The following is a 144,179-nucleotide window of genomic DNA, read 5'->3' as shown; positions in this document are numbered from 1 at the left end:
CTATCCAAAAGTCAACTTTTTTATTGACTAATGAAGTGAATAGTAACACCAAAATTTGAAATTCGCAGAAACTTCATTGGATTCTCACGAATCATTTGAATTAAATGTTTAGAATTGATTTTGTGTTCACACTTAGCATGACAGTATCATATCATTCCTTTTCCTTTTATGGGGTTGTGATCGTTTATTTTCCTTCTCCATTTATGGAGTCGTGATCGTTTATTTTTCTCCCTCTTTGGTTTACCAATTGAGGTGATCGGATGAGTACTCATTATATAGCTAGCTCCCTTCCTCATTGATTTCGAGTAGTGGGGTTGTGATTGCTTTGTCGTGGTGTACAATGCGGCATTGATCGGAAATTTGTGTCATGGCTTAAGTTGTGAATGAATTGGCAACACTGTATTCTTAACTTATTCGACTAAATTGTGTTTTTATGCGATTTGATAATTTGTAAAATGTAGTTAAATTCTTATTGACATTTACTGTCTTTCGAATTTAACTATGTTCTGATTATTGAGATTTATTGTGAGATTGTGAAATGAATTTAAACTCTTATGGACATATACTGTCTTTTGAATTCAACCATGATCTGACTTACTAAAATTTATTGTGATATTGAGAAATGGAGTTTAAATTCTGGTTGACAATTATTGTCTTGAAATTAACTATGGTTTTAAGTATCCACTATTTATTTGAATTACGAATTGTGATTTAAATTGTATTTGGTGAATGTTGTGCACCACTGAGACATTGTCTCAGCGATAGCTTTTTATTGCTGTCGCAGGTAGACAGACAGCAAAGCAAACAGACTAGGTCGCTAGTACCTCCAAATGAGAGACTACCGGGTATAATGAGTATACCAATATTTTGTATTTTGTAATGTAATGTATGTTCACTGTATGTACATATTGTTTTTGGTTTTGAGCAGTTATAAATTAAAATTGTACATTGGAGTTGTAAAGTAAATTATGAGATATTTTGACTTGTAAAAATTGTATTATATTTTCTCTATCTCAGTCTTTGAAAAATCACTGTGGATTTGAGTTGAGTAATGTGTTGTGTTGAGAAAAATGTTGGAGTTGAGATTTGGAAATCTATTGAAGTGCTTTTTACAGGTTTTCTGAAGAACTGTTTTATCCAAAATACAGATGGTACTCTGCCAAAATTTTTACAGAAATTCCAAATAAGTCAAATGTGTTAGTTCTATCACTTCAGTTCACAAAAGTTTTTAACACCTGTAAATAGTGCTCACCATTGTAAAAGAAGTAAGAAAAGTTTTAAAAATCCCTTGTAGTATATTTAATGGAGTATCAGTAGACGGAGTTGGTAATTCATTAGGTATACTACGGGATCATGTTATGCCTTACAGAGGGGTAGGGTGTGACATGTTTTGGTGGTATCAGAGTAATGTTTTTAAATTCTGTTTTCACATGTTACTTGAATATTCTTTCTTCATAGTACAACTGCTCAATATCATTGTTTGATACATACAGTACATTACATTATAAATATGCACTAATGGGAGGAAATCTCCTTGTGTTATTTGTTGAGGAGATCTTAAATCCTCGCATTGAATATGAAAGAGGGTGATCGTTCAGTCGATCAATCTATTGAGGCTGAGGTGCAAGGGGATGCCCCAGGCCTACATAATGTTAGTGGTTCAAAGACACCTGCGCAGCATCTGCAGCTTCTGCTCGCCGCCACAGATGGCTGCAATGTTTCAACAAATGGCTGGTAATGTGCTTACTCAAGTCCCAATACAGACACCTGTGGTACAACCACAGTCTCCTGCTAGACAGTATGACAAATTGATGAAATATGGGGCTACAGAGTTCAAGGGGACAGTAGATCCTATAGAGGCAGAACAATGGTTAGAGAGGATGGATAGGGTATTCAAGAAACTGCATTGCAGAGAGGAGCTCAGATTTGAATACTCAGTATCTTTGTTACAAGGGGATGCTTATGACTGGTGGAAAACCATTCCCCACAGTCTGGTAGAACCTGCAGTGCTAACATGGAATGACTTTCTCAGGGAATTCAGACAAAAATATGTCCCTAATGCTTATGTAGACCAGAAGCTACAAGAGTTCCTAAGTCTGAAACAGGGAAGTAGATCAGTGGCTGAGTATGAAAGAGAATTTTTCCGCCTGAGCCATTATGCAGTAAGTTTACTTGCTACTAGCAGGGAGAGATGCAAGAGGTTTGAAATCAGATTGCAAGAGGTTTGAAATCAGATTACAAGTGGTCGGATTCAAACACACTAACTTCTCTGAACTTGTTTCTCAAGCCCTAGAGTTGGAAAGAATTGAGTCTGAAGCAACTCCTGAGAAAAAGAAATCAGAGAAGACAGAGAAAGAGGGAAAATCAGTAGAACAGAGTTCCAGTGGTCCCACTGGAAAGAGGAAGAACTATGAGGAACACAGAAGAGGTGGCAAGAAGTCTGGTAGGGGAAGACATTCAGGACAAAAACCTCCTCTATCTGGTCAGCAGAGTACCGGAGGTTCCTACCATTCCCGCCAATGTGAAAATTGTGGAAGATATCATGGTGGGATATGCTATAAGGCTATTGGAGCCTGTTATAACTGTGGAGGCATAGGGCATTTTGCCAAGGACTACACCAGTAGTCGCAGAGTTGGACCACCTCCTACTACCGCAGGGTCGGGCCTGAGCCTCACACGTAAGCTCACAACCACCTAACAGAGGTAGAGGCAGAGGTAGAGGTAGCCCAGTAGGCAGCCAAGGCACGGTAAAACATTCAGAGCAAGACAGTGCTCCAGTCAGAGTCTATACAATGAGACAGAGGGAAGAGGCCGAGACATCTGACGTTGTGGCTGGTACCTTCTCAACTTTTAACCAAGATGTGTTTGTGTTATTTGATCCGGGTTCTACCCATTCTTATGTGAGTGCTAGCATCATTGATTGCATTGTTGTTCCATGTACAAAAATGGACTTCGAGGTGCTAGTAACTAGTCCACTAGGACAGGAGGTCAGGGAAATAAATTTTGATGCATTAGTGATTAGTCCTTTAGGATAGGGATTGTGATAATAAGTGAAATTAGTTTTGGAAGAGTTTATCGGCGAAAAGTATTTCCTGACACACCATAAATTATAAAGCTAATTAGCGAGCCTATTTAATGTAAAGCAAGAGGACGTAAAAGTAAGTTATAGTAATAGAATTGCTCTAAATGAAGGCAGAGATGTTACTGTTAGTAATTGTTAATGGATATTGTAATCAGAATAAGTTCGAATATCAGTGAATTCGAAAAGGACAAAGGATAGGAAAGTTTGATCTATTGGGATGTATTGTAGTAACTATGCAATGTTCTTGATTGTTTATACTGTAAACTGTGGATTGCAGTACTAACTTGAGATTATTGTGCAGAGCTACGTACTACCCGATAGTATACCTAGATGAGGATAGTTGCCAACGGCATCTGTTTTTATATAGTTATGCCAGGATATAATTTAATTGTTAGAAATAAGTTTGAAAATCCTACTTAAGGATCTAAAACTCAAAGTTAGAATATTGAAAGGTTATAGTTCTGTACAAAAGAAAGTAACTTATAAAATATTGACAGATAAAAAGAGTTATAGAAGTAGAGATTTGAACAGTTGATTCATATATAACAAAGAAATATTACTAATGTGAGGAAGACTATGGACTAGAATGGTCAGAGGACCAATGACTAGATAAATGATTCTAACATGACCTCAACGGTTATTCAAGAAGGAACATGAATCAAAATATTAGACAGGACAATAGTAAGAGAAGATGGGTGATATACAAACAAATTAAACGTTGTATTAGATTGTTAAAAGTCTTATTCAAATTTGAGGAAAAGAAGGTTATACGATCGTATAGAAAGGAGAAAATAAACATATGACTATTGTAAGATGGCTATGGGGTAAAATTTCGTGGACGAAATTATTTTAAGGGGGGGAGAATTGTAACACCCCTAAGTTCGGTAGTGCGTTCTGCTGTTCCGGTGACCAGTGTTGTCCGGACAGCTAGGATGCCTAGAACTACATTTCGTTATGAGTGAGGAGACATAAAATAATGAAATACAAGAAAAGAAATACAAGAAAAATAAAGGAAAAATAATAGCAAAGAAATGCAACCAAGTTAAGCGAGCCGAGAACCCTAGCGATGGGTGATCGCAACGGGAAGTCACGGCGTGGACCGTTGACTAGCCCTGGACTGCGGGGAACCCTGGAAAACAATTTTAGGACTTAAATAGACCCTTATTGAATAATAAATATCATTAGGAAGATCAAAGAAAAATTAAATAATTAGTACAAAGAAAAGTGAGAAATCGAAAAATGGACAAAACCCGGTGTTACTGAAAAATCGGGAATGCAACCCGAACAGGGGCATTATGGTCATTTGACATCCCGAATTGTCTTTTGACCTAAATGTCCACTAAAAATAAATAATATTACACTTAGAAAATGAAATGAAAAATTAATTTGGTGGTACCTAAAGTAAATAACAAGAATTAAGGGTTTAATGTGGAATAAGTGGGAATTTAACATATTATATGATTTAAATTATGAGTGGACCACTAAGGGAATAAAATAAAACAAAGTGGGGCAGGTGTACTTCCATTAGCCAAGCAGAAACTTCATCTTCTTCAAGGTTCCTTATCCATGCCGAATTGAAGAAACAAGGAAACATTCATGGCCGTTTTCTTCAAGCTCTCTTAACTCCTCCATTTTAACTCCAATCACTTAGGGTTCTTCATTAAAGTTTGTCTACGCATCATAAGGAAGAACTTGATACCAAAATCAAGAAGTTTAATCAAGGTTTAACAAGTTCCAACCATAAGGTAAGTTAGCATTTTTGAAGATAGCTTTGTTAAACTTTGTGTTCATGTTATGGGTCTTGGTTTTGTGAAGAAAATTTTTAAGTTTGAAGAGTTATTGAGATGTTCATTTTGGACAGCCATGGAGTTATGTATTTGATGAAATATTTGTGCATATATTTGATGAGAAATGATTTTGGTTATGGTGATTTAATATCCTAGTAAATTACTTCATATGTATATGGTGATTTCTGCACTTGGATGGAAATTGATGAATTGTAGGACACTTTGGTATTGAGAAACATTTTCGGCAGCCTTGGGACACTTGGATAAATGTGTGTGTTCATGAAAGTGTTGGCAGAATATTGACATAGAAGGTTGATGGACATGTATATAGATTGATTGTGTAAAGTGTATGTAAGAACTAGTAAGGTTTAGGTGTGTATGTGATTGTATTTAGACTTTGTAAATGTAAATTTTAATTGGTGTATTAAGGATGTTTGTAATCTGCCAAAGTGATGTTAATGTAAAGTGGAATATGGTTTTGGTAATGAATCAAAACAGAAATGGTAAGGGAAGTGGACATATAGTAATGTAAGTGTGTAATTGATATATGTTTAAGTAAGGTAGTTAAGGGCAGAATGCATTTTAGTCAATAACTTTAAATGTGTAACCTCAATTGGTATGAGACCAATTGGAGGTGGAACTAGGCACAAAATGTGCCAACTTTCATTGAGAAAGCATACCAAAATTCTTCTTGCAAGGTGATATGAAAAATGACCAATTCGGATTGAGTACATTTGAGGCCTGAAATTTGACCAATTGAGCAGCAGTTAGTGTTTAGGCCATAACTCACTCAAAACAGGTCCAATTGACCTGAAATTTTAACCATGAATAGTTAAGACCCATACCTACAAGTCTTATGAAGACACCAAAACCCAGAAATGACTAGAAGCAAGTCAAAAAGCTTGCACAAGTTCGGGTCCAAAAACTGGCCGAACCAAAGTTGACCAAATTGACCTAAAATTGACCTAATTTGATGCCATTTGACTAGCAATAGTGTAATGACCATAACTTGGTCTACTTAACTCAGATTGACCTAAAATTTTTCCCCGAGTTCCATAAGACATAGATCTACAAGTTTGTAGTTTTGACCGAAACTCAAAAACCGAGGGAACTAGGTCGTCCGGCTAGGTCAACTAGTATCCCGTAATCCAGCAAGTTGCATTAAAATGCACTAAACAAGGAAATGAGTTTGGTAAAACGTACCAACCCTAAAACCCTATCGAATGTGACATATTAATGACACTAAAACCTAATTTACCTAAAACGCATCGAGGGTCGGTATATTAGGTGATTGAGCAAATAATAGCCTTCAGTGAATTACTTATCGAACATTATCGTTAGAGACAGTTTAATTTAGTACTGAAACACTTCAAATTGTGTTTCTCAGTTACCAAAGACTCAGGAAAAGGGAAGGAAACACTGAGTCCAGACCAGGAGACAATTATCAGAGGTTTGTGCACAACTAGTTTTCAACTGATTTTACTCTAAATAAGATTTCATATGATTAAGTGTATGTTATTGATTTAAATTGTGTTTGTGCACAATAGTATTTCTTTTGAATTTTTCAATTGAAATGAATTATGACTATTTGTACATTATTGTTTTAAATTGTGGAAATGTGTTTGAATGGATATTTATTGCTTGAAAAGCATTGTAAATGATTTGATGGATACTATTGATTGAAATGCACTGTAAATGATTTTTTGTGGAAATTAAAGATAATTATGAATTGTGTTGCCATTTTGTGAATGAAATTATAACTTTGGAAATTTATTGGATTCTCACGAATCATTTGAATAAAATGTTTGGAATTGATTTTGTGTTCACACTTAGCATGACAGTATCATATCATTCCTTCTCCTTTTATGGGGTTGTGATCGTTTATTTTCCTTCTCCATTTATGGAGTCGTGATCGTTTATTTTTCTCCCTCTCTGGTTTACCAATTGAGGTGATCGGATAAGTACTAATTATATAGCTAGCTCCCTTCCTCATTGATTTCGATTAGTGGGGTTGTGATTGCTTTGTCGTGGTGTACAACACGGCATTGATCGGAAATTTGTGTCATGGCTTAAGTTGTGAATGAATTGGCAACACTGTATTCTTAACTTATTCGACTAAATTGTGTTTTTATGCGATTTGATAATTTGTGAAATGAAGTTAAATTCTTATTGACATTTACTGTCTTTCGAATTTAACTATGTTCTGATTATTGAGATTTATTGTGAGATTGTGAAATGAATTTAAACTCTTATGGACATATACTGTCTTTTGAATTCAACCATGATCTGACTTACTGAAATTTATTGTGATATTGAGAAATGGAGTTTAAATTCTGGTTGACAATTATTGTCTTGAAATTAACTATGATTTTAAGTATCCACTATTTATTTGAATTACGAATTGTGATTTAAATTGTATTTGGTGAATGTTGTGCACCACTGAGACATTGTCTCAGCAATAGCTTTTTATTGTTGTCGCAGGTAGACAGACAGGCAGTGCAGCAGACTAGGCTGCTAGTACCTCCAGCGAGAGACTACTGGGTATAATAAGTATACCAATATTTTGTATTTTGTAATGTAATCTATGTTCACTGTATGTACATTTTGTTTTTGGTTTTGAGCAGTTGTAAATTAAAATTGTACATTGGAGTTGTAAAGTAAATTATGAGATATTTTGACTTGTAAAAATTGTATTATATTTTCTCTATCTCAGTCTTTAAAAAATCACAGTGGATTTGAGTTGAGTAATGTGTTGTGTTGAGAAAAATGTTGGAGTTGAGATTTGGAAATCTATTGAAGTGCTTTTTGCAGGTTTTCTGAAGAACTGTTTTATCCAAAATACAGATGGTACTCTGCCAAAATTTTTACAGAAATTCCAAATAAGTCAAATGTGTTAGTTCTATCACTTCAGTTCACAAAAGTTTTTAACACCTGTAAATAGTGCTCACCATTGTAAAAGAAGTAAGAAAAGTTTTAAAAATCCCTTGTAGTATATTTAATGGATTATCAGTAGACGGAGTTGGTAATTCATTAGGTATACTACGGGATCATTTTATGCCTTACAGAGGGGTAGGGTGTGACAATTTTGAAGTGGTTATATTCTGTCCAAGTTGACCTATAATGTAGAGAATTGAATGGTTTTGGTTAGTACCAAATGCAGAATGGTATGGGAAGTGAAAATGTAATTGGTAAACATGTGTTTGGTTTGGTGCTTGAAAAGCATGCAGAGGGCAGTGTGCAAATGGACCTATAACCCTAAGTGTGTGGCTCCAATTAGTATTATGCCAATTGGAGGTGAAACTAGGCACAAAATGTGCCAACTTTCATACAGAAAGTCTACCAAAATTCTGCCCATAAAGTAACTTGAGAAATGACCAAATCCGGATTAGTGACTTGAAAGCCTGAAAATTGACCATTTGGGTAGTAGTTAGTTTTTTGGCCATAACTCACTCAAAATAGGTCCAAATGACTTGAAATTTTTACCATGAACAGATCAGACCTAGAACTACAACTCTTATGAAGACACCAAAACCCAGAAATGACCATAAGCAAGTCAAATAGCTTGTACAAGTTTGCGTATAAAAACTACCAGAACCAGAAATGACCTAAAAATGACCTAAAGTTGCCATTTTAGTGCAATCTGTCTAACTTTAGTAAATTGACCATATCTTGGTCTATACCACTCAGAATGACCTGAAAATTTGCCCCGAGTGTAATAAGACATAGAGCTATAATTTTGCTTCTTTGACTAGAAGCTAACAACCAAGACAAATAGGACTTTAAGCTAGACCAATCTAGCACACAAAAATTGAGAATTTGGCATTTACATACAATAATGCTTGAGATAATTTGGCAATGAATGCCACCTTGTAAAAAGGGTAAATTGCATTATATTGATAGCATATTGAATTGTAAATTGTGACATGTTGATGCTAGAATCAACTTATCCATATTACCTAAAAAGGTCAACATTATAGGTTGACTAATGAAAGGAGTAGTATCAATAAAATTTAATTATGGAACCTTATGATTAGAAACAATTTAAATGAGTACTGAAACACTTTAAATTGCGTGTTTTAGTTGAAAAGAATATTGAAGAGTATAAGGAACATTGAGTCAAGGCCAAGAGGCGACTCATTCGAGGTCTGTGCACAATATTTTTATATTCACTACTTTTACTAGAAAATTTATTTAGAGAAATGAGTTATGAATAATTTTTTATTGTTTTAGCTTTGGGAACTTTATTGGAAATTATTGTGTTGCCTACTTTGTGAATGGAAAATTGACTTTGGAAATTGAATATGTTTTGCATGAAATATTTGAATAATATGATTTTAAATTGTTTTTGGTTCACACTTGGCATGGCAGTCCCTTACTCTGTTCCTCCTCCACTTGTGGGGTTGAGTTTAATACTTAATTATTTTTCTCCCTCTCTGCCTTGCCAGTCTGAGGTGAGTTTGGATGAGTACTCATTAGCTAGCTAGCCACCTCTCTCATTGATTTCGATTAGTGGGGTGAGTATGTCTTGTCGTGGTGTACAACATGGCATGTTCAGAATATTTTGTGTCATGACCTAAGTTATGTTATTGATTAGCAACACTGTGTTATTCAATTATTTGATCAAATTTGTGTTATATGGGCTTTGAAAATTGTGACATGAAATTGTGAATTATTTGAATTGTAAATTATCAATAAAAGTTTTATATATCACATTTTAAATTTTTATTGTGCACCACTGAACAAATTTTACTCAGCAATAGCCTTTTCATTGCTGTCATAGGTAGACAGACGGACAGAGCAGCAGAGTAGGCTGCTTATGTCATATTTTGACATTTCGCCAGGTATATCGAGTGTACCATATTTTGTAGTTTTTGTTGTAATGTATGTGCACTGTATGTATATATTGTACTTGGTCTTGAGCAGCTGTAAACTAAAATTGTAAATTATTTTGGCCTGTAAAAATATTGTGATATATTTATCTTATCTCAACTTTTGGAAACACTGGAAAATTGATTGTTGAACTGAGTTGATAAATGTTGAGAAATTTATTGTGTTGAACAAATTTATTAGAGTTTGGGATTGAATAAACATATATTGAAAGTGCTTTTTTACAAGTTTTTGAAGAACTGTTTTATTCAATATACAGATAGCACTTTGCCAAAATTTTTATAGAAATTACTGATAATTAGATTTGTTATCTATTTTCACTTCAGTTAAAAATATTTTAACACCTGTCAAAAGTGCTTACCACTGTAAAAAGAAATAAAAAAAAGTTTAAAATCCCTTGTAGTGTATTTAATGGGTTATCAGTAGGCGAAGTTCGGTAATTCATTAGATATACTACGGGATCATGTTATGCCTTACAGAGGGGTAGGCTGTAACATCATGCAAGATTCATTTTTATCTATTTGATTTCAATGATGAACAGCATATTAAAACTCTTTTAATATATTTTGGATCTATATTTGCAATTTAAGATTTTAGAAATAACAGATTCATTTATTAGAACCTTAGATTAGATTAAGAACAAGTGCACTAACCTTTTGATGCACTACAGTGTGTTTGGCACCTTTGGGATGCGTCTTAGGACACCAAATGTTGTCCCTCTAGCTTATCCACACCAAGGTCACCTATCGTAGCCCTTGAACAGCTTCTAAAGCCTTTTCTATGAATTAGAAAATCAAGTTTTGCCTTTTGAGAGATTACATATATAAACAGGACACTAGAAATAATTTCTAGTATTTTTTAATTCAAGAGATTGTTCACTAATCTCTTTGAATTGATGAGAGATGAAGAAGAAGAGAAGGGAGAGTGTTCTTCAGGTGGCGGCACCAAGGAGTGAATGGCAGCTTGTTATTATTTCTTTTCATAACAACACATTATATAGCTAGGTCACCACTTAAAACCCTTGCCACATGTCACCTTCTGATTGGCTTTAGGTTTAATTAACCCAATCACATTGTGCCAAGTGTCAAACCTATATTTAATCTTGACTTTGATCATCTTACATGATTAAAAGACATATAGCAAGCTTATGTATAGTGCCATGTGTCACCATCTCATGGCGCCATATGTCACCCTGTGAAATGATCAAAATACCCCTGTGTCTTAATTTTGAGTTCTCAATCCAAAATAATTATTTCTCTTCTTCTAATCAATTTATATCAAATATAAATTAATTAATTAATCTCTATTAATTAATTTCTCATTAATTAAATTCATATTTAAATACTTTAAATATAAATTTAACTTATACTATATATCCAATAACCTAGATTTTGTTTCAAGCCATGCTAGGGACTTTGTAATCTAATTGCAAACCAAAAGTATTTAATTAATCAATTAAACTCTTTAGTTATTTAATTAAATCATATTTAATTTGGTGATTACTTGTGTATGTGTGTGACTTACTAGGCTCATCACTAATTGGCAATGAGACATGATATCAACTCTTAATATTAAAAGAACTCTTTCTTACCATAAATGATTTTTCTAAATCATTTTATGCACCTCATAGACCATGGTTAACACCTAGCATAGCATGCCATGGCCACCCAATTAGTAATAAGGTTTACCTCAAATGAACCTATAACCATATATTACCATGCACTAGAATCTCTCTTTTACAAAATCCCAATTCAAGCTGGAGTCATGGTTTTATGTCAAACCCCATTTGCTGTGAATATTATGTTCTCTTTTAATTCTAGTTTTTGATTAAAAAGATTTTCTCATCAGAAACTCTTTTCTGATTAAATCTATCTGTCCTAGCTAGGAACATGAATCATCAAGAACAATTAAATGAACATAGGATTTTATCCCTATTTACTTAGAGGAACAAATTCCATCTTGATCAACACCTACCTCCATATATAACTAGTAGGAGCCAACACATGCCCTTATACCCATACACAGTACAAGTATGAAAGCAGTATCAAACTCAAGCCACCTATATACAAGATAACTGTGCTATCTCAGGTCTAAAGATTATATGCACTGATATGATTTATGACAATGCATTGACAAGAGTAAACTCGATGTGCTTGTCATAAGTGTCACTGGTTTGACCTACTTATCATATATAAGTGCCTATCATGTTTGTTATATGGCATGAGACTCACCATTCCATCTTATTTACATCTCATATAAATAACTTGGGAACAAACATGATTATAATCTTTCTGGATAAGTCATGTCCTTATTGTTAAGTATCCTTGATTGTGAACCTATTGATGATACTTTATGCTAGAAATACTATCACTCGTATTCTTAACAACTTGAGAATAGAATTTCTAACAAAATATCAATGGACCTTTTTCTATTACACATAAATATATTATGTAAATGGAAAAGTGAAAATGCCTTTTATTAATAAAAGATGTACAAGATACATACTAAATGATATGCTCTAGGGCATATTACTAACAATCTCCCACTAGCACTAGAGTCATTCATTATAATTTCTTAGACCCATCTTTTCATGATGTCGGTCTAGCTGAGTTTCTGACATAGGATTAGTGAATGGATCAGCTGGATTTTTCAGCTGATGCTATTTTCTGTATGGCTATAACATCTTGCCCAACTATCTCTCTGATAGTGTGGTAACTCCTTTTTATGTGTTTGGATTTCGAGTGAGACCAGAGTTCTTTATATCCAAAGAACTTCTTTTGTAGCATCTGATGCAGCAATATACTCAGTCTCGGTAGTGGAATCTGTAGTCGTACTATGTTTGGAACTCTTTCAACTGACTGCATCACCATTACAAATGAACACATACCCAGAGGTAAACTTTCTATCATCGATATCTGATTGGAAATCAGAATTAGTATAACCATCCAATTATAAGTCTCCACCTCCATAGATCATGAATAAATCCTTAGTTCTTCTCAAGTACTTAAGAAAATTCTTGAGAGCTATCCAGTGTTCCAAACCTGGATTGGATTGATACCTGCTAGTCAAACTAACAGAATATGCGATATCTGGCCTAGTACACATCATTGCATACATCAAATTTTCAATAGCCAAAGCATATGGAATCCTGGCCATTTTATCTCTTTTTTCAGGTGTCTTTGGAGACATCTCTTTAAAAAGGTGGATACCATGTCTCACTAGTAATAATCCTCTCTTGGAATCAAGCATGTTAAACCTCTTTAACACCTTTTCCAAGTATAGACTTTGGGATAAACTAATTATTCTTTTCGCTCTATCTCTATAGATGCGAATCCCAAGAATATAGGTTGCCTCCCCTAAGTCTTTTATGGAGAATGTATTTGAAAACCATACCTTTATAGTTGTCAACATACCTGTGTCATTACCCATCAATAAAATGTCATCCACATATAAGACAAGGAAAGTGATAACACTGTCACTAACCTTCTTATATACACATGGCTCATCCTCATTTTTTATAAAACCAAATGATTTAATGGCTTCATCAAAACGGATGTTCTAACTCCTCAAAGCTTGTTTCAACCCATACATGGATCGCTTTAGCTTGCATACTTTGGAACCATCTTGGGATTTAAAACCCGTAGGTTGTTCCATTAAAATGTTTTCTTCAATGTGTCCATTGAGAAAAGCTGTTTTGACATCCATCTGCCAAATCTCATAATCATAGTATGCAGCTATTACTAATAGAATCCTAATTGATTTAAGCATGGCAACAGGCAAGAAAGTCTCCTCGTAGTCGATTCCTTGCCTTTGGCGAAACCCTTTCGCTACTAGCCTTGCCTTATAGGTCTCTACCTTTCCATCAGAACCAATTTTCTTATTGAAAACCCATTTTTTCCTTATAGGTACAATACCTTCAGATGGGTCAATAAGATCCCAAACTTGATTCTTATACATGGAATCAATTTCGGATTTCATAAAATCAATCCATTTTGAAGAGTCTATATCTGATATAGCTTTTTCATAGGTAAGTGGATCATTTACATGATCTACTTCTTCATGAGTAGACAACTTTATTCTTCTTCATGAAGGAAACCATATCTCACTGGTGGGTTAGATACCCTGGTTGTTCTACAAGGAATAGCTGTAAATGTTTCATCAATGGGTGTAGGTTGACTAGATGGATCTATATCCATCTAATCTGTTGATTGGTCAGAATTCTCCAATTCTAACTCTATTTGCCTTCCTTTGCCTCCTTATTGAACAAACTGTTATTTAAGAAATATGGCATCTCTACTTACCACAACCTTTTATGATGTAGGCAAATAAAAATAATATCCAAAACTATCTTTTGGATATCAAACAAATCGACCCTTTTCTGATCTGGTTTCCAATTTATCAGTGTTCAGCTTTTTAATATAAGCTGGACAACCCCAAATCTTAACATGCTTAAGACTTGGTTTGCTTCCATGTCATATCTCATAAGGTGTGTAAGATACTGCTTTTGATGGAATCCTATTCAGAATATGCAAAGCTGATTTTAATGCAAATCCCCAAAAGGAGATTGGCATATCAGTATAGCTCATCATACTACGTACCATATCCAATAGGGTACGATTTCTCCTTTCAGATACACCATTCAGCTGCGGTGTTCCTGGAGGAGTCAGCTAGGAGACAATGCCATGTTTTCTCAAGTATTCATCAAATTCAGTACTCAAGTATTCACCTCCACGATCTGATCGAAGAACTTTAATACTTTTTCCTATTTGATTTTCTACTTTAGATTTAAATTCTTTGAACTTTTCAAAGGATTCATGTTTGTATTTCATCAAATGCAAATATCCAAACCTTGATTTATCATCAGTAAAGGTAATAAAGTAATGAAACCCACCTCTACCCATTTCTTTAAATGGACCACATACATAACTATGTATTAGCTCCAAAATATTTTCAGCTCTTAGCCCTTGTCCTACAAAGGGTGATCTAGTCATTTTGCCCTAAAGGCAAGATTCACAAGTTGGTGTAGGCTCAGAGCCCAATGAAGATAAAATCCCCATTTTCTCCAGTTTTGTAATCCTATCTTCGGCAATGTAACACCCCTATGTTCGGTAGTGCGTTCTACTATTCCGGTGACCAGTGTTGTCCGGACAGCTAGGATGCCTAGAACTACACTTTGATATGAGGGAGGAGACATAAAATAATAAAATACAAGAAAAGAAAATACAAGAAAAAAAAAGGAAAAATAATAGCAAAGAAAGGTAAACAAGTTAAGCAAGCCGAGAACCCTAGCGATGGGTGACCGCACCGGGAAGTCACGGCGTGGACAGTTGACTGGCCCTAGACTACGGGGAACCCTAGAAAATATTTATAGGACTTAAAGAGACATCAATTGAAGTATAAATATCATTAGAAATATTAAATAAAAATTAAATAATTAGTACAAAGAAAAGTGAGAAATCGAAAAATAGACAAAACCTGGTGTTACCGAAAAATCGAGAATGCAACCCGAATAGGGGTATTATGGTCATTTGACATCCCGAATTGTCTTTTGACCTAAATATCCATTAAAAATAAATAATATTACACTTAGAAAATATAATAAAAAATTAATTTGATGGTACCTAAAGTAAATAGCAAAAATTATGGGTTTAATGTGGAATAAAGGAAAATTTAACATATAAAATGAATTACTTTGTGAAAGTGGACCACTATAGAAAAAATTAAACATTAAATGGCAGGTGTAAGTCCATTATACAATCTGAAATCTTCATCTTCTCCATTTCCCTCAACCATGATGAAATGAAGAAAGTGAGAACCTCCATCGCCGTTTTGCTTAAACCTTCATTCACTCCTTCATTTCACCTCTAAACACCTAGGTTTCTTCATCAAAGTTTATCTCCACATCATAAGGAAGAGTTTAATAGCAAAATCAAGAAGTTTAGTGAAGGTTTAACAAGTCCTAACAATAAGTAAGTTTGTATTTTTGAATATTACTTTGTTAAACTTTGTATACATGTTATGGGTGTGTGCTTTGTGAAGGAATTTTTAAGTTTTGAGGAGTTCTTGATATATCCAGCTTGGACAGCCATGGAGTTGTATATTTGATGATTTATTCTTACATTTATTTGATGGGAAATTATGTTGAGTAGGGTGATTAATGTCCTAGTAAGTTATTTCCATGTATATGTGGTGATTGTGCATTCGGAATTGAAGTGGAAGAAACTATGGGGAATTTTGGCAATGTGAAGTATTTTGGCAGCCTTGAGGCTTCTTGATGAGTGTTTAAATTCATGAAGATATTGGGTAAATTGTGACATTGAGGATTGATGAATATGTATGTAAATTGGTTGTGGAAATTGTATGTAACAATTAGGAGTGTTTATGTGTATTTATGGTTGTATTTGGACTTTGTGAATTAGAGTTTCATTTGGTGTATTGAAGATATTTGTATTCTGCCCAAAGTGACTTTAAAGTGAAGTGGTATATGGTTTTGGTAATGTACCAAATCAGAAATAGGTTGAGAAGTGGATTTGTAGCAAGGTAAATGTGTAATTGATACATGTTTATGCAATGTATTTAAGGGCAGTATGCATTTTAGCCATAACTTTAAATGTGTAACTCCAATTGGTATGAGACCAATTGGAAGTGAAACTAGGCACAAAATGTGCCAACTTTCATGAAGGAAACATACCAAAATTCTGCTTGTAAGGTAACTTGAAAAATGACCAAATCCGGATTAAGTACAATTGAGACCTGAAAATTGACCAATTGGGCAGCAGTTAGTGTTTAGGCCATAACTCACTCAAAACAGGTCCAATTGACCTGAAATTTTAACCATGAATAGCTAAGACCCATACCTACAAGTCTTATGAAGACACCAAAGCCCAGAAATGAAAATAAGCAAGTCAAACAGCTTGCAGAAGTTTGGGTCCAAAAACTAGCCGAACCAAAGTTGACCAAATTTGATGCCATTTGACTAGCAATAGTAAAATGACCATAACTTGGTCTACATAACTCAGAACGACCTAAAATTTTGCCCCGCATTCCATAAGACATATATCTACAAGTTTGTAGTTTTGATCGAAACCCGAAAACTGAGGGAACTAGGTCGTCCAGCTAGGTCAAACTAGTATCCCGGAATCCAGCAAGTTGCAATAAAATGCACTAAACAAGGAAATGAAATTGGTAACATGTACCAACCCTAAAAGACTATCAAATGTGACATATTAGTAACGTTAAAACCTAATTTACCTAGAACGTATCGAGGGTCGATATATTAGGTGATTAAGCAAATAATAGCTTTCAGTGAATTACTTATCAAGCATCATCGATAGAGATAGCTTTCAGTTAATGTCGTGCACCACTGAGACATTGTCTCAGCGATAGCTTTTTATTGCTATCGCAAGTAGACAGACAGACAGGGCAGCAGACTAGGCTGCTAGTACCTCCAGCGAGAGATTGCCGGGTATAATGAGTATACCAACATTTTGCATTTTGTACTGTAATGTATGATCACTGTATGTATATATTGTTTTTGGTTTTGAGCAGTTGTAAATTCAAATTGTACATTGAAGTTGTAAAATAATTATTAGTTATTTTGGCTTGTAAAAATTGTATATATTTCTTTTATCTCAGTCTTTGAAAAATCACTGTGGATTTGAGTTGAGAAAAATGTTGTGTTGAGAATATGTTGGAGTTGAGATTTGGAAATATATTGAAGTGCTTTTTACAGGTTTTCTGAAGAACTGTTTTATCCAAAATACAGATGGCACTCTGCCAAAATTTTTACAGAAATTCCAAATAATTCAAATGTGTTAGTTCTATCACTTCAGTTCACAAAAGTTTTTAACGCCTGTAAATAGTGCTCACCACTGTAAAAGAAGTAAGAAAAGTTTTTAAAATCCCTTGTAGTGTATTTAATGGGTTATTAGTAGACGGAGTTGGTGATTCATTAGGTATACTACGGGATCATGTTATGCCTTACAGAGGGGCAGGGTGTGACATGTTTTAGTGGTATCAGAGCTAGTTTTTAAATTATGTTTTCACCTGTTATTTGAATATTCTTTCTTCATGGTACAACTGCTCAATATCATTGTTTGATACATACAGTACATTACATTATAAATATGCACTAATGGGAGGAAATCTCCTTGTGTTATTGGTTCAGGAGATCTAAAATCCTCGCATTGACTATGGAAGAGGGTGATCGTTCAGTCGATCAATCTATTGAGGCTGAGGTGCAAGGGGATGCCCCAGGCCTACATAATGTCAGTGGTTCAGCAACACCACCCTGCATCAGCAATTTCTGCTCGATTCGCTCAGATGGCTGTAATGTTCCAACAAATGGCTGGTAATGTGCTTACTCAAGTCCCAATACAGACACTAGTGGTACAACCACAATCTCCTACTAGGTAGTATGACAAATTGATGAAGTATGGGGCTACAGAGTTCAAGGGGACAGTAGATCCTCTAGAGGCTGAACAGTGGTTAGAAAGGATGGATAGGGTATTCAAGAAATTGCATTGCACAAAGGAGCTCAGATTCAAATACTCTGTATCTTTGTTACAGGGGGATGCTTATGACTGGTGGAAAACCATTCCCCACACCGTAGAACTGCAGTGCTAACATGGAATGACTTTCTCGAGAATTCGAGGTAAATATGTCCCTGATGCTTATGTAGACCAGAAGTTACAAGAATTCCTAAGTCTGAAACAGGGGAACAGATCAGTGGCTGAGTATGAAAGAGAATTTTCCCACCTGAGCCATTATGCAGTGAGTTTACTTTCTACCAGCAGGGAGAGATGCAAGAGGTTTGAAGCGGCACAAGCCCGATGTCAGTTACAAGTAGTCGGGTTCAAACACACTAACTTCTCTGAACTTATTTCTCAAGCTCTAGAGTTAGAAAGAATTGAGTCTAAAGCTGCTCCTGAGAAAAAGAAATCAGAGAAGACAGAGAAAGAGGGAAAATCAATAGAATAGAGTTCTAGTGGTCCTACTGGAAAGAGGAAGAATCATGGGGGACACAGCAGAGGTGGCAAGAAATCTGGTAGGGGAAGATATTCAGGACAGAAGCCTCCCCTATCTGGTTAGCAGAGTACCAGAGGTTCCTACCCTCCCCGCCAATGTGAGACATGTGGAAGAAATCATGGTGGGATCTGCTACAAGGCTGTTGGAGCCTGTTATAATTGTGGAGGCACAGGACACTTTGCCAAGGACTGCACCAGTTGTCGCAGGGTTGGACCACCTCCTACTACTGCAGAAGGGTCAGTTCAGAGCCTTGTCACTAGAAGTTCACAACCACCCAGCAGAGGTAGAGGCAGGGGTAGAGGTAGCCCAGCAGGCAGCCAAGGCACAGTGAAACAATCAGAGCAAGACAGTGCTCCAGTCAGAATGTATGCAATGAGACAGAGGGAAGAGGCCGAGACATCTGATGTTGTGGCTGGTACCTTCTCAACTTTTAATCAGAATGTGTTTGTGTTATTTGACCCGGGTTCTACCCATTCTTATGTGAGTGCTAGCATCATTGATTGCATTGTTGTTCCATGTACAAAAATGGACTTTGAGGTGCTAGTAACAAGTCCGCTAGGACAGGAGGTCAGGGTTAATAGAATATATAGAGATTGTCCTTTGGTGATCCAAGGACACACTTTCCTGTCTGATTTCATTGAAATGCCCTTCAGAGATTATGATATCATCTTGGGCATGGATTGGTTAGCAAGGCATCATGCCATGATTGACTGTAAGGTCAAGACGATCACTTTTGGCCTTCCTCGATGCAGGATGTGGTAATACATGGGAAAGCGATTATTGCCATCAAACATCATTTCGGCTGCACTAGCCAGAAAAATGATCAAAAAGGGGTGTGAAGCCTACTTGGCACATGTGGTAGACACCCAAGTGGGGAGTCCAGCATTGAAGGACATCCCTATAGTCCATGACTTTCCAGATGTGTTTCCTAATGAATTGCTAGGATTACCTCCGGAAAGAGAAGTGCAGTTTGAAATTAATGTTATGCCTGGTGTGGATCCAATCTCCATAACGCCATACAGAATGGCACCAGCAGAGTTGAAGGAGTTGAAGATACAATTGCAAGAATTACTTGAAAAGGGCTTCATCCGCCCTAGTGTGTCACCTTGGGGAGCACCAGTGTTGTTTGTTAAGAAGAAGGATGGTACTCTCCGCTTATGCATTGACTACCGACAGTTGAATAAGGTGACAATAAAGAACAGATATCCATTGCCTCTCTTTGATGATCTATTTGATCAGTTGAAGGGTGCAGCTGTATTCTCCAAAATTGATTTGCGATCTGGTTATTATCAGTTGAAGGTGCAAGAGCAGAGTATTCCAAAAACTGCTTTCAAAACTCGGTATGGCCATTATGAGTTTCTAGTAATGCTATTCGGGTTAACAAATGCTCCAGCTGCTTTTGTGGTGGTGTTTATTGATGACATTTTGATATATTCAAGGAATGCAGAGGAGCATGACAGACATCTGCGGATTGTACTGCAGACCTTAAGGGAGAAACAGCTATAAGCCAAATTATCGAAATGTGAATTTTGGCTGAAAGAAATCTCCTTTTTAGGACATGTTGTGTCAGCTGAAGGGATCAAGGTAGATTCAGCAAGGTAGAAGCTATCCTTAATTGGAAGCCGCCTAGGAACATCACAGAAATTCGCAGTTTTCTGGGTTTAGCTGGATATTACCGTCGGTTTGTGAAGGGGTTTTCTATGTTATCTTCTCCACTGACCAAACTGCTTCTAAAAGATGTAAAATTTCAGTGGACTGATAAATGCCAGCAAAGTTTTGATGAGTTGAAGAGGTGTTTAACTGAAGCTCCTATCCTCACTTTACCTACTCCCGGTAAAGAATACACAGTTTATAGTGATGCTTCTCACAATGGGCTAGGCTGTGTACTGATGCAAGATCGGAATGTCATTGCTTATGCATCACGCCAGCTGAAACCGCATGAGAGGAACTACCCAACACATGATCTGGAGCTAGCAGCTATTGTTTTTGTCACACCCTACCCCTCTGTAAGGCATGACATGATCCCGTAGTATACCTAATGAATTATCAACTCCGTCTACTGATAACCCATTAAATACACTACAAGGGATTTTAAAAACTTTTCTTACTTCTTTCACAGTGGTGAGCACTATTTACAGGTGTTAAAAACTTTTGTGAACTGAAGTGATAGAACTAACACATTTGACTTATTTGGAATTTCTGTAAAAATTTTGGTAGAGTGCCATCTGTATTTTGGATAAAACAGTTCTTCAGAAAACCTGCACAAAGCACTTCAATATTTTTCCAAATCTCAGCTCCAACAAATTTCAACACAATATTTTTCTCAACTCAATCCACAACAATTTTTCAGTATTTTCAAAGGATGAGATAAAAGAAATATAATACAAATTTTAAAATTCAAAATAACTCATAATTCACTTTACAACTGCTCAAATAATTTACATACATATTATTACATGCATACATCAGACCTATGTACATGGGTATACCTATAATATACCTGGAGTTGGTCTGAAAGTGTCTTCAAAGAAACTTACTCACTGCTCTATGCTCTTCTTACCTGCGACAGCATACAAAGCTATCACTGAGTGGTGAACTCTGTGGTGCACAACTATAATTTAAAACATAGTACAATATACATTGACAAAATTTACAGTAAATAATTTGGAAATCTGAATACTCATCAAATTCCAAAACTCAAAATATTCATTGCCAATAATGTAAATCATTTGTATAAATGACTTTGATCACAAAATTCAATTTATCAAATCATGACTAACCATTTAAGTAATTCCAACAAAATCAATTATACATAAACCATAATTGAAATCACAATTCTTTACCATTCAAAAGTCATTCTGTATCTCAAAATCATTATGTATCTCAAAAATCAATCCTTATCTCAAAACCATGTTGTATCTCAAAAACCACGCTGTAGCTCAAAAACCATGCTGTATCTCACAAATCATTCTTTATCTCACTAACTATGCAAGACTAATCCGATAGGGCCATCTTCGATGTGATTCTAACTCCCTATGGTCGGGGAGGTTGAATCAGATTCTAACTTCCTATGGTCGGGGAGGTCGAATCATCGTGCACAGTACCATCACAATAATGCATCTTCCGCAAGGGCCATAACGATAAAATAAACTTAGATCTAACCTCAAATCAGAGGAAAATCTAAGCCTGTGCATGTACCATGGTAATCAAAACACAACTAACTCCACTGTCTTCTCAACAAATGAGAGAGACGGGTAATAACCTAGTCAAGCATCTATAGTGAGATATAATACAATATCACAATCCTTTTAGTGAGCATAAATCACAATATAATTCGATTCAAAGTCAATTCCAATATCCAATAATTTTTATGCTCATCACAATTCAAATCATAAATTTGCATTTTTCCATGAAAATTACCATCATAATTCAAAACATGTTCTATCACAATTTTCTAAAATATAATTTATTCAATCCATAACAATGCTTAATACTTGTGGAAATACCATTTCACAAAGCTAAATTCATACATACTATAACAATTTCAATAATCATTGAATTAAATCCAATGCTTGTTAAACATAATACATAAGAAAATATGTCATTTAATCATATAAAATGTTCAAAACAAAATAAGTTAAAAACTAGCTATGCACAAACCTCTGATGACTGTCTCCTGATCTGGACTCAGTGTTTCCTTCCCTTTCCCTGAGTCTTTACTAACTGAGAAACACAATTTGAAGTGTTTCAGTACTAAATTAAACTGTCTCTATCGATAATGTTTGACAAATAATTCACTGAAAGCTATTATTTGCTTAATCACCTAATATACCGACCCTCGATGTGTTCTAGGTAATTTAGGTTTTAGTGTCATTAATATGTCACATTCGATAGGGTTTTAGGGTTGGTACGTTTTACCAAACTCATTTCCTTGTTTAGTGCATTTTAATGCAACTTGCTGGATTTCGGTATACTAGTTTGACCTAGCAGGACAACCTAGTTCCCTCGGTTTTCGGGTTTCGGGTTTCGGTTAAAACTAAAAACTTGTAGATCTATGTCTTATGGAACGCGGGGCAAAATTTTAGGTCATTCTGAGTTAAGTAGACCAAGTTATGGTCATTATACTATTGCTGGTCAAATGGCATCAAATTAGGTCAATTTTAGGTCAATTTGGTCAACTTTGGTTCGGCCAGGTTTTGGACCCGAACTTGTGCAAGCTGTTTGACTTACTTATGGTCATTTCTGGGCTTTGGTGTCTTCATAATACTTGTAGGTATGGGTCTTAACTATTCATGGTTAAAATTTCAGGTCAATTGGACCTGTTTTGAGTGAGTTATGGCCCATACACTAACTGCTGCCCAATTGGTCAGTTTTCAGGTTTCACTTGCACTTAATCCGAATTGGTCATTTTTCATGTCACCTTGCAAGCAGAATTTTGGTATGCTTTCTTAATGAAAGTTGGCAGATTTTGTGCCTAGTTTTACCTCCAATTGGTCTCATACCAATTGAAGTTACACATTTAAAGTTATAGGCTAAAATGCATACTGCCCTTAATTACGTTGCTTAAACATACATCAATGACACATTTACCTTACTATATGTCCACTTCCCTTACCAATTCTGTTTTGGTACATTACCAAAACCATATACCACCTTACCTTAAAGTCATTTTGGGCAGATTACAAACATCCTCAATATACCAATTAAAACTCAAATTTACAAAGTCTAAGTACAATCACATATAAACCTAAACATTACTAATTCTTACATACACTTTACACAATCACTCTATATACATATCCATCAATCCTCAATGTCAATATTCTGCCAGTACCTTCATAAACACATACATTTATCCAAGAGTCCCAAGGCTACCAAAAATCTTCACCATGCCAAAGTGTCCTACAATTCATCAATTTCCATTCCAAGTGCACAATCACCATATACATGTGGAATAATTTACTAGGATATTAAATCACCCTAATCAACATCATTTCTCATCAAATATATGTATAAATATTTCCTTAAATACATAATTCCATGGCTGTCCAAAATGAACATATCAATAACTCCTCAAACTTAAAAATTTCCTTCACAATTCAAACACCCATAACAAGTATACAAAGTTTAACAAAGCAATGTTCAAAAATACAAACTTACCTTTGGTTGGGACTTGTTAAACCTTCACTAAACTTCTTGATTTTGGTATCAAACTCTTCCTTGTGATGTGGGGACAATTTTTAATGAAGCTACGTAGGTGATTAGAGGTGAAATGAAGGAGTGGATCAAGCTTGAAGAAAAATGGCCATGGAGGTTTTGGGAGCTTTTCATTCACGGCAATGGAGGTTTCTAATGTTGAAGATGATATTTTAGTGGAGCAATCTGCCCACTTAATACATTTTAAAATCCCTTAGTGGTCCACTCACATTAGTTAATTCATTTAATATGTTTAATGTGCTAATTACACACTTTCACTCCACTTTTGGTTATTTGCATTAGATACCACTAAACTAATTTTTCATTTTATTTTCTAAGTGTAATATTATTTATTTTTAATGGACATTTAGGTCAAAAGACAATTCGAGATGTCAAATGACCATAATGCCCCTGTTCGGGTTGCATTCCGATTTTTCGGTAACACCGGGTTTTATCTGTTTTTCGATTTCTCACTTTTCTTTGTACTAATTATTTAATTTTTCTTTAATCTTTCTAATGACATTTATTCTTCAATAAGGGTCTATTTAAGTCCTAAAAATGTTTTTCAGGGTTCCCCGCAGTCCAGGGCTAGTCAACGGTCCACGCCGTGACTTCCCGGTGCGGTCACCCATCGCTAGGGTTTTGGGCTCGCTTAACTTAGTTACATTTCTTTGCTATTATTTTTTCTTTGTTTTTCTTATATTTTCTTTTCTTGTATTTCATTATTTTATGTCTCCTCCCTCATATCAAAGTGTGGTTCTAGGCATCCTAGTCGTCTGCATAAAGACTGGTCACCTAACAAAGAGAACGCACTACCGAACATAGGGGTGTTACAGTTTTTGCTCTGAAGATCTGGAGACACTATTTGTATGGAGAGAAATGCTACATTTACACAGATCACAAGAGCTTGAAGTACTTAGGCACCCAGAAGGAATTAAATTTGAGGCAAAGGAGATGGTTAGAACTCATCAAATATTATGATTGCTTAATAGACTATCAGCCAGGGAAAGCAAATGTGGTGGCTGACGCCTTAAGTCGCAAGACTATGGCAAGTCACAGAGTTTCTCCTTTGTCCATGGTATGTGAATTGAAAGCACAGCATGCCAGTTTAGAGATTGATGATGAGGGACAGACAGTAGTTGCATGGCATGTACAGCCAGTGTTGATTGATCAGATCAGAATGGCTGCTTAGAGTGATGAAAAATATCAGAAGCTCCTGAAAGAAGTCCAGCAGGGCAAGAAACCTGAATTCTCTGTGAGATGATGGTTTATTGCTACATCAGGGCAGAATGTGCGTTCCTAATGATGCTGAATTGAGACAGATCATTATGAAGGAAGCACATGAGTCTCCATTTGCTATGCACCCTGGTGGAACTAAAATGTACAGAGGGCTGAAAGAGCATTACTGGTGGATAGGTATGAAGAGAGATATAGCTGAGTTTGTTTCCAAATGCCTAACTTGTCAGTGAGTAAAGGCAAAACATCAAGTTCCAGCTGGTTTGTTACATCCTTTGTCAGTACCAGAGTGGAAATGGGAACGAATAAATATGGATTTTGTTACAGGACTTCCAAGGACACAGAGTAGTCATGATGCAGTATGGGTTATAGTTGACAGATTGACCAAGTCTGCTCACTTTTTGCGAGTTCGGATGGACTATAGCCTGGAAAGATTGGCCAGATTGCACATATATGAGATTGTAAAATTGCATGGAGCGCCAGTATCAATTGTATCTGACAGAGATCCTAGGTTCACTTCTAGATTCTGGGGTAGTCTTCAGAGAGCCCTAGGAACTAGATTGAACTTCAGCACAGCATTCCACCCACAAACAGATGGCCAGTCTGAGAGGGTTATTCAGATATTGGAGGATATGCTACGGGCTTGTGTGATTGAATTTGAAGGTAGTTGGGATACACACTTGCCTTTGATTGAGTTTGCTTATAACAATAGCTACCAATCAAGCATTGGGATGCCTCCATATGAAGCTTTGTATGGCAGAAAGTGCAGAACTCCCTTATGTTGGGATGAAGTAGGTGAAAGGAAGATGATTGGGCCAGAAATTGTTCAGCAGACAGAGGAAAAGATCAGATTAATTAGAGATAGACTCAAGGCTGCATCAGATCGTCAGAAGTTCTATGTTGATTTGAAAAGAAGAGATATTGAATATGCAGTGGGTGATAAGGTATTCCTCAAAGTTTCTCCTTGGAAGAGGATTATGAGATTTGGCAGAAAGGAGAAACTGAGTCCTCGTTTCATCGGACCATATGAGGTTCTGGAAAGAGTGGGTCCTTTGGCATATCGGTTGGCATTACCTCCAGAGCTAGCAAGGATACACAGTGTCTTCCATGTGTCCATGTTAAGGTGGTACAGATCTGACCCATCTCATGTACTATCAGTTGAAGAGATTGAGGTAAATCCAGACCTCTCATATGAGGAAGAACCCATAAAAATTCTGGCTTATGAGGTGAAGCAGCTGAGGAACAAATAGATACACCTGGTTAAAGTGCTGTGGAACCATCATTCATGCCAGGAAACTACTTGGGAACGTGAAGAGGATATGAGGAAACAACACCCACAGCTGTTCAGAGACTAATGCCAGGTAAAATTTCGAGACGAAATTTATTTTAAGGGGGGGAGAATTGTAACACCCCTATGTTCGGTAGTGCGTTCTACTGTTCCGGTGACCAGTGTTGTCCGGATAGCTTGGATGCCTAGAACTACACTTTGATATGAGGGAGGAGACATAAAATAATGAAATACAAGAAAAGAAAATACAAGAAAAACTAAGGAAAAATAATAGCAAAGAAAGGTAACCAAGTTAAGCGAGCCGAGAACCCTAGCGATGGGTGACCGCACCGAGAAGTCACTACGTGGGACTTGGATCTGTCCTGGATCATGGGAACCCTAGAAAATATTTATAGGACTTAAAGAGACATCAATTGAAGCATAAATATCATTAGAAATATTAAATAAAAATTAAATAATTAGTACAAAGAAAGTGAGAAATCGAAAAACAGACAAAACCCGGTGTTACCGAAAAATCGGGAATGCAACCCGAACAGGGTGATTATGGTCATTTGACATCCCGAATTGTCTTTTGACCTAAATTTCCATTAAAAATAAATAATATTACACTTAGAAAATATAATGAAAAATTAATTTGGTGGTACCTAAAGTAAATAGCAAAAATTATGGGTTTAATGTGGAATAAAGGAAAATTTAACATATAAAATGAATTACTTTGTGAAAGTGGACCACTATAGAATAAATTAAACATTAAATGGCAGGTGTAAGTCCATTATACAATCTGAAATTTTCATCTTCTCCATTTCCCTCAACCATGCCGAAATGAAGAAAGTGGGAACCTCCATTGCCGTTTTGCTTAAACCTTCATCCACTCCTTCATTCCACCTCTAAACACCTAGGTTTCTTCATCAAAGTTTATCTCCACATCATAAGGAAGAGTTTGATAGCAAAATCAAGAAGTTTAGTGAAGGTTTAACAAGTCCTAACAATAAGTAAGTTTGTATTTTTGAATATTGCTTTGTTAAACTTTGTATACATGTTATGGGTGTGTGCTTTGTGAAGGAATTTTTAAGATTTGAGGAGTTCTTGATATATCCAGTTTGGACAGCCATGGAGTTGTATATTTGATGATTTATTTTTACATTTATTTGATGGGAAATTATGTTGAGTAGGGTGATTAATGTCCTAGTAAGTTATTTCCATGTATATGTGGTGATTGTGCATTTGGAATTGAAGTGGAAGAAACTATGGGGAATTTTGGCAATGTGAAGTATTTCGGCAGCCTTGAGGCTTCTTGATGAGTGTTTAAATTCATGAAGATATTGGGTAAATTGTGACATTGAGGATTGATGAATATGTATGTAAATTGGTTGTGGAAATTGTATGTAACAATTAGGAGTGTTTATGTGTATTTATGGTTGTATTTGGACTTTGTGAATTAGCGTTTCATTTGGTGTATTGAAGATATTTGTATTCTGCCCAAAGTGACTTTAAAGTGAAGTGGTATATGGTTTTGGTAATGTACCAAATCAGAAATAGGTTGAGAAGTGGATTTGTAGCAAGGTAAATGTGTAATTGATACATGTTTATGCAATGTATTTAAGGGCAGTATGCATTTTAGCCATAACTTTAAATGTGTAACTCCAATTGGTATGAGACCAATTGGAGGTGAAACTAGGCACAAAATGTGCCAACTTTTATGAAGGAAACATACCAAAATTCTGCTTGCAAGGTAACTTGAAAAATGACCAAATCCGGATTAAGTACAATTGAGACCTGAAAATTGACCAATTGGGCAGCAGTTAGTGTTTAGGCCATAACTCACTTAAAACAGGTCCAATTGACCTGCAATTTTAACCATGAATAGTTAAGACCCATAACTACAAGTCTTATGAAGACACCAAAGCCCATAAATGACCATAAGCAAGTCAAACAGCTTGCACAAGTTCGGGTCCAAAAGTGGCCGAACCAAAGTTGACCAAAATTGACCTAAAATTACCAAATTTGATGCCATTTGACCAGCAATAGTAAAATGACCATAACTTGGTCTACATAACTCAGAATGACCTAAAATTTTGCCCCATGTTCCATAAGACATAGACCTACAAGTTTGTAGTTTTGACCGAAACCCGAAAACTGAGGGAACTAGGTCGTCCGGCTAAGTCAAACTAGTATCCTGGAATCCAGCAAGTTGCAATAAAATGCACTAAACAAGGAAATAAAATTGGTAACATGTACCAACCCTAAAAGACTATCAAATGTGACATATTAGTAACGTTAAAACCTAATTTACCTAGAACGCATCGAGGGTCGATATATTAGGTGATTAAGCAAATAATAGCTTTCAGTGAATTACTTATCAAGCATCATCGATAGAGATAGTTTAATTTAGTACTGAAACACTTCAAATTGTGTTTCTCAGTTACCAAAGAGTCAGGAAAAGGGAAGGAAACACTGAGTCCAGACCAGAAGACAGTTATCAGAGGTTTGTGCACAACAACTATTTCTTTTGAATTTTTTCAATTGAAATGAATTATGACTATTTGTACATTATTGTTTTAAATTGTGGAAATGTGTTTGAATGGATATTTATCGCTTGAAAAGCACTGTAAATGGTTTGAAATTGTGAGAAATTGTTTGAATGATATTGATGGATACTTATTGATTGAAAAGCATTGGAAATGGTTTGAAACCACAGCTATCATGTATATTGATTGTATTCCTCGCTAGCTTGTCTAGTGAGACGAATTGAATTCCCTCTCTGGCTGAAGTGTTGAGGTGTGTGCCTGTTGAGGACGAATTGAATGAGTACTCATATTTTTGCTAGCTAGCTATGTTATTCCTCATTAGTCATCGACTTTGGGACGAATTGAATACCTCATTAGCCATCGGCTTTTGGGACGAATTGAACTTTGGAACATGATTAAGCTGTGTGTGATTTATTGATATGTATTGTGAGATTGTGAAATGAATTTAAACTCTTATTGACATATACTGTCTTTTGAATTCAACCATGATCTGACTTATTGAAATTTATTGTGATATTGAGAAATGGAGTTTAAATTCTTGTTGACAATTACTGTCTTGAAATTAACTATGGTTTTAAGTATCCACTATTTATATGATTTATGAATTGTGATTTAAATTGTATTTGGTTAATGTCGTGCACCACTGAGACATTGTCTCAAATGATAGCTTTTATTGTCGCCGCAGTAGACAAACAGACAGTGGCAAAGCAGACTAGGTCGCTAGTACCTCCAAATGAGAGATTACCGGGTATAATGAGTATACCAACATTTTGCATTTTGTACTGTAATGTATGACCACTGTATGTACATATTATTTTTGGTTTTGAGCAGTTGTAAATTCAAATTATACATTGAAGTTGTAAAATAATTATGAGTTATTTTGGCTTGTAAAAATTGTATATATTTCTTTTATCTCAATCTTTGAAAAATCATTATGGATTTGAGTTGAGAAAAATGTTGTGTTGAGAATATGTTGGAGTTGAGATTTGGAAATATATTGAAGTGCTTTTTACAGGTTTTCTGAAGAACTGCTTTATCCAAAATACAGATGGCACTCTGCCAAAATTTTTACAGAAATTTCAAATAATTCAAATGTGTTAGTTCTATCACTTCAGTTCACAAAAGTTTTTAACGCCTGTAAATAGTGCTCACCACTATAAAAGAAGTAAGAAAAGTTTTTAAAATCCCTTGTAGTGTATTTAATGGGTTATCAGTAGACGGAGTTGGTGATTCATTAGGTATACTACGGGATCATGTTATGCCTTACAGAGGGGTAGGGTGTGACATGCAACATGACCTAACTTTAAGTGCCAAATATATTTTGAACTTGAGTTGATTTTCACCATGGCATTGCATTCATTTACATCACTAGCATTCATTTTGTATTTGTCATTATTATCCAAATAATAAAGACTATCATTCATATAACCTGAACCAACATATTTATTTTCAAAATAAATATTGCAAACATCATCAGTGAACTGAAATTCATAGCCATTTCTAGTCAAACTAGATATATAAATGATATTCTTATAAGCATCAGGTACATATAAAATATTATCCAAACACATAACATGTCTAAACATGTAAAAAGATTTAGATCCTATGGCTAAAGCTTCAACAGTTGAGCAATTGCCAATCCGGACTCTAACATCTCGAGAACGCAAGCTGCTACTATTTGCTAGTTCCTGCATGTCATAAGAAATGTGAGAACTGGCACCAGTATCTAAAACCCAAGCTGTAGATGAACAATGAGTATCATCAGAATCTAAATGACAAGATATGGACATACCTTATGAAGGTGTATCCTTCTTGTCCTTTAGAGAAGCAAGATACTCTGGGCAGTTCCTTTTCTAGTGCCCATCCTGCTGGCAATGGAAACACTTTCCTTTGCCTCCATCAGCTTTAGTCTTCCCTTTCTGTTTAGCTATTTTCTTGGAAGGACCAAGAATCTGAGGTTTCTTTTTCTTATTTCCCTTCTTCTTGTTGGACTTTCCAGCAGAAGAAGATGCAATCAAAGTTACCTCTTTTCCTTTATTTCCCAACATATTCTTTTGGGCAATAACCAGCATGTTGAGTAAATCAGCCAAGGTGCATTCCTGTTTAGTCATATGGAAATTTGTCACAAAATTCCCAAAAGACTCAGGAAGGGACTGAAGGATCAAATCCGTTTGCAGTTCAAAATCCATGTTAAAGTTAAGGTATTCCAGCTGCTCAATAAGTAGAATCATCTTGTGGACATGATCCCTTACATTCTATCCCTCAAACATCTTCATGCGGAATAGCTGTCTAGATATCTCATACCTAGCATTCCTGCTGTGCTCACCATACAACTCTTGTATGTGAAGGAGGATCTCACTCGCATTCTGCATGTTTTCATGCTGCTTCTGTAACTCATTACTCATAGAAGCAAGCATGTAACACTTAGCTCTCATATCATGCTCCTTCCACTTGTCCAAAGTTTCATGTTACTCTGGAGTGGCCTCTGGAGGTAAGGGACAAAGAACATTTGAATCTAGAACATATCTTATATGTTCAAGGTTTAGGACAAGTTTCAAATTTCTTAGCCAATTAGACAGATTAAGTCCTGTCAACCTATTTTGATCAAGTATGCTTGCAAAGATATTGGATGGTGGTGGTTGTTCTGTGCTCATTGTTATCAGAAAATTAACTGCAGAAAATAATCAGATTAATTTTGTAAATGTATCATATAATTAACCAAAATTATTATGGTCTTTTAATCAAATTGGTCCTCCCACTAACTTAGTGAATCCTACACTTCCAAAGTAGAAAATGGAAATCCTAGTTGGATGGATTTCTAGTGGGTGATTGAATTCTTATAATTCTATTGATCAACCTCAGGCACATCCATTAATGGAATTACAATAAACTATAAGTGAGCAACTCCTTGCCCATCACATCTCATGTAAGTTTCAATCCTTTACCTAGACCCTAATGCTCAAAATCTCAGGCACATCCATTACTGACTTATCTTGCATTAGTTAAGTTGATCCCATTGAGCCAGTAAACATGCAAATAATTTTAATGTCCTCAGGCACATCCATTATTGGCCACCAAACCATTTACATATTTACAATATCTCATGCTTAACAATTATTCTTAAGAAAATTTCTTAAATTAATTGCATCATATGCAACTATTTAAAATTTCTTTAAATAATTATCCCAATGGAGGGCCCATGTTATAATTACTTTAATTATAGCATATCCAACTTAATTATTTATTTGGAAGATTTAGTGGCGTCCTAATTACTATTATGGTCTCACTTTGCACATTATCCATTTAGCATACATATATTATATATTTGCATACATTCCCATACATCTCATGCATTCATGGATAAACTATAAATATGGTATGATCAAGGACTTTCTAAGGGATTCAATTCTGAGCCACCAAGAATTGAATCAGGGCATTCCTAGGTGTATTTCATTCATTCATTTTACAAGAGTTACTGAAGGAGTACATAATCAACACTTGATCTTGATTTCGTCCCACTGGTCCCACCAATGCTCTTAACCTCCTTGATCTTCTTGCAATCCAATTAATAGTAATACTTGGCAAACCCAGGTGAATTTACAAGAACTAAATAAATGAAATTATAACCCAAAATTATTACAACCTTAATAATACATGCCCAAAAATAAATTAAAATAAATTAATTAATTTACAACCCAAAGAAACATAAAAGAAATAAATCCAATCACATTGGTCTTTTATAGTCCATGATCATCCATCATGCATATCACTATTTAACAATTATATAAAACATACATACTTAAATTAAATTGAATATCTCATATTCAACTTAAAAATCCAGATTTGAATATGATTCAAACAAATTTAAAAATTCAGATTTGAATCACATTCAAACAACATTAAAATTTCAGATTTGAATCACATTCAAACAATTTTTAAAAATCAGATTTGAATCACATTCAAAGAATTTTTAAAAATTTAGATTTGAATATTATTCAAACAACTTTAAAAATTCAGACTTGAATATGATTCAAACAACTTTAAAAATTCAGATTCGAATCACATTCAAACAACTTTTAAAATTCAGATTTGAATCACATTCAAACAATTTTTAAAATTCAGATTTGAATTACATTCAAATAACTTTTAAAATTCTGATTTGAATCACATTCAAACAACTTTAAAAATTCAGATTTGAATCACATTCAAACAACTTTTAAAATTCAGATTTGAATCACATTCAAACAACTTTTAAAATTTAGACTTGAATCAAAATTTAATTGTGTGATTAAAACTCTAATTAAACAATTTAATTAGATATAGGATGAGCTTTTATATCATACAACAATTATAAATTAAAAACCCAAACCTTGCCTACACCATTGGAGACCTTAAAGTGTGCAGACCAATGGTGTTCATCACCATGTCGCCACCATACCTTTGCAACCAACAATGGATCTATCATCTTATGATCATACCACACAATTAAATCATATAATCAACAATCTAAATGGCAAATATAGTGGCTTTGATACCAATTGAAGGAGCGAAAGCATGAAAAACATAAGTTTAGATCATTGAAAATCAAAATTTTTCCACCTAGGGTCACATGCATCATGCAAGATTCATTTTTATCTATTTGATTTCAATGATAAAAAGCATATTAAAACTCTTTTAATATACTTTGGATCTACATTTGCTATTTAAGATTTTAGAATTAACAGATTAATTCATTAGAACCCTAGATTAGATCAAGAACAAGTGCACTAACCTTTTGATACACTACAGTGTGTTTGGCACCTTTGGGATGCGTCTTAGGACACCAGATGTTGTCTCTCTAGCTTATCGACACCAGGATCACATATGGCAGCCCTTAAACAGCTTCAAAGTTTTTTCTATGAATTAGAAAATCAAGTTTTTCCTTTTGAGAGATTACAGATGCAAACAGGACACTAGAAACAATTTCTAGTATTTTTAATTCAAGAGATTGTTTGCTAATCACTTTGAATTGATGAGAGATGAAGAAGAAGAGAAGGGAGAGTGTTCTTCAGGTGGCGGCACCAAGGAGTGAATGGCAGCTTGTTATTATTTCTTTTCATAATAACACATTATATAGCTAGGTCACCACTTAAAACCCTTACCACATGTCACCTTCTGATTGGCTCTAGGTTTAGTTAACCCAATCACATTGTGCCAAGTGTCAAACCTATATTTAATATTGACTTTGATCATCTTACATGATTAAAAGATATATGGTAAGCTTATGTGTAGTGCCATGTGTCACCATCTCATGGTGCCATATGTCACCCTGTCAAATGACCAAAACACCCCTGTGTCTTAATTTTGAGTTCTCAGCCCAAAATAATTATTTCTCTTCTTCTAATCAATTTATATCAAATATAAATTAATTAATTAATTTATATTAATTAATTTCTCATTAATTAAATTCATATTTAAACACTTTAAATATAAATTTAACTTATACTATACATCCAATAACCTAGATTGGGTTTTAAGCCAAGCTAGAGACTTTGCAATGTAATTGCAAATCAAATCTATTTAATTAATCAATTAAACTCTTTAATTAATTAATTAAATCATATTTAATTTGGTGATTACTTGTGTATGTGTGTGAGTTACTAGGCTCATTACTAATTGGCAATGAGACATGATATCAACTCTTAATATCATCAGAACTCTTTCTTACCATAAATGATTTCTCTAAATCAATTTATGCACCTCATAGACCATGGTTAACACCTAGCATAGCATGCCATGGCCACCCAATTAGTAATAAGGTTTACCTCAAATGAACCTATAATCATATGTTACCATGCACTAGAATCTATCTGTTACAAAATCCCAATTCGAGCTGGAGTCATAGTTTATGTCAAACCACATTTGCTGTGAATATTATGTTCTCTTTTAATTCCAGTTCTTGATTAAAAAGATTTTCTCATCAGAAACTCTTTTCTGATTAAATCTAACTGTCCTGGCTAGGAACTTGAAACATCAAGAATAATTAAATGAACATAGGATTTTATCCCTATTTACTTAGAGGAACAGATTCCATCTTGATCAACACCTACCTCCATATATAACTAGTAGAAGCCAACACATGCCCATATACCCATGCATAGTACAAGTATGAAAGCAGTATCAAACTCAAACCACCTATCTACAAGATAACTGTGCTATCTTAGGTCTAAAGATTATATACACTGATATGATTTATGACAATGCATTAACAAGAGTAAACTCGATGTGCTTGTCATAAGTGTCATTGGTTCGTCCTACTTATCATGTATAAGTGCCTATCATGTTTGTTATATGGCATGAGACTCACCATTCCATCTTATTTACATCTCATATAAATAACTTGGGAAGAAACATGATTACAATCTTTTTAGATAAGTCATGTCCTTATTGTGAATTATCCTCAATTATGAACCTATTTATGATACTTTGTGCTGGAAATACTGTCACTCATATTCTTAACAACTTAAGAATAGAATTTCTAACAAAATATCAATGGACCTTTTCTATTAATAAAAAAGTGAAAATGCCTTTTTATTAATAAAAGATGTACAAGATACATACTAAATGATATGCTCTAGGGCATACTACTAACAAGAACAAATTAAAGCAGCTGCACAGATTGATGATAAGTATGTGAAGTTGATAGAAGAGGCTCGGGATGGTAAGAAACCAAAATTGTCAGTAAATGATGAGGGCTTGTTGTTATATCGAGGTAGAATGTCCATTCCTGATAATGTTGCACTGAGGCAGATCATTTTAAAGGAAGCACATGATTCATGTTATACCTTACCCCTCTGTAAGGCATAACATGATCCCATAGTATACTCAATGAATCACCGAACTTCGCCTACCGATAACCCATTAAATACACTACAAAGGATTTTAAAAACAATTTTATCTTCTTTGAAGGTGGTGAGCACTTTTAACAGGTATTAAAAACTTTTATTTGCAGTTAAAATATTAGGTAAAAATTTTGTAAATTTTATTTTTTTGCAAATTTTATAAAAATTTCGATAGTGTGCCATTTGTAATTAAAAAAAAACTAAATTTTCAATGCCTATAAAAAACCACTTCCAATAATTCAATTCACAACCCCAACTTTCAATATCTCAACACAGCTTAATTACACAATCTCAGTTCCAAATTCAATTCATAAAAATAAATCTCAAAATGTAGAATATAATTGAGCATTTTATAAATTAAAACACAATGTTTATATTACAACCATTTTACAAAATCAAATAATTTACAACATTACTGTACAATTGCTCAAGACCGAGCACAATACATACATACAGTCATATACATTAAAATAAAAATTTACATAAGGGTATAATTCAAATACCTGACAAAAATCCAAGTGTGCGGTTTCTTCTAGTCACTAACAGCCTATTCTGTTGCTTTACCAATCTCTCTACCTGCGATAGCAATGTAAAGCCATCGCTAAGTAAAAATACCTAGTGGTGCATAACATAAAGAAAAATACTAGTTTATGCCATATTAAATCACAATTATTCCAAATACAGTACATAAATTGTTAAACAAATACAAAGCACAATTTAAAATTAAAGTCAAAGAAATTCTCACTTCATAATTCAAGAATAGCTTTTCATAAAATCGCACAGTCATATCATGACAACAATATACTTGTAACATCCCCATTGTACGTGTTCTGTACGTTCTGTTGCTCCAGTGGCCAAATAATAGTCCAGGCAAGTCAGGATGTCTGGAACTACACTTCGGTGATAGTGAACAGACATATAATGATGAAATAAATAAAAAGAAAATACAAAAAAAAAATCAAAGAAAAGTGAAAGAGAGAAAATGAAGCTAAGTTAAACGAGCCGGCACCGTAGCGATGGGTGACCGCATCGGGAAGGTCATTGCCGACCCCAGGACCCCGACGAACCCTCAGAATTTAATTTTGAGGCATAAATAAAGGATTATTGAAATGTAATTAACACTAGAAATATCAAATAAAAATTAATAAATTAGTAGAAAGAAAAACGAAAAATCGAGAAACAGACAAAAATCGGCGTTACCGAAAAATCAGGAATATAATCCGAAGTGGGGCATTTTGGTCATTTAACACTAAGAGCTGCCTTTTGACCTCAATGTCCATTAAGAATAAATGATATTACACTTTAGAAATGACATAAAAAATTAAAATAGGATATAATGTGTAAATAGTAAAAGAATGGAGATAAATGAGCAAATAAGGAAACTTTAAATAATTAACCATTAAACTATTACCTAGTGCTCCACTAACTATAGCCATGGGACACTTATCTAAGCCTTGGGATAGCTGAGTCATCTTCTTCTTTATCCCACTTCACCTTGCTGAAATGAAACTCACCATGGAAACCACCATGGCCGCCCCACATGCAACCTTTATGGGTGCATGATCAAGCCACCATTTCCACTTGGTTCCTTCATTAAAGCTTGCTTACTTACCTTGGGGAAGATATTGGCAATAAGAAAAACAAGATTTGGTGAAGTTTTGATAAGCTTCAAAAGTGGTAAGTGTCCAAAACCTCTCCCTCGCTTTAGTAAACCTTGTGTTTAAGTTGAGGTGAGTATTTTGGTGAAGATAAATGAAGAAAACATTGAGAAATGAAATGGTCCATTTTCGGCAGCCATGAATATGTGTTGTATTTGAATTTTTCTTACCTCTAATGGATGGAAATTAAGGTTGATTAACTAAAACGGAAGATGTAGTAAGTTAAAATCTAAGTATGCGTATGTAGTGCTTGAATTAAGGGTGTGAGATAAAACCCTAATGCTTTGAGCAAACTGCCATGTTTGGCAAACTATAATATCATCAATTTGTGTGTGAATATGAAGTTTATTAATGAGATATGATAGTGTTAAATTATGGGCAGCAAGTGTAATTGATATTGAAGTATGAGTATGTTGAAGTGTATGTGTAATATTGATATGGAGATACGTTGAATTTTGGTGGAAGTGAATGTTGAACTTAATGGTGAATTGTGTGCATCGAGCACTTGAATGTTCTGCCCAAAATTGTTTGTTGGAATTGTGTACAATATATATATATGAAAGTGTCATTGATTTAATATTGAAGTAATGAGGAGGAGAAGGTGTTAGTAATATGCCCTAGAGCATATCATTTAGTATGTATCTTGTACATATTTTTATTAATAAAAGGCATTTCCACTTTTTCGTTTACATAATATATTTATGTGTAATAGAAGAGGTCCATTTATATTTTGTTAGAAATATTATTCTTAAGTTGTTAAGAATATGAGTGACAATATTTCTAGCCCAAAGTATCATAAATAGGTTCACAATCGAGGATACTTCATAATAAGGACATGACTTATCCAGAAAGATTGTATTCATGTTTGTTCCCAAGTTATTTATATGAGATATAAATAAGATGGAATGGTGAGTCTCATGCCATATAACAAACATGATAGGCACTTATAAATGATAAGTAGGCTGAATCAGTGACACTTATGACAAGCACATGGAGTTTACTCTTGTCAATGTTTTGTCATAAATCATATCAGTGCATATAATCTTTAGACCTGAGATAGCACAGTTATCTTGTATATAGGTAGTTTGAGTTTGATACTGCTTTCATACTTGTACTGAGTATGGGTATATGGGCATCTGTTGGCTCCTACTAGTTATATATGGAGGTAGGTGTTGATCAAGATGGAATCTGTTCCTCTAAGTAAATAGAGATAAAATCCTATGTTCATTTAATTGTTCTTAATGTTTCAAGTTCTTGGCCAGGACAGATAGATTTATTCAAAAAATAGTTTCTGATGAGAAAATCTTTTTAATCAAGAACTGGAATTAAAAGAGAACATAATATTCATAGCAAATGGAGTTTGACATAAACCATGACTCCAGCTTGAGTTGGGATTTTGTAACAGAGAGATTCTAGTGCATGGTAACATATGATTATAGGTTCATTTAATATAAACCTTATTACTAATTGGGTGGCCATGGCATGCTATGCTAGGTGTTAACCATGGTCTATGAGGTTCATAAAATGATTTAGAGAAATCATTTATGGTAAGAAAGAGTTCTGATGATATTAAGAGTTGATATCATGTCTCATTGCCAATTAGTGATGAGCCTAGTAAGTCACACACATACACAAGTTATCATCTATTTAAATATGATTTAATTAATTAATTAAAGAGTTTAATTGATTAATTAAATAGGTTTGGTTTGAAATTAAATTGCAAAGTCCATAGCATGACTTGAAACCAAATCTAGATTATTGGATGTATAGTATAAGTTAAATTTATATTTAAAGTGTTTAAATATGAATTTAATTAATGAGAAATTAATTAATAGAGATTAATTAATTAATTTATATTTGATATAAATTAGAAGAAGGAAAAATAATTATTTTGGGTTAAGAACTCAAAATTAAGACATAGGGGCGTTTTGGTCATTTCACAGTGTGACACGTGGCACCATGAGATGGTGACACATGGGATTACACATAAGCTTGCCAAATGTTTTTTTAATCATGTAAGATGACTAAAATCAAGATTAAATATAGGTTTGACACTTGGCACAATGTGATTAGGTCACTTAAACCTAGAGCTAATCAAAGGGTGACATGTGGCAAGGGTTTAATATTTTAACCTAGCTATATAAGTATTGTTATGAAAAATAAAAAAAATCAGCAGCCATTCCTCTCCTTTGTCATGCCATTTTGAGGCTTTTCATCTATTCTTCTTCATCTTTCATCAATTCAAAGAGATTAGCCATCAATCTCTTGAATTAAGAACACTAGAAATTGTTTCTAGTGTCCTGTTTACATCTCTAATCTCTTAAAAGGCAGAAAATGAATTTCTAATTAATAGAAAAAGCTTTAGAAGCTGTTCAAGGGCTGCCATAGGTGTTCTTGGTGTGGACAAACTAGAGGGACAACATCTGGTGTCCTGAAGACAAATCTCAAAGTCGCAGATACGCTGCAATGCATCAAGAGGTTAGTGTAATCGTTCTTGATTTAATCTAGGGTTCTAAAATTAATCTGATTAATTTTAAAATCTTAAATGGCAAATAAAGATCCAAAAACATATTAAAAGAGTTTTATTATGTTGTTTATTATTAAAATCAAATAGATAAAAATAAATCTTGCATGATGCATGTGACCCTAGGTGAAAATTTTTGAATTCAATGTTATAAACTTGTGTTTTTCACGTTTCTGTTCCTTCAATTGGTATCAGAGCCACTATATTTGCCATTTAGATTGATGTTTATATGATTTAGTTGTGTGTTTGATCATGAGATTAAAAGTTCATTGCTGGTTGCAAAGCCAAGGTGGCGGCACAAATGATGAACACCATGGTGTGCATGGTTGATGCACCACAATGGCATGCAAAGGTAAATGGATGGTGAATGTGCAATTGTTGTATGATCTAAGATCAATTTTATGTCTAATTAAATTGTTTAATTAGAATTTTTATCACACAATTAAATTATGATTCAAATCAGAATTTAAAAAAAAAATTGTTTGAATGTGATTCAAATCTGAATTTTAAAAGTTGTTTGAATGTGATTCAAATCTGAATTTTTAAAGTTGTTTGAATCATATTTAAATCTGATTTTTTAAAATTGATTGAATAAAATTCAGATCTGATTTTTTAAAAATTGTTTGAATGTGATTCAAATATGATTTTTTTAAAAATGTTTGAATGTGATTCAAATATGAATTTTTAAAGTTGTTTGAATGTGATTCAAATATGAATTTTTAAATTTGTTTGAATGAGATTCAAATCTGAATTTTTAAATTTATTTGAATCATATTAAAATCTGGATTTTTAAGTTGAATATGAGATATTCAATTTAATTTAAGTATGTATGTTTTATTTAATTGTTATATAATGATATGCATGATGATGATCATGGACTATAAAAGACCAATGTGATTGGATTTATTTCTTTTAGGTTTCTTTGGGATTGTAAATTAATTAATTTATTTTAATTTATTTTGGGCATGTATCATTAAGTTTGTAATAATTTTTGGGTTGTAATTTCATTTATTTAAGTTTTTGTAAATTCGCCTTCGTATGCCAAGGATTACTATGTAATATTGGATTGCAAGAAGTTTAAGGAGGTCAAAAGCATTTGTAACACCCTCCCGATAACCACTCCGTACATCCTACTGTTCCGGTGACCGGTGTCGGTCCGGACAGCTAGAATGTCCGGAAAAATATTCAAACTAAAGTCAGGAACCATAATTAACTCAAATATTAACAAGAAAAATTTAGTAAAAATTTTAGAAATAAAATACAATCAAGTTAAGCAATAGGTGCCCTAGCGATGGGTAGCAGGAGAGAAGTTGCGGATTCTATAACGAGGAGCCCTAGACCCGGGGAAAAAATTATAAAATAATTTTTGGGACTCCAGAGAAGGGTAATTGAGGTTTCCATGGCATTAGAATGCCAAGAAAATACCTAAAAAAATTTTTCAATCGGTACAGACGATTTTGACCCGTTAAGCCAAACGGAGGGCATTTTGGTCATTTCGCCTTCAGAGGTGATTTTTGGCCGACTTGTCCAGTTGAGTAAATAATTAATATGACATAAAATATGAAGAAATATTGCTAGAAATTAAATTGAAAATGAGTAGTGGAGGAAAGAAAAGAAAAAATGCAACAAATGCAAATTATGACCTCAAAGTGATGTCATCTAAAATGTCTAACCAATCACCATTAAGCCATCCATTGACTAATTAATAAAAGGACTAAATGAAGACTAAATAACCAAAAGAAAATTTCAGCAGCCACCCCTTCCTTATGCAGCCGAAACCCTAGTCTCCATAGCCACCTCCATGAAAGCTCCTTCAACCTTCAATTCTCTCCTTCATTTCACCCTAAAACCCTAGTTTCCTTTCACTAAAATTTTCCCTAGCACCTTGCTAAAGCCTTTGGCAGCCAACAAGAGGGAAGAAAGTAAAGTTTAGGGCTTTGGAAATTCTGCCCAATCAAGGTTAGTGCATATATGTAGTTAAAATACATTAATTCCATGATTTAGGCTTGTAATGAACAAGAAATTGTGAAATAATGAAACAAATTCAATGTGTATCTCCACCAAAGAATTCGGCAGCCCTAATAGAGGAAGGGTTTTGAATGTTTTTAATGGGCTTAGCATGAGTTGGAGATTGTATTTAAGTTATATATTTACATATATGTTGAACTAGGGTGCTAATTGAGGGTTTATGGGCAAAGTGCATTGGACATTAGGGTTTTGAGGCATGAAAATGTGACTTGGCTTATTAAACTGTTAAAGAACAATCTAATGGTCAATAAGTGACCATTTGAGGTATGTTGAACACAATTTGGACTGAAAAATGGTATGGTAAACTCAAGGTGTAAAGCGCCTAGGGCGGCGAGAGGGTGAAAATTCAGTCCCTACTGCCGCCATAACAGGTTGTGTTAGTCCAATTGGTGTTTGGCCAATTGGACATGAAACTAGGCTTATAATGGCACATTTTTTCTGAAGAAACCATGCCCAAAAGACCAAAGCAAGAGGACCAAAACCTGGCCCCAATCCGGATACCCTGCACTGAATTCTGCAGAATTGACCAAATGAACAGTAACTGTTCATTTGGCCATAACTCACTGTAGATTTGGTCTATTGGCCTGAAAGTTTTAAAGCAACAAGTTAAGACATAGACAAACAACTTTCATGAAGGAACCTACCCCAAATTATGGCCAGAACCCATCCAACCAAGTGACTCTAGTTACTGTTCATGCACTGTAGATATGATAAATCTGCAGATTTGGCAATCCGGCCAGCTTGGGTTTTTGGGCCATATCTGGAGCTACAAAACTCCAAATGGAGTGATTCAAAAAAGGAAATTCAACAAGACAAAATAAGGAACAACTTTCATGTTTTACATTTCTTCAAATTCTAACAGTAACAGTGTCCAATGGAACAGTGAATTTGACTCACCAAAACTGAAAATTCTGCTTGTGTGGGTTTACACTTTGAAATGGTATTAACACTTAATGCCAACAAGTTTTAAACACCAAATGTGGTATGTTGGGAGTGCCAAAGTCAATGTACACATTTTTATTCTAAAAGTCAACATTTTTGTTGACCAATGATGAATAGTGACACCAAAAAAGTTGAAATTCACAAATTGAAGAATTTAAAAGTTTCAAATGCCCTAGTATACCTAACAAGATTGGTTTGGATAGTTTGGCATGCCAATAGGGTTCGATTAGCGATCGCACATGGCAAAAATGCCATTCGTGATTTCATGGCTTTTAGCCATTCGACTTTGCATTGAGACTTGGCCTTGTGCACGAGATCATTCTGACTTAGTAGCATTACATTTGCCACCGGGTAATGCATATGCGATCGATGGTGTGACGGCCGAGGTACTAGATACCCGGTGCGGTTACCCGTTATCCAGTCCAGTCGTCTAGTGTAGGTTACTTGGGGCAACCAAATGAATAAAAGTGAACAACGTTAATGAAACAATGAATATATCAATACCAAACAAAGAAAGCATACATATTCTATACACATTTATTTTCTTGCTATTTTCTTTTATTATATTATTGCACCACTAAGCATTATTGCTTAGCGCGTTGCTTGCCACGCGTAGGTACCTGGAGATCCGATCGCGAGCCCAGTACACCACAGTAGGTGAGTCCATCCGGATTCTGCTCGATGTCCGTGTCACCTCGTCACTGCGATTGCATTGGTAGGACACTAGATGTCATTTTGTCATTTTGTAATTAACTTTTTATTTTCTCATATGTATTTGGGATTTATGTAATGTATTTTGAGGTTCATGTAAATAATAAAGATTTATGGTCATGTATGGTATTAATTTGAGTATTTAATGGTTGTTTATATATGAGAACCCTGATAAAGGGATGTTTTGAGAAATGAAAAGGTTGTTGAGACACAAATTGACAAATTATTGAGATATTGATATTGAGTTTTGTTGATGATATTGGAGTTGAGAATGAATGAAATTGTATATTGGAAGTGTTTTTAACAGGTTCCGAAGAACTATTTTCTCCATTTTTAGCCGGTACTCCGCCGGATTTTCCTTAAAATCTTCGGAACCTCAAATGAATAATACTTTTGATAAATGGTTAAAATAAATCATATTTCATAAATTAACTTCAAAAGCATGACACAAATTAAGTAAGGTATATTAGAGTGTGCCGATTACACGTGTGGCATTACTTACTCGGGTATCTTGTACGGGTAAGGGGTGTCACATTTAGTGGTATCAGAGCACGGTTTAGGCGTTTCTGGGCCTAGATTGAGTCCATACCATGCATTGCATTTGTAAGAGTCGAGGTGACACTAACGCAGATTTGTTTATCCTTCTTATTTTGAATAGGATATGGACCCTTCATCTCAGAGAGCCGTTGAGGAGGAAGTGGAGAGTCATGCTCCACCTGCAGCGGTGAGGCCCGGGGCATGAGAGAATCTGCTCGCCCGACTCAAGCGAGCACCTTTCAGCCTCCACAGGCCATGTTCCAACAAATGGCCGACTTCTTTAGACAAATGGCCGGAGTAATGCCAGCACCACCACCACCACCACCAGCTCCACAGCAGAAATCACACCTGGAAAGGTTAAGAAAATTTGGGGCAGTGGATTTCTATGGCAAGAGAGAAGATGACTCTGTTGTAGCTGAGAATTGGTTGAACAGAACAGGCAGAGTCCTAAAACAACTCCACTGCACTCCAGAGCAAAACCTGGAAGCTGCCATCTCTTTGCTGCAAGATGATGCTTATGAGTGGTGGGACACGGTGTCCAGTGAAGTGCAGCCAGAAACTGGAACTTGGGATTTCTTTCTCTCTGAATTCAAGAAGAAGTATGTGGGTACTGTATATTTGGAAGAGAGAAGAAGGGAATTCATTAACCTGAGGCAGAGACAGTTGTCAGTGCCTGAATATGAGAAGGAATTTGTAATATTAAGCCGTTATGGAAGGGAGATATTCCCTAATGAAGCTAAAAGGTGCAAGAGATTTGAAGAGGGAAATAATGATAACATCAAGATCCAGCTCACTGCCTTGGGAATCACAGAATTTACCAAGTTAGTGGAAGCGGCAATAAAGGTTGAAAAAGTAAGAATTAGTGAGTGGACTAGAAGAGAGAGACAGCAGAAGAGGGGACCGGGTCGGTCGAGTTCGGCTCTGCATCGGGGAAGAAGTTCAAGGGTCCTCTGCACAAAGTTCAGCTCGACCACGAGGTCGTGGAGTCTCGGGGCCTGGACCACGATTCACCCCTAGGAGAGTCGGTCCACACCATCGGTGGGCAGCTCTCCGAGGATGGGGTTCGAGGACCAGCCCGGCATCTTCTCGCGTGTCCACACCGCCGAAATGGCATAAGGGGAGTGTTGGAGAGTGGCGGTGCTTGCTTGAGATGTGGGTCGGCAGAACATCAATCGAGGCGCCCACGCAGAATACTCTGCTGCTCCAACACAAGCGCATGCACTGCTCTGCACCACCAAGGGTAGAAGGTGCAGTAAATCCGTGGGACCATCTCGAGGCTGCATCGAGCGGCGAGAGAGGCGGATAATGCACCACTGCGAATTATGCCTTGAGAGCTCGGGAGGAGCAAGATGCCGGGCGTCATCGAGTGCGTTCTCCTCTATAATACTCCTGTGCATGCATTGGTGGATCCAGATCCACTCATTCCTACATTTGCATCAACCTACCCGTAGAAAGGGGATACTAGTAGGGAGAGTGACCAAGACATTTTGGTCACTAATCCATTAGGCCACGATGTAGTGGTGAACAAGGTATATAAGGGTTGCGTTAAGGATTGAGGGTATGAATTCTTGGCGGACCTAATTGAGTTGCCCTTCCATGAGTTTGACGTGATATTGGGAATGGGTGGTTGTCACGTCATCGGGCAATAGTTGATTGCAAATTGAAGAGAATTTCTCTAAAAACTTGAGAGGGTAATGAGATCACGGTTGTGGGGAAAGGGCGATTTCTTGTCCAATGTCATCTCAGCCACAGTTGCAAGAAGAATGATGAGAAAAGGCTGTGAAGCCTACCTAGCACATGTGGTGGATACTAGGCAGGCTAAGCCAAACCTGAGTGACATACCCACAGTGAGAGACTTCCCAGAGGTATTTTCTGAAGAATTTCCTGGTTTGCCACCAGAAAGGGAAGTCGAATTTGCTATTGAGACACTGCCGGGTACAGCACCCATTTCCATTGCTCCTTATAGGATGGCACCTACTGAATTGAGGGAGCTAAAAACTCAGTTGCAAGAGTTGCTAGATAAGGGGTTCATACGCCCCAGTGTGTCACCATGGGGAGCTCTAGTGCTGTTTGTAAAGAAGAAGGATGGGACTTTGAGGCTTTGTATTAATTACCGGTAGTTGAATAAAGTGACTGTGAAGAACAAGTATCCGTTGCCTAGAATTGATGATCTGTTTGATCAGTTGAAGGGAGCAGGAGTATTTTCTAAGATTGATCTCATATCAGGGTATCATCAGCTGAGGGTGAAGGATGTAGACATGCCCAAGACTGCATTCAGGACCCGGTATGGGCATTATGAGTTCCTGGTGATGCCCTTTGGTTTAACAAATGCACCAGCGGTATTCATGGACCTTATGAACCGTATATTCCATCCACACTTAGATCGGTTCGTAGTGGTCTTTATTGATGATATTTTGGTGTATTCCAAGACCAGGGAAGAACATGATGAGCATTTGAGGATTGTTCTGCAAACCCTGAGAGAAAAGGAGCTGTATGCTAAGTTGTCCAAGTGTGACTTTTGGCTGAATGAAATTGCATTCCTTGGACACATAGTGTCAGCTGATGGGATTAGGGTGGATCCCAAGAAAATAGAAGCAGTGATGGAATGGAAGCCTCCCAGGAATACAACTGAGGTCAGAAGCTTCTTGGGGCTAGCTGGGTATTACAGAAGATTTGTGAAGGGATTTTCCCTAATAGCTGCTCCAATGACCAAGTTGTTACACAAGAATGTCAAATTTGACTGGAATGACAAGTGTCAGACCAGTTTTGAGAAGTTGAAGGCTATGTTAACAGAGGCACCAGTGTTAACACAGCCAGTGTCTGGAAAGGACTTTGTGGTCTACAGTGATGCTTCACATAATGGGCTAGGGTGTGTATTGATGCAAGAAGGGAAAGTGATCGCCTATGCTTCCAGGAAGCTAAGGCCACATGAGCAGAATTACCCTACCCATGATCTAGAGCTTGCAGCAATTATCTTCGCACTGAAGATATGGAGGCACTATTTGTATGGTGAAAAGTGCTACGTTTACACAGACCACAAGAGCCTAAAATATTTGCCAAACCAGAAGGAGCTCAACCTTAGACAGAGGCGATGGATTGAGTTCCTGAAGGACTATGATTGTGTAATTGATTACCATCCTGGGAAGGAAAATGTAGTTACGGATGCTTTGAGCAGCAAATCCATGACAGCCTTGAGATCATTGAATACCCATCTATCTTTGGTTCGTGATGGAGCTATCTTGGCTGAGTTGCAAGTGAGGCCAAACACCTCTGACAGATTTTAGATGGCGGAAGGTAGATGAGAAGCTAATGGCTATTATGAGCAAAATCCCGGAGGAAAAGCAAGCGACTATGGGGTGAAAGGCGATGGGTGTCTGTACTACAAAGAAAGACGTGTGTACGGATGATGGGAATTGAAAGCCAATATTCTAAAAGAGGCACACACTAGTGTATATGCTATGCACCGGAAGTATAAAGATGTATCATGATCTGAAGCTTGATATTGGTGGCACAGTATGAAGAGGGACATAGGCGACTATGTGACTAAATGCTTGACATGTCGACAAGTCAAAGTAGAACATCAAGTTCCATCGGGTTTGCTCTGACCTATACGCATACCTGAGTGGAAATGGGATCGGGTCACCATGGATTTTGTAAGTGGGCTACCTCTCACCCGGAAGAAACATGATGCAGCATGGGTGATAGTTGATAGATTGACAAAGTCAGCACACTTTTTGCCAGTTAGGACTGACTACTCACTGGAGAAGTTAGCAGAATTGTATATCAGTGAGATAGTTAGACTGCATGGAATTCCACTTTCCATCATATCTGATCGAGACCCAAGGTTTACATCGAGATTTTGGAAGAAGTTACATGAGTCCTTGGGTACACAACTCCATTTTAGCACAGCTTTCCATCCTCAGACGGATGGGCAATCAGAAAGAGTAATCCAGGTAAACAATTGAAATCCATGAAATTGATACAAATATAGAACTGAAATGATAATAATAACATGAAATACTTGTCAGATCCTTGAGGATATGCTGAGGAGTTGTGTCATTGAGTTTGAGGGAAGTTGGGATAGATACCTCCCACTGGCAGAATTTGCATACAACAATAGCTACCAAGCTAGTATCCAAATGGCTCCGTATGAAGCGCTGTATGGGAGAAAATGTAGAACTCAGGTGTCTTTGGACTGAATTAGGCGAACAAGCGGTAGGGCGGACACAGTGAAAGCGGCTAAGGAAAAGGTAAAATCAATCAAAGCCAATCTCAAAGTTGCCTCAGACAGACAGAAATCTTATGCCGACCTGAAGAGAAAAGAAATAGAATATGGGGTTGGCGACAAAGTGTTCCTCAAGGTGTCACCATGGAAGAAAGTGTTGAGGTTTGGAAGGAAAGGTAAGTTAAGCCCTAGGTTCATTAGCCCATATGAAGTTATTGAACGTATGGGTCCAGTGGCCTATAGGCTAGCTTTACCACCAGAGCTGGACAAGATCCACAATGTGTTCCATGTATCCATGCTCAGAAGATACCGCTCAGATCCTTCACATGTCATCTCCAGAGAAGAAATTGAAATACAGCCGGATTTGACATACGAAGAAGAACCTCTACGGATCTTGCCTCGGGAAGTGAAAGAGTTGAGAAACAAGCATATTCCATTGGTGAAAGTGCTTTGGAGGCACCACAACACCGAGGAGGCAACTTGGGAAAGTGAAGAGTCGATGAGGCAACAGTTCCCTCAACTGTTTGCATCAAGTAAATTTCGAGGACGAAATTTAAATTAGAGGGGAAGAGTTGTAACACCCTCCCGATAACCACTCCGTACATCCTCTTTATTCGGTGACGGTGTCGGTCGGACGGCTAGAATGTCGGAAAAATATTCAAACTAAAGTCAGAACCATAATTAACTCAAATATTAACAAGAAAAATTTAGTAAAAATTTTAGAAATAAAATACAATCAAGTTAAGCGAGCGATTGCCTAGCGATGGGTAACCGGAGGGAAGTTGCGGTTCTCGCAACGAGGAGCCCTAGACCCAGGGGAAAAATTATAAAATAATTTTTGGGACTCCAGAGAAGGGTAATTGAGGTTCCCATGGCATTAGAATTCCAAGAAAATACCTAGAAAAATTTTTCAATCAGTACAGACGATTTTGACCCGTTAAGCCAAACGGAGGGCATTTTGGTCATTTCGCCTTCAGAGGTGATTTTTGGCCGACTTGTCCAGTTGAGTAAATAATTAATATGACATAAAATATGAAGAAATATTGCTAGAAATTAAATTGAAAATGAGTAGTGGAGGAAAGAAAAGAAAAATGCAACAAATGCAAATTATGACTAGTTTAACTAGAAATGGCTATGAATTTCAGTTCACAGATGATGTTTGCAATATTTATTTTAGAAATAATTATGTTGGTTCGGGTTATATGAATGATGGTCTTTATTATTTATATAATAATGACAAACACAAATTGAATGCAAGTGATCTAAAAGACTGCAATGCCATGGTGAAAACCAACTCAAGTTCAAAATATATTTGGCACTTAAGGTTATGTCCTGTTGCAGAAGATAGGATTGCAAAACTGGAGAAAATGGGGATTCTATCCTCATTGGGCGCTGAGCCTAGTTCAACTTGTGAATCTTGCTTTCTGGGCAAAATGACTAGATTACCCTTTGTTGGACAAGGGCTCAGAGCTGAAAATATTTTGGAGCTAATACATAGTGATGTATGTGGTCCATTTAAATAAATGGCTAGAGGGGGCTTTCATTATTTTATTACCTTCACTGATGATAAATCAAGATTTGGGTATTTGTATTTGATGAAATACAAACATGAATCCTTTGAAGAGTTTAAAGAATTTAAATCTGAAGTAGAAAATCAAACAGGAAAGAGTATTAAAGCTCTTCGATCATATCGTAGAGGTGAATATTTGAGTACTAAATTTGATAAATACTTGAGAGAGCATGGCATTGTTTCTCAGTTGACTCCTCCAGGAACGCCACAGCTGAATGGTGTATCTGAAAGGAGAAATTGTACCCTATTGGATATGGTACATAGTATGATGAGCTATACTGATATGCCAATCTTCTTTTGGGGATTTGCATTAGAATCAGCTTTGTATATTCTGAATAGGATTCCATCAAAATCAGTTTCTTCCACACCTTATGAGATATGGCAAGGAAGAAAACCAAGTCTTAAGCATGTTAAGATTTGGGGTTGTTCAGCTTATATCAAAAAGCTGAACACTAATAAATTGGAGACTATATCAGAAAAAGGTCGATTTGTTAGATATCTAAAAGATAGTTTTGGATATTATTTTTATTTGCCTACTTCACAAAAGGTTGTGATAAGTAGAGATGCCACATTTCTTGAACAACAATTTGTTCAAGAAGGACGCAAAGGAAGGCAAATAGAGTTAGAATTGGAGAATTCTGAACAACCAACAGATCAGATGGATATAGATCCATCTAGTCAACCTATACCCATTGATGAAACATCTACAGCTGTTCCTCGTAGAACAACCAAGGTATCTCACCCACCAGTGAGATATGGTTTTCTTCATGAAGAAGAACAAGAGTTGTCTACTCATGAAGAAGTAGATCATGGAGATGATCCACTTACCTATGAAGAAGCTATATCAGATATAGACTCTTCAAAATGGATTGACGCTATAAAATCCGAGATTGATTCCATGTATAAGAATCAAGTTTGGATCTTGTTGACCCACATGAAGGTATTGTACCTATAGGGAACAAATAGGTTTTCAAGAAGAAAATTGGTTATGACGGAAAGGTAGAGACTTATAAGGCAAGGCTAGTAGTGAAAGGGTTTCGCCAAAGGCAAGGAGTTGACTATGATGAGACTTTCTCGCCTGTTGCCATGCTTAAATCAATTAGGATTTTATTAGCAATAGCTGCATACTATGATTATGAGATTTGGCAGATGGATGTCAAAACAGCTTTTCTCAATGGATACATTGAAGAAAACATTTTCATGGAACAACCTAGGGGTTATGAATCCCAAGATAGTTCCAAGGTATGCAAGCTAAAGCGATCCATTTATGGGTTGAAACAAGCTTCGAGGAGTTGGAGCATCCATTTTGATGAAGCCATTAAATCCTTTGGTTTTATCAAAAATGAGGATGAGCCATGTGTATATAAGAAGGTTAGTGACAGTGCTATCACTTTCCTTGTCTTATATGTGGATGACATACTATTGATGGGTAATGACACAGGTATGTTGACAACTACAAAGGTATGGTTGTCAAATACATTCTCCATGAAAGACTTAGGGGAGGCAACCTATATTCTTGGGATTCGCATATATAGAGATAGAGCGAAAAGAATAATTGGTTTATCCCAAAGTCTATACTTGGAAAAGGTGTTAAAAAGGTTTAACATGCTTGATTCCAATAGAGGATTATTACCAGTGAGACATGGTATCCACCTTTCTAAAGAGATGTCTCCAAAGACACCTGAAGAAAGAGATAAGATGGCCAGGATTCCATATGCTTCGGCTATTGGAAGTTTAATGTATGCAATGTTGTGTACTAGGCCGGATATCACATATGCTGTTAGTTTGACTAGTAGGTATCAATCCAATCTAGGTCTGGAACACTGGATAGCTGTCAAGAATATCCTTAAGTACTTGAGAAGAACTAAGGATTTATTCTTGATTTATGGAGGTGGAGACTTGCAATTAGATGGTTATACTGATTCTGATTTCAATCAGATATCGATGATAGAAAGTCTACCTCTGGATATGTGTTCATTTTTAATGGAGGTGCAGTCAGTTGGAAGAGTTCCAAACAGAGCACAACTGCAAATTTCACTATAGAGGCTGAGTATATTGCTACATCGAATGCTGCAAAGGAAGCTGTTTGGATAAAGAAGTTCGTAACAGAACTTACAGTAGTTCCTTCCATTGAGTCAGCAGTTCCACTACACTGTGACAATAATGGAGCAGTCATACAGGCTAAGGAAACAAGGTCTCACTAAAAATCCAAACACATAGAAAGGCGCTACCACATTATCAAAGAAATAGTTGGGCGAGGCGATGTAGCCATGCAGAAAATAGCATCAGCTGAAAATCCAGCTGATCCATTCACTAAGCCTATGTCACAGACTCAGTTAGACCGACATCGTGAGAAGATAGGTCTAAGATATTGCAATGAATGGCTCTAATGCTAGTGGGAGATTGTTAGTAGTATGCCCTAGAGCATATCTTTTAGTATGTATCTTGTACATATTTTTATTAATAAAAGGCATTTCCACTTTTTCGTTTACATAATATATTTATGTGTAATAGAAAAGGTCCATTGATATTTTGTTAGAAATATTATTCTTAAGTTATTAAGAATATGAGTGACAATATTTCTAGCACAAAGTATCATAAATAGGTTCACAATTGAGGATACTTCATAATAAGGACATGACTTATCCAGAAAGATTGTATTCATGTTTGTTCCCAAGTTATTTATATGAGATATAAATAAGATGGAATGGTGAGTCTCATGCCATATAACAAACATGATAGGCACTTATAAATGATAAGTAGGCTGAATCAGTGACACTTATGACAAGCACATGGAGTTTACTCTTGTCAATGTTTTGTCATAAATCATATCAGCGCATATAATCTTTAGACCTGAGATAGCACAGTTATCTTGTATATAGGTAGTTTGAGTTTGATACTGCTTTCATACTTGTACTGAGTATGGATATATGGGCATCTGTTGGCTCCTACTAGTTATATATGGAGGTAGGTGTTGATTAAGATGGAATCTGTTCCTCTAAGTAAATAGAGATAAAATCCTATGTTCATTTAATTATTCTTGATGTTTCAAGTTCCTGGTCAGGACAAATAGATTTATTCAGAAAAGAGTTTCTGATGAGAAAATCTTTTTAATCAAGAACTGGAATTAAAAGAGAACATAATATTCGTAGCAAATGGAGTTTGACATAAACTATGACTCTAGCTAGAGTTGGGATTTTGTAACAGAGAGATTCTAGTGCATGGTAACATATGATTATAGGTTCATTTAAGGTAAACCTTATTACTGATTGGGTGGCCATGGCATGCTATGCTAGGTGTTAACCATGGTCTATGATGTTCATAAAATGATTTAGAGAAATCATCTATGGTAAGAAAGAGTTATGATGATATTAAGAGTTGATATCATGTCTCATTGCCAATTAGTGATGAGCCTAGTAAGTCACACACATACACAAGTTATCACCTGTTTAAATATAAATTAATTAATTAATTAAAGAGTTTAATTGATTAATTAAATAGGTTTGGTTTGCAATTAAATTGCAAAGTCCCTAGCATGACTTGAAACCAAATCTAGATTATTGGATGTATAGTATAAGTTAAATTTATATTTAAAGTGTTTAAATATGAATTTAATTAATGAGAAATTAATTAATAGAGATTAATTAATTAATTTATATTTGATATAAATTAGAAGAAGAAAAAATAATTATTTTGGGTTAAGAACTCAAAATTAAGACACAGGGGCATTTTGGTCATTTCACAGTGTGGCACGTAGCACCATGAGATGGTGACACATGGGATTACACATAAGCTTGCCAAATGTTTTTTTAATCATGTAAGATGATTAAAATCTAGATTAAATATAGGTTTGACACTTGGCACAATGTGATTGGGTCACTTAAACCTAGAGCTAATCAAAGGGTAACATGTGGCAAGGGCTTAATGTGTTAACCTAGCTATATAAGTGTTGTTATGAAAAAGAAAAACAACCAGCAGCCACTCCTCTCCTTTGTCATGCCATTTTGAGGCTTTTCATCTATTCTTCTTCATCTCTCATCAATTCAAAGAGATTAGCCATCAATCTCTTGAATTAAGAACACTAGAAATTATTTCTAGTGTCCTATTTACATCTCTAATCTCTTAAAAGGCAAAACTTGAATTTCTAATTAATAGAAAAAAGCTTTAGAAGCTGTTCAAGGGCTGCCATAGGTGTTCTTAGTGTGGACATACTAGAGGGACAACATCTGGTGTCTTGAAGATAAATCTCAAAGGTGTAGACACGCTGCAGTGCATTAAGAGGTTAGTGTAATCATTCTTGATTTAATCTAGGGTTATAAAATTAATCTGATTAATTTTAAAATCTTAAATGGCAAATACAGATCCAAAAACATATTAAAAGAGTTTTAATATGTTGTTTATCATTGAAATTAAATAGATAAAAATAAATCTTGCATGATGCATGTGACCCTAGGTGAAAATTTTTGAATTCAATGGTATAAACTTGTATTTTTCACACTTTCGTTCCTTCAAAAGGAATATCAAATTGGAAGTGTATGTGTTTTATGTAGGTTATGTATTGATGGCAGTACTTAAATTGGGTCATAAGTGCCAAACTGTGAACCCAATTGGTATGAAGCCAAAGGGGGATGAAACTAGACATCAAATAGGCTAACTTTCATGTAGAAATGTAGCCAAAATTCTCCCTAGAAACTGTCCTTAAAAATGACCAAATCCGGAATAGCAACCTTGCAACCCATATTTTTTACCATATGAACAGTAATAATTAGGATGACCATAACTCACTCAAAACAAGTCAAATTGACCTGAAATTTTTACCATGGATAGCTTAGATATAGAGCTAGAATTCTTATGAAGGCACCAAAGCCTAGAAATGGCCAGAACCAAGTCAAATAACTTGCACAAGTTCGGGTACCAAAACTGCCAGAACTAAAAGTGACCTAAAATTAACCAAATTTTGCACTAAAGGTGCAATCTGTCCAGCTTTACCAAATTAACCATATCTTGGTCTATACAACTCAGAATGACCTGAAATTTTGCCCCGCATACAATAAGACATAGAGCTACAATTTTGCTTCTTCGACTATAAGCTAAAATCCAATAAAAATAGGACTTTAAGCTAGACCAATCTAGCACACCAAAAATTGAGAATTTGACATTTACATACAATGATGGTTGAAGCAATTCGGCAATGAATGCCAACTTATAAAAATGGTAAATTGCACTATATTGGCAGCATATTGAATTGCATTATGTGACATATTGATGCTAGAAACAACTTATCCATAGTACCTAAAAAAAGGTCAACATATGCATTAACTTATGAATTACATAATAGCTAGTAAACTCTAAAAATTGATGAATTGAACAATCAATTTATAATGTGCCCTAGTTTTCCTAGTTGACTAGTTTAGATAGGTTGGCATGCCAATAGGATTCTGACAGCTTTTCTGTAAATGGCTTCATGCCATGCTATATTTTTACGGCTTATTATGCCGCACTATGGCTTTAATAGCCTGCGGCTATATGTATTGTGTTATTATACTTGGCTTATCACCAGATTGACTATATGGCTTTTTAGCCACACTATTTGCACATCGGGAGACACTTTGTGACCGATGGTGTGACTGCAGGAGGTACTAGGTACCCAGTGCCAGTATATCCGTTTATCCAGTCTTGTCAGTATATAGGCTACACGGGCAATAATTCAAGTACTATTAAATTCAAATACCTAAATCTAGTCTACTGACATACAGCATTACCAAAAAATCATAAACACTTTATTTACTTTATTTTAGTGTATATTTCTTTATATTTGGCACCACTAAGCAAATTTGCTTAGTGCATTGCTTTTGTAACGCATAGGTATTAGAGACACAGTTGGGGAGCTCTATTGACTTTACTGAGAAATAAAGACTATGAAATATCTGAGATTTTGACATTATCATATTAAACTGTTTTCAGTAGGTTTGGAAGGACAGTTCGTCCGAAATATAGACGGCAACTAGCCAAATTTTTATTACCATTTTTTAAACACTGATTTTATTAAAGTAATAAAATAGTATCAGCATGATATGAATATTACATAAAAGACTTCTTAAAATCAAATTGAGTTCAGGAAATGAAATAATCACAGACTAGGTGCTCCGACACGTCGTGTAGCACACCTTGCTCGGCTATACTGTAGACGGGTGAGGGGTGTTATAATACTTTTCATCCCAACAGCTAAAGGCTTATGAGGAATGTGAAAGCTAGCTAGTATAAATCTATGGGTACCCATTCATATTCTTTCTCAACTGGCACACACCTCAATACTTCAGCCAGAGAGGGAATACAAAACTATTTCTTCCCGCTAGGCAAACTAGTGAGGAATTTAAATATCTGGTCATGACACTGTGTTTCAAACTATTTTAACAATTTTCTAAACATTTAAAATGACTATCAATTCACATATAGTTTAACTTCCCAAAAACATGGGTTAATAGCACATATTTCTTTTCAATTAAATATTCAATTCAATGGAAGTCATAAATAAATTCTTACAATTCATTCAATACAATTTCAAAAGAAATTCCAAACAGAAATTATATGTTGTGCACAAACCTCTTATGAGTCGCCTTTTGGCCTTGGCTCAGTGTTTCTTTCTCCTTTCCAGTGTCTTTCCAATTGAAACACACAATTTCTAGTGTTTCAATATCAAGTCACATAATTAATCCAACAATAATTTTATGCCTACTTAATTGCACCCCTAAATTTGCTTAAAATAGCATTCTTTAGACTTTGTATTTTAGGGTTACTATTTATTATACTATTCAAGTCAAAATGTTAACTTTTTCATGCTTAATAGGTATGTGAATTCCAATTACACCCACATACCAAATTTTGAGTATCAAATTCATTGGCATTGGTTGCCATTTAAATTTTTAAGCCTCTTAAGAGAAATTTTAAATTTTTAGTTTTGGGTCACTATTTTCTACTGTTCCATTGGTTTGGTTACAGTGGAAATTTCGCCAACTTTTCTTCATCAAAGTTGTTCCTTATTGTCTTAGCTTTAATTTCCTTTTTGAATCACTCCATTTGGAGTTTTGTAGCTCAAGTTATGTTAATTTTAAGGTGGCTGGCCGAATTAGTTTTAACCCATAATTCTAGGTACCAATTCTGTTCTGGCAGTTTTGGTGTGCCGACTGCAGCTCACTTTTCGGATGGGTTATGGTCAGAATTTGAGTTTGTGTTCTTCATAAAAGTTGGCCGAAATTCATGAAGGTGTTGATGTGCATGAGTTTGTTTCATTTTTCTTCAAATTCCAAGTTAACTTAACTATCTAAACATGAATTTAAAGAGGAAATCAAGTGATTCATGACTAACCTGTTTGTTGAAATCTTGCAGTTCACTTTTCTCCAAATTTTCTTCTACTTCTTGCTATTCTCTTCTTTTCAAGATGTAAGGATAAGGTTTAAGTAAGGAATTTGGGAAATTTATGGAAATTTTTAGAGTTTTAAAAGTTTAAATTTGAGCTTTAATTGAGGACTTAGAGAGAGAATTGGGAGAGCAGAGTGGGACGGCATGGGGAGGTTGAAGAAGACAAATAATAATTTTTTTTTCTTTTTTTATGTATATTTATCTCATATTTTGACTTAGTCAAATTATCAAATAAATGAAAATTATTTATGACCTCATGTATGATGTCACCATGATGATGTCATGATTCTTAATTAATTTTATTTTCTTTTTCTTTTGTTATTCCATAAATTCTTTAATTTAATTATATATTTTAAAATTTTCATTTCTCAGATTTTATTGAATAGTTAGGTTATGAGTCATCTCTAGGGATGAATTGACCAATTTGCCCCTCGCCGGTTTGATTTGGTTTACCAATAATTCAGTATTCCTTCTGGAATCCTGATCTAATTATTTGACCTACTTATCAACTCTTTTCTATGATTTTCTCTTTTCCACTAGTTTTTCAATACTTCTTAGGACAGTGGTGTCACAATGTCCCATTCAAAATTAGGGTTGGAGTTGACCTCGCAGTCACTTTTCAGTAAGGTCACCCATCACTGTGACTCCCGGCTCATTTAACTTTTTATGTTTTATTTTTCTTATTTAGACTTGACCTTCTGGTAATTACTATTAATTTTTATTCATGGCTTTTTAGGTGACTTAAATGTGGTTCTAATTCTCTTAATTGTCCGGATCGACACCGGTCACCAGAACAGTAAAATATGCAGGACTATGCATGTAAGGGTGTTACAATTCTCCACCCCCCCCCCCCCCCCAAAAAAAAAAAAAAAATTCATCTCGAAATTTTACCTGTTCTTAGTCTCTGAACAGTTGTGGTTGCTGCATCCTCATATCCTCTTCTCATTCCCATGTAGCTTCCTAGCTTGAATGATGGTTCCATAACACTTTTATCAGGAGTATCGACTTGTTCCTCAACTACTTCACCTCATATGCCAGAATCTCAATAGGTTATTCCTCATATGTGAGGTCTGGATTTACCTCAATCTCTTCTACTGGTAGCACATGAGATGGGTCTCATCTATACCTCCTCAGCATAGACACATGGAAGACTTTATGTATCTTCGCTAGCTCTGGAGGTAATGCCAATCGATATGCCAGAGGACCCACTCTTTCTAGAACCTCATATGGTCCAATGAAACGAGGACTCAATTTCCCCTTTCTGCCAAATCTCATAATTTTCTTCCAAGGGAAAACCTTGAGGAATACCTTACCACCCATTGCATATTCAATGTCTCTCCTCTTCAGATCAATGTAGGACTTCTTATGGTCTGATGTAGCCTTGAGTTAATCTCTGGTCTATATGATTTTCTCCTCCATTTGCTAAACAATCTCTGGGCTAATCAGTTTTCTTTCGCCTACTTCATCCCAATACAGAGGAGTTTTGCACTTTTTACCATATAGAACTTCATATGGAGGCATGCCTATACTTGATTGGTAGCTATTGTTATAAGCAAACTCAATCAATGGTAAGTGTGTATCCCAACTACCTTCAAACTCAATTACACAAGCCTGAAGCATATCCTCTAGAATCTGAATTACCCTTTCAAACTGGCCATCTGTCTGTGGGTGGAATGCCGTACTGAAGTTCAATCTAGTTTATAGAGCTCTCTGAAGACTATGCTAGAATCTAGAAGTGAACCAAGGATCTCTGTCAGATACAATAGATACTGGCACTCCATATAGTTTTACTATCTCATCAATGTATAGTTTAGCCAATCTGTTAAGACTGTAGTCCATCTGTACTGGCAAAAAGCGAGTAGAATTGGTCAATCTGTCCACTATGACCCATACTGCATCATGGCTCTTTTGCGTTCTTGGAAGTCCCATCACAAAATCCATAGTTATTCTTTCCCATTTCCATTCAGGTGCTGGCAATGGATGTAACAACCCAGCTGGTACTTGATGTTCTGCCTTCACTTGTTAACAAGTTAGGCACTTGGAGACAAAATCAGCTATATCTCTTTTTATACCCATCCACCAATAATACTCCTTTAGCCCTTTGTACATCTTAGGGCCACCAGGGTGCATAGCAAAAAGAAACTCATGTGCTTCCTTCATAATGATTTGTCTCAATTCAACATCATTAGGAACACACATTCTGCCCTGATGTAGCAGTAAGCCATCATCTCTCATAAAGAATTTAGGTTTCTTGCCTTGCCAAACTTCTTCCAGTAGCTTCTGATATTTCTCATCATTCTGAGCAACCATTCTAATATGATCAATCAACACTAGTTATACATGCCATGCAACTACTGTCTGTCTCTCATCATTAACCTCCAAACTAGCCTATAGTGCTTTCAACTCATGTACCATGGACAAAGGAGAAATTCTTAGACTTGCCATAGTCTTGCGATTTAAGGCATCAGCCACTACATTTGCTTTCCCTGGTTAGTAGTTTATTAAACAATCAAAGACTTTTATTAACTCTAACCATCTCCTCTGTCTCAAATTCAATTCCTTCTGGTTGCCCAAGTACATTAAGCTCTTGTGATTTGTGTAGATATAACACTTCTCTCCATATAGATAATGTCTCTAGATCTTCAGAGCAAAAACAATAGTTGCTAGCTCCAAGTCATGTGTAGGGTAGTTTCTCTCATGTGGTTTTAGCTGGCGTGATGGATATGCAATGACATTTCAATCTTGCATCAGTACACAGCCTAACCCATTATGAGAAGCATCACTGTAAACTGTATATTCTTTACCTAGTGTAGGTAAAGTAAGGACTGGAGCTTCAGTCAAACATCTCTTCAATTCATCAAAACTCTGCCGGCATTTATCCGTCCACTGAAATTTCACATCTTTCCAAAGTAGCTTGGTCAGTGGAGAAGACAACATAGAAAATCCCTTCACAAATTAGTGGTAGTATCCAGCTAAACCCAGAAAACTGTGGATTTCTATAACATTTATGGATGGCTTCCAATTAAGGATAGCTTCAATCTTACTTGAATCTACCTTAATGCCCTCTACTGATACTATGTGCCCCAAGAAAGAAATTTCTTTCAGCCAAAATTCACATTTCGATAATTTGGCGTATAGCTGTTTCTCCCTTAAAGTCTGTAGCACAATCCACAGATGTTTATCATGCTTGCCTACACTCTTAGAATAGACTAATATGTCATCAATGAATACACCACAAACTGATCAAAGTATGGCCTGAAGATAGTGTTCATCAGGTCCATGAATGCAGCTGGAGTATTAGTTAACCCGAATGGCATAACCAGGAACTCATAATGGCTATATCAAGTTCTAAAAGCAGTTTTTGGGATACTCTGCTCTTGCACCTTTAGCTGATAATAGCTTGATCTTAAGTCAATTTTGGAGAATATAGTTGCACCTTTAAGTTGATCAAATAGGTCATCAATGCAGGGCAATGGATATCTGCTCTTTATTGTCACCTTATTCAACTGTCAATAATCAATACACAAGCGGAGAGTGTCATCTTTCTTCTTAACAAACAATAATGGCACTTCTGAAGGTGGCACACTAGGGCGAATAAAGCCCTTGTCAAGCAATTCTTGCAACTGCACCTTCAATTTTTTTAGTTCTGCTAGTGCCATTCTATAAGGTGTAATGGAGATTGGGTCCACATCAGGCATAACATCAATCTCAAACTGCACCTCTCTTTCCCGAGGTAATCCTGGCAACTCATCAGGAAACACATCCGGAAAGTCACATACTGTAGGGATGTCCCTCAATGCTGGACTCCCCACTTGGATGTCTACCACATGGGCCAAGTATGCTTCACACCCCTTTCTAATCATTTTTCTAGCTAGTGCAGCCGAAATTATGTTAGATGGTAATAGCTACCTCTCCCCATGTATTACCACATCACCATACTGAGGGAGACCAAAAGTGATTGCCTTTAGTCTACAGTCAATCATGGCATGATGCTTGGTTAACCAATCCATGCCTAAAATGATATCATAATCTCTGAAGGGCATTTTTATCAGATCAGATAGAAAAGTATGTCCTTGGATCACCAAAGGACAATCCCTATACAGTCTGTTGACCGTGACCTCTTGTCCTAGCAGACCAGTTACTAGCACCTTAAAATCCATTTGTACATACGGAATAGCAAGACTATCAACAATGCTAGCACTAACATAGGAGTGGGTAGAATCCGGATCAAATAGTACAAATACATCTTGATCAAAGATAAAGAATATACCAGCCACAATGTCAGAAGTCTTGGCCTCTTCTCGCTGTCTCATTGTGTAGACCCTAACAGGAGCACTACCTTGTTCTAATTGATTTATTGTACCCTAACTGCCTGAGGTGCTGCCCCTACCTCTGCCTCTACCTCTGCTGGCTAGTTGTGAACCTCTAGTGGTAGAACTTTATACAGACCCTTTTGCAGTAGTAGGAGGTGGCCCAACTCTACAGGCACTGGTACAGTCTTTAGCGAAATGCCTCATACCCTCGTAATTAAAACAGGCTCCCGAAGCCCAGTAACATATCCCACCATGGGTTTTGCCACATGCCTCATAAGGGCGGGGAGGGTGAGAACTTTTAATTGTCTGCTGACCAGATCGAGGGGGTTTCTGTCATGAGAAACTCCCCCTTCCATACTTTTTACCACGGCTTTGTCTCCCAAAGTTCTTTCTCTTTCCAGTATGGTTACTGGAACTTTGATCCACTGACTTTTCACCTTTTTCTTTTTCAGTCTTCTCTATTTTCTCTTTCACTGGTGCCCCTTCTGCTTCAATTTTTTCTAGTTCAAGTGCTTGGAAGATGAGTTCAGAGAAGTTATCATGTCAGAATTTAACCACTTGCATCCTCAAACTAGGCTTCAAACCAGTCTCGAACCTTTTACATCTCTCTTTGTTCATAGCAAGTAAGTTCCCAACATAATGGCTCAGGCAGAAGAACTCCCTTTCATACTCCACCACTGTTTTACTGCCTTGTTTTAGACTAAGGAACTCCTGCAGCTTCATGTCCACTTAAGTATCTGGGACATATTTTTATTTGAACTCTCAAAGGAAGTCGTCCCATGTCAGTATTAGAGGTTCCACCAGACAATGGGGGATGGTTTTCCACTAATCATATGCATCCCCCTAGAGAAGTGACACCGAATACTCGAATTTTAGCTTATCAGTGTTGTGCAGCTTTTTGAAAACTCTTTCCATCCTCTCTAACCACTGCTCTGCCTCTAAAGGGTCCACTGTACCCTTAAATTATGTAGCACCATACTTGGTCAACTTGTCATACTACTTGGCTGGAGGCTGTGGTTGCACTACAGGTGCCTAAAGTGGAGCTTTGGTAGGCATGCTTCCAGCCATTTGTTGGAACATCGTAGCCATCTGCTGGGCAAATTGAGTAGGAAACTGTGGCATTAGAGGAGCCAGAGTGGTTGACCCACTCATATTCTGAAGAGCTGGGGCTTTCCCTTATGCCTTAACCTCTACTGATTGTTCTAAGGAATGACCCCCTTCTTCCAAAGTCTATCAGAGGGTATTCTATCCCCTGAACAATAACATAAGGAGATTTCCCTCCATTAGTTCATATTTATAATATAATGCACTGTATGTATCACATAATAACATTGAGCAGTTGTACTTAGCATAAAGAAAATGCAAATTCATAGGTCAAAACATACTTTAAAAACTTGCTCTGATACCACTAAAACATGTCACACCTTACCCCTCTGTAAGGCATAACATGATTCCATAGTATACTTAATGAATCACTAAACTTCGCCTACCGATAACCCATTAAATACACTACAAAGGATTTTAAAAATAATTTTATCTTCTTTGAAGTTGGTGAGCACTTTTAACAGGTATTAAAAACTTTTATTTGCAGTTAAAATATTAGGTAAAAATTTTGTAAATTTTATTTTTTCGCAAATTTTATAAAAATTTCGGCAGAGTGCCGTTTGTAATTGGAAAGAAACCAAATTTTCAACTCCTGTAAAAAAGTACTTTCGATAATTCAACTCACAACCCCAACTTCCAATATCTCAACACAACTCAATTACACAATCTCAGTTCCAAATTCAATTCATAAAAATAAATCTCAAAATGAAGAACATAATTGAGCATTTCATAAATTAAAACACAAGGTTTATATTACAACCATTTTACAAAATCAAATAATTCACAACATTATTGTATAACTGCTCAAGACCAACCATAATACATACATACAGTCATATACATTAAAATAAAAATTTACATAAGGGTATAATTCAAATACCTAACAAAAATCCAAGTTTGCGGTTTCTTCTAGTCACTAGCAGCCTATTCTGCTGCTTTACCACTCTCTCTACCTGCGACAGCAACATAAAGTGTCACACCTTACCCCTCTATAAGGCATGACATGATCCCGTAAAATACCTAATGAACTACCGAACTCCACCTACCGATAACTCATTAAGTATACTACAAGGGATTTTAAAACCATTTTCTTACATTTTGGAAGTGGTAAGCATTTTAGTAGGAATTAAAATCATTTATTCGAAGTTTCAAAACTACTTAAAATTTTTATCCCATTTTATTTTTCTGCAAACTTTATAAAAATTTCGGCAGAGTGCCGTCTGTATTTTGAGTAAACAGTTTTTCAAATACTTGAGAAAAACACTTCCAATAAATTTTCCACAACTCCCAACCTCCAAATAATCTCAATTCAATTCAGTTCAACATAACTCAAATCAATTCCACAATTGAATCAAAATTTTGTCATCTTAAAATACTTTATAATTTCATTCACATTGCATATAGTACTTAATTTACAAAAAGAAAATCCAAAATGACATTATTACAATTTATTGTACAACTGCTTAACTTTACATTGATACATAGAACACTACAATATTTACATCAAATAATTACAAGGGTATAAATAAATACCCATACAAAAGTGATCAAAGAAGTTCTTGCCAATCCAGCAGCTCACTCTGCTGCTTTTTCCTTGCCCTTATCTGCGACAGCAAAATAAGCTGTCGTTGAGTATAAAAATACTCAGTGGTGCACAATAAAAATTGAAATACAGTACATAAAATATTCCTTGACAAATTCACAATTTGAATATTTCATAATCACATTTCACAATTTATCAAAACTCATTAAAGCACAATTTTAGTCAAATAATTTAATAAACACAGTGTTGCCAATTCATGCACAACTTAAGCCATGACACAAAATTTCTGATCAATGCCGTATTGTACACCACGACAAAGCAATCTACAACCCCACTAAACGAAATCAATGAGGGAGGTGGCTAGCTAGCTAATGAGTACTCATCCGATCTACAACCTCAACTGGTAAACCCTCAAGGGAGGAAAAATAATCGATCTCACCCTATAAATGGAGGAGGAATAATAAGGCACTGTCATGCTAAGTGTGAACACAAAATCAATTCAAAACAATTTAATTAAATAATTTATGAGAAATCTGATTAAATTTCCAAAGTCATATTTGCCATCATAAAATGGCAACACAATACATAATTAATCACAAAAGTCAAATTTTCAAGAATAAAATATTTAAACAAGAATTATTGTGCACAGACCTGAAGTGAGTCGCCTCTAGGCCTTGACTCAGTCTCTCAGACCTTCCAAGTCTTTTTCCGCTGAAACACACAGTTTTACAGTGTTTCAGTACCATAACTTAGTATAAATCCAAAAATAAATTCAATTTCACTTTTATCCAGCTTATATCTACTAAAATCGATGTTCTTTAAAATTTGTGTTTCGGGGTTACTATTCACTACATTATTAAGTCAATTTGTTGACTTTCTAAGGCTTAATAGGTATGGGAACTCCAAAGTCACCCACATACCACATTTTGGTCATTAAATTTGTTGGTTTTGATTGTTTATTCAAATTTTAAGTTTTTTAGCCAAAATTGCAAATTTTCAGTTTTGGTTCCTTAGGTTTCACTGTTCCATTAGTCATTTTACTATTAGAATTTGGCAAATCTTTCTTCATAGAAAATGTTCCCTATTGTCTTAAGTTTATTATCCTTTTTGAATCACTCCAATTGGAGTTTTGTAGCCATTTGAACCATGGCTGCCGGATTGGACTCAACCCAAAATTCTGGGCAATTTTTGGTGCTGGCAGTTTTGGGTCACCAATTTGGGGTGGCCAAATGACTTGGTTAATGGCATAATTTGGGTTTGTGTTCTGCATGAAAGTTTTAGGTCTATATCTCATATAACCACTGGAAAACTTTCAGGTCATTTAGACCTTCCTAGCTCAAGTTATGACCAAATGAACAGACTCAGTTTGTACAGGGCAGACTGTGATTTTTCAAGTTTGGTCAATTTGTTCACTAGGTTTTGATCACTTTTTGGGCATGCTTCCTAAATGAAAATTGTGTCATTTAGTGTCTATTTTCATTCCCAATTGGTCTCATACCAATTGGACTTGTAAAATTTTATTTTTGGTCCCTCAGAAGTAACTTGGTCATGCTGCTAGTTGCATAACCACACTCCATCCGAATTTGGCCTTAACTCTAACCATTCCAACACATTTCATTTGGTCACCATTGACCATTTCCCACTTCAAATTAGGTCCAAGACATCATTTACAAGTTTCTCATATTTTTATCTCTAACCCTAAGTGTCCCAAAACCCTAATTCACAATATCTTTGCATTTAGCTAATTTCAAAGCTTTTAACTATAATCATTCAACTAATGGAGGCCATAAACTCATTCAAATCCATCAAACCATACAAATATACTCCCATACACATGTTGGCCGAATTTCAGTCATGGTCCCTCAACAATTTTTTTTTCTTTTCATTTAAAGTTTATTTACAAGCTTAATAAGTTAGAAATATAAGAATCAAACTAAAATTATCAAATTTGCTTACTAACCTTTCTTAGAACTCCAATTCCTTCAAATCTCTATCTTTTGTATTTCTTTCCTCTTTCAATCTTCTTCTTAAGTGACTAAAACAAGCTCTAATGAGGTTTTTATGGAAGCTATTGGGGTTGAGTGAAGAAACTTAAGCTTGAGTGCAAGCTTTAATAGAGGTGTAACCATGGAGAAGTGAGGGAGATGGGAGATGGCACTTTGGATGAGAATACCAAATGGTATTTTTTTTTTCTTTTCTTTTAAGTATTTTGTCTTATGGAAGACCAAAAAATATCATTTTAATCAAATTATTAATTATGGGATTTATCGTATCATGCATGATGTCATCACCCTACACCTTATTTATTTATTTTTTTTTTCTATTAGTTCTTTAATTTAATTCCCGACTCCGAAATTTTCTTTTCTCCAAATTTATTGACAATTGGATCAGGAGTCAACTCTCGAGGTCAATTGACCAAATTGCCCCTCGCCGGTTCAACCCATTTTGTAAATAATTCAATGTTTCTTCCTGCTCCCTGACCTAATTATTTGACTGACTTAACAATTCTTTTTTCGTGATTTTCTATTTTCCACTGTATTCGTAATGGTCCTAAGGACTGCTGCGTCACATTTTATGATTCAAAATTTGAGTTTAAATCGACTTTGCTGTCGTTCCCGAGAAGGTCACCCATCGCTGTGACTCTCAGCTCGTTTAACTTATTGTCGAAACCATATTTTGGCCGACCACCACCACCCCCCCCTCCCCCCCGAAAATCAATAGGCTTTAAAGTAGATCCCCAGCACCAAGTCTCCAGTTAATCACATTTTCGATCCCTCTTCAAAAGGAATCAAACCAGCACTAAGTTTTCATGTCATTTAAATCCTTACCGATCCCTCAAATCAATTGCCAAGTTTCCTAGCCAGTCAATCACACATCCAATCTCTTATTAAACGAAATTGAACTAACACTAGATCTTCATGCCATCCAATCCCCCTATCATAAATATTGTAAATAGTTGTTCAATAAAGTTAAGGTTTTAATCCGGCTTAATGGTGCTTTCCAATCTTAAGTGTTCAGATTAGGTTTCCAATTTTAATAATCTAAAGTTCCATTCAGTGTTTGTTCTTGGTTTAGGCCGATCTCATGTTTATAATGTTTTACCGATCTCTCATACATAGATTAATAATCGCTTTCAAGTTATTTTAAACAATCAAGCACTTATGCAACTTAGATACTTTCCGATCTCATCCAGTCATTGAACAAAAAGAAACTTCATTTCATTCAAATTGAAATATATACAAGTCATTCAGCTGGAGGATCGCGAGCCTGTTCTACATTTTGTTCACCCCCTCTATCACCTTCAGCCTCCTCCTCACTATCCACTTCGTCTTGGGAAGCCAGGTCCACCATCCAAGAAAAGTCCTCCTCGGGATAACGCTTCCTGAGCTCGGCCAAGAGATCCCCATGGGCATTCACATAAGCACCGGTCTCCCTTGTCACTGCCTCTTCTTCTTTTGCTTTGAGCTCCTAAGTGAGGCGAGCGACATCAGTGGCTCAGAGTGCCCGAACCTCTTCAAGAACATGAGCTTGCTCGGCCAGTTTATCCTCATAGAATTTGATCTGCCCCTTAATTTTAGATATGTAGTTTTGGGCGAATGAAAGTTGGGATCGGAGGGAAGCGGCTTCCTGACCCACCTTCTCGATCTCCTGCCTCAAGCGGTGAGCCTTCTCCCAGACAATGTGTTGGTTCACCAAACTCTCCACGCTCAGGCTCATAGTCTGGGTCAGGATATCATCGTGATTGTTCGGGGTTAGCCTATCCCGATCCTCTCGAAGGCAGAGGGATGCCCCTAAAACCTTAGCCAAACCCGGATTCTCCAGAACAGTTCAGTTCTTCTCCAGGGAGTGGATTAGTACTTGGGCGCCGCGAGAGAGGGTCCTCAAGGTAGGTTGGGAAGGACCCCCTTCTGCACTCGAAGCAACTGGAGGGCGTGGTGGCGGCTTTTCTTGACGAGGAGGAGACCGAACCACTTCTATTTCAGGAACCGGCGGTCCCGAGGGTTGAGACGAGCCTCCTTGCATCTCCCCGGGATCGTGCCTTGGCATCTGAGAAGCCTCGGCGAGTTTCATCTCCCACACTTTCCGGGAGACCTTTCCCTTATGCTTTCGGCTCTCCTTAGAAGCCTCGCCGCCTGCCATACCTGCACAAAGGAAAAGTCAGTGAGTTCGCTAAGGCCCAAAGATCAGAGATATAGAAAGTATCGAGACCGAGGTCAGAGAGCTAAAGCCCACGTTCTTTGCCGGTAATCAGCTGCATTGTCTAATGATGTATTTCGGCCGTCACTGCATCTAAAAAAGAGAACTTCTATGTGGCCGCCTGATCTTTCAACTCCATCACCATTATGCCCTCTTCCCTATTCAGGGTGATGCGCTTCGGAAGTAATGGGCCCTGATGCAGCCAACTATGTGGGAAACCCTCAAAATCGCCCGGAACCTTGCTCCTCGGAATAAAAAAGCGATTCTTCCAATTCTTCAGTGAGGAGGGCAGATCGGTGAAAAGCCCGCAATGTGGCTTCGCCTGAAAGAACCAATACTCGTCGTCCTTTCGACGAGTTAACCTATGTAGCTCGGCGAACACTTTCACTGTTGGACTGAGTCCTTTGGCTCGGCAAAGGCCTCTGAAGGCTACTAGGATCCGCCATGAGTTCGGGTGAACTTGGGCTATGCACACTTGGTGGAATTTCAGAACTTCCTTGAAGAAGTCGTTAAGAGGGAACCGCAGCCCAACTTTTAATTGCTCTTCGTATACCATGATCATATCATTCTCTTCGAAGAAGTGATCGGCTCAAAGATCGTCGTGACACTTAATGAGTTCGTATGAATCGGTCCCAATGTTATACTCTTGGCTAAACGACTGCAGGTCGGTTTCTTGAAGGATTGATGGCAGCTCTTCCACGGGAAGGTTTTCTCTCCCTGAAGAATGTGTATGCCTCGAGGGTGCAGCTTGACCACAGGCTGGAACGGAGGTCCTAGGAGGTTCAGGTCGCTCGCTTGGTCCGACCACTTTTATTTCATCTGACGACCATGAGATCTGAATGGAAGGGGGGCTTGCCACTCTCTGAGCTTCGGCGCCACTCATTTTCAAAGAAAGGGGAAAATTTAACTAAAAGAAAGATCAAAACCCTTACCGGAGTGTGATCGGTGTCGAAAGAACTTGGAAAAACGAGAGGATTTTGGAATCGCTCGCGAGATGTTGAAAATGACATAAGGAAGCAACTGGCTTACCCATCCCCTATTTATACCCGTCCGAGCAGCACATCAGTTAGCGGGATTCGTCATCCTTTTCTGACACGTCTCACGAATATTCTGGAAATTCCATAATTAAATAAGGAGAGATCGGCTAGTTAGAGATATACAGACTTAGGTAGATGTTTAATAATTACAGATCGGTTAAGGACTATTCGATTAGGAGTCGGATCGGATAAACACATGAGAGATCGGAAAATAACAAATGCAATAATAATAAAATGATAATTGTCAATATAAAATTTCATTTCCAAAAGGTCGGATTACATCATTTGGGCGATCTCAAGAGATCGGATTACATTAAAGGTCAGATTACATCATTTGGGCGATCTCTAGAGATCGGCAGTACATCCCATCTAATAAAGGCCTATGTCAAAGCCTAGTCTCGTGGCTGAATCAAAAGATGTGTTGGAGACCAGCCATCGACATCGGACAGATGTACAGCTCAGATGCGGGGATTATGACTCTCATGAGGGTGAGAGAGGTCATCATCAATATTACCGCTCGGAACCGAGCCGCTGTCGAGACACCCAATGTGGTGAGGGGCCAAATGTACTTCAAAGGGCAGTCACCAATAATAGGAGGGAAATTAGCAGTCTTCTCGCCCGAAATCAGTTCACCGATCATATCGGTCGACCGACTCGAGATTGACACGATCGATATTCTTGATCTGGGTTGGTAAATTAGTCCTGTTCTCTCATTGTCATCAAATATGGCCATAATGATTTTCTGATCACCGGGGTCGAAAATTTTCAGTCGGTGAACAAGGTGAATAGCCGAAAAAAGATCAAAAGCAGCTATCATGGCCGGGATTGTTACCGGAGCAGTTAGAACAGGAAAGGTGAGAAAGAAAGAGGAGAAAATGAAATGCGGGAGGATTTCCTGTTAGGGGTATATATAGAGAAGGTCTGAGCATTTATTGCTAGCAGAAAATGAAGCGGACGCTTCGGAAATTGAAAGAATAAATGCCTTGACTGAGCTGACCCGGACAAAGGAGAAGACTTTGGAATGAGAGAGATCGGGAGAGGGGCCCGCCATGAGAGATTAGAAAAATAGCATATTGGAAAGATCGAAAGGGAGGGGAGATCGGAATGCAAAGAGAATAAGACAACTTCCAATGACTGTCGTCATAATCAGAGCCGAGTTAGTTAAAGCATTGCAGACGAGATCAAATCTCCTCCGCAAGCCTCATTTGCAGAATCGCCCACATTGCTGACAGGTGCCAGAGTATGTCATGACAGTCTTGTACATCCCAATCCCCATCGTTGATCTTACTTGTATGGACAAGTCCGGAGCCCTTGGATCAAAGAAGAAGATGACAAGACCGGCGCCTTTTATTCCCAGCCCTCGGATCGCCCTTGACAAGAAAATTTTGAGCTGCCAGATTATAAGAGAGAAAGGACAAATATTATGAAAAGGATCTCAGTCGTTCATTTTGATTCTCTTTGATTCCCAAGCATCAGATCATGTCCTTTAAAATCCAAACCTTCCATCTCCCTCAAGGAGAATCTTGACCCTTCATTGGGAGCACACGTTCCCTATAAATACCTGCATGAAAAACTGTTGAAAAAAGGAACGACGAAAAAGGGTGGTGACTATAGTGGAAAGGCTCTGAAACTTAATTCAGTTTTGCTACTCTGCTATTTTCTTTGAAGGAGTGTTGGACACTAGAACTCTTGATTTTCAGTTTATTCATTTCTCTGCGATACCCTTTCTTAGTTTCAGTTCTGTTTTCATCACTTTTATATCCACTTTTATTTCCCAAGCTCAATCTCATTCACTGTCATTCCGGCTCGATTGCATTCTAACTTGGTATTCCTCATTTCAAGACAAACATTGGTCCCTGGACTATTAGCACGCAACTCTGCAACATTCTTGGCTCCATAGTTAATTCAATAGGTTCAACTTCCTACAGGTGAGTGTCTGATCCATTGCTCCTATCCAGTGTTTGCCTTTATTTTCTTTTTTTTTACGCTCGTAATTTTCATTAAAGTTTGTCTCATGTCAGAGGTCCCATGTAGGTGGTTATTCTCTTGAGTTTATCTTTTGATACAACAGTTCATTTTATTTATTTGTCCTTGGTCTTTATTCATCTCCCAATTTAGGTGTTCTGGTTATGGGTAACATATAGGTAGTTTGATAAAATGTTGGTAGCTGTATCTTAACACAAGAGTTTTTAAAAAAAAAAAATAAAAGTTTGGATAATAAATCAGAGGAAATTATGAAGGCGAGCCACTAGACTAGCTTAAGAAGATGACAGGGTAAGGTGGGGGGTCGGAGTAAAATTGAATTTCAGACTAGCAAATGAAATAGAGCAAATGTTGCCTGCTGAAAGGTACTAGTAAGGCGATCACATAGGAGATCGGTAAAAATTCAGTCTGGTATCCCCTATTTAGTCACAAGGTACCCATGAGTTAAAAAGGGGCCTAATCCGGGTTTCCAGTGTCTTCGGATGCCAGAACCCTTAACCTAAGGTCCTTGCGCGATACGATCGTAATTAAATTTCAAGAGGTCAGGGGGGGGAGAGTTCTTACCTGATCCTGATCCGAACCAAATAGGAGATCGGAGGAGAGTTCTTATCCGATCTTCAACCCCAATTTTAATAAACATCTAAAAGAGATCGGAGGAGAGTTGTTATCCGATTCTCAATCAAAAATCTTAAGTACATATTTAAAAAAGATCGGAGGAGAGTTCTTATCCGATTCTCAATCAAAATTTTTAATAAATATTTAAAAGAGATCGGAGGAGAGTTCTTATCCGATTCTCAATCAAAAATTTTAAATACATATTTAAAAGAGATCGGAGGAGAGTTCTTATCCGATTCTCAACCCCAATTGTAATCAAATATTTAAAAGAGATCGGAGGAGAGTTCTTATCTGATTCTCACCCCCAATTGTAATCAAATATTTAAAAGAGATCGGAGGAGAGTTCTTATCCGATTCTGAACCCCAATTGTAATCAAATATTTAAAAGAGATCGGAGGAGAGTTCTTATCAGATTCTCAATCAAAAATTTTAAATACATATTTAAAAGAGATCGGAGGAGAGTTCTTATCCGATTCTCAACCCCAATTGTAATCAAATATTTAAAAGAGATCGGAGGAGAGTTCTTATCCCATTCTCAACCCCAATTGTAATCAAATATTTAAAAGAGATCGAAGGAGAGTTCTTATCCGATTCTCAACCCCAATTGTAATCAAATGTCTAAAAGAGATCGGAGGAGAGTTCTTATCCGATTCTCAATCAAAATTTTTAATAAATATTTAAAAGAGATCGGAGGAGAGTTCTTATCCGGTTCTCAGATCAAATTTTAATAAATATTTAAAAGAGATCGGAGGAGAGTTCTTATTCGATTCTCAAACCAAATTTTAACAAATACGCAAAGTAATCCCATAAATGAAAACTGCCACACGACATCAACTCACTAAGGGTCGTCTCATTTATTTGTGTATCTGGGTAACCCGAATTAGTGAAAAATCAAATATTTCCTTTTATCAAAAGGACTAACATCTCCATTCGAACCCCCTAACTATCGATTTTAATCTATAAAGAGCGTAGGGTTAAATCTGCTCACCCTCATTGAGGGACGAGGTGGGGTGCCTAACACCTTCCCCACCCATTTACAGACCCCGAACCTAGAATCTCCACTTTTGAAGTGGTTTCATTTTAATATATTTTCACAAATGGTTTTCTTTAATTTCCCTCAAAATTAAACTGGTGACTCCTCACTCTTTCCCACTTTGGTGAGTGTTCGTCCAGGCGACCGCAAAACCCCTTGCGACACTTATTATGTTCCATTTTTCTTGTTTATACTTAACTAATTGGCAATTACTAATTATTTGTGTTTATAGCTTATCTAGTTGTCTTAAGTGTGGTTCTAATCCCCTTAATTGTCCGGTCCGACTCCGATCACCGGAATAGTGAAATATACCAGGCTATACAAATGGGGGTGTTACAATTCTCCCCCCCTTAAAATAAATTTCGTCTCGAAATTTTACCTGGTATGAATCTCTGAAAAGTTGTGGGTGTTGTCTCCTCATGTCCTCCTCTCGTTCCCAAGTAGCCTCCTGGCCCGAATGATGGTTCCACAACACTTTCACTAACGGAATCTGCTTGTTCCGTAGCTGGTTCACCTCATAAGCCAGAATCTTTATGGGTGTTTCTTCATATGTGAGGTCTGGATTCACTTCAATTTCTTCTACTGGTAGTACATGAGATGGGTCTGATCGATACATCCTCAACATAGACACATGGAAGAAATTATTTATCTTCTCTAACTTTGGAGGTAGTGCCAACCGATATGCCAAAGGACCCACTCTTTCCAAAACCTCATATGGCCCAATGAAGCGAGGACTCAGTTTCCCCTATCTGCATAATCTCATAAACCTCTTCTATGGGGAAACCTTGAGGAATACCTTGTCACCCACTGCATATTCAATACCCCTTCTCTTCAGATCAACATAGGACTTCTGACGGTCTGATGCAGTCTTAAGGCGATCTTTGATCACCCTGATTTTCTCCTCAGTTTGCTAAATAATTTTAGGCCTAATCATCTTCCTTTCACCCATGTCATCCCAACACAACGGGGTTCTACATTTTTCTGCCATACAAAGCTTCATATGGAGGCATCCCAATGCTTGATTGGTGTCTGTTGTTGTAAGCAAACTCAATCAAAGGCAAGTGTGTATCCCAACTGCCCTCAAATTCAATCACACAAGCCCGTAGCATGTCCTCCAATATCTGAATTACCCTTTCAGACTAGCCATCGGTCTGTGGGTGGAATGTCGTACTAAAGTTCAATCTAGTTCATAGGGCTCTCTGAAGACTACCTCAGAATCTAGAAGTGAACCTAGGATCTCTGTTAGATATGATGGATACTGGCACTCAATGAAGTCTCACAATCTCATCAATGTACAACTTGGCCAATCTGTCTAAACTATAGTCCATTCAGACTGGCAGAAAAATAGTAGACTTAGTCAGTCTGTCAACAATGACCCATACTACATCATGACTCTTCTGTGTCTTCGGAAGTCCCATCACAAAATCTATCGTTATTCTTTCCCATTTCCATTCTGGCACTGGTAGTGGATGTAACAACCCAGTGGGTACTTGATACTCTGCCTTTACTTGTTGACAAGTTAGGCATTTGGAAACAAACTCTGCCACATCTCTTTTCAGACCCATCCACCAGTAATGCTCCTTTAGCCCTCTATACATTTTTGTACCACTAGGGTGCATGGCAAAAGGAGACTCATGTGCTTCTTTCAAAATGATCTACCTCAAATCAACATCATTAGGAACACACATTCTGCCCTGGTGTAGCAATAGACTATCATCTCTTATTGAGAATTCTGGTTTCTTGCCCTGCTGGACTTCTTCCAACACTCTCTGATACTTCTAATCATTCTGAGTAGCCATTCTAATCTGATCAATCAATACTGGCTATACATGCCATGCAATTGCTGTCTACCCCTCATCATTAATCTCTAAACTGGCATATAATGATCTCAACTCGTGTACCATAGACAAAGGAGTAACCCATAGACATGCCATAGTCTTGCGACTTAAGGCATCAACCATAACATTAGCTTTCCCTGGTTGATAGTCTATCAGACAATCATAGTCTTTTATCAACTCTAACCATCTCCTCTGTCTCAAATTCAACTCTTTCTGGGTGCCCAAATACTTCAAACTCTTATGATCTGTGTCGATGTAACACTTTTCCCCACACAAATAATGTCTCCAGATCTTAAGAGAGAACACAATGGCTGCAAGCTCCAAGTCATGTGTTGGATAATTTCTCTCATGCGGTTTTAGCTGGCGTGATGCATAGGCAATGACATTTCGATCTTACATCAACACACAACCTAGCCCATTGTGAGAAGCATCACTGTAAACTGTATATTCTTTACCCGGTATAGGTAAGGTCAGGACTGGAGCCTCAGTTAAACATTTCTTCAATTCATTGAAACTCTGCTGGAATTCATCTGTCCACTGAAATTTTATATATTTCCTAAGCAGCTTGGTCAATGGAGATGCGAACATGAAAAATCCCTTCACAAATCGACGGTAGTATCAAGCTAACCCCAGAAAACTGCGAATCTCTGTGATATTTCTGGGTGGCTTCCAATTAAGGACAGCTTCAATTTTGCTAGGATCTACCTTAATACCCTCTGCTGATACTACATGCCCCAAGAGAGATATTTCCTTCAGCCAAAATTCACACTTGGACAATTTGGCATATAGCTGTTTCTCCCTCAAAGTTTGTAGTACAATCCACAGATGTCTATCATGCTCTTCTGCAATCGTCGAGTAAACCAATATATCATCAATAAATACCACAACAAACAAGTCGAGGTATGGTCTGAAGATAGTGTTCATCAGATCCATAAAAGCAGCCGGAGCATTAGTTAATCCGAATGGCATAACCAAGAACTCATAATGGCCATAGCGGGTTCTGAAGGCAGTTTTAGAAATACTCTACTATTGTACTTTCAGCTGATAATAACCTGATCTTAGGTCAATTTTGGAGAACACAGCTGCACAGCTCAACTAATCAAACAAGTCATCAATGCGGGGTAATGGGTATCTATTCTTTATTGTCACCTTATTCAACTACCGATAATCAATACACAAGCGGAGAGTGCCATCCTTCTTCTTTACCAACAACACCGGTGCTCCCCAAGGTGACACACTAGGGCGGATAAAGCCCTTGTCAAGCAACTCTTGCAACTACACTTTCAACTCTTTCAATTCTGCAGGTGCCATTCTATATGGCGTTATAGAGATTGGGTCCACACCAGGCATAACATCAATTTCAAACTGCACTTCTCTTTCTAGAGGTAATCCTAGCAATTCATCAAGAAATACATTTAGAAAGTCACATACAGTAGGAATGTCCCTAAGTGCTGGACTACCCACTTGGGTGTCTATCACATGTGCTAAATATGCTTCACACCCCTTTATGATCATCCTTCTGGCCAGTGCAGCTGAAATGATGTTTGAAGGCAATAACTGCCTCTCCCCATGTATTACCACATCACTGTACAAAGGGAGACCAAAAGTGACTATCTTTAGTCTACAGTCAATCATCGCATGATGCCTGGCTAACCAATCCATGCCCAAGATAATGTTATAATCTCTGAAGGGCATTTCAATCAAATCAGACAGAAAAGTGTGTCCTTGGATCACCAAAGGACAGTCCCTATATAGTCTATTTACCCTGACCTCCTAGCCTAATGGACTAGTTACTAGCACATCATAGTCCATTGGTACAAACTAAATAGCATTAGAACACATCACACTAGCACTAACAAACGAATGTATGGAGCTAGGATCAAATAACACATGTACATCTTGGTCAAGGATGGAGAAAATACCAGCTACTACGTCTGATGTTTTAGCCTCCTCCCTTTGACACATGGTATACACTCTGACTGGTGCGCCATTGGGTACTGGCTGGTTAACAGTGCTTTGACTTCCAAGAGTGTTGCCAGGACACCTACCTCTGCCTCTACCTCTACAAGCTGGCTGTGATCCTCTAGGTGCAGAGACTTGAGCTGATCCTTCAGATGTAGCAGAAGGTCCAGACCGGCGCGGACTAGTACAATCCTTAGCGAAATGTCCGCTCCCTCCACAGTTAAAACATGCACCGATGGCCTTGCAACAAACCGCACCGTGTGTTCTTTCACAAGTTTCACACTGTCGTACTGATTGAGCTCCTCGGGGTGCCTGCTAAGTTTGTTGACCAGACCGGGGTGGTATTTGGCCAGAGAATCTGCCTCTGCCAGATCTGCTAGTGCTAGATCCTCCAGACTGTTTCCTCTTCCCTGAACCACTCTCAGGTGCTTGTCCAGTAGTCTTTTCAGTTTTCTCTTTCTCTTGTATACCCTTCTTCACTGCCCCTTCTGATTCTATCCTTTCCAGTTCCAGGGCTTGTGAAATCAACTCAGAAAAATTCTGGTGTCTGAATCCTACAACTTGCATCCTTAGATTCTGCCTTAACCTAGACTCAAACCTCTTACATCTGTCTCTGGGGGTGGAGACTAAACTTCTAGCATAGTGGCTCAGTCGAGAGAAGTCTCTCTCATATTTTGCTATGGTTCTGTATTTCAAACTCAGGAATTCTTGTAACTTCATATCCACATATGCATCGGGGACCCACTTCTGTCGAAACTTCCTCAAAAAGTCTGACCAAGTAAGGATGGAGGTTCTACCAGGCTGTGGGGGATGGTCTTCCACCATTCATATGCATCCCCTTGGAGAAGAGATACTGAATATTCAAATTTTAATTCTTCAGTACACTGCAGCTTTCTAAAAATCCATTCCATTCTTTCCAACCACTGTTCTGCCTCCAGTGGATCCACAGTGCCCTTAAACTCGATGGCCACAAATTTCATCAATTTTTCATATTGCCGAGCTGAGGGCTGTGGTTATGCTATAGTTGCTTGCATCTGAGCTTGGAGTGGCACATTTCCCGCCATTTGCTAGAAAAATGCAGCCATCTACTGTGCAAACTGAGCAGGAAACTGCGGTGCTAGAGTAGGAGCTAGAGTGGCTGACCCACTCACGTTCTGGAGTGCTGGGGCTTCCCCTTAAAACTCAGCCTAATGAACTATCGAACTCCACTTACCGATAACTCATTAAGTATCCTACAAGGGATTTTAAAACCGTTTTCTTACACTTTGGTAGTGGTAAGCATTTTGGTAGGAATTAAAATCATTTATTCGAAGTTTCAAAACTACTAAAAATCTTTATCCCATTTTATTTTTTCATAAATTTTATAAAAATTTCGGCAGAGTGTCGTCTGTATTTTGAGAAAACAGTTCTTCAAATACTTGAGAAAAAAACTTCCAATAAAATTTTCACAACTCCTAACCTCCAAATAATCTCAATTCAATTTAATTCAACATAACTCAAATCAATTCCACAATTCAATAAAAAATTTGTCATCTTAAAATACTTTATAATTTCATTCACATTGCATATAGTACATAATTTATAAAAAGAAAATCTAAAACGACATTATTACAATTTATTGTACAACTGCTCAACTTTACATTGATACATAGAACGCTACAATATTTACATCAAATAATTACAAGGGTATAAATAAATACCCATACAAAAGTGATCAAAGAAGTTCTTGCCAATCCAGCAGCTCACTCTGCTGCTTTTTCCTTGCCCTTATATGCGACAGCAAAATAAGCTATCGCTGAGTATAAAAATACTCAGTGGTGCACAATAAAAATTGAAATGCAGTACATAAAATATTCCTTGACAAATTCACAATTTGAATATTTCATAATTACATTTCACAATTTATCAAAACTCATTATAGCACAATTTTGGTCAAATAATTTAATAAACACAGTGTTGCCAATTCATGCACAACTTAAGCCACAACACAAAATTTCTGATCAATGCTGTGTTGCACACCACAACAAAGCAATCTACAACCCCACTAATCGAAATCAATGAGGGAGGTGGCTCGCTAGCTAATGAGTACTAATCCGATCTACAACCTCAACTGGTAAACCAGAGAGGGAGGAAAAATAATCGATCTCACCCCATAAATGGAGGAGGAATAATAAGGCATTGTCATGCTAAGTGTGAACACAAAATCAATTCAAAACAATTTAATAAAATAATTTGTGAGAAATCTGATTCAATTTCCAAAGTCATATTTGCGATCATAAAATGGCAACACAATACATAATTAATCACAGAAGTCAAATTTTCGAGAATAAAATATTTAAACAAGAGTTATTGTGCACAAACCTGACGTGAGTCGCCTCTAGGCCTTGACTCAGTCTCTCAGACCTTCCAAGTTTTTTTCAGCTGGAACACATAGTTTCATAGTGTTTCAGTGCCATAACTTAGCATAAATCCAAAAATAAATTCAATTTCACTTTTATCCAGCTTATATATGCTAAACTCGACGTTCTTTAAAATTTGTGTTTCAGGGTTACTATTCACTAAACTATTCAAGTCAATTTGTTGACTTTCTAAGGCTTAATAGGTATGGGAACTCCAACTTCACCCACATACAACATTTTGGTCATTGAAATTTTTGGTTTTTATTGTTTATTCAAATTCTAAGTCTTTTAGGCAAAATTGCAAATTTTCAGTTTTGGTTCCTTAGGTTTCACTGTTCCATTGCTCATTTTACTATTAGAATTTGGCAAATCTTTCTTCATAAAAAATGTTTCCTATTGTCTTAAGTTTATTATCCTTTTTGAATCACTCCAATTGGAGTTTTTTAGCTCAAGTTATAGCCATTTGAACCATGGCTGCCGGATTGGACTCAACCCAGAATACTGGGCAATTTTTGGTGCTAGCAGTTTTGGGTCACAAATTTGGGGTGGCCAAATGAATTGGTTAATGGCATAATTTGGGTTTATGTTCTGCATGAAAGTTTTAGGTCTATATCTCATATAACCACTGGAAAAATTTTAGGTCATTTAGACCTTCCTAGCTCAAGTTATGACCAAATGAACAGACTCAGTTTGTACAGGGCAGACTGTGATTTTTCAAGTTTGGTCAATTTGTTCACTAAGTTTTGATCACTTTTTGGGCATGCTTCCTAAATGAAAATTGTGTCATTTAGTGTCTATTTTCATTCCCAATTGGTCTCATACCAATTGGACTTGTAAAATTTTATTTTTGGTCCCTCAGAAGTAACTTGGTCATGCTGCTAGTTGCATGACCACACTCCATCCGAATTTGGCCTTAACTCTAACCATTCCAACACACTTCATTTGGTTACTATTGACCATTTCCCACTTCAAATTAGGTCCAAGATATCATTTACAAGTTTCTCATATTTTTGTCTCTAACCCTAAGTGTCCCAAAACCCTAATTCACAATATCTTTGCATTTAGCTAATTTCAAAGCTTTTAACTATAATCATTCAACTAATGGAGGCCATAAACTCATTCAAATCCATCAAACCATACAAATATACTCCCATAAACATGCTGGCCGAATTTCAATCATGGTCCCTCAACAATTTTTTTTTCGTTTCATTTAAAGTTTATTTACAAGCTCAATAAGTTAGAAATGTAAGAATCAAACTAAAATTATCAAATTTGCTTACTAACCTTTCTTAGAACTCCAATTCCTTCAAATCTCTGTCTTTTGTATTTCTTTTCACTTTCAATCTTCTTCTCAAGTGGCTAAAACAAGCTCTAATGAGGTTTTTATGGAAGCTATTGGGGTTGAGTGAAGAAACTTAAGCTTGAGTGCAAGCTTTAATGGAGGTGTAACCATGAAGAAGTGAGCGAGATGGGAGACGACACTTTAGATGAGAAGACCAAATGTGTTTTTTTTCTTTTATTTTCTTTTAAGTATTTTGTCTTATGGAAGACCAAAAAAAATCATTTTAATCAAATTATTAATTATGGGATTTATGGCATCATGCATGATGTCATCTCCCTACACCTTTTCCATTTTCTCTTTTCTTTTCTGTTATTTTTCCATTAGTTCTTTAATTTAATTCCTGGCTCCGAAATTTTCTTTTCTCCGATTTTATTTGACAGTTAGATCAGGAGTCAGCTCTTGGGGTCAATTGACCAAATTGCCCCTCGCCAATTCAACCCGGTTTGCAAATAATTCAATGTTTCTTCCGGCTCCCTGACCTAATTATTTGACTGACTTAACAATTCTTTTTCATGATTTTCTCTTTTCCACTGTGTTCGTAATGGTTCTAAGGACCGCGACGTCACATTTTACGATTCGAAATTTGAGTTTAAATTGACTTCACAGTCATTCCTGAGAAGGTCACCCATCTTTGTGACTCTCGGCTCGTTTAACTTCTTATGTTCCATTTTTCTTGTTTATACTTAACTAATTGGCATTTACTAATTATTTGTGTTTATAGCTTATCTAGATGTCTTAAGTGTGGTTCTAATCCCCTTAATTGTCCGGTCCCACTCCGGTCACCGAAATAGTGAAATATATCCGGCTATACAAATGGGGGTGTTACATAAAGCCATCGCTGAGTAAAAATACTTAGTAGTGCACAATATAAAGAAAAATACCAGTTTATGCCATATTAAATCACAATTATTCCAAATACAGTACTTAAATTGTTAAACAAATACAAAACACAATTTAAAATTTAAGTCAAAGGAATTCTCACTTCATAATTCAAGAATGGCTTTTCATAAAATCGCACAGTCATATCATGACACCAATATACTTTTCATCCCAACAGCTAAAGGCTTATGAGGAATATGAAAGCTAGCTAGCATAAATCTATGGGTACCCATTCAAATTCTTCGTCTACTGGCTCACACCTCAACACTTCAGCCAGAGAGGGGAAAAAAAAAATATTTCTTCCCACTAGGCAAGCTAGTGAGGAATTTAAACATCTGGTCATAACACTATGGTTTCAAACTCAACTCAACTCAACTCAACTAAGCCTTTATCCCAAAAATTTGGTGTCGGCTATATGGATTCTCTTTCTCCACTCTAAACGATTTTGGGTTAAACCCTCGGAAATGTGTAATGCTTTTAGGTCATATTGTACTACTCTCCTCCAAGTCAGTTTAGGTCTACCCCTTCTTTTCTTTCTATCCTCTATCCTAATGTGCTCTACTTGTCTAATTAGAGCCTCTATATGTCTACGCTTCACTTGACCAAACCACCTCAATCTCCCTTCTCTCAACTTATCCTCAATTGGTACCACTCCTACCTTTTTTCTAATACTATCATTACGAACTTTATCTAGTCTAGTATGGCCACTCATCCACCTTAACACTCTCATCTCCGCAACTTTATCCTAGACACATACGACTCCTTCAGTGCCTAACACTCACTACCATATAACATGGCTGGTCGTATGGTTGTACGGTAAAATTTTCCTTTCAACTTATTGGGAATATTGCGATCACATAAAACTCCCGTGGCATGTCTCCACTTCAACCATTCAGCTTTAATTCTATGACTAACATCCTCCTTACATCCTCCATCTACTTGAAAGACTGAGCTGAGATATTTAAAATGATTACTTTCGGACTGTATCACTCCATCCAAACTAACTCCTTCCTTATAGCCTGTTGGGCCTCCACTGAACTTGCAATACATGTATTCTGTCTTTTTTCTACTTAACTTAAAGCCTTTTGACTCTAGAGTACTTCTCTAAAGCTCTAGCTTTCTATTAACTCCTTTTTGCGTCTCATCTATCAGAACTATATCATCTGCAAACAACATGCACCAAAGGATACTCTATTGTATATGTTTCATTAATTCATCTAAAACTATTGTAAAAAGGTAAGGGCTTACAGTTGAACCTTAGTGTAATCCAACTGAGATAGGAAAATCTCTTGTATCCCCTCTCACTGTGTATGCAATAGTAGTTGCTCTTTCATACATGTCTTTCAATACTTATATGTACCTAATAGATACCCCCTTTTGTTCTAACATTCTTCATAAGACATCTCTTGGAACACTATCATAAGCCTTTTTCAAATCGATAAAAATCATGTGTAAATCTTGCATCGCATCTCTATATTTCTTCATTAAGCTTCTAATGAGAAAGATCGCTTCCATAGCTGAATGACTAGGCATGAAGCTAAATTGATTGGGAGAGATAGAAGTATCATGACGTAGTCGATGTTCCACAACTCTCTCCCACAACTTCATAGTATGGCTCATGAGTTTAATTCCCCTATAGTTTGAGCAACTCTGTATGTCTCACTTATTTTTAAAAATAGGTACTAAAATGCTCCTCCTCCATTTATCGGGGATTTTTTTTGAATTTAGAATCTTATTAAACAATTTAGTTAACCATGCCACTCCCATATCTCCCAAACACTTCCACACTTCAATTGGTATTCCATCGGGTCCACAGGCTTTACCCATTTTATTCTTTTAAGTGCTTCTTTTACTTCTAAAGATTTAATCCTTTTAGTATAATTTACATTCTTTTCTATTGCTCAATAGTCTACATGAAGGAGTGGAAACATGAAAAACATAAGTTTAGATCATTGAATTCAAAATTTTTTCTTCTAGGGTCACATGCATCATGCAAGATTCTTTTTTATCTATTTGATTTCAATGATGAACAGCATATGAAAACACTTTTAATATGATTTTGGATCTATATTTGCCATTTAAGATTTTAGAATTAACAAATTAATTCATTAGAACCCTAGATTAGATCAAGAATAAGTGCACTAACCTTTTGATGCACTGCAGTTGTGTTTGGCACCTTTGGGATGCACCTAGGACACCAGATGTTGTCCCTTTAGTTGTCCACACTAAGATCACCAATGGCAGCCCCTTGAACAGCTTCTCAAGCCTTTCCAATCAATTAGAAATTCAGGTTTTTTCCTTTTGAGAGATTACAGATGTATACAGGACACTAGAAATGATTTCAAGCAATTTTAATTCAAGAAAATGTTGGCAATTCTCTTTGAATTGATGAGAGATGAAGAAGAAGAGAGGAAGAGCACTAATATATGCACTAATATGATTTAAAATAATTTATGACAATGCATTAATAAGAGTAAACTCTATGTGCTTATCATAAATGTCACTGGTTCGGCCTACTTATCATGCATAAGTGCCTATCATGTTTGTTATATGGCATGAGACTCACCATTCCATCTTATTTATATCTTATATAAATATATTGGGAATAAACATGAATACAATCTTTCTGGATAAGTCATGTCCTGTGTGAAGTATCCTCAATTGTGAACCAATTTATGAGACTTTGTGCTAGAAATACTGTCACTCATATTCTTAACAACTTAAGAATAGAATTTGTAACAAAATATCAATGGACCTTTTCTATTACACATAAATATATTATGTAAATGAAAAAGTGAAAATGCTTTTTATTAATAAAATATGTACAAGATACATACAAAATGATATGCTCTAGGATATACTATTAACAATATATTTATGCTATTACCATTTTGACTATTATTAAAGAGATCATCAAAATAATTTCTCCATCTTTCTTTAATGTCCTCATCTTTCACCAACACTTTTCCTTCTTTATCCTTAATACACCTAACTTGATTGAGTTATTGAGATTTCTTTTCTCTCCTCCTTACTAATCTATAAATATCTTTCTCCCCTTCTTTAGTTTCAAGTTTCTTATATAACTTTTCAAAGGCCTGCGCTTTTGCTTGACTAACTGCCTTTTTTGCTTCTTTCTTTGCTATCTTATACTGTTCATATGCTTCATTATTATCACACTTAGGTAATTTCTTATACCATTCTCTCTTTCTCTTCACTTCCTTTTATAGTTCCTCATTCCACCACCATCTCTCTTTTGAGAGTGGTCCATGTCCTCTAGATGCTCCAAGTACTTTTCTAGCTACTTGTCTAATCTTTGATGCCATCTGTATCCACATATCATTTGCCTCCATATCCATCTTCCATGATTCAGACTCGAGAAGCTCATTTTTTGCACTTCACTTGCTTTACTCTTTTGAACTCCCACCACTTTGTTCGGGCTTCACTATTTCTTCTAACCTTACTTGAATTGTTCCTACGCTTGACATCCAAGAGCACTAACCGATGTTGACTTATTAAAGCCTCTCCTGGAATGACCTTACAATCCTTACTATTTTAACAATTTTCTAAACATTTAAAATGGCCATCAATTCACATATAGTTTAACTTTCCAATAACATGGGTTAATAGCACATATTTCTTTTCAATTAAATATTCAATTCAATGGAAGTCATAAATAAATTCTTACAATTCATTCAACACAATTTCAAAAGAAATTCCAAAGAGAAATTATATGTTGTGCACAAACCTCTTATGAGTAGCCTTTTGGCCACGAATCAGTGTTTCTTTCTCCTTTCTAGTGTCTTTCCCAACTGAAACACACAATTTCCAGTGTTTTAGTATCAAGTCACATAATTAATCCAACTATAATTTCATGCTTACTTAATTGCAGCCCTAAATTTGCTTAAAATAACATTCTTTAGACTTTATATTTTAGGGTTATTATTCATTGCACTATTCAAGTCAAAATGTTGACTTTCTCATGCTTAATAGGTATGTGAATTCCAATTACACCCACATACTACATTTTGAGTGTCAAATTTGTTGGCATTGGTTGTCATTTCAATTTATAAGTCTCCTAAGAGAAATTTTAAATTTTCAGTTTTGGGTCACTATTTTCTACTATTCCATTGGTTTGGTTACAGTGGAAATTTTGCCAACTATACATCACCAAAGTTGTTCCTTATTGTCTTAACTTTAATTCCCTTTTTGAATCACTCAATTTGGAGTTTTGTAGCTTAAGTTATATTAATTTTAAGGTAGCTAGCCGGATTGGTTTTAACCCAGAATTCTGGGTACCAATTCTATTCTGGCAGTTTTAGTGTGCCGACTGCAGCTTACTTTTTGCATCAGTTATGATAAGAATTTGGGTTTGTATTCTTCATAATAGTTGTAGTCCTATGTCTCAGCTTTCGATCGGTATAAAATTCAGGTCATAGACTACAAATAGTTGAATAAGGTGACCATAAAGAATATATATCCTCTCCTACAGATTGATGATCTGTTTGATCAGCTGAAGGATACGACTGTATTCTCCAAAATTGACTTGAGATTGGGCTATTATCAATTGAGGGTACAAGAGCATAGCATTCCTAAAACTACCTTTAGGACTAGGTATGGCCACTATAAGTTCTTGGTGATGCCATTCAGGTTGACTAATGCTTCGGCTGCTTTTATGGGCCTGATGAACACTATCTTCAGGCTATATTTGGATCAATTTATAGTGGTGTTCATTGATGATATTTTGGTGTAATCAAAGAATGTAGAGGAACATGATAAATAATTGAGGATAGTATTCCAGACTTTGAAGGAGAAACAGTTGTATGCTAAACTATCGAAATGCGAGTTTTGGTTGAAGGAGATTTCATTGTTGGGGCATATTGTATCTTCGGACCATATTAAGGTGGATTCTAGCAAAGTAGAAGCTATTCTTAATTGGAAGCTACCCAGAAATGTCACTAAAGTTCAGGGTTTCCTTCATTTAGCTGGGTATTACCGTAGGTTTGTAAAGGGATTTTCCATGTTAGCATCTCCACTAACTAAGCTATTTAGGAAGGATGTGAAATTTCAGTGGATTGATCAGTGCCAGGAGAGTTTTGATGAGTTGAAGAGGTATTTAACTAAAGCTCTAGTCTTAACTTTGCCTACTTTGGGTAAAGAGTACACCATATGTACAGTGATGCTTCTCATAATGGATTAGGTTGTGTGTTGATGTAAGATAAGAACGCCATTGCCTATGCTTCTCGCTAGTTTAAATCACATAAGAGGAATTATCCTACACATGACTTAGAGCTAGCAGCCATTGTCTTTGCCTTAATAATCTGGAGATAATACTTGTATGGGGAGAAATGTTATATATACACAGATCATAGGAGTGTTAAGTATTTGGGCACACAAAAGGAGTTAAATTTGAGGCAGAGGAGCTGGTTAGAGATGATAAAAGACTATGTTTGTATGATTGACTACTAACCTGGGAAAGATAAAATGGTGGAAAATAACTTAAGTCGTAAGACCATGGCTAGTTTGAGAGTTTCACCTTTATCCGTGGTACACTGTTTGAGGGCTTTACATGCCAATTTGGAGATTGATGATGATGGGCACATGGTAGCTACTTGGCAAGTGAAGCCAATGCTAATAGAAGAAATTAAAACAGTAGCCCAGAATAAGGATAAGCATGTGAAGTTAGTGGAAGAAGCTCGGGATGGCAAAAAACCAGAGTTTTGTAACACCCCTATATGCATAGCCTGGTATATTTCACTGTTCTAGTGATCGGTGTCATTCTAGACAATTAAGAAGATTAGAACCACGTTTAAGACACTTAGAAAAAACCCTGAATGAAAATAAATAGTGATTGCCAGATAGTTAAGTATAAATAAGAAAAATAAAGTATAAAAGGTTAAATAAGCCAAGGTATATAGCGATGGGTGACTTTATCGGGAATTGACTATAAGGTCAGTCCTAACTCTAATTTTGAACCAAAAAATGTGACGCCACGGTCTTAAGGACTATAGTGAAGGTAGTGGAAAAGAGAAAATCACAAAAAAGGGTTGATAAGTAGGTCAAAAAATTAGGTCAGGGTTCCGGAAGAAACACTAGATTATTTGCAAACTGGATCAATCCGGTGAGGGGCAAATTGGTTAGTTCTGAAAGAAGTGGAAGCATGAAAAACATAAGTTTAGATCATTGAATTCCAAAATTTTTCTTCTAAGGTCTCATGCATCATGCAAGATTCATTTTTATTTATTTGATTTCAATGGTAAATAGCATCTTAAAAATCTTTTAATATATTTTTGATCTACATTTGTCATTTAAGATTTTAGAATTAACAGATTAATTCATTAGAATCCTAGATTAAATCAAGAACAAGTGCACTAACTTTTTGATGCACTGCAGTTGTGTTTGGCACCTTTGGGATGCGCCTAGGACACCAAATGTTGTCCCTCTAGCTTGTCCACACCAAGATCACCAATGGAAGCCCCTTGAACAGCTTCTCAAGCCTTTCCAATCAATTAGAAATTCAGGTTTTGCGTTTAGAGATGTTATAGATGCATACTGGACACTAGAAACGATTTCTAGTATTTTTAATTCAAGAGAATGTTATCTATTCTCTTTGAATTGATGAGAGATGAAGAAGAAAAGAGGGAGAGGCTCTTTGGTTAGTAGCATAAAAGAAAGAACAGTAGCTTGTATTTTTGTTCTTTCATCCTTTCCCTTATGTAGCTAGGTTACCACTTAAAACCCTTGCCACATGTCACCTTCTGATTGGCTCTTAGTTTAATTGACCCAATCACATTGTGCCAAGTGTCAAACTTACATTTAATCTTGACTTTGATCATCTTACATGATTAAAAGACAATTGGCAAGCTTATGTGTAGTGCCATATGTCACTATCTAATGGTGCCACATGTTACCCTGTGAAATGACCAAAATACCCTTGTATCTTAATTTTGAGTTCTCAACCCAAAATAATTATTTCGCTTCTTCTAATTAATTTATATCAAATATAAATTAATTAATTAATCTCTATTAATTAATTTCTCATAATTAAATTTATATTTAAACACTTTTAAATATAAATTTAACTTATTCTATACATCCAATAACTTAGATTTGGTTTCAAGCCATGCTAGGGACTTTCTAATCTAATTGCAAATCAAACCTATTTAATTAATCAATTAAACTCTTTAATTAATTAATTATATCACATTTAACTTTGTGATTACTTGTGTATGTGTGTGACTCACTAGGCTCATCACTAATTGGCAATGAGATATGATATCAACTCTTAATATCATCAGAACTCTTTCTTACCATAAATGATTTCTTTAAATCATTTTAGGCACCTCATAGACTATTGTTAAAACCTAGCATAGCATGCCATAGTCACCCAACTAGTTATAAGGTTTACCTTCAATGAACCTATAATCATATGTTACCATGCACTAGAATCTCTCTGTTACAAAATCCCAATTCGAGCTAAATTCATGGTTTATGTCAAACTCCATTTTCTATGAATATTATTATGTTCTCTTTTAATTCCAGTTCTTGGTTAAAAAGATTTTTCTCATCAAAAACTCTTTTTTGATTAAATCTATCTGTCCTGGCCAGGAACTTGAAACATCAAGAATAATTAAATGAATATAGGATTTTATCCCTATTTACTTAGAGTAACAGATTCTATCTTGATCAACACCTGCCTCCATATATAACTAGTAGGAGCCAACACATACCCATATACCCATATACAGTATAAGTATGAAAGCAGTATCAAACTCAAACCACCTATATACAAGATAACTGTGCTATCTAAGGTCTAAAGATTATATGCACTGATATGATTTATGACAATACATTGACAAGAGTAAACTCCATGTGTTTGTCATAAATGTCACTAGTTCGGCCTACTTATTATGTATAAATGCCTATCATGTTTGTTATATGACATGAGACTCACCATTCCATCTTATTTATATCTCATATAAATACATTGGGAACAAACATGAATACAATCTTTTTGGATAAGTCATGTTCTGTGTGAAGTATCCTCGATTGTGAACTAATTTATGATACTTTGTGCTAGAAATACTGTCACTCATATTCTTAACAACTTAAGAATAGAATTTCTAACAAAATATCAATGGACCTTTTCTATTACACATAAATATTTTATGTAAACGGAAAAGTGAAAATGCATTTTATTAATAAAACATGTATAAGATACATACTAAATGATATGCTCTAGGGCATATGCTCTAGGGCATACTACTATTAATCTCCCACTAGCACTAGAGCCATTTATTACAATATTTTAAACCCATCTTCTTAAGATGTCGGTCTAATTGAGTTTGTGACATAGGCTTAGTGAATGGATCAGCTGGATTTTCAGCTGATGCTGTTTTCTGCATGGCTACATCGCCTCGCCCAACTATCTCTCTAATAATGTGGTAGTGCCTTTCCATGTATTTGGATTTCTGGTGAGACCGGGGTCACTTAGCCTATATGACTGCTCCATTGTTGTCACAGTAGAGTGGAACTGCTGACTCAATGGAAGGAACTACTGCAAGTTCTGTCATGAACTTCTTTATCTAAACAGCTTCCTTTGCAGCATATGATGTAGCAATATACTCAGCCTCAGTAGTGGAATCTGCAGTCGTACTCTGTTTGGAACTCTTCCAACTAACTGCACCTCTATTACAAATGAACACATACCCAGAGGTGGACTTTCTATCATCGATATCTGATTGGAAATTAGAATCAGTATAACCATCCATTTGCAAGTCACCACCTCCATAGATCAAGAATAAATCCTTAGTTCTTCTCAAGTACTTAAGGATATTCTTGACAGTTATCCAGTGTTCTAAACCTAGATTGGATTGATACCTGCTAGTCAAACTAACAGCATATGCGATATCCGGCCTAGTACACAATATTGCATGTATTAAACTTTTAATAGCAGAAGCATATGGAATCCTAGCCATTTTATCTCTTTCTTCAGGTGTCTTTGGAGACATCTCTTTAGAAAGGTGGATACCATGTCTCACTGGTAACAATCCTCTCTTGGAATCAAGCATGTTAAACCTCTTTAACACCTTTTCCAAGTATAGATTTTGGGATAAACCAATAATTCTTTTCGCTCTATCTCTATAAATATGAATTCCAAGAATATAGGTTGCCTCCCCTAAGTCTTTCATGGAGAATGTATTTGATAACCATACCTTTACAGTTGTCAACATACTGGTGTCATTATCCATCAATAGAATATCATCTACATATAGGACAAGGGAAGTGATAGCACTATCACTAACCTTCTTATATACACATGGTTCATCCTCATTTTTTATAAAACCAAATGACTTAATGGTTTCATCGAAATGGATGTTCCATCTCCTCAAAGCTTGTTTTAACCCATAAATGGATCGCTTTAGCTTGCCCACTTTGGAACCATCTTGGGATTCAAAACCCCTAGGTTGCTCAATGAAAATGTTTTCTTCAATATATCCATTAAGAAAATATGTTTTGACATCCATCTGCCAAATCTCATAATCATAGTATGTAGCTATTACTAATAGAATCCTAATTGATTTAAGAATGGAAACAGGTGAGAAAGTCTCCTCATAATCTATTCCTTGCCTTTGGGGAAACCCTTTCGCTACTATCCTTGCTTTATAGGTCTCTACCTTTCCATTAGAACCAATTTTCTTCTTGAAAACCTATTTGTTCCCTATAGGTACAATACCTTCAGGTGGGTCAACAAGATCCCAAACTTGATTCTTATACATGGAATCAATCTCGGATTTCATAACATCAATCCATTTTGAAAAGTCTATATCTGATATAGCTTCTTCATAGATAAGTGGATCATCTCTATGATCTACTTCTTCATAAGTAGACAGCTTTTGTTTTTCTTCATGAAGGAAACCATATCTCACTGGTGGGTGAGATACCCTAGTTGATCTACGAGGGATAGCTGTAGATGTTTTATCAATAGATGTAGGTTGACTAGATGGATCTATATCCATCTTATCTGTTAGTTGGTCAGAATTCTCCAATTCTAGCTCTATTTGCCTTCCTTTGCCTCCTTCTTGAATAAACTATTGTTCAAGAAATGTGGCATCTCTACTTATCACAACCTTTTGTAATGTAGGCAAATAAAAATAATATCCAAAACTATATTTTGGATATCTAACAGATCGACCATTTTCTAATATGGTTTCCAATTTATCAGTGTTCAGCTTTTCGATATAAGCTGGACAACCCCAAATCTTAACAAGCTTAAGGCTTTGTTTTCTTCCATGCCATATCTCATAAGGTGTGGAAGATACTGATTTTGATGGAATCCTATTCAGAATATACAAAGCTGATTCTAATGCAAATCCCCAAAAGGAGATTGGCATATCAGTATAGCTCATCATACTACGTACCATATCTAATAGGATACGATTTCTCCTTTTAGATACACCATTCAGCTGTGGTGTTCCTGGGGGAGTCAGTTGGGAAACAATGCCATGCTCTTTCAAGCATTCATCAAATTCAGTACTCAAGTATTCACCTCCACGATCTGATCGAAGAACATTAATACTTTTTCCTGTTTGATTTTCTACTTCAGATTTAAATTCTTTGAACTTTTCAAAGGATTCATGTTTGTATTTCATCAAATACAAATACCCAAACCTTGATTTATCATTAGTAAAGGTAATAAAGTAATGAAAACCGCCTCTAGCCATTTCTTTAAATGGACCACATACATCACTATGTATTAGTTCCAAAATATTTTTAGCTTTGAGTCCTTGTCCAACAAAGGGTGATCTGGTCATTTTGCCTTGAAGGTAGGATTCACAAGTAGAAGTAGGTCCAGAACCCAATGAGGATAAAATCGCCATTTTCTCCAGTTTTGTAATCCTACCTTCTGCAACATGACCTAAACTTAAGTGCTAAATATATTTTGAACTTGAGTTGATTTTCATCATGGCATTGCATTCTTTTAGATCACTTCCATTCAATTTGTGTTTGTCATTACTATCCAAATAATAAAGACCATCATGCATATAACCCGTGTGACACCCCTTACCCATCTACAGTATAGCCAAATAAGATATGTCACACAGTGTACCGGAACACCCTATTTTATTTCAATCATTTTTATCCTTCCTAATTTATTTTTTTTTTCAAAGTTATGAAGTACAATTTGTGAAATATAATTCATTTAAGTCATTTATTGAAATTATAATTTATTTGAGGTTCCACAAATTTTATAGAAAATTCGGTAGAGTGCCGGCTAAAAATGGAGAAAACAGTTTTTCGGAACCTGTTAAAAACATTTCCAATAATCATTTCCAATCATTCTCAAACTCCAATAACCATCAACATGGTCTCAATATTTTTCAACAATATTTCCATTTCTCATTCATTCATTTCACATAATATTTATGTACAAGTCATAAATAAATACTCAATGTTCCATTCATAAACACAATTTTCACTATTTACATTAATATCAAAATACATTACAAAAGTCTTATTATACATGAGAAAATAAAAGTTTGATTACATAATACCAAAATGAAACCTAGTGTCCTACCAATGCACTGAAGACAGTGAGGTGACACGGACACTATACAGAGCTGCAGATGGTCTCACCCAGTCTGTGGTCTACTGGGTTCTCTGTCGGTCACTCCAAAACCTACGCGTGTCAAAAGCAACGCGCTAAGCAATAATGCTTAGTGGTGCTAATAATAAAATAAAAAAAAATAACAGAAAATAAATATGCAGTGAATATATTGATGTCTCATTGCAAATAAATTTTCGATGAGTATTTGTAGTCCTACTTATTTTGTACTTATTATATTCATTATTTCATTAAATTTATTCACTTTCATTTTTAGTTGCCCAAGTAACCTATACTGGATGACTGGACTGGATAAACAGGTAAACTGGCACTGGGTATCAAGTGCCTCGGGCCATCACACCATCGGTCACATATATATCTCCCCGTGTGCAACATAACAGCTAATAAGCTGTAATAACATTAGGCACAAGGCCAAGTATCAACATAATGTCAGAATGGCTAAAAGCCATGAAATCACAGAATGACATAATGCCATGTGCAGTACTGCTAATTAAACCCTATTGGCATGCCAAGCTATCCAAACCAATCTTGTTAGGTATACTAGGGCATTTCACACTTTTAAGTTTCACAATTTTTGGAATTTAAGTTTTTGTGTTACTATTCTATTCATTGGTCAACAAAAATGTTGACTTTTGTATAGACAATAGGTACATTGGTTTTAATATCATTAACATACCACATTTTGCATTCAAAATTTGTTGGTATTGGTTGCCAATACCATTTATAAGCTTAATGTTAGTTGGGCAGAATTTTCACTTTTTATGCCTTGTCTTTATTATTCCATTGGTCAATTTTGTAGTGGGAATTTGGCAAACTGATCAACATGAAAGTTGTTCCTTATTTTGTCTAGATGCATTTCCTTTTTTGAATCACTCCATTTGGAGTTTTTTACCTCAATTTATGGTCCAAAAACCACAACTGGACGGATTGAAATTTTTCTGCACTAACCATATCTACAGTGCAGTGAATAATGACTGCAACTCACTTTTTGGATAGGTTCTGGTCATAATTTGGATTATGTTTCTGCATGAAAGTTGTTGGTCTATATCTAAGCTTATTGCTGGTAAAATTTCAGGTCAATTGGACCATTCTAGACTGAGTTATGGCCAAATGACTAAACACTATTCATTTGGTAATTCTGCAGAAACAGACTGCAGATCACCCAGATTAGGGCAAGCTTTTGGTCCACTTGATTTGGTTTTATGGGCATGGTTTCTTCACCAAAGTTGTGCCATTAGATGTCTACTTTCATGTCTTATTGGCCTTGCACCAATTGAACCAGTAAAATTCAAGTTATGGCGGCCCAAACCTGCTGGACTCATATCCAATTCTATAGGTCACCATGGGCAGCCACACCAACTGCAATTCCCACTAATCAAACCACCTCATTTCTTGTTTACACATAACCAAATGGTCACTAATTGACCATTAAAACTCACTTTCATCATTACATGATCAAAGTCTTCATTTTATACTCAAACCCTAACTCCAATTTCCAATTCATGGCATACACACGCCAAACTCATACCAAATCACTTTATCTATCATCTATACTCATCAATAACATAATTAAGACATTTAATTTCATCAAAAACCAACAATCCTTAAACTTTCTCATGGCTGAAAAATTTAGAGATTTCATTTACTCAAGTTTTTCTTTTAATTTCACACAATTTCTACTTGATTTAGCATGCTTACGAGATTAAAGAAAGAAAAGAAATTGTTTAGTGCACTAACCTTTTTGTGCTTCACTTAACCTTGATTAAACCTCCCTAATCTCTTATTCTTTGGCTGCCAATAGCTTTTTCTAGGTGAAAGATCAAATTTTTGTGAAGAGACTTGGCAGTTTTGGTGAACAAATGGAGAGGAAATTCAAGCTTTTAAGCTTAAAAATGGTGGAATCTCTTCTCTCTCTCTCTCTCTCTCAACGTTTTTGGCTGCCCAAAGGTTGAAGATGCAGATTAGTTTTTCAATTTTTTGGTCTCTTTTATCTCTTTTAATGAGTTTAACAAATTGTGATTGGTGGAGGAAATTTAAATGACATCATATGATGTCATAATTAGTATTTTCTTTCATTTTCTTTTCTTCTCTTCTCTACTCATTTCCAATTTAATTTTTAGCAATATATATTCATATTTTAGATCATAATAATTATTTGCTTAACTGGACAAGTCGGCCAAAATGCCCTTTGTTTGGCTTAACGGGCCAAAATTGCCTGTACCGATTAAAAATTTTTTCTAAGCATTTTCTTGGCATTCTAATGCTATAAGAACCTCAATGACCCTTCTCTGGAGTCCCACAAATTATTTTATAATTTTTCCCCCGGGTCTAGGGCTCCTAGTTGCGAGAACCGTAACTTCTCACTAGGTTACTCATCGTTAGGGCACCGGCTCATTTAACTTGGTTGTATTTTATTTCTTAAATTTTTCTTAAATTTTTCTTATTAATATTTGAGTTAATTATGGTTCCTCACTTTAGTTTAAATATTTTTCCGGATGTTCTAACTGTCCGGACTGACACTGGCCACCAGAACAGTAGAATGTACGGAGTTGTTGCAGGGAGGGTGTTACAACCTGAGCTAACATATTTATTTCCAAAATAAATATTGCAAACATCATTTGTGAACTGAAATTCATAGCCATTTCTAGTCAAAGTAGATATAGAAATGATGTTTTTAAAAGCATTAGGTACATATAAGATATTATTCAAACACAAAACATGTCCAGACATGTAAAAAGATTTAAATCCTATGGCTAAAGATTCAACAGTTGAGCCATTGCCAATCCGGAGTCTAACATCTCGAGAACCCAAGCTGTTACTGTTTGCTAGTTCCTGCATATCATAAGAAATATGAGAACTTACAACAGTATCTAAAACCCAAGCTGTAGATGAACTATGAGTATCATCAGAATCTAAACAACAAGATATGGACATACCTTCCGAAGGTGTATCCTTCTTGCCCTTCAGAGAAGCAAGATACTCTTGGCAGTTCCTTTTCTAGTGCCCATCCTGTTGGCAATGGAAACACTTTCTTTGCCTCCATCAGCTTTAGTCTTCCCTTTCTGTTTAGCTATTTTCTTGGAAGGACCAGGAATCTGAGGTTTCTTTTTCTTATTGCCCTTCTTCTTGTTGGACTTTCCAGTAGAAGAAGATGCAATCAAAGCTACCTCTTTTCCTTTATTACCCGGCATATTCTTTTAGGCAATAACCAGCATATTGAGTAAACCAGCCAAGGTGCATTCCTATTTAGTCATATAGAAATTTGTCACAAAATTTCCAAATGACTCAGGAAGGGACTAAAAGATCAAACTCGTTTGCAGTTGGAAATTCATGTTAAAGTCAAGATGATTCAGCTGCTTAATCAGCCGAATCATCTTGTGGACATGATCCCCAACATTCTGTCCCTTAGACATCCTCATGCGGAATAGCTGTCTACATATCTCATACCTAGCATTCCTGCTGTGCTCACCATACAACTTTAGTAGGTGAAGGAGGATCTCACTCCAACTCTGCATGTTCTCATACTGCTTCTGTAACTTATTACTCATAGAAGCAAGCATGTAACACTTGGCTCTTATATCATGCTCCTTCCACTTATCCAAAGTTTCATGTTCCTCTTGAGTGGCCTCTGGAGGTAAGGGACCAGGAACATTTGAGTCTAGAACATATCCTATATGTTCAAGGTTTAGGATAAGTTTCAAATTTCTTAACCAATCAAATAGATTAGGTCCTATTAACCTATTGCGATCAAGTATGCTTGCAAGGATATTGGATGGTGGTGGTTGTGGTGTGCCCATTATTATCAGAAAATTAATTGCAGAAAATAACCAAATTAATTAGCAAATGTATCATGTAATTAACCAAAATGATTATGGTCTTTTAATCAAATTGGTCCTCCCACTAACTTAGCGAATCCTACACTTCCAAAGTAAAAAATGAAAATCCTAGTTAGATGGATTTCTAGTGGGTGATTAAATTCTTATTGTCTTATTGATCATCCTTAGGTACATTCATTATTGGAATTACAATAAACTATAAGTGAGCAACTCTTTGCCCATTACATCTCATGTGAGGTTCAATCCTTTACCTAGCCCCTAATGCTCAAAATCTCAGGTACATCCATTATTGACTTATCTTGCATTAATTAAGTTGATCCCATTGAGCCAGTAAACGTGCAAATAATTTTAATGTCCTTAGGTCCATCCAATATTGGCCACCAAACCATTTATATATTTACAACATCTCAAGCTTAACAATTATTCTTAAGAAAATCTCTTAAATTAATTGCATCATATGCAAGTATTTAAAATTTCTTAAAATAATTGCCTCAATGGAGGGCCCATGTTATAATTACTTAAATTATACCATTTCCAACTTAATCATTTGTTTAGAAGATTTTTTGGTCGTCCTAATTACTATTAAGGTCTCACTTTGCACATTATCCAATTAGCATGCATATATCTTATACTTGCATACATTCCCATATATCTCATGCATTCATGGATAATAAATAAATATGGTATGATCATGGACTTTCTATCGGATTCAATTTTGAGCCACCAAGAATTGAATCAGGGCATACCTAGGTGCATTTCAATCATTTATATTACAAGAGTTTCTGAAGGAGTACATAATCAACACTTGATCTTGAATTCCTACCACTGGTCCCACCAATGTTCTTGACCTCCTTGATCTTCTTGCAATCCAATTACATAGTAATCCTAGGCATAACAAGGTGAATTTACAAGAACTAAATAAATGAAATTATAACCCAAAAAATATTACAACCTTTATAATACATGCCTAAAATAAATTAAAATTAATTAGTTAATTTATAACCCAAAGAAACATAAAAGAAATAAATCCAATCATATTGGTCTTTTATTGTCCATGATCATTCATCATGCATATCACTATTTAACAATTAAATAAAACATCCATACTTAAATTAAATTAAATATCTCATATTCAACTTAAAAATCCAGATTTGAATATGATTCAAACAAATTTAAAAATTTAGATTTGAATCACATTCAAACAAATTTAAAAATTCAGATTTGAATTGAAATTTAATTGTGTGATTCGAACTCCTAATTAAACACTTTAATTAGTCGTGGGCCTAACTATGGGCCTTTGAAACCAAGCTCACAACCAAGCCCAAAGCCATGCGCATGGTTGGATGCAGCAAACCATGCGCACCAATGGAGTTCATCTCCATGCCGCCACCTATTCCTTGCAACCAGTAATGAATCAATCATCTCATGATCAAATAACACAATTAAATCATATAATCAACAATCTAAATGGCAAATATAGTGGCTCTGATACCAATTGAAAGGAGCGGAAGCATGAAAAACATAAGTTGAGATCATTGAATTCAAAATTTTTCTTCTACAGTCTCATGCATCATGCAAGATTCATTATTTATCCATTTGATTTCAATGATAAACAACATATTAAAACTCTTTGAATATATTTTGGATCTACATTTGCCATTTAAGATTTTAGAATTAACAGATTAATTCATTAGAACCCCAGATTAAATCAAGAACAAGGGCACTAACCTTTTGATGCACTGTAGTTGTGTTTGGCACCTTTGGAATGCGCCTAGGACACCAAATGTTGTCCCTCTAGCTTATCCACACCAAGATCACCAATGGCAGCCCATTGAATAGGTTCTCAAGCCTTTCCTATCAATTAGAAATTTAGGTTTTGCCTTTAGACATGTTATAAATGCATACAGGACACTAGAAATGATTTCTAGTATTTTTAATTCAAGAGAATGTTGGCTATTCTCTGTGAATTGATGAGAGATGAAGAAGAAGAGAGGGAGAGGCTCTTTGGGTGGTGGCACAAAAGAAAGAACAGTAGCTTGTATTTTTTGTTCTTTCATCCTTTCCCTTATATAGCTAGGTCACCACTTAAAACCCTTGCCACATGTCACCTTCTGATTGGCTCTTAGTTTAATTGGCCCAATCACATTGTGCCAAGTGTTAAACTTAGATTTAATATTGACTTTGGTCATCTTACATGATTAAAAGATAATTGGCAAGCTTATTTGTAGTGCCATGTGTCACTATCTCATGGTGCCACATGTCACCCTGTGAAATGACCAAAATACCCTTGTGTCTTAATTTTGAGTTCTCAACCCAAAATAATTATTTCTCTTCTTCTAATCAATTTATATCAAATATAAATTAATTAATTAATCTCTATTAATTAATTTCTCATTATTAAATTCATATTTAAACACTTTTAAATATAAATTTAACTTATTCTATACATCCAATAACCTAGATTTGGTTTTAAGCCATGCTACGGATTTTGCAATCTAACTGCAAACCAAACCTATTTAATTAATCAATTAAACACTTTAATTAATTAATTAAATCATATTTATCTTGGTGATTACTTGTGTATGTGTGTGACTCACTAGGTTCATCACTAATTGGCAATGAGATATGATATCAACTCTTAATATTATCAGAACTCTTTCTTATCATAAATGATTTCTCTAAATCATTTTAGGCACCCCATAGACTATGGTTAACACCTAGCATAGCATTCCATAGTCACCCAACTAGTAATAAGGTTTATTTTAAATGAACCTATAATCATATGTTACCATGCACTAGAATCTCTCTGTTACAAATTCCCAATTTGAGCTGGAGTCATGATTTTTGTCAAACTCCATTTGCTATGAATATTATGTTCTCTTTTAATTCTAGTTCTTGATTAAAAAGAATTTTCTCACTAGAAACTCTTTTTTGATTAAATCTATCTATCCTGGCCAGGAACTTGAAGCATCAAGAATAATTAAATGAACATAGGATTTTATCCCTATTTACTTAGGGTAACAGATTCCATCTTGATCAACACCTACCTCCATATATAACTAGTAGGAGCCAACACATGCCCATATACCCATACACAGTACAAGTATGAGAGCAATATCAAACTCAAACCACCTATATATAAGATAACTGTGCTATCTCAGGTCTAAAGATTATGTGCACTGATATGATTTATGATAATATATTGACAAGAGTAAACTCCATGTGCTTGTCATAAATGTCACTGGTTCGGCCTACTTATCATGTATAAGTGCGTATCATGTTTGTTATATGGCATGAGACTCACCATTCCATCTTATTTATATCTCATATAAATACATTGGGAACAAACATGAATACAATCTTTCTATATAAGTCATGTCCTGTGTGAAGTATCCATGATTGTGAACCAATTTATGATACTTTGTGCTAGAAATACTGTCACTCATATTCTTAACAACTTAAGAATAGAATTTTTAACAAAATATCAATGGACCTTTTCTATTACACATAAATATATTATGTAAACGGAAACGTGAAAATGCCTTTTATTAATAAAACATGTACAAGATACATACTAAATGATATGCTCGAGGGCATACTATTAACAAGTTCACCTCTAGAGGTGACTCCTGATGGAACTGTCCAAGAAAATCGGAGGAACAAAAATTTTAGAATATAAAATTTATTTAAAGAAAAATGAAAAAATAAAGGAAAAAGAAAAAGAAAAAAAAAATGAAAATGACATCACTCACATGACCTCACACATGATGTCATAATTAGATTTTACTTAAATAAAATTTGACCAAGTCAATTTAAGACATAAAAACCAAAAATTGGAATAAAAAAACAAATTTGTTATCTTGTTCCCACAAACCATGCCGTTCCCACTCTCCTGTCTCTCTCTTTAAAACCTCCATTAAAATACTCCATTAAAGCTTGATCCAAGCTTTTAATTCCACTAATCAATCCTAAATTCCATAAAAATCCCTCATAAACCTTGCTATTTCTACTTATAAAGAAGATTGATAAAGAAAATTTGAAAGAAAGTGGAAAAATTGGAAGATTGAATTCCAAAGTCAAAGTTAGTGTTCTAACTCTTCAATTCCCCTTTAACTTTATGTTTATGCATGTGAAATAAACTTAGAATTAATGAAAGAAATGAAACAAGTCAAGTGTGTGGGTTGCATGTGGAATTCGGCCAACTTATAGGGGGATTAAAATTGTTTGAGTTTGATGAAGTTTAATTGATGTAGAAGTGTAATTAAGTATGTAGATTAAGGATATACACTTTGATTTCGTTAAGTGAATGAAATTAATAAATTAGGGTTCTTGAACTTTGAAATTTGGGGGAAAAATTAGAAGAAATGGTCAATTGATGCAAATGACCTTAATTGAGGTTAGAAATGGTCAATTGGGACCATTTGTGATGTGTTGGAATTGGTATAATTGAAATACAATTCGGATTGGTTAGGGGTCCCAATCTGGTAATTTAACCTAGGTCATTTTCAGGGACCAAAACTAAAATTTTACTAGTCCAATTGGTATGAGACAAATTGGGAATAAAAAAAGACACATGATGACACATTTTTTATTTAGAAATCATGCATAGAAAATGACATTAGGATAGTGAATGATTAGGTCAAATAAGGGAATTGTGCACTGCCACTATGCAAAAATTACCAAATGAACAGTATTTGTTCATTTGGCCGTAACTTGGGTTAGACAGGTTCAAATGACCTGATTTTTGTTGCATTGGAAAAATATGGTATAGCACTACAACTTTCATGAAGAACATCAACCCAAATTCTTTCCATAACCAAGTCATTTTGCCACCCAAAGTTAGTTGTCCAAAACTGCCATAACTAATAAAGTGCCTAGAAATTTTGGGTAACACTAATCCGGCCAGCCTCAGTTAAATGGCCATATCTTGGGCTACATAACTCCAAATGGAGTGATTCAAAAAGGAAATTAAGGATAAGACAATAAGGAACAACTTTTATGAAGAACACTTAGTCAAATTCCCACAGTAACTAAACCAATGGAACAGTGAAAAATAGGGCACCAAAACTAAAAAATGACAATTTCTCTTAGGAGAGTTAGAAATTGAAATGGCAACCTAAACTAACAAATTAGGCACCCAAAATGTGGTATATGGCTATAATTGGAATTCACATGCCTATTAAGCATAAGAAAGTCAACATTTTGACTTAAATAGCGCTATGAATAGTAACCTCGAAATGTAAATTTTTAAAAACGTGATTTAAGCATAAGACTTGAATTTATTTATTGGATTTTTTATAAGTTGTGATACTAAAACACTTAAATTGTGTGTTTCAATTGAAAAGAATATTGAGAAGGGAAAGGAAACATCGAGTCAGGGCCAAGAGGCGACTCGTACGAGGTTTGTGCACAATATAAAAATTTCTATAAATTTTCTTCTGCAAATTATTTTAAATGAATTGTGACATTAAATTGTGACTTATTTGTATTGAAATTATTATTGAAAGGAACAATATATTTTTGATCTAAGCTGTTGAAAAAATAAATTATGTGTTTGAATTATAAAGTAATGTTTAGAAAATTGTTAAGATAGTTTTGAAACTACAGTGGCATGACCACATATCTGAATGCCTTACTAGCTTGACTAGTAGAAGGAATTAGTTTTGTATTCTCTCTCTAGCTGAAGTGTTGAGGTATATGCCAGTAGAGAAGTAATTTGAATGGGTACCCATAGATTTGAGGTAGCTAGCCTTGGTATTCCTCATAAGCCTTTAGCTATTGAGATGAAAAATATATTGATGGCATGATATGTAACACCCCTATTTGCATAGCCTGGTATATTTCATTGTTCCGGTGACCGGAGTCGGTCCGGACAATTAAGGGGATTAGAACTATACTTAAGACAACTAAATAAACCATAAACACAAATAATTAGTAACATCCAATTAGTTAAGTATAAACAAGAAAAACAAAACATAAGAAGTTAAACGAGCCGAGAGTCACAGCAATGGATGACCTTCTCGGGAACGACTGCGAAGTCATTTTAAACTCAAATTTCGAACCGTAAAATGTGACGCTGCGGTCCTTAGGACCCTTATAAACATAGTGGAAAAGGGAAAATCATGAAAAAGAACTGGTAAGCCAATCAAATAATTAAGTCATGGAGCCAGAAGAAATATGGAATTAATTGCAAACCGGGATGAACCGGCGAGGGGCAATTTGGTAAATTGACCCCGAGAGCTGACTCCTAACCTAACTGTAAAAAAAAATCGGAGAAAAGAAAACTTCGGGATTGAAAATTAAATTAAAGAACTAATAGAAAAATAAATAGAAAAAAAAAAGAAAAGAGAAAATGGAAAAGTCAAAAGGTGATGACATCATGCATGAACTCATGCATGCTGCCATAAAGAATAAAATTAAGTTATTTACTTATTTGGATTTTTGGTCTTTCATAAGACTAAAAATAAAGAAACGAAAAAAAAAATTAAAATCATCTCATTTCTTCTTCTTCTTGGACGTCCCATATCTCTCTCTCCCTCACCACCATGTGCAACCACCATTGATGAATGCATCAAGCTTCCATAACTTGATTTTAGCCTTTCAAAATAAACCCTAAACCCTAAAAAGCTTTCAATCTACACTAGAAAAGAAGATTGAGAGAGAAGAAGAAAGAAGAAAGTGAAAGAATTGATGGATTGTAAATAAAAGAATTAAGGTTAGTGTTCTTCTTCATTTTCTCTTTAAATCTATGTTTAAGTAGTTAAGTTATACTTGGAAATATGCTTAAATGAAAAGAAAATTGGTTGAGGGACTAAACTGATTTTCGGCCGGCTTGGTTATGAGGATGATTTTCATGAATTGAATGGTTTGAAAGGGGTATATAAACCATAGTTAGTTGAATGATTATGATTAAAGGCATGGAATCAAGTAAATGCAACAAATTAGTGTGGATTAGGGTTTGGACATTAGGGTTTAGGGACAAAAAATGTAAATAAGTGCTAAATGATTTCTTTGACGTAGTTTAAGTAAAGAAATGGCTATTTGTGACCTAATTAAATGTGTTAGAAATGTTTGAATCAAAGCCAAATTTGGATTGGGTATGCGCCATGACCAAAAGTCAACTTTGAGGGATCAAAAATGGAATTTTACAAGTCCAATAGATATGGGACTAATTGGGGATGAAACTAGGCACTAAATGACACAATTTTTATTTTGGAAGCACGCCCAAAAAGTGACTAAAACCTAGTGAACAAATTGACTAAAGTTGAAAAATTGCAGACTGCCCTGCACAAACTGACCAAATGAACAGTGTTTGTTCATTTGGTCATAACTCGAGCTAGGCAAGTCAAAATGACCTTAAATTTTACCAGTGGTTAGAAAAGATATAGATCTAAAACTTTCATGAAGAACACAAACCCAAATTATTCCATTAACCCAATCAAATCACTGAGCAATGTTGGATCACTGAACCTGCAAAACTGCAAATTTACCATATGAATAGTAAAGTTTCAATGGCTATAACTCTCTCTAGAAAACTCCGATTTAGGTGATTCTTGAACCGATGGAAACCTAAGGCATATTAGAACATTTCATATGAAGAAAATTAGACCAAATTATGGACCTAACTTAATCAAATTGCTAAACGAATTTGGAATCAATAATCTGCCAAAACAATATTCTGCAGCATGAACAGTAAACGTAATTTGCATATAACTTGAGCTACAAAACTCCAATTGGACTGATTCAAAAAGAAGAATAAACTTAAGACAATAAGAAACATTTTCTATGGAGGGAGTTTTGCCAAATTCTAATAGTAAAATGACCAGTGGAACAGTGCAACCTAGACACCAAAAACTGAAAATTGACAATTTTGCCTAAAAGACTTAAGTGTTGAGAAAATCACCAAAATGTGGTATGTGGGTGAAGCTGGAATTCCCATACCTATTAAGCCTTAGAAAGTCAACAATTTGACTTGAATAGTATAGTGAATAGTAACCCGAAACACAAAAATTTCAAGAACGTCGAGTTTAGCACATTAGAGCTAGGTAAAAGTAAAGTTAAATTTGTTTTTGGATTTATGCTAAGTTATGGTACTGAAATACTGTGAAACTGTGTGTTTCAGCTGAAAAAGACTTGGAAGCTCTGAGAGACTGAGTCAAGGCCTAGAGGCGACTCACGTCCAATCTGTGCACAGTAATTTTTATCTAAATATATGATTCCTGAAAATTTGATTTTTTTTTTAGTTAATTATTAATTGTGTTGCCATTTATGATTGTGAATATGACTTTGAAAATTAAACAGATTTCTCATAAATTATTTGAATAAATTTTTTTGAACTGATTTTGTGTTTACACTTAGCATGACACTATCACATTATTCCTCCTCCATTTATGGGGTTAAGATCGTTCATTTTCCTCCCCCTCTGGCTTACCAGTTTAGGTCGAAATTGCATGAGTACTCATTAGCTAGCTAGCCACCTTCCTCATTGATTTCGATTAGTGGGGTTGTAGATTGCTTTGTCGTGGTGTACAACACGTTATTTATCAAAAATTTTGTGTCATGGTTTAAGTTGTGTATTATTTGACAACACTGTGTTTATTGAACTATTTGACCAAATTGTGTTATTATGAATTTTAGTAACCTGTGAAATGTGATTGAGAAATATTTAAATTATGATTTGATAATGAATGATTTATGTATTATATTTTAAATTTTATTGTGTACCACTGAGTATTTTTATACTCAGCGATAGCTTATTTTGCTGTCGCAGATAAGAGCAGAGAGAAAGCAGTAGAGTGAGCTACGAGATTGACAAGAACTCTTGATCATTTTTGTACGGGTATTGTTTTATACCCTTGTAATTATTTTGATGTAAATACTGTAATGTCATAAGTATCAATGTAAAGCGAGCAGTTATATAATAAATTGTAATAATATTATTTTTGGATTTTATATCTGTAAAGTTAATTTGTGCATACAATATTGATGGAATGATATGAAATAGTTTGTTTTGAGAATTTTGAGATGTATTGACTTGAGAATAATTGGAGGTTGGGAGTTAGGAAAAATTTATTGGAAGTGCTTTTTACAAGTTTTGAAGAACGGTTTTCTCCAAATATAAACGGAACTCTGTCAAAATTTTTATAAAATTTACGGTAAAATTAAAATGGACAAAATTTTTACTAGTTTATAAGCTTTGAATAAATGATTTTAATTCCTATCAAAATGCTCACCACTTCTAAAATGCAAGAAAATAGTTTTAAAATCCCTTGTAGTGTACTTAATGAATTATCAGTAGGTGAAGTTCGGTAGTTCATTAGGTATTCTATGGGATTATATTATGCCTTACAGAGGGGTAAGGTGTGACATGTTTTAGTGGTATCAGAGCATGGTTTTGCAATAAATTTTGACTATTTATGTGAACATTTCTTTGATAAGTACAACTGCTCAAGTGTCTTTAATTAAAACATATGACATATTTACATAATGAATATGCAATGACGGAGGTCAACCTCCTTGTGTTTGATCTCAGGAAGTAGCAATTTTAGGAAAACGGAATGGAAGAAGGAGATCATTCCGTGGAACAATCTGTTGAGGCTGAGGTTTAAAAGGAAGCCCCAGCACTCCAGAACGTGAGTGGGTCAGCTACTCCAGCTCTTACTCCAGCACCGCAGTTCCCTGCTCAATTTGTATAGCAGATGGCTACATTTTTCCAGCAAATGGTGGGAAATGTGCCACCCTAAGCTTAGATGCAAGTACCTGTAGCACAACCACAGCCCTCAGCTCTACAATATGAAAAGTTGATGAAATTTGGGGCCTCCGAGTTCAAAGGCACTGTGGATCCACTGGAGGCAGAACAGTGGTTAGAGCAAATAGAACGGGTTTTCAGGAAGCTGTAGTGTGCAGAAGAGCTGAAGTTCGAGTATTCTGTTTCCTTGTTGCAAGGGGATGCGTATGAATGGTGGAAGACCATCCCCCACACCCTGGTAGAACCTCCAGTCCTCACTTAGTCAGACTTTTTGAGGGAGTTCCGACAGAAGTGGGTCCCCGATGCATATGCGGATATGAAGTTACAAGAATTCTTGAGTTTGAAACAAGGGGACAGAACCATAGCAGAGTATGAGAGAGACTTCTCAAGGCTAAGCCACTATGCTGGAAGCTTAGTCTCCACCCCTAGAGACAGATGTAAGAGGTTTGAGTCAGGATTGAGGCTGAATTTGAGGATGCAAGTTGTGGGTTTTCGACATCAGAATTTCTCTGAGTTGATCTCACAGGCCCTGGAATTGGAAAGAATAGAATCAGAAGGGGCAGTGAAGAAGGGTACACAAGAGAAAGAGAATACTGAAAAGACTACTGGACAAGCATCTGAGAGTGGTTCTAGGAAGAGGAAACAGTTTGGGGGATCTAGCTCCCGTAGATCTGGCAGAGGCAGATTCTCTGGCCAAAAACCATCTCGGTCTGGTCAGCAGACCCAGCAAGTACCTCGAGGAGCTCTATCAGTACGACAGTGTGAAACTTGTGGTAGAACTCATGGTGGGGTTTGTTTCAAGGCTACTGGTGCATGTTTTAACTGTGGAGGCAGCGGACATTTCGCTAAGGATTGTACTAGTCCGCACCGGTCTGGACCTTCTGCTACATCTGAGGGATCAGCCCAAGTCTCTGCACCTAGAGGATCACAGCCAGCTGGTAGAGGTAGAGGCAGAGGTAGGGGTCCTGGTAACACTCCTGGGAGTCAAAGCACTGTTAACCTGTCAGTATCCAGTGGCTCACCAGTCAGAGTGTATACCATGCGTCAGAGGGAGGAGGCTAAAACATCAGACGTAGTAGCTAGTATTTTCTCCATCCTTGACCAAGATGTACATGTGTTATTTGATCCTGGCTCCACACATTCATATGTTAGTGCTAGTGTGATGTGTTCTACAGCTATTCAGTGTGTATCAATGGACTATGATGTGCTGGTAACTAGTCCATTAGGCCAGGAGGTCAGGGTAAATAGACTATATAGGGACTGTCCTTTGGTGATCCAAGGATACACTTTTCTGTCTGATTTAATTGAAATGCCCTTCAGAGATTATGACATTATCTTGGGGATGGATTGGTTAGCCAGGCATCATGCGATGATTGGTATGGCGAAGACAGTCACTTTTGGTCTCCCTCAGTATGGTGATGTAGTAATACATGGGGAGAGGCAGTTATTGCCTTCAAACATCATTTCAGCTGCATTGGCCAGAAAAATGATTAGGAAAGGGTGTGAGGCATACTTGGCACATGTTATAGACACCCAAGTGGATAGTCCAGCTCTGAAGGACATCCCCACTGTATGTGACTTTCTGAATGTGTTTCCTGATGAATTGCCAGGATTACCTCCAGAAAGAGAAGTGCAGTTTGAGATTGATGTTATGCCTAATGTGGACCCAATCTCTATAACACCATATAGAATGGCACTTGCAGAATTGAAAGAGTTGAAAGTGCAGTTGCAAGAATTGCTTGACAAGGGCTTTATCCGCCTAGTGTATCACCTTGGGGAGTGCCAGTGTTGTTTGTAAAAAAGAAAGATGGCACTCTCCGCTTCTGTATTGATTATCGGCAGTTGAATAAGGTGACAATAAATAATAGATACCCATTGCCCCAAATTGATGACTTGTTTGATAAGTTAAAGGGTGCAGCTGTGTCCTCCAAAATTGACCTGAGATTAGGTTATTATCAGCTGAAAGTACAAGAACAGAGTATTGCTAAAACTGCCTTTAGAACCCGCTAAGGCCATTATGAGTTTTTGGTTATGCCATTTTGGTTAACTAATGCTCCGGCTGCTTTTATGGATCTGATGAACATTATCTTCAGACCATACCTCGACCAGTTTGTTTTGGTATTTATTGATGATATATTGGTCTATGCGAGGAATGCAGAAGAGAATGATACACATCTGCGAATTGTACTACAGACTTTGAGAGAGAAACAACTATATGCCAAATTATCGAAGTGTGAATTTTGGCTGAAGGAAATATCTTTCTTGGGGCATGTAGTATCAGAAGAGGGCATCAAGATAGATCCAAGTAAGATAAAAGCTGTCCTTAATTAGAGGCCACCCAGAAATGTCACAGAGGTTCGCAGTTTTCTGGGTTTAGCTGGATACTACCGTAGATTTGTGAAGGGATTCTCCATGTTGGCATCTCTATTGACCAAACTGATTAGCAAAGATGTGAAATTTCAGAGGACTGATAAATGCCAGCAAAGTTTTGATGAATTGAAGAGATGTTTGACTGAAGCTCCAGTTTTGACTTTACTTACACCGGGTGAAGAATAAACAGTTTACAGCGATGCTTCTCACAATGGGTTAGGTTGTGTGCTGATGTAAGATCGAAATGTCATTGCCTATGCATCACGCTAGCTAAAACCGCATGAGAGGAATTATCCGACACATGACTTGGAGCTTGCAGCCATTGTGTTTGCTCTTAAGATCTGGAGACACTATTTGTATGGGGAAAAGTGTTACATCTACACAGATCATAAGAGTTTTAAGTATTTGGGCACCCAAAAAGAGCTGAACTTGAGACAGAGGAGATGGTTAGAGTTGATAAAAGACTATGATTGTCTGATAGACTATCAGCCAGGGAAGGCTAATGTGGTGGCTGACGCCTTAAGTCACAAGACTATGGCAAGTCTACGGGTTACTCCTTTGTCTTTAGTGCATGAGTTAAGATCATTGCATGCCAGCTTAGAGACTAATGATGATGGTCAGACAGCAGTTGCATGGCATGAACAGCCAGTGTTGATTGACCAGATTAGAATGGCTGCTCAGAATGATGAAAAGTATCAGAAGCTGTTGGAAGAAGTGAGACAGGGCAAGAAACCAGAGTTTTCAATAAGAGATGATGGTCTACTGCTACACCAGGGTAGAATATGTGTTCCTGATGATGTTGATTTGAGATAGATTATTTTGAAGGAAGCACATGAGTCTCCTTTTGCCATGCACCCTGGTGGTACAAAAATGTATAGAGGGCTAAAGGAGCATTACTGGTGGATGGGTTTAAAAAGGGATGTGGCAGAGTTTGTATACAAATGCCCAACTTGTCAGCAAGTAAAGGCAGAGCATCAAGTACCTACTTGGTTGTTACATCCATTACCAGTGCCAGAATGGAAATGGGAAATAATAACAATGGATTTTGTGATGGGACTTCCGAGGACACAGAAGAGTCATGATGCAGTTTGGGTCATTGTTGACAGACTGACTAAATCTGTTCATTTTCTACCAGTCCGGATGGACTACAGTTTAGAAAGATTGGCTAAGTTGTATATAGACGAGATTGTGAGACTGCATGGAGTGCCAGTATTCATTGTATCAGACAGAGATCCTAGGTTCACTTCTAGATTCTGGGGTAGTCTTCAGAGAGCCCTAGGAACTAGATTGAACTTTAGTATGGCATTCCACCCACAGACAGATGGCCAGTCTGAGAGGGTAATTCAGATATTGGAGGATATGCTACGGGCTTGTGTGATTGAGTTTGAGGGCAGTTGGGATACACACTTGCCTTTGATTGAGTTTGCTTATAACAACAGCTACTAATCAAGCATTGGGATGCCTCCATATGAAGCCTTGTATGGCAGAAAATGTAGAACCCCATTGTGTTGGGATGACATGGGTGAAAGAAAGATGATTGGACCCAAAATTGTTCAGCAGATTGAAGAGAAAATCAGGGTGATTAAAGATCGACTTAAGACTGCATCAGATCGTCAGAAGTCCTACATTGATCTGAAGAGAAGGGATATTGAGTATGCAGGGAGTGAGAAATTTTTCCTCAAAGTTTCTCCTTGGAAGAGAATTATGAGATTTGGCAGAAAAGGGAAACTGAGTCCTCGATTCATTGGTCCTTATGAGGTTCTGGAAAGAGTGGGTCCTTTGGCATATCGTTTGGCACTACCTCCAAAGTTAGAGAAGATACATAATGTTTTCCATGTGTATATGTTGAGGAGGTATCGATCAGACCCATCTCATGTACTACCAGTAGAGGAAATTGAAGTGAATCCAGACCTCACATATGAGGAAGAACCCATAGAGATTTTGGCTTCTGAGGTGAAGTAGCTACGGAACAAACAGATACCATTGGTAAAAGTGCTGTGGAACCATCATTCGGGCCAGGAGGCTACTTCAGAACGAGAGGAGGACATGAGGAGACAGCACCCACAGCTGTTCAGAGATTGATACCAGGTAAAATTTCGAGACGAAATTTATTTTAAGGGGGGGAGAATTGTAACACCCCTATTTGCATAGCCTGGTATATTTCACTGTTCCGGTGACCGGAGTTGGTTCGGACAATTAAGGGGATTAGAACCATACTTAAGACAACTAGATAAACCATAAAAACAAATAATTAGTAATGTCCAATTAGTTAAGTATAAAGAAGAAAAACAGATCATAAGAAGTTAAACGAGCCGAGAGTCACAGCGATGGGTGACCTTCTCGGGAAAGACCGCGAAGTCATTTTAAACTCAAATTTTGAACCGTAAAATGTGACGCCGCGGTCCTTATGACCCTTATAAACATAGTGGAAAAGAGAAAATCACGAAAAGGAACTGATAAGCCAGTCAAATAATTAGGTCAGGGAGCCGGAAGAAATATGAAATTAATTGCAAACCGAGATGAACCGGCGAGGGGCAATTTGGTCAATTGACCCCGAGAGCTGACTCCTAACCTAACAGTCAAATAAAATCGAAGAAAAGAAAACTTCAGGATCGAAAATTAAATTAAAGAACTAATAGAAAAATAAATAAAAAAAAAGAAAAGAGAAAATGGAAAAGTCAAAAGGTGATGACATCATGCATGACCTCATGCATGATGCCATAAAGAATAAAATTAAGTTATTTACTTATTTGGATTTTTGGTCTTTCATAAGACTAAAAACAAAGAAAAGAAAAAAAAATTAAAATAATCTCATTTCTTCTTCTTCTTGGATGTCCCATATCTCTCTTTCCCTCACCACCATGTGCAACCACCGTTGATGAATGCATCAAGCTTCCATAACTTGATTTTAGCCTTTCTAAATAAACCCTAAACCCTAAAAAGCTTCCAATCTACACTAGAAAAGTAGATTGAGGGAGAAGAAGAAAGAAGAAAGTGAAAGAATTGGTGGATTGTAAATCAAAGAATTAAGGTTAGTGTTCCTCTTCATTTTCTCTTTGAATCTATGTTTAAGTGGTTAAGTTATACTTGGAAATATGCTTAAATGAAAAGAAAATTGGTTGAGGGACTAAACTGATTTTCGGCCAGCTTTGTTATGAGGATGATTTGCATGAATTGAATGGTTTGTAAGGGATATATAAATCTTAGTTAGTTGAATGATTATGGTTAAAGGCATGGAATCAAGTAAATGCAACAAATTAGTGTGGATTAGGGTTTGGACATTAGGGTTTCGGGACCAAAAATGTGAAGAAGTGCTAAATGATGTCTTTGACATAGTTTAAGGAAAGAAATGGCCATTTGTGACCTAATTAAGTGTGTTAGAAGTGTTTGAATCAAAGCCAAATTCGGATTGGGTATGCACCATGACCAAAAGTCAACTTTGAGGGACCAAAAATGGAATTTTACAAGTCCAATGGATATGGGACCAATCGGTGATGAAAATAGGCACTAAATGACACAATTTTCATTTAGGATGCATGCCCAAAAAGTGACTAAAACCTAGTGAACAAGTTGACTAAAGTTGAAAAATTACAAGCTGCCCTGCACAAACTGACCACATGAATAGTATTTGTTCATTTGGTCATAACTCGAGCTATGCAGGTCAAAATGACCTGAAATTTTACCAGTGGTTATATGAGATATAGATCTAAGACTTTCATGAAGAACACAAACCCAAATTATGCCATTAACCCAATCAAATCACTGAGCAAATTTGGATCACTGAACCTATAAAACTGTAGATTTATCATATGAACAGTAAAGTTTCAATGGCTATAACTCTCTCTAGAAAACTCCGATTTAGGTGATTCTTGAACCGATGGAAACCTAAGGCATATTAGAACATTTCATATGAAGAAAATTAGACCAATTATGAACCTAACTTGATCAAATTGCTGAACAAAATTGGAATCAATAATCTGCCAAAACAAAATTCTGCAGCATGAATAGTAAACGTAATTTGCATATAACTTGAGCTACAAAATTCCAATTGGAGTGATTCAATAAGGAGAATAAACTTAAGACAATAAGGAACATTTTCTATGCAGGAAGTTTTACCAATTCTAACAATAAAATGACCAATGGAACAGTGCAACCTAGACACCAAAAACTGAAAATTGACAATTTTGCCTAAAAGACTTAAGTGTTAAGAAAATGACCAAAACTAACAAGTTTGGTAACCAAAATGTGGTATGTGGGTGAAGTTGGAATTCCCATACCTATTAAGCTTTAGAAAGTCAACAATTTGACTTAAATAGTGTAGTAAATAGTAACCCAAAACACAAAAATTTCAAGAACGTCGAGTTTAGCACATTAGAGCTAGGTAAAAGTGAAGTTAAATTTATTTTTGGATTTATGCTAAGTTATGGTACTGAAACACTGTGAAACTGTGTGTTTCAGCTGAAAAAGACTTGGAAGCTCTGAGAAACTGAGTCAAGGCCTAGAGGCGACTCACGTCAGGTCTGTGCACAGTAATTTTTATATAAATATATGATTCCTGAAAATTTGATTTTTTTTTAGTTAATTATGAATTGTGTTGCCATTTGTGATTATGAATATGACTTTTTAAAATTGACCAGATTTCTCATAAATTATTTCAATAAATCGTTTTAAACTAATTTTGTGTTCACACTTAGCATGACAGTATCACAATATTCCTCCTCCATTTATGGGGTTGAGATTGTTCATTTTCCTCCCTCTCTGGCTTACCAGTTGAGGTCGAGATCGGATGAGTACTCATTAGCTAGCTAGCCACCTCCCTCATTGATTTCGATTAGTGGGGTAGTAGATTTCTTTTTCGTGGTGTACAATACGGCATTGATCGAAAATTTTGTGTCATGGCTTAAGTTGTGTATGATTTGGCAACATTTTGTTTATTGAACTATTTGACCAAATTGTGTTATTATGAATTTTAGTAACCTGTGAAATATGATTGAGAAATATTTAAATTGTGATTTGATAATGAATGATTTATCTATTATATTTTAAATTTTTATTATGCACCACTGAATATTTTTATACTCAGCGATAGCTTATTTTGCTGTCGCAGATAAGAGCAAAGAGAAAGCAGCAGAGTGAGCTGTGGGATTAACAAGAACTCTTGATCATTTTTGTACGGGTATTGTTTTATACCCTTGTAATTATTTTGATGTAAATACTGTAATGTCATAAGTATCAATGTAAAGTGAGCAGTTGTATAATAAATTGTAATATTAATATTTTTGGATTTTATATCTGTAAAGTTAATTTGTGCATACAATATTAATGGAATGATATGAAATAGTTTGTTTTGAGAATTTTGAGATGTATTAACTTAAGAATATTTCAAGGTTGGGAGTTAGGAAAAATTTATTGGAATTGCTTTTTACAGGTTTTGAAGAACGATTTTCTCCAAATATAAATGGAACTCTGTCAAAATTTTTATAAAATTTACGATAAAATTAAAGTGGACAAAATTTTTACTAGTTTATAAGCTTTGAATAAATGATTTTAATTCCTACCAAAATGCTCACCGCTTCCAAAATGCAAGAAAATAGTTTTAAAATCCCTTGTAGTGTACTTAATGAATTATCGGTAGGTGAAGTTTGGTAGCTCATTAGTTATTCTACGGGATCATGTTATGCCTTACAGAGGGGCAAGGTGTGACATGATATGACTGTGTGAATTTATAAAAATTGTTTTGCAACTTCAGAAGTGAAAAATGTCTTTGACCGAAATTTTAAATTGTGTTCGTATCTGTTTATTAATTTCAATACTGTATTTGGATTAATTGTGATTTAATAAATGCATAAATTAGTATTTTTGTTATGTTGTGCACCACTGAGTAATTGTACTCAGCGATGGCTTTTCGTTGCTATCGCAGGTAGAGAGACTGGTAAAGCAGCTGAGTAAGCTGCTAAGGACTGAAGGTACTTCACTTCTCGATTTTTATCGCGCATTAAATTATACCCTTTGTACATATTTATTTTGATGTATATGACTGTATGTACATGTTGTAAATTGGTCTTGAGCTGTCGTACAGAACTTGTAATAATATTATTTTAGATTTTCTTATGTAAATTTAGATTGATGAATGTAAATCAATTTTTCTTTAATGGAATGTAAATGAAATTATTCAATATTATTTTTGAAAAATATTTGAGTTGAGAATTATGAATTATGAAAATTTGCATTGAATTGTGGAGATGGAGTAAATTTGTGCTTAATTGAGTTGTATTGGTGGTTGATTTTGATGAAGTGAAATATTTGAAAGTGTTTTGTACAGGTCAAAATTTTTTGTTTTCTTAAATATAGCCGGCATTCTGTTGAAATTTTTTCAAAATTTGCTAAAAAATAAAAATGGACAAAAATTTTACTTAATTTTTGAACTTTAATTAAATATTTTTAGTACTTGTTAGAAATGCTCACCACTTTCAAAAAGTAAGAAAATTGTTTTAAAATCCCTTGTAGTATATTTAACAGGTTATCGGTAGACAGAGTCAATAATTCATTAGGTATACTACAGAATCATATTATGTCTTACAGAGGGGTAAGGTGTGACGTGTTTTAGTGGTATCAGAGCAAGTTTTAAAATTATGTTTTGACCTGTGAATGTGTATTTGCTTTGTGATAAGTACAACTGCTTAATGTCCTTATTTGCTACATACAGTGCATTACATTATAAATATGAACTAACGGAGAGAAATCTCCTTGTGTTATTTATTTAGGAGGTATAATACCCTTGAATTGAAATGGAAGAAGGGGACTGCTCGATTGAGCAATCTGTAGAGGCTGAGGCACAAGGGGAAGCCCCAGCCCTTCAAAATGTAAGCGGATCAGTGGCATCAGCCCCACCAATGTCGCAGTTTCCTACACAATTTGCTTAGCAGATGGCTATAATGTTCCAACAAATGGCTGGAAGCATGCCTGCTCAAGCTCAACTTCAAACACCGGTGGTGTAACCACAACCTCCAGCCAAGCAGTATGACAAGCTACTTAAGTATGGGGCTACAGAGTTTAAGGGTATAGTGGAACCTTTAGAGGCAGAGTAGTGGTTGGAGAGAACGGATAGAGTGTTCAAGAAACTGTACTGCACGGATGAATTAAAATTCGAATATTTAGTATCACTACTGCAGGGGGATGCATATGATTGGTGGAAAAACCGTCCCCCATAGCTTGGTAGAACCCCCAGTACTGACATGGGACGACTTCATCAGAGAGTTCAGATAAAAGTATGTCCCCGATACAGTGGCAGAATATGAAAGGGAGTTCTCTCGCTTGAGCCACTATGGAAGGAGTCTACTGTCTACTAATAGAGAAAGATGTAAGAGGTTTGAGATCGGTTTGAAACCCAATCTGAGGATCCAAGTGGTTGGATTCAGACATAATAACTTCTCTAAGCTCATCTCTCAAGCAATTGAGTTAGAAAGAATTAAGTTAGAAGCGACACCGGTGAAAGATAAAATAGAGAAGACAGAGAAATCAGAAAAAAAGAAAAGTGGAAAGGCATTGGATCAAAGTTCCAGTGGCAATACTAGAAAAAGAAAGAAATTTAGGGGATCAAGCAGAGGTGGAAGGTCTGGAACGGTTAGATTTTTTGGGCAAAGACCCCCTTGGTCTGGTCAGTAGATGACCAGAAGTTCTCACCATCCCCGCCCTTGTGAGACATGTGGCAAAACCCATGGTGGGTTATATTACTGGGCTACAGGAGCCCATTTTAACTGCAGGGTTATGGGGCATCTAGCTAAAGATTGCACCATCGCTGCAACACCCTTCACCCATCTACAGTGTAGTCGAGCAAGGTGTGTCACACGGAGTGCCGGAGCGCCTGATCTTATCTGATTTCATTACAGTTCTTGACTTATTTTTTAAAAAACTTTATCTAAGGTTTAGGCTACTTTTACTTTTATCAAAATTTAACTAATTTGGAAATTTCAAAAATTTTGACGACAATTTGGCAGAGTGCCGGCTGTAATTTGGACTAACAGTTCTTCTGAACCTGCCAAAAATAATTTCAATATATATACTCAAATTCACAATGCAAAATTAGTCTCAAAATTTCTCATACTCAATCTCAATTAGAATCATCAAGATCAGATACTTAACTCATATATCAGAATTCTTACATTTCATTAACTTACATAATTTGCCAACTAATTATATAAGTTTTTCAAGTACAGGATATATAAATAATTTATAATATACTTAGAATGAACAAAATGCATAACATGTATAATATGATCCCTATCTACGTGCATTGCTGAGGAGGTGACAACCTTGAACTCTTTTAACACTTCTGTAGATCTGGACTCCAAAATCTCAGTGGAAGTGCCTGCGTGAGGAAAACAGTTCCATCGCACTAAGCATTTCTGCTTAGTGGTGCAATAGTATAACAAGAAATAATATATACAAATAAAGAAAGAAATAAATCATAGTTCGGATACTCAGGAATCAATTTAATTTGGTATGATATTTCTTGTATCAACTATCTTATATACTAGTTTGATCTTCTTTGGAAGTACTAAGTTATAACCTTTCAGTAATAATGCCTAGCATACAAATTATTCTAATTGTATTGTATTTAAAGTCTCTACGGTTCTGCAAATTATATTTTTGTTATGTTTCTATTGCTAATCTCTTTTACTCATTTCATTTAATTCTTAACCTAATTGTACTGAAATTTTATTATACTTAACTTAACTTAACTGCTTGAATTGAATAATATTTTAATTGACTGCCTGTGTAGCCTAGACACTGACTAGACTGGATAAAAGGATATACTAGCACTGGGTACCTAGTACCTCGGGCCGTCACACCATCGATCACAAAGTATCTCCTGGTGTGCAAACAGTGTGGCTAAAAAGCCATATAATCAATAAGTAAGGCAATAAGCTAAGTATAATAACATAATCCATATAGCCATAGGCTATTAAAATCACAGTGTGGCATAATAACCCATAAAACACAATATGGTGTAATGCCATTTACAGAACAGCTGTCAGAACCCTATTGGCATGCCAACCTATCCAAACTAGTCAACTAGGCAAACTAGGGCATATTAAAAGGTTACATATTTAATTCTTTATTCTTAGGGTTTATACGTCTTTATGCCTTTCACTGGTCAACAAAATTGTTGACCTTTTTATGCATCATGGATAGGTTGATTCTAGTATAAACATGTCACAACTATTCAGTAGATCATCAGACAGATCACATTTCATATCAATTATTCTGAAGTACCATTGTGCTCAAAGCATTTTTCCTATCTCTGATAATAAGAACCAATGTCCCATTAATACGTTCATGTGATTTATTAAGTCATTATATTTCTTAAGTCATTATATTTCTTATTCAGATTACTAGTCAAACATAAACGTTGACTTTTTCACACTAAACAGATATGTTGGTTCTAGTTATACTAGGATTCCTCATTTTGAGTTTATACTCGTTGGCATTGATTTCCAAACTTAATTCAAGGCTAATTATATGTGATTCCAAATTTTAAGATTTCATGGCCAATAGTTACTGTTCCATTGGGTCAGGCTATAGGGTGAAATTAGGAATATTCTCTTCATCAAATTGTTTCGTATTGTGCCTTGTTTAATTCTCTTTTTGAATTACTCCATTTTGAGTTGTATAACTCAAGTTATGGTCAATTAACCATAACTAGGTCAAATATGAATTTTGGTTCCCTTAGTAGTAATTTTGATTATGGAATTTACTAATTTATTTGGACTGCTTATAATGACATTTAGTGTAACACCCCTATATTCGATAGTGCATTCTACTGTTCCGGTGACCAGTGTATGTTCGGACAGCTAGAATGCCTAGAACTACAATTAATTGTTAGTGAGGAGATATAAAATAATAAAATAAAATAGAGGAAAATACAAGAAAAACAAAGAAAAAAATAAGAGCAATGAAATGTAACTAAGTTAAACGAGCCAAAAATCGTAGCGATGGGTGACCGCACTGGAAAGTTGTGGCGTAGACCGTTGACTAGCCCTGGATCATAGGAAACCCTGGAAAATATTTTTAAGAGTTAAATAAACATTTATAAAGGTGTAATTGACATTGGAAATGTCAAAGAAGATATAGCAAGTTAATATAAACAAAAACAAAAATTAAAGAAATCGGTGGGTCAAGAAGTTAATCGGTAGCACTGAAAATTTTGAAATGCAACCCGAAGAGGGGCATTTTCGTCATTTGACACCCCGAGTTGCCTTTTGACCTAAATGTCCATTAAAAATAAATGATATTAAACTTTGAAAATAACATAAAAATTAAAAATGTGATATATAATATAAATAGTGAAAGATTGAGGGCATAATTACAATTTTAGGAATCTTGGATTAATTAATCTTTTAGCTATCTTTAGTGCTCCACTAAGTATTATTTGATGGACATATATAAACCCCAAAGTGGACAGATTTCTCCACTTTTACCTTCTTCTTCCTCACATTTTCATTTGGCCGAATTCCATTTTCCATTTAAATTCATCCATGGTCGTCCATGGCCAAGCTCTCTCTCTCCATTATCCAAGCCAATTGTCTTCCATTATCCTTCACTAAAGTTGGTCCATACAGCTTGGGGAAGAGATGGGGAGCAAGAAAGAAAGGTTTTGGTGAAGTTTCTAATAAGCTTCATAGAAGGTAAGTATCCATTTCTTCATCCTTTTTTTATTAATGTTTGTCTTGGTGTTTAGATAAGTTGATTTGCTAAAGAAATTGAAAGTTTTTATGAATATGGACAAAGCTCCAAATCAACAGCCATGGAATATCAAGGTTAATGAATTATTTCTTCATGTAAATGGTGTTTTGAGGTGTTAATTTAAGTGCTTAAATGTATATGAGTGATTTACCATGTATATAGTTTGAATTGTAAGTTTGAAAATTTAGAATGGAAGATTGATGTATATGTTTAACTTGGGCAGCCTTATGGTGAAGTTAGAAGTGTTTAAATTCATGAAAGGTTTGTTAAATTATGGTACTAAAAGTGGCAGCATATGTATAGGATTTAGTAGTGAATATATATGTAATTTGGTGATGGAAGTTATATGTAATGGTTAGGTGTGTTTATGTATATAAATTGTTAATTTTGGAACCTTGTAATTCTGAGTTATAATTGCTGTATGAAGAGTTCGTATATTCTGCCCAAAGTGACTATATTGTAAAGTGATGAATGGTTGTGGCATGATACAAATGCAGAATTGGGTTGGGAAGTGAAGTTATAGCTAGTTGAATGTGTGATTGGTTGGTGCTTTAAAAATGGGTTAAGGGCAGTATGTATTTTAGGCCATAAATGGAATTGTATGACTCCAATTGGTTTGAGGCTAATTGGAGGTGAAACTAGGCACAAAATATGCCAACTTTCATGTTGAAAGCCTATCAAAATTCTGTCCAAAAAGTGACATGAAGACTGACCTAATCCAGAATTGCAAACTTGGTAACCCAGAAATTGACCATTTGAACAGTAGTCAGTATTTTTATATGGTTGGAAAGCTTAGACATAGGGCTACATCTTTTGTAGAGATCACCAAACCCAGAATGACCATAAGCAAGTCAAAATGCTTGCACAAATTCGGGTATAAAAACTGCTAGAATTGGAAATGACATAAGTTTGCCATTTTAGTGTAATCTGCCCAACAATAGTAAAATGACCATAACTTGGTCTAGTAATCTCCAAATGACCTAAAATTTGTGGCAAAAGTTCAATGAGACATAGACCTCAAGTTTGTAATTCTGACCAGAACCCAAAAACTGAGGGAACTTGGTCATCCGGCTAGGTCAAAACAACATACCAAAATCTAATAAATTGCAATAAAATGCAATACACTTGAAAATGAAATTGGCAACATATACCGACACTAAAGGAATATAAAATCTGACATATTACTAACATTAAAATTAATTCACCTAGTGTGTATTAATGGTCAATATTATAGGTTGACTAATACAATGAATTGAAGGGAATAGTACCAAGAAAATTTAGATATTGGATCATATTGTTAGAAACAATTTAAGTGAGTACTGAAACACTTTAAATTGTGTGTTTCAGTTAGAAAGGATATTGAGACACATAAGGAACATTGAGTCAAGGCCTAGAGGTGACTCAAATCAGGTCTGTGCATAATACTTTTTATATTCATTGCTTCTACTAGAAAATTTATTTGGAAAAATGAGTTATGAATAATTTTTTATTGTTTTGGCTTTGAGAATTTTATTTGAAAATTATTGTGTTGCCAACTTTGTAAATGGAAATTTTTACATAAAATGTGATTTTTGGTTTGTATGAAATATTTAAATATTATGATTTGGAATTGTTTTGATTCACACTTAGCATGGCAATATCACTATGTTCCTCCTCCATTTATGGGGTGAGTATGACTGTATTCCTCCCTCTTTGATTTGCCAGTCTGAGGTGAGTATGGATGAGTATTCATTATCTAGCTAGCCACCTCCCTCATTGATTTCAATTTGTGGGGAAAGTATGTCTTGACGTGGTGTACAACACGACATGTTTGGAAAAATTTGTGTCATGACCTAAGTTGTGTTATTAATTGGCAACACTGTGTTATTCAATTGTGTGATCAAATTTGTGTTATATAAGCTTTGAAAATTGTGACATGAAATTATGAATTATTTGAATTGTAAATTATCAATAAAAGTTTTATATACCGCATTTTAAATTATTATTGTGCACCATTGAGTAAATTTTACTCAGCGATAGCTTTTTCATTATTGTCGCTAGTAGACAGACAGATAAAGCAGCAGAGTAGGCTACTTGTGGTACACTTTTGGGATTTTATCGGTATATTGAGTATACCACCTCCTTGTAATTTCTTATTGTAATGTATGTGAACTGTATGTATATATTGTACTTAGTCTTGAGCAGTTGTAAACTAAAGTCGTAAATTATTTTGGCCTGTAAAAATGTTATAATATATTTCTCTTATCTCAGCTTTTGAACTACTCAGTCATTTTGCATTTTATCTTCGGAATTGCTGAAAATGATATTGAATTGAGTTTGAACTGTGTTGAGGACACTAATATGAGTTGAGTCATATTGGAGTTTGAGATTGAACAAATATATTGGAAATGCTTTTCACAGGTTTTTGAAAAACTGTTTTGCTCCAAATACAGATGGCACTTTGCTGAAATTTTTACAGAAATTATTGATACATTAGATTTGTTATTTGATTTCCCTTTAGTTAAAAAGAAAAAAAAAATTTAACACCTGTCAAAAGTGCTCACCACATTAAAAAGAAGTAAGAAATTGTTTAAAATCTCTTGTAGTGTGTTTAATGGGTTACCGGTAGGCAAAGTACAGTAATTCATTAGGTGCATTACGGGATCATGTTACATCTTATGGAGGCGTAGGGTGTGAGATGTTTTAGTGGTATCAGAGCTAGTTTTTAAATTCTGTTTTAACCTGTAATTTAAATATTTTTCTTTATAGTATAATTGCTCAATGTCATGGTTTGATACATACAGTACATTACATTATAAATATGCACTAACGGGAGGAAATCTCCTTATGTTATTTTTTTAAGGGCTATAATATCCTCTAATTGACTATAGAAGAAGGGGACAATTTAGTCGATCAATCAGTAGAGGCTGAGGTATAAGGGGAAGCCCCAACCCTTCAAAATGTGAGTGGATCAGCTGCACCAACCCCCTCAATACCGCAGTTCCCTACTCAGTTTGCTCAGCAGATGGGTGCGATGTTCTAACAGATCATGCCGACTTAAGCCCCACTGCAGACACCAGTAGTACAACCACAGCCTTCAGCTAGGCAGTCTGACAAGCTGATTAAGTATGGGGCTATTGAGTTCAAGGGGACAGTGGATCCGTTAGGGGCAGAACAATGGTTAGAAAGGATGGAAAGAGTTTTTAGGAAGCTGCACAGCACCGATGAGCTGAAGTTTGAATACTCAGTTTCACTTCTATAGGGGGATGCATATGACTGGTGGAAAACCATTCCCCACAGTTTAATGGAACCCCTAAAGCTGACATGGGATGACTTTCTCAGAGAGTTTAGACAAAAATATGTCCTAGATGCCTATGTGGACCAGAAGCTATAGGAGTTCTTAAGCCTTAAGTAAAGGAATAGAACAGTGGCAGAATATGAGAGAAGCTTCTCTCGATTGAGTCATTATGTAGGAAGCCTGCTTACCACTCCTGGAGACAAATGTAAATATTTTAAGGCTAGGTTAAGACCTAGTCTAAGAATACAAGTTGTGGGGTTCCGACACCAGAATTTCTCAAAGCTAATATCCCAAGCCCTAGAACTGGAAAGAATTGAGAATGAAGAAATAATTGAAAAGGGTACATAAGAAAAAGAGAGAATTAGAAAGACTATTGATCAAGTTCCTAATAGTGGGTCAGGAAAGAGAAAGCACTTTGGAGGATCTAGCTCACGCGAATTGGGTAGAGATAGATCTTCTGAACAGAAACCTCCCCGATCGGATCAGTAAACTCAGCAAAGACCTAGAAATACGCTGTCAGATTGACTTTGTGAAACTTGTGGTAAACCACATAGTGGGGTATGTTATAGAGCCATAGGAACATGTTTTAATTGTGGAGAGACAGATCATTTTGCTAAGGATTGTATAAATCCACGCCGTTTTGGATCATTTACTACACCAGAGGGAACAACCCAAGTTTTTACCCCAAAGAGTTCACCATCCGTTAGTAGAGGCAGAGGTAGAGGTAGGGGTAGTACACTTGGAAGTCAGAGTACTATGAATCAGCTAGAACAAGGTGATGCTTCAGCTAGAGTATACACTATCTGTGAGAGCTGACAGTGAGACTTCCGACATTGTTCTTTGGTACTGTCTCAATTTTTAACTAAGATATATATATATATATATATATATATATATATATATATATATATATATATATATATATATATATATATATATGTATTGTTTGTCCCGGGTCTGCATACTTTTATGTTAGTGCCAGCATTGTTTACCTTCCTGCTGTCCCTCGTATAAAAATAAATTTTGATATGTTAGTGATTAGTCTTTTTGGAATTAGTTTTGGAAGAGTTTGCTAGTGAAAGACATTTCCTAGAATACGATAAATATTTGAAAATCGATAGATAAAAGAGTTGTGGAAGTAAAAATTTGAACAGTTGGTTCAAATGTAACAAAGAAATGTTACGAATATGAGTAAGATTATTGCCTAGAATGGTCAGAGGACCAATGATTGGATAAATAATTTTAACATGACCTCAATGGTCATTCAATAAGGAAACATGAATCAAAATATTAGATAGAATGATAGTAAGAAAATATTAGTGTTATATAAACAAATTAAATGTTATATTAGATTGTTAAAAGTCTTATATAAACTTAAAGGAAATAAGATTATATGATTGTATAGAAAAGAGAAAAACTAAGTTCTCACTCCATAGGATCACACAAGGTCCTAGAAAGAGTGGATTCATTATCACACAAAATTGCTTACCTCTAAAAATGTGAAATGAATTTAAATTCAACGTATGATGGGAAAACTCATAAAGATCTTAGTACATGAGGTGAAGCAGCTGAGAAATAAATGTATACATTTGGTTAAGGTGTTATGGACCATCATCCATGCCAGGAAGTTACTTAGGAACGAGAGGAGGATATGAGGAGGCATCACCCACAATTGTTCAGAGACTAAAATCATGTAAAATTTCGAGACGAAATTTATTTTAAGGGGGGGTAAACTGTAACACCCCTATATTCGGTAGTGCGTTCTACTTTTCCGGTGACCAGTGTCTGGCTAGACAGCTAAAATGCCTGAAACTAGACTTAAATGTTAGTGAGGAGACATAAAATAATGAAATACAATAGAGAAAAATACAAGAAAAACAAAGGAAAAATAAGAGCAATGAAATGTAACTAAGTTAAACGAGCCAAAAATCGTAGCGATGGGTGACGGCACTAGGAAGTTGCTGCGTAGACCGTTGATTAGCCCTAAACCGCGGAGAACCCTGAAAAATATTTTTAAGACTTAAATAAACATTTCTAGAGGTGTAATTGACATTTTTATGTCAAAGAAAATTTAGCAAGTCAATATAAACAAAAACAAAAATTAAAGAAATTGGCGGGTTAAGAAGTAAATCGGTAGCACTGAAAAATTTGAAATGCAACCCGAAGAGGGGCATTTTGATCATTTGACACCCCGAGTTACCTTTTTACCTAAATGTCCATTAAAAATAAATAATATTAAACTTTGAAAATGATATGAAAATTAAAAATGTGATATATAATATAAATAGTGAAAGTTTGAGGGCATAATTGCTATTTTAGGAATCTTGGATTAATTAATCTTTTAGTTATCATTAGTGCTCCACTAAGTATTATTTAATGGACCTATATAAACCCCAAAGTGGATAGATTTCTCCACTTTCAACTTCTTCTTCCTCACATTTTCATTTGGCCGAATTCCATTTTCCATTTAAATTCATCCATCGCTGTCCATGGCCAAGCTCTCTCTCTCCATTATCCATGCCAATTTTCTTCCGTTATCTTTCACTAAAGCTAGTCCATACAGCTTGGGGAAGAGATAGGGAGCAAGAAAGAAAGGTTTTGGTGAAGTTTTTAACAAGCTTCATAGGAGGTAAGTATCCATTTCTTCATCCTTTCTTCATTAATATTTGTCTTGATGTTGAGATAAGTTGATTTGTTAAAGAAATTGAAAGTTTTGATGAATATGGACAAAGCTCCAAATTGGCAGCCATGGAATATCAAGGTTAATGAATTATTTCTTCATGTAAATGGTGTTTTAAGGTGCTGATTTAAGTGCATAAATGTATAGGAGTAATTTACCATGTATATAGTTTGAATTGTAAGTTTGAAAATTTAAAATGGAAGCTTGATGTATATGTGTAACTTGGGCAGCCTTATGGTGAAGTTGGAAGTGTTTAAATTCATGAAAGGTTTGTTAAATTATGTTACTAAAAGTGGCAGCATATGTGTGGGATTTTGTAGTGAATATATATGTAATTTGGTGATGGAAATTATATGTAATGGTTATGTGTGTTTATGTGTATAAATTATTGAATTTGGAACCATGTAATTCTGAGTTATATTTGCTGTATGAATAGTTTGTATATTCTACCCAAAGTGACTATATTGTAAGGTGATAAATGGTTGTCGTATGATACAAATGCAGAATTGGGTTGGGAAGTGAAGTTATAGCTAGTTGAATGTGTGATTGGTTGGTGCTTTAGAAATGTATTAAGGGCAGTATGTATTTTAGGCTATAAATGGAATTGTGTGACTCCAATTGGTTTGAGGCCAGTTAGAGGTGAAACTAGGCACAAAATGTGCCAACTTCCATGTTGAAAGCCTACCAAAATTCTGTCCAGAAAGTGACATGAAGACTGACCTAATCCGGAATTGCAAACTTGGTAACCCAGAAATTGACCATTTGAACAGCAGTAAGTATTTTGGCTATAACTCACTCAAAATAGGTCCAAATGATCTGAAATTTATATGGTTAGAAAGCTTACACATAGGGTTACATCTTTTGTACAGATTATCAAACCCAGAAATGAACATAAGCAAGTCAAAATGCTTGCACAAGTTTGGGTATAAAAATTGCCAGAATTGGAAATGACCTAAAAATGACATAAGTTTGCCATTTTAGTGCAATCTACCCAGCAATAGTAAAATGACCATAACTTGGTCTAGTAAACTCCAAATAGCTTAAATTTTGTGGCAAAAGTTCAATGAGATATAGACCTACAAGTTTCTAATTCTGACCAGAACCTAGAAACTGAGAGAACTAGGTCATCCAGCAACGTCAAAACAGCATACCAAAATTCGATAAATTGCAATAAAATGCAATACACTTGAAAATGAAATTGGTAACATATACCAACACTAAAGGACTATAAAATTTGACATATTGGTAACATTAAAATTAATTTACCTAGTGTGTATTAATGGTCAATATTATAGGTTAACTAATGGAATGAATTGAAGGGAATAGTGCCAAGAAAATTTAGATATTGGATCGTACTGTTAGAAACAATTTAATTGAGTACTAAAATACTTTAAATTGTGTGTTTCAATTAAAAAGCATATTGAGAAGCATAAGGAACACTGAGTCAAGGCCAAGAGGCATATATCAGAGGTTTGTGCACAATACTTTTTATATTCACTGCTTTTACCAGAAAATTTATTTAGAGAAATGAGTTATGAATAATTTTTTATTGGTTTGGCTTTGGAAATATTATTTGGAAATTATTGTGTTGCCTACTTTGCAAATAGAAATTTTGAGGTAAAATGTGATTTGTGGTTTGTATGAAATATTTAAATATAGCGATTTGGAATTGTTTTGATTCACACTTGGCATGGCAATATCACTATGTTCCTCCTCCATATATGGGGTGAGTATGACTATATTCCTCCCTCTTTGACTTGCCAGTCTGAGGTGAGTATGGATGAGTATTCATTATCTAGCTAGCCACCTCCCTCATTGATTTTGGTTTGTGGGGTGAGTATGTCTTGTCGTGGTGTACAACACGGCATGTTTAGAAAAATTTGTGTCATGACCTAAGTTGTGTTTTTGATTGGCAACACTGTGTTATTCAATTGTGTGATCAAATTTGTGTTATATGAGCTTTGAAAATTGTGACATGAAATTGTGAATTATTTGAATTGTAAATTATCAATAAAAGTTTTATATACCGCATTTTAAATTGTTATTATGCACCAGTGAGTAAATTTTACTTAGCGATAGCTTTTTCATTGTTGTCGTAGGTAAACAGACAAATAAAATAGCAGAGTAGGCTGCTTGTGCTACACTTTTGGGATTTTGCCTGGTATATTGAGTATACCACCTTATTGTAATTTTTGTTGTAATGTATGTGAACTGTATGTATATATTGTACTTGGTCTTGTGCAGTTGGAAACTAATGTTGTAAATTATTTTGGCCTGTAAAAATGTTATAATATATTTCTCTTATCTTAGTTTTTAAACTACTCAGTCATTTTACGTTTTATCTTTGGAATTGCTAAAAATGATATTGAATTGAGTTTGAACTGTGTTGAGGACACTGATTTGAGTTGAGTCATAATGGAGTTTGGAATTGAACAAATATATTGGAAGTGCTTTTCACAGGTTTTTGAAGAACTATTTTGCTCCAAATACAGACGGTACTCTGCCGAAATTTTTATAGAAATTATTGATACTTCAGATTTGTTATTTGATTTCCCTTCAGTTAAAAAAAAAAAAATTAGAACCTAGCAGAAGTGCTCACTACTTTAAAAAGAAGTAAGAAATTGTTTAAAATCCCTTGTAGTGTGTTTAATGGGTTACTGGTAGGTGAAGTACGGTAATTCATTAGGTGCACTACGGGATCATGTTACATCTTATAGAGGCGTAGGGTGTGACATTTAGGCCTAGTGTGCTTCGTATGATTTGTTGCCCTATGTCTTATAGTCAATTAGAAATTTTACTTGTAATTTTTCAAGTCTTATAGAATTATTTATAGTCAAATTGTTGACTTGGACTGAATGGTCCTACATTGGCATGGTCCTTAATTAGGTCAATGGCCTTGACCTTAAATTCTGGCCTTATACATTTATAATCTGAGGAAGTTGCCTAAAACAAAGTTTTAGGTCTCTTTCTTAGCTTTCCAGATTGCTATGGCTAATTACATTTGGAGACTTCTTGTGGGAGATATACCTATTGGAATTTTCTGGACTTAATGGTCAATTGTACCAATTCCAGATTTCTTATGTCAAATTAATCAACTTAATTGGCCTAGTTCCCTTGATTTTTGGGTACTGGTCAAAGTTTCAATATTTTAGGTTTATGTCTTATTGAACTTTTGGCACTGATTTTAGGTCATTATGAGTTATATAGACTAAGATATGGTCAATTTACTAAAGCTGGACAGATTGCATTTTCAATGTAACTTTAGGTCATTTTTAGGTAAAGTTCAATTCTGGTAAGTTTGGTACCTTAAATTGGGCAAGCAATCTGACTTGGTTCAAGTCATTTTTGGGCTTTGGTGTCTTCATAAGAGTTGTAGCTCTATGTCTAATCTTTCCATTGATATAAAGTTCAGGTCATTTGGACCTGTTTTGAGTGAGTTATGGTCAAATGAGTGACTACTGTTCATATGGTCAAATTCTGGGTTCCAATGGTTCTAGACAGTTTTGTTACCTCAACTTGTGCAAGCAATTTGACTTAGTAAATGACATTTTTGGGTTCTGTGATCTTCACCAAAGTTATAGCTCTATGTCTAAGCTTTCCAATGGTATAGATTTCAGGTCATTTGGAGTTGTGTAGTCGAAGATATAGTCATTTTACTATGGCTGGTCAAGTTGCACTTATATTACACTATTAAGTCATTTTTAAGTCAAAGTCATTTCGGCCAGTTTTTGTAACCCAACTTGGGCAATCAATTTGACTTGCTTAATGGCATTTCTGGGCTTGGTGGTCTCTACCAAAGTTGTAGCCCTATGTCTAAGCTTTCCAATGATATAAATTTTAGGTCATTTGGACCTGTTTTGAGTGAGTTATGGCCAAAATATTGGCTACTATTCATATGGTTAAAAATCTAGGTTTCAAGTTACTAATCTAGATTAGGTCACTAAATTGGTCATTTTCTGGACAGAATTTTGGCAAGCTTTCTACACAAAAGTTGGTCCAATTTAGTTATAGTTTTACCTCTAAATGGCCTCATGCCAATTGGGGTCACACAAGGTCAGTTATGGCCTAATTTATACACGTCCTTCATCAATCACACAAATTGCACACAAATTGCACTTCCAATGTTTAATCCTCTTTCTCCCAAACTACAATACAACATTCATAGCACTTCTAATCTCATTCATCAAGTCTCAAATTGGTCAATTCCTAATAGTTTACTCAAGTCCTCATTATGTTAGTAGTATGCCCTAGAGCATATCATGTAGTATGTATCTTGTACATATTTTTATTAATAAAAATCATTTCCACTTTTTCGTTTACATAATATATTTATGTGTAATAGAAAAGGTCCATTGATATTTTGTTAGAAATTCTATTCTTAAGTTGTTAAGAATATGAGTGACAGTATTTCTAGCACAAAGTATCATAAATAGGTTCACAATCGAGGATACTTCATAATAAAGACATGACTTATCCAGAAAGATTGTATTCATGTCTGTTCCCAAGTTATTTATATGGGATATAAATAAGATGGAATGGTGAGTCTCATGCCATATAACAAACATGATAGGCACTTATACATAATAAGTAGGCTGAACCAGTGACACTTATGACAAGCACATGGAGTTTACTCTTATCAATGCATTGTCATAAATCATATGAGTGCATATAATTTTTAGACCTAAGATAGCATAGTTATCTTGTATATAGGTGGTTTGACTTTGATACTACTTTCATACTTGTACTGTGTATGGGTATATGGGCATGTGTTGGCTCCTACTTGTTATATATGGAGGTAGGTGTTGATCAAGATGGAATCTGTTCCTCTAAATAAATAGAGATAAAATCCTATATTCATTTAATTATTCTTGATGTTTCAAGTTCCTGGCTAGGATAGATAGATTTATTCAGAAAGAGTTTCTGATGAGAAAATCTTTTAATCAAGAACTGGAATTAAAAGAGAATATAATATTCATAGCAAATGGGGTTTGGCATAAACCATGAATCCAGCTTGAGTTGGGATTTTGTAATAAAGAGATTCTAGTGCATGGTAACATATGATTATAGGTTCATTTAAGGTAAACCTTATTACTGATTGGGTGGCCGTGGCATGCTATGCTAGGTGTTAACCATGGTCTATGAGGTGCATAAAATGATTTAGAGAAATCCTTTATGGTAAGAAAGAGTTCTGATGATATTAAGAGTTGATATCATGTCTCATTGCCAATTAGTGATGAGCCTAGTAAGTCACACATATACACAAGTTATCACCTAATTAAATATGATTTAATTAATTAATTAAAGAGTTTAATTGATTAATTAGATAAGTTTGGTTTGCAATTAGATTGCAAAGTCCTTAGCATGACTTGAAACCAAATCTAGGTTGTTGGATGTACAGTATAAGTTAAATTTATATTTAAAGTGTTTAAATATGAATTTAATTAATAAGAAATTAATTAATAAAGATTAATTAATTAATTTATATTTGATATAAATTGATTAGAAGAAGAGAAATAATTATTTTGGGTTAAGAACTCAAAATTAAGACTCAGGGGCATTTTAGTCATTTCACAGGATGACATGTGGAACTATGAGATGGTGACACATGGCACTACACATAAGCTTGCCAAATGTCTTTTAATCATGTAAGATGATTAAAATTAAGATTAAATATTGGTTTAACACTTAGCACAATGTGATTGGATCAACTAAACCTAGAACCAATTAGAGGGTGACATGTGGCAGGGGTTTTATGTGTTGACCTACCTATATAAGTATTGTTATGAAAAGAGAAAAAACAACCAGCAGCTATTTTCTTTGGTGCCACCACCCAAGAAGGTCTCCCTCCTCTTCATCTTCTTCTCTCATCTATTCCATGAGATTAGCAAATAATCTCTTGAATTAAAAATACTAGAAATTGTTTCTAATGTCCTATTTACATCTTTAATCTCTTAAAAAGGCAAAACTTGATTTTCTAATTAATAAAAAAAGCTTTAGAAGCTATTCAACCCCTATGTTCGGTGGTGCGTTCAACTGTTTTGGTGACTAGTGTCGGTTCGGATGGCTAGGATGCCCAGAACTACACTTAATTGACAGTGAGGAAGCATAAAATAATGAAATATGTAATGAGAAAAAAAAAATAAATAAAAGAGATAAAATGTGACTAACTTAAATGAGCCAAACCCATAGCGATGGGTGACCGCACTAGGAAATTACGGCAATGACCGTTGACTAGCCCTGGATCGCGAGGAACTCGGGAAAATATTTTCGGACATGATTAAAGGTCTATTGAAGTATAAATGTCATTAGAAATATCAAAGAAAAATTAATTAATTAGTACAAAGAAAAATGAGAAATTGAGAAAACGATAAAACACGGTGTTATCGAAAAATCGAAAATGTAACCCGAATAGGGGCATTTTGAATAGGGGCATTTTGGTCATTTGATACCTAGAGTTGACTTTTGACCTCAATGTCCATGAAAAATAAGTGGTATTACACTTTGAAAATGTCATGAAAAATAAATATGTGGTACATTATTTAAATAGTGAAAGAAATGAGGCAAATGTGCAAATTATGGAACTTTAACTAATTAAATCATTAATTTATAGTTAGTGCTCCACCAAGTGGGATTAGTAGACATATAAAACCAAGTGGACAACATGCAAATTCACTTTCTTCCTCATTTTTTCCACTTTGCCGAATTGCTTTCTCAAGTTCTTCCATGGCCAAATGTTCTTCCAAGCTTCCTCCATGGCCATTCATGCATAAGCTCAAATCTACCATGATTCAAGCCTTATTTCTTCAAACTCCCTCCATTATAAGTGGTCTTCACACCATGGGCAGTATGTGGGCAGCAAAAAAGAGAGGAAATTCCATGGATTTGTGAAGCTCAAGTTGATGTTAGAGCTTAATCTTTCCATTTACCTTCACTAATCCTTGTGTTGAGCTTTGGGTAAGTTGAATTGCTAAGAAAAATTGAGGAAATGATGAGTATTGGTGAACCTTAGTTTTGGTAGCCATGAAAATGCATGGTTAGTGACTTATTCTTATATGTATTTAATGAGAATTAAGGTTGATTAACTCAAATAGAAGTGGTAGTAGGTTAATGTCCAAGTATGTGCATGTTAGTGCTTGAATTAAGGGTTTGAAATGGGACCTTAAAACTTTGGCAAACTGCCATGTTTGACAGCCTATAATATCATGAATTTGTGTATGTGAATATGAAGTTTATTAATGAAATATGATGGTGTTGAATTATGTGCAGTTTGTATAATTGCCATGGAAGTGTATGTGTAAAATAAGTATTGATGTACATTGAATTTGGAAGGATGTGAATGATGGACTTTAATGGTGAATTGTGTTCATTGGGCACTTGAGTGTTCTACCCAATATGCTTGCTGAAATTGTGTTTAGTATTTGTAGAAGTGCTATGAATAAATAATGAAGTCATGAGGAGGAAGAGGAATGTCAAATTGGAAGTGTAATTGTCTTGTGCAGGTTGTGTATGTTGGCAGCACATAAATTAGGCCATAAGTGTAAAACTGTGAACCCAATTGGTATAAGGCCAATGGTGGGTGAAACTAGACACCAAATAGGCCAACTGTTATGTAGAAATGTTGTCAAAATTTTGCCTAGAAACTGACCTTAAAAATGACCAAATCCGAATTAGTGACTTGAAAGCCTGAAAATTGACCATTTGGACAGCAGTTAGTGTTTTGACCATAACTCACTCAAAACAGGTCCAATTGACCTAAACTTTTTACCATGAATATTTTAGACATAGATCTACAATTCTTATGAAGACACCAAAGCCCAGAAATGGACAGAACCAAGCCAAATATCTTGCACAAGTTCGGGTACCAAAACTGGCCGAAGTGAAAATGACCTAAAAATGACCTAAGCCTACCATTTTAGTGCATTCTGTGCAGCATTGGTAAATTGACCATATCTTGGTCTACACAACTCAGACTGACCTGAAATTTTGCCCCACGGGCAATAAAACATAGACCTACAAATTTGTAGTTTGGACCAAAACCCAAAACCTGAGGGAACTAGGTCAGCCGGCTAGGTTAAAATAGTGTACCAAAATCCAATAAATTGCAATAAAATGCAATACACTTGAAAATGAATTTGGTAATATATACCAACACTAAAGGGCCATAAAATGTGACATATTGGTAACGTTGGAATTGACTCACTTAGAGTGCATCAAGGCTCAACATTATAGGTTGACTAAAGAAATGAATTGAAGGGAATAGTGCCAAGAAAATTTAGATATTGAACTTTATAGTTGGAAACAAATTCATTGAGTACTGAAACACTTTAAGTTGTGTGTTTCAGTTGATAAGGATATTAAGAAGCATAAAGAACAATGAGTCAAGGCCTAGGAGCGACTCAAATCAGGTTTGTGCACAACCAGTTTTTAACTGATTTTGTTCTGAATATTTCATATCATTAAATGACATATTTTTCTTACGTATTATGTTTAATAAGCATTGGATTTAATTCAATGATTATTGAAATTGTTATAGTATGCATGAATTTAGCATTGTGAAATGGTATTTTCACAACTATTAAGCATTATTGTGGATTGAATAAATTATGTTTTGGAAAATTATGATAGAACATGTTTTGAATTATGATGGGCAATTTGCATGGAAAAATGCAAATGTATGATTTGAATTGTGATGAGCATAAAAATTATTGGATATTGGGATTGACTTTGAATCGAATTGCATTATGATTTATGCTCACTAAAAGGATTGTGATATTATTTTATATCTCACTATCCATGCTTGACTAGGTTATTACCCGTCTCTCTCATTTGTTGAGAAGACAATGGAGTTAGTTGTGTTTCGATTACCATGGTACATGCACAGGCTTAGATTCTCCTCTTATTAGAGGTTAGATCTAAGTTTTTTTTTTTTTTTTTTATGTTATGGCCCTTTCGGAAGATTCATTATTGTGATGTGTATTGTGCACGATGATTCGACCTCCCCGACCATAGGGAGTTAGAATCACCCCAAAGATGACCCTTTCGGATTAGTCTTGCATAGTTAGTGAGATAAAGAATGGTTTTAGAGATAAAGAATGGTTTTTGAGATAAATAATGGTTTTTGAGATAAACAATGGCTTTTGAGATAAAGAATGGTTTTTGAGATAAAGAATGGTTTTTGAATAGTAAAGAATTGTGATTTCAATTATGATTTATGTATAATTGATTTTTATGGAATTACCTTAAATGGTTAGTTATGATTTGATAAATTGAATTTCGTGATCAAAGTCATTTTATACAAATGATTTATATTATTGGCAATGACTATTTTGAGTTTTGGAATTTGATGAGTATCCAGATTTCCAAATTATTTGCTGTAATTTTTATTAAGGTATATTGTACTTGGTTTTAAATTACAGTTGTGCACCACTGAGTTCACCACTCATCGATAGCTTTGTATGCTATAGCAGGTGAAAAGAGCATAGAGCAGTTGAGTAAGCTTCTTTGAAGACACATTCAGATCAGCTCCAGGTTTATCATAGGTATACCCATGTACACAGGTTTTGATGTATGCATGTAATAATATGTATGTAAATTATTTGAACAGTTGTATAAAAACTCTTGTAAAATATTTTGGTATGTAGTTAAATATAAATTATTGTTATATAAATTTTGAGTCTTGTAATCAATGAAATAATTCTTTTATAATGAGATTGATTTATGAGATGAAATGAAGTTTATTGGAGTTGTATTTGAGAAAACATATTGGGAGTGTTTTCCTTTTCAAGTTTGAAGAACTGTTTTCTCAAAACACAGCCGGCACTTTGCCAAAATTTTGAAAAAATTTTATAACACCATATTTTAATCGATGATTTAAATTTCACGAAAATTGTTTTAAAATCCCTTGTAGTATATCTAATAGGTTATCGATAGGCGAAGTACGGTATTTCATTAGGTGTACTACAGGATCATGTTACATCTTACGGGGGAGTAGGGAGTGACATGTTTTGTGGTATTAGAGCAATGGTTTTAAAGTAAATTTTGAACTGTGAATTTGAAATCTTTTTGTCGGTAAATACAACTGCTCAAATGTTTGATACATATAGTACATTTACATCATAAATATGAACTAATGGAGAGGAATCTCCTTGTGTTGGTTGTACAAGAATAGAAAATCCTGTGAAAAGATATAGAAGAGAAGAATGAGACAATAGAATAGTCTGTGATGGCAGAAGTGCAAGTTGAGGCCCCAGCCCCATAAAGTGTCGAAGGCCCGACTGTACCAGTTTTATCGGTACAAATTACTGCACTAATGGCCCAGCAAATGGCCACTTTCTTTTAACAAATGGCTGATAATCTATCAGCCCAAGCACAAGTATAAACCCAACTTGCGAAAGGGTAGTGTGAAATAGAGAAGAGGGAGAAACATATGGGTCAGAGCTCGAGCAGTAATTTAGGGAAGAGAAAAGAATTTGAGTAACCCCGAGCTCAGGGATATGACAGAGGCGGATCATTAGGGCAGAGAACACCAAGATCCAGTCGTCGAACAACCAGAAGCTCCTATTCTGCCCGTTTCTCCTTGTTTGTGGTAAGCTACATGGAGGTATTTGTTGTAAGGCCTCTGGAGCTTGCTACAATTGTGGAAAGCTTGGACGCTTTGTTAGAAATTGTACTAGAGTACCTCGATCTACTCTCAAAAGTTCACAGATAGTCAGTAGAGGTCGAGATAGAAATAGAGTTGGTACTCCTCACAACCATAACATAGTGAATCAACCCGAACATAGTAGCGCATCAGCTAGAGCGTCCACTATGCGCCAAGGGGAAAGAACATAAACTTCGGATGTAGCTGCTGGTAGGTTCTTAAAGAAAAAAAAAATTATTATGTGATCCCAGCACTACTTAGTTGTATGTTAGTGTTAGAACAATATGTTCTGTTGTTATTCCTTTACATGGGAATAAATTTTGATGCAATAGTGATTAGTCCTTTAAGATAAGGAATGTGATAATAAGTGAAATTAGTTTTGGAAGAGTTTATCAGCAAAAAGTATTTTCTAGCACACCATAATTTATAAAGCTAAATGGCAAGCCTACTTAATGTAAGGCAAGAGGACGTAAAAGTAAATTGCAGTAATAGAATTGCTCTAGATGAGGGCAAAGATGTTACTGTTAGTAATTGTTAATGCATATTGTAAACATAATAAGATTCGAATATCAGTAAATTCGAAAAGGATAAAATATAGGAAAGTTTGATCTATGGGAGAGTATCGTAGTAACTATGCAATATTCTTGATGTTTATACTGTAAGTTGTAGATTACAGTACTGACTTGAGATTATTGTGTGGAGTTACGTACTACCCAATAGTACACCAAGATGAGAATAGTTGCCAACGGCATCTGTGTTGGTATAGTTATGCTAGGACAGAATTTTATTATTGGAAATGAGTTTGGAAATCCTACTTAGGGATTTAAAACACAAAAGTTAGAATATCGAAAGGTTATAGTTTAGTACAAAAGAAAGTAAGCTATAGAATATTAATAGATAAAAAGAGTTGTGGAAGTAAAAATTTGAACAGTTGGTTCAGATATAACAAAGAAATGTTACGAATGTGAGTAAGATTGTTGGCTAGAATGGTCAAAGGACCCATGATTAGATAAGTAATTCTAATATGACCGTAATGGTCATTCAAGAAGGGAACATGAATCGAAATATTTGACAGAACGATAGTAAGAAAAGATTAGTGCTGTATAGACAAAGTAAATGTTACATTAGATTGTTAAAAATCTTGCACAAATTTAGAGGAAAGAAGATTATACGATCATATAGAAAGGAGGAAACAAACATGTAAATATTGTAAGATGGCTATTGGGTAAAATTTTGCGGATGAAATTTATTTTAAGACAGGGGGGGGGGGGGAGGGGGGGAGGAGGGAGATTTGTAACACCCTTATGTTCTGTAGTGTGTTCAACTATTTCGGTGACCAGTGTCAGTCTGGATAGCTAGGATGCCTAGAACTACACTTAATTGACAGTGAGGAAGCATAAAATAATGAAATATGTAATGAGAAAAATTTTTAAAAAAAATAAAAGAGATAAAATGTGACTAAGTCAAACGAGCCAAACCCTTAGTGATGGGTAATCGCACTGGGAAGTTACGGCAAGGACCGTTGACTAGCCCTGGATTGCGGAGAACCCAGGAAAATATTTTTGGGACATAATTAAAGGTCTATTGAAGTATAAATTTCATTAGAAATATCAAAGAAAAATTAATTAATTAGTACAAAGAAAAATGAGAAATCGAGAAAACGACAAAACTCGGTGTTACCGAAAAATTGGGAATACAACCCGAATAAGGGCATTTTGGTTATTTGACACCTAGAGTTGACCTTTGACCTCAATGTCCATTAAAAATAAGTAGTATTACACTTTGAAATGTCATGAAAAATAAAAATGCGGTACATTATTTAAATAGTGAAAGAAATGAGGCAAATGTGCAAATTATGAAACTTTAACTAATTAAATCATTAATTTATAGTTAGTGCTTCACTAAGTGGGATTAGTGGACATATAAAACCAAGTAGACAGCATGCAAATTCGCTTTCTTCCTCATTTTTTTCACTTTATCGAATTGCTTTCTCAAGTTCTTCCATGGCCAAATGTTCTTCTAAGCTTCCTACATGGCCATTCATGCATAAGCTCAAATCTACCATGATTCAAGCCATATTTCTTCAAACTCCCTCCATTAAAAGTGGTCTTCACACCATGGGCAATATGTGGGCAGCGAAAAAGAGAGGAAATTCCATGGATTTGTGAAGCTCAAGTTGTGGTTAATGCTTAATCTTTCCATTTACCTTCACTATTCCTTGTGTTGAGCTTTGGGTAAGTTGAATTACTAAGAAAATTTGAGGAAATGATGAGTATTGGTGAATCTTAGTTTTGGCAGCCATGAAAATGCATGGTTAGTGACTTATTCTTATATGTATTTGATGGGAATTAAGGTTGATTAACTCAAATAGAAGTGATAGTAGGTTAATGTCCAAGTATGTGCATGTTAGTGCTTGAATTAAGGCTTTGAAATGGGACCTTGATGCTTTGGAAAACTGCCATGTTTGGTAGCCTATAATATTATGAATTTGTGTGTGTGAATATGAAGTTTATTAATGAAATATGATGGTGTTGAATTATGGGCAGTTTGTATAATTGCCATGGAAGTGTATGTGTAAAATAAGTGTTGATGTACATTGAATTTGGGTGGATGTGAATGTTGGACTTTAATGGTGAATTGTGTGCATTGAGCACTTGAGTGTTCTGCCCAATATGCTTGCTGGAATTGTGTTTAGTATTTGTAGAAGTGCTATGAATAAATAGTGAAGTCATGAGGAATAGGAGGAATGTAAAATTGGAAGTGTAATTGTCTTGCGCAGATTGTGTATGTTGCAGCACCTAAATTAGGTCATAAGTGCAAAACTGTGAACCCAATTGGTATGTGGCCAATGGGGGGTGAAACTAGACACCAAATAGGCCAACTTTCATGTATAAATATTGCCAAAATTCTACCCAAAAACTGACCTTAAAAATGACCAAATCTAGATTAGTGACTTGAAAGCCTAAAAATTGACCATTTGGGCAGCAGTTAGCGTTTTGACCATAACTCACTCAAAACAGGTCCAATTGACCTGGAATTTTTATCATAAATATTTTAGACATACATATACAATTCTTTTGAAGAGACCAAAGCCCAGAAATGGCCAGAACCAAGCCAAATACCTTGCACAAGTTTGGGTACCAAAACTGGCCGAAGTGAAAATGACCTAAAAATGACCTAAGCCTACCATTTTAGTGCATTCTATTCAGCATTGGTAAATTCACCATATCTTGGTCTACACAACTCAGAATGACCTAAAATTTTGCCCCGCGTGCAATAAGACATAGATCTACAAGTTTGTAGTTTGGACCGAAACCCAAAAACTGAGGAAACTAGGTCGTCCGGCTAGGTCAAAATAGTGTACCGAAATCTAATAAATTACAATAAAATGCAATATACTTGAAAATGAATTTGGTAACATATACCAACATTAAAAGGGCCATAAAATGTGACATATCAGTAACATTGGAATTGACTCACTTAGAGTGCATCAAGGGTTAACATTATAGGTTGACTAATGAAATGAATTGAAAGGAATAGTACCAAGAAAATTTAGATATTGGATTTTATGATTGGAAACAAATTCATTGAGTACTGAAACACTTTAAATTGTGTGTTTTAGTTGATAAGGATATTGAGAAGCATAAAGAACATTGAGTCAAGGCCTAAGAGAGACTCAAATCAGGTTTGTGCACAACTAGTTTTTAACTGATTTTGTTTTGAATATATCATATGATTAAATGACATATTTTTCTTATGTATTATGTTTAACAAGCATTGAATTTTATTCAATGATTATTGAAATTGTTATAGTATGCATGAATTTAGCTTTGTGAAATGGTATTTCCACAAGTATTAAGCATTGTTGTGGATTGAATAAATTATGATTTGGAAAATTGTGATAGAACATGTTTTGAATTGTGATGGGTAATTTGCATGGAAAAATGCAAATGTATGATTTGAATTGTGATGAGCATAAAAATTATTGGATATTGGGATTGACTTTGAATCGAATTGTATTGTGATTTATGCTCACTAAAAGGATTGTGATATTGTTTTATATCTCACTATAGATGCTTGACTAGGTTATTACCCGTCTCTCTCATTTGTTGAGAACATAATGGAGTTAGTTGTGTTTTGATTACCATGGTACATGCACAGGCTTAGATTCTCCTCTTATTAGAGGTTAGATTTAAGTTTTTTTTTTTTTTTTTATGTTATCGCCCTTTCGGAAGATTCATTATTGTGATGTGTACTGTGCACGATGATTCGACCTCCCCGACCATAGGGAGTTAGAATCTGATTCGACCTCCCCGACCATAAGGAGTTAGAATCACCCCGAAGATGGCCCTTTCGGATTAGTCTTGCATAGTTAGTGAGATAAAGAATGGTTTTAGAGATAAAGAATGGTTTTTGAAATAAAGAATTGTTTTTGAGATAAAGAATGGCTTTTGAGATAAAGAATGGTTTTTGAGATAAAGAATGGTTTTTGAATAGTAAAGAATTGTGATTTCAATTATGATTTATGTATAATTGATTTTGTTGGAATTACCTTAAATGGTTAGTTATGATTTGATAAATTGAATTTCGTGATCAAAGTCATTTTATACAAATGATTTATATTATTGGCAATGAATTTTTTGAGTTTTGGAATTTGATGAGTATTCAGATTTCCAAATTATTTGCTGTAATTTTTATTAAGGTATATTGTACTATGTTTTAAATTATAGTTGTGCACCACTGAGTTCGCCACTCAGCGATAGCTTTGTATGCTGTCGCAGGTAAAAAGAGCATAGAGCAGTTGAGTAAGCTTCTTTGAAGACACATTCAGATCAGATCCAAGTTTATCATAGGTATACCCATGTATACAGGTTTTGATGTATGCATGTAATAATATATATGTAAATTATTTATGGAAATTATTTGAGCAGTTGTATAAAAACTCTTGTAAAATATTTTGGTATGTAATTAAATGTAAATTATTATGATATAAATTTTGAGTCTTCTAATCGATGAAATAATTCTTTTATAATGAGATTGATTTATGAGATGAAATGAAGTTTATTGGAGTTGTATTTGAGAAAACATATTGGGAGTGTTTTTCTTTTCAAGTTTGAAGAACTGTTTTCTCAAAATACAGCCGGCACTTTGTCGAAATTTTGAAAAAAATTTTATAACACCAGATTTTAATCGATGAATTAAATTTCACTAAAATTGTTTTAAAATCCCTTGTAGTATATCTAATGGGTTATCGGTAGGCGAAGTACGGTAATTCATAAGGTGTACTACGGGATCATGTTACCTCTTACGAGAGAGTAGGGTGTGACATGGACAAGCTAGAGGGACAACATCTGGTGTCCTGAAGACGTATCTCAAAGGAACAAATACACTGCATTGCATCAAGAGGTTAGTGTATTTGTTCTTGATTTAATCTAGGGTTCTAAAATTAATCTAATTAATTCTAAAATCTTAAGTGACAAATACAGATCCAAAAACATATTAAAAGAGCTTTAATTTGTTGTTTATCATTGAAATCAAATAAATAAAAATAAACCATGCATGATGCATGTGACCCTAGGTGAAAATTTTTGAAATTCAATGGTATAAAGTTGTATTTTTCACGCTTTCACCTATTCAATTGGTATCAGAGCCACTATATTTGTCATTTAGATTGTTGATTATATGATTTAATTGTGTGTTTTGATCATGAGATGATTTATCCATTGCTGGTTACAATGGATGTGTGGCGGCATGCTTGAAGAACACCAACATGGTGCGCAAGGTGTTTGGCTTCATGGTTGGTGCAAGGTTTGGCTTTTTAATTCTGCAATTATTGTATGATCTAAGGACTATCCTATGACTAATTAAAGTGTTTAATTAGTAGTTTTAATCATACAATTAAATTTTGATTCAAATCAGAATTTTAAAAATTGGATGTACCTGAGGACATTAAAATTATTTGCATAATTACTGGCTCAATGGGATCAACTTAACTAATGCAAGATAAGTCAATAATAGATATACCTGAGATTTTGAGCATTATGGGCTAGGTAAAGGATTGAACCTCACATGAGATGTGATGGGCAAGGAGTTGCTCACTTATAGTTTATTGTAATTCTAATAATGGATGTACCTGAGGATGATGAATAGAATTATAAGATTTCAATCATACACTAGAAATCCATCCAACTAGGATTTCCATTTTCTACTTTGGAGGTGTAGGATTCGCTAAGTTAGTGGCAGGACTGTTAGTAGTATGCCCTAGAGCATATCATTTAGTATGTATCTTGTACATATTTTTATTAATAAAAGGCATTTCCACTTTTCCGTTTACATAATATATTTATATGCAATAGAAAAGATTCATTGATATTTTGTTAGAAATATTGTTCTTAAGTTGTTAAGAATATGAGTGACAATATTTCTAGCATAAAGTATCATAAATAGGTTTACAATCGAGGATACTTCATAATAAGGACATGACTTATCTAGAAAGATTGTATTCATATTTGTTCCCAAGTTATTTATATGAGATATAAATAAGATGGAATGGCGAGTCTCATGCCATATGACAAACATGATAAGCACTTATAAATGATAAGTAGGCCAAACAGTGACACTTATGACAAGCACATGGAGTTTACTCTTGTCAATGTTTTGTCATAAATCATATCAGTGCATATAATCTTTAGACCTAAGATAGCACAGTTATCTTGTATATAGGTAGTTTGAGTTTGATACTACTTTCATACTTATACTGTGTATGGGTATATGGGCATTTGTTGGCTCCTACTAGTTATATATGGAGGTAGGTGTTAATCAAGATGGAATCTGTTCCTCTAAGTAAATAGAGATAAAATCCTATTTTCATTTAATTGTTCCTGACGTTACAAGTTCCTGGCCAGGACAGATAGATTTATTCAGAAAAAAGTTTCTGATGAGAAAATCTTTTTAATCAAGAACTGGAATTAAAAGAGAATATAATATTAATAGCAAATAGAGTTTGACATAAATCATGACTCCAGCTTGAGTTGGGATTTTGTAACAGAGAGATTCTAGTGCATGGTAACATATGATTATAGGTTCATTTAAAGTAAACCTTATTACTAATTGGGTGGCCATGGCATGCTATGCTAGCTGTCAACCATGGTCTATGAGGTTCATAAAATGATTTTGAGAAATCATTTATGGTAAGAAAGAGTTCTGATGATATTAAGAGTTGATATCATGTCTCATTGCCAATTAGTGATGAGCCTAGTAAGTCACACACATACACAAGTTATCACCTATTTAAATATGATTTAATTAACTAATTAAAGAGTTTAATTAATTAATTAAATAGGTTTGGTTTGCAATTAAATTACAAAGTCCCTAGCATGACTTGAAATCAAATCTAGATTATTGGATGTATAGTATAAGTTAAATTTATATTTAAAGTGTTTAAATATGAATTTAATTAATAAGAAATTAATTAATAGAGATTAATTAAT

Source organism: Hevea brasiliensis, chromosome 2 (assembly GCF_030052815.1).
Source record: "Hevea brasiliensis isolate MT/VB/25A 57/8 chromosome 2, ASM3005281v1, whole genome shotgun sequence".
NCBI lineage: Eukaryota > Viridiplantae > Streptophyta > Magnoliopsida > Malpighiales > Euphorbiaceae > Hevea > Hevea brasiliensis.
Note: the sequence above shows the minus strand (reverse complement) of the source record.